The 143,867-nt window shown below is 43.2% G+C and overlaps 4 protein-coding genes and 1 long non-coding RNA gene across 5 annotated transcripts; 1 reads left to right on the top strand and 4 right to left on the bottom strand.

Annotated features, from left to right (window-relative positions):
- Positions 1-28,178: 28,178 nt before the first annotated feature.
- On the bottom strand, positions 28,179-34,405 carry Ttc32 (tetratricopeptide repeat domain 32). Its single transcript, XM_048353387.1, has 3 exons — positions 33,950-34,405; positions 29,405-29,571; positions 28,179-28,566 (listed from the first exon to the last, which is right to left on the bottom strand). The coding sequence occupies exons 1-3, from the start codon at positions 34,102-34,104 to the stop codon at positions 28,427-28,429; spliced, it is 462 nt and encodes a 153-aa protein (XP_048209344.1). The 5' UTR covers positions 34,105-34,405; the 3' UTR covers positions 28,179-28,426.
- Positions 34,406-35,325: 920 nt separating this feature from the next.
- Wdr35 (WD repeat domain 35) lies at positions 35,326-81,940 on the bottom strand. The gene is made up of 27 exons (XM_048353361.1): positions 81,782-81,940; positions 81,055-81,172; positions 78,782-78,853; positions 77,310-77,402; positions 75,562-75,690; positions 75,174-75,307; positions 73,511-73,676; positions 73,237-73,382; positions 71,722-71,847; positions 69,073-69,258; positions 64,771-64,831; positions 57,420-57,564; positions 55,788-55,857; positions 54,663-54,716; positions 52,522-52,631; positions 51,862-52,072; positions 47,707-47,787; positions 46,646-46,782; positions 45,980-46,183; positions 44,395-44,541; positions 43,647-43,779; positions 41,436-41,546; positions 41,145-41,309; positions 39,943-40,083; positions 39,043-39,199; positions 36,404-36,644; positions 35,326-36,085 (listed from the first exon to the last, which is right to left on the bottom strand). The coding sequence occupies exons 1-27, from the start codon at positions 81,803-81,805 to the stop codon at positions 35,935-35,937; spliced, it is 3,513 nt and encodes a 1,170-aa protein (XP_048209318.1). The 5' UTR covers positions 81,806-81,940; the 3' UTR covers positions 35,326-35,934.
- Positions 81,941-85,023: 3,083 nt separating this feature from the next.
- Positions 85,024-105,372, bottom strand: Matn3 (matrilin 3). Its single transcript, XM_048352232.1, has 8 exons — positions 105,153-105,372; positions 99,186-99,752; positions 95,416-95,541; positions 94,167-94,292; positions 92,051-92,176; positions 89,436-89,561; positions 86,701-86,811; positions 85,024-85,467 (listed from the first exon to the last, which is right to left on the bottom strand). The coding sequence occupies exons 1-8, from the start codon at positions 105,370-105,372 to the stop codon at positions 85,412-85,414; spliced, it is 1,458 nt and encodes a 485-aa protein (XP_048208189.1). The 3' UTR covers positions 85,024-85,411.
- A 5,170-nt stretch (positions 105,373-110,542) lies between these two features.
- On the bottom strand, positions 110,543-130,451 carry Laptm4a (lysosomal protein transmembrane 4 alpha). Its single transcript, XM_048353384.1, has 7 exons — positions 130,169-130,451; positions 118,112-118,232; positions 115,974-116,050; positions 115,758-115,880; positions 112,599-112,694; positions 112,073-112,171; positions 110,543-111,162 (listed from the first exon to the last, which is right to left on the bottom strand). Exons 1-7 carry the CDS (start codon positions 130,277-130,279, stop codon positions 111,088-111,090), a joined length of 702 nt encoding a protein of 233 aa, XP_048209341.1. The 5' UTR covers positions 130,280-130,451; the 3' UTR covers positions 110,543-111,087.
- Positions 130,452-130,959: 508 nt separating this feature from the next.
- Positions 130,960-132,711, top strand: LOC125356711. The gene is made up of 3 exons (XR_007211952.1): positions 130,960-131,086; positions 131,347-131,425; positions 132,383-132,711. It is a non-coding gene; the product is annotated as an uncharacterized LOC125356711 (long non-coding RNA).
- Positions 132,712-143,867: the final 11,156 nt, after the last annotated feature.

Raw genomic sequence — 143,867 nt, 5'->3', positions numbered from 1 at the left:
TCCCCTCCCCTCTGCCACTCACGTCGCCCCCAATAGCAGAAACACGCATCACTCCCATCTCTCCTTCGCTTTCCTCTCTGAGATGTTCCTACGGAAAAACAAAATCTGTATTTAATTTATGGGCAGTTTAGAATGGAAATCGACCCTCTAAAAGGTACACAAAGGTACCGGGCTGCGGGGGGCGGGGAGGGGGACTGGACGGGTCGCTGCGCCTGGCCTGGCAGGAACGGGGCAGGAGGGGGTGACCCGTGCATGGCGGGGGGACCCGCAGGAAACTTCAGCCGGAAAGCCTCAGGCGCCAAGGCCCAAACCTTCCTCAACTCCACCCAGGATGTCAGGACACACGTGACCCACGACGGTTCGCCCCACCAGGCGGGCCCAGGCCTGTTTAGGGGTAGACCACGCCTGCATTGCATCACTCGACCGAGGATGCCAGCCTGAGTATCCCACTCAGCTTTCCAGAGAAGCACAATGGTTGCCAGTGCCCCAGGCCTCCCCCGGGAGGCTGCGAGGTTGGCCACGCGGTCCCAGACGCACGAGACACCTAGCTGTCCCCACCCCAGGTCCTTCAGGACTAGGAAGCCAGGCGGCCGTGGTTCCCCTGGCAGGGCGGTCCTGGACCCACAGAGGAAGAGTTGCAGAGCTCGGGGCTGCCAAGAACTCCTTCCAGGGGGACTCTGATCAAACGATGCTGTAATCCCGGAAGGGAGACATACTTCATTCAGAAGGTATTCTCTGCTGTCATTCCCCAAGCAAGGCATACTTGTTTGGGGAATAACAAAGTTCTCCCTCTGTCTCTCCCCCATGCAGTCTGATTCTAACAGTATACGAGCAACCTTGCCGAACGCAGTGAGGAATTATAGAACATATTGGCGGCCAGGAAAGCATGCCGTTCACAGCGTCCAATTAAGAGCCAAAGTCCTAGATGGCGGCCGCGCCCTGGCCCGAGGGCCAGATCGCAGGCTCCAGCCCCTTCCTCCCACCCAGCCCTCAGCCCCCCAATGCTGGCCTGGTGTGAAACCCCACTGCCGGGGAGACGGGCCACCCTAACACACCCAGACCCTCAGGGGGCTCTGGGCGCATGGCGAGGGTGGTATACTTCAGTAAGTTTTTCCTGGCATATTCCAACATGGTTTAGATCAATTACCTCATTTTTCAACAATGAAAAGATTAAACAGTTGTTAAGGGTTATAAAATGATTTAATATGCTATTAAGCAGAGATATAAACTATCAACGTTTAAATTTCCAGCAAGTGACTTAAATATCAATTATATTTGAATCCAATTTATATGCAAACCCCCCTCAGCCCGCGTTCCCAGAAGTCTGTGCTGCGGCCATTCCTGCCGCCTTGGGACCCTGAACGCAGCTTGGAAAAACCCAGTTCCCGTGCCTCGCTTTCCTGGGAATGTGCTGTGGCTTGAGAAAGTAAGTCCAGAGTGTTCACCGTCCTTTGTGCCGGTTTCCACCCACCCCCCCCCCCGCCTTTGAAATGGAAACCAAAAATCAAATTTGGGAGAAATTTCGGGAGTATGTATTCTTGCTGAATGATGAGAAAGGGCCATTAAGTACTTCCGCTGAAACCAGAGAGGAGTTCTAACTTCTGAACTCTCTCATTCGTGGCTGGCACTATTTCAAAGGGTTGGGGTCTTTTTTTATTTTCTGATTGCCTTTTATGGAAAAAGAAAACAATTCTTTTCTTCATCTGTCTCCTAACGTGTGTGTGTGTGTGTGTGTGTGTGTGTGTGTGTGTGTGTATGGGTTATTGGGTTGTTCGGGCTCGCTTTACTCCCCAAATGACTGAGCCTGAAAGCCTACACCCCTGATTCAGGCCAGCGCCCCCTTCATACAGTCAGAGATAACTCAATAAGCCATGTTATGACTCCACAGGGTCCAGGGAGAGCCTGCTCCATGGGCTTCCCGGGGTCAGTCACCACAGATCACAGGTGTGCCCCGAATCCGCTCCCTGCCCACGCCTCAGGGGGAGAGCCCACGAGAGCAAAGCCAGGCCAGGCAGAGTCCGCAACACTGCCCACTCTGCACCCCGTGCCCCCCGCTGACCACCGTCACCCACCTCCTGCCTTGAGACCCCAAGGTGTTTGCAAAGATGATGCCTGCCTGCCTTCCGGGGGAATCCGCTCAAAGGACATTCAGAAAACTACAAAGTGCATGGCTCCCAGGCCCAAACTACCACCCCCAAACCTGCAGAGCTCTGGCAGGCTGCAGTGATCAATGCACCCATTCCTTGCTTCTCAAGAAACAGCCAGACTCCCCAAGTCACAAACCAAAAGAGCGCGAGCCAGCTGCTGGAGGCTCGCCTCTGGGATCCTAGCTAAGCGGGAGGCTGAGATCAGCTGTCCTAGTGCAAAGCCGGCGAGTCCCAGCCTCAGAACCGTAAGCTGCGAATGCTCCACGCAGGGTCTCTGCCACCGTGCCACTTTTGGGTTTTTTTTGGTTAATTGAAGGTAAGCGTCTCACTGGGACTTTCCTGCCGGGGCTGGCTTTGAACCGAGATCCTCAGAGCTCAGCCCCCTGAGCAGCTGGGATGACAGGCGTGAGCCACCAGCGCCATCCAGCCTGGAGGTCTTGGTTAGTGGTTATCAGAGCAATTTCCACTCGTGACGTGGCGGCACACCCAGCGATGCTGCCCACGCTCCAGAAAGGGACTGAGCAACGTAGTTAGTTTTAATTTTGGAGTGTCACCTACCGCGACGGGGGTGCGACTGCAGTGCTCCCAAACAAGGCTGTCATCGTGACCCCCGAGGGGGCGCTTTCCTCCAGCTCAGCCAAGCCACTCTCCCACCTGGCTGCTCAGCGAGGCTCCCACAGTCCCAGTGAAGAAAGAAAGGCACCAGGATGGGGGCGACCCTGGAATCCTGAGCGGGAGCGCTGCCTATGGCTGCCCCCCTCCCCCAGTGACCTTAGGAGAGGGATCAGCACACCCAAACCACACGGGGGGGGGGGGGGGGGGGAGAAGGTGGGATGGGATGAGAGCCTGTATCTGTGTTCTCTACACACACACACACACACACACACACACACACACACAGGCCATCTGTGAGTGACAGTCCCTGGCACACCCCCGGCTGGCTGCTTTACCCATAACCACAGCTTCCAGAAGAAACAGGGCTCCCTCTGTTTATCCTGGGGAGGGGGAGGGGGGCCAGGGCAGGCTTTGGAATATAAATAATAGAAGGAGCGGATCCTCGCCCTCAGATCCTCCCATTTCAGGGGAACCACAGGGCCGTGACCCCCCCGTTCCTCTCAGGCCACTCTTGTCATTTAATATACGAGCGCTGCATAAACAGCTCCGCGTGATGATGTGTTTCCTACAACGAAGAGAACTTCAGCCATAACACTGACATTTTGTTGCTGGAAATTAAAGCCTGGGAACAGGGAAAATAACGTCCATCAATTTGTGAATTGTATTTCCGTGCATACTTCAATTCCCAGCGCGTGCGGCCAGCCGCGAGGAGGGTTTCGTTTCTGCCCGCGGGGTCCCCCCATCCGCAGGCCCGCCCGCCTCCGTGTTCGGCTCCATACCAGAGGCTGGGCGGTCCACACAGCCCCCCCACCCCACCCCCACAACGACCCGGGTGACCCAACCCTTCTGGAACCCACCAGCACCCATCCACGCGAGACCATCTGCGCATGGCTCTTGGGAAACAGGGGCCCTGCCTCCCTCCGCTCGGCTGCTGGCAGAAGCAGCGGGTACCCCAGAGATGCAGCACCCCCTGAGACCCCAGCTTCTCAGAGGGGGCCTCAACCTGATCGCGCCTAGCCCAGAGGGCCATGGCGGGGGCTGGGGGTCGTCCCTCGCAGTGGCAAGGTTGAAAGAAACAGGCATGGAGCACACCAAGGAGCACTGGAGGGAGAGCCCCCTTCCTCTGCGAATCCTCCCTCAGGCTGGCTTCAGATCCAGGTCCAGGTATGTCAGGACTTGGAGGAAAATTCACCAGGCCTGGGTGGGGGGGTCATCCGCCCAGCCCGTGCACACCCTAGGCCAGACGGGACTCTACCAGCTTGTCTGGCTCTCGGTTCCCGAGGCCCAGAGTCCAGTCCCCTCTTTCTTCCAGGTTCCTGGAGAGAGAACCAGAAGGGGCCTGGCCCTCCAGCCCTCCTCCTAGAGCCCCGGGATGCCATGCCCCCCTCGCCAGCCCCCCACAGCTGAAGGCCAGAGGTCATGGCTGATTAAAGCCAGACATGTGCCCTCTCCAGTGCCAAGTCTTTCTGGGCACCATCACTTCCAGCCAGCGCTGCTCCCAGGAGGCCAACTGGGCCTGGCTGGCCGGCACCAGCCAGCCCCGGGGGCAACCTGTCTCGTCAGGGCGGCTGAAAACAGGCAGCCCCCCACTTTTACAAGGCCAGCATGGAGCCGTGGGGGGGTGTGGCGGGGTGTGGAGGGAGAAGGCGCAGGAGGACTGGGCAGGGCACGGGCTGTGGGGCTCCCCCTGAGGAGGGCAGCGCAGTGGCAAGCTTGGCTGTGCCTCTCCCGGCTGGGGAGTGGGGTGAGCCTCTACCATGGCCCCGCCTGGAAAGAAACCAGACCTAGCCCTGGGCCTGCGGGCCAGGGGCCCAGACAGGAGCCTTGAGGTCTCTGGCCCTGCTCAGAAGAAAGTATGTCGGGGTGTCGAGCAGATTACAAAGGGGGTGTCGAGAAGATTACAAAGGGGACAAACACCCACATTACAAAATTCTTCTCCATTCAATAACAGGTCCCCTTCAGGACTTCACACACTGCTGTTGACACGTGAGTAACCTCTGGGGAACACGATTTCCTGGGCCCGCTGCACCTAGGTTGTTAGTCACGCACCCCTTGGTGTGAATTGAGCTTAATCAGATGGCTTTCCTGATGCCAGCCGGTAGAATTGAACTCCCTGAAAGGGTGGATTCTGGTAGAGACTGATACAGGATAGGTCTGAGAACACATGGAAGAGGAGAAGAGAATGAGGAGTAGCTCAGCCAGAGGGCCAAATAAGGAGACAAAGAAGAGCTGGCCCACCACATCAGAGAGAGAGGAAGGAAGAGAGGGAGGGAGAGGAGAGGGATAAAGGGAAAGAGAGAGAGAAGGAGATAGGAAGGGAGAGAAGGAGGGAGGGAGGGAGGGAGGAGGGAAGGAGTTGCTAAAGGCAGCTCAAAAAATTGAGTACTGGGTTTAGCTTGCTGGGGTTGTAAGAGAACCCCAAACTAAATGCCTTAAACAACAGGTTTACTGCCCCTGCCCTTCCAGTGACTAACAGGCCACATGGAGATGTCAGCAGCACTCTAAGGCACCAGGCCTGGGCCTGGCTGTTGGGGGCCAGGGCTCTTTTGGGTATCTCCCAGTCTCAGCCTTGACTGACCTCCACATGGCTGCTTGTCTGGGTGCAAACCCCACTTTCATAAGGACACCTGTCACATTGGATTACTCATGCCTCTTTTAGACTAATTACATCTGCAACGATTCTATTTCCAAATAAAGTCACATTCTGGGGAAAGGGCCTGCACATCCAGAGCTGGGGGACAGGATGCCACTCGGAACAGGCATCTTTCTCAAGGTGGAACTTGGCAGAAGAAATCTCAGCCCCGACTGGCTAAGTGGCTTTGAACAAAGCACCCTCTACCTACAGGTGACCTACCTGTGGATGGGTGGCTGGCGGAAGTGAACGGCAACCCCTTCCCACCTGCACCCCAGAGCACTGGGGGGTCCTGGGGAGACCTCCCCTGAGCAGTCAAGGCCTTAAGGCCTACCTAGCCACTAGCATTCCAGCACCGTGGGGTGAAATTGTGCCACTGATACCAGGGGCCCTGGAGATTTCTCAAATAGGTAAATCTCAAAGCCCACCTGGTTGAGATCATGACATAACCGTACCCAACTGAAAGGTCCAATAAAATGCTGAAAATAGCCTGGGCTTTCAGGGAGCCACGGAACCCTGGATAGCTGAGGAAGGCCCACAGCCTTCAGGCTAGGCCCGGGACACAAACCTGTCAGAGCCCCAGTACCTAGTAGCAAGGGATACCCACTCATGGAGCCAGGACGACACCTAGTGGCCATCTGGAGAATGGCATGCTCAAGCAGTAGAGCTGGAATGTAAGAGAACATTTGAATCTCTGCCCCTCTGGACTTCAAGGTGCAACTCCAGACTGTAGGAAGGACAGCCAGGTCCTCCCGATTCCCAGGACATCTAGCTACCTATGAGCTATTTAAACAACACGACCTTCATAAGAACAGGGATGCTGGGGCCTTGCCTGGCTGACCCTGTGAAATCTGGGCTTTCCTTTTCCCTAGGAACCACCATACACCACAAGTTCCACACTCCTCCAACAGACACCATGCATGGGGAGTGGAGAGAACTCAGTGCCCACCGCAACCAGAAACCCAGCTCTGCCACTGGACCCTGGACAAGCCCTACCCCTGGCTGGACTTCCAGTCAGCCTGATCCTAAGTTGGGGACTTTGGGGTTCTCGTGTAACACTTCTGAAAGCATTCACAGCTCTGCATCTCTGCAATTGACTTTGTCTTATTCTGGGGGTGTGTGTGTGTGTGTGTGTGTGTGTGTGTGTGTGTGTGTGTCAGTGTGTGTGTGTGTCAGTGTGGAGGCTTGAACTCGGGGCCTGAACACTGCCCCTGAGCTTTTTTGCTCAAGGGCTAGTGCTCTACCACTTGAACCATGGCTCTACTTCTGGCTTTTGGGGGTGATTAATTAGAGACATGAGTTCTCAGACTTTTCCTGTCCTGGCTGTCTTTGAACCATGATCCTCAGATCTCAGCCTCCTGAATAGCTAGGATTATAGGCTTGAGCCACCAGCACCCAACTAAGTGTCTAATGCTTAATACCAGGAAGAACTAAGTTCAAATCCTGCCTCTGTCAGCCCCAGTTGTATGGCTTTGGGAAGTTCACTTAACTTCTCCAGATCTACACAACATTCTGGTGATGCATGGGGCCTTTCCCATAATGCAGCACTCCACAGAACAGCACCATCCATTATCTCAGAGAGCTGCTGGGTTATGGAACCAAGTAACCAGGAAGCACAGAGAGACGCCCATCTGCCCCTCTTCAGATCCTCGGCCGTAACTGTTTAACTGGGAGAAGCTTCCTCCTAAAAGCTGCCGGTCACCTTCACCCCCATCCCAAACCCTCGCATTACCTCAGGAGAGAACAGCAGAACAGGTGCTCTCTGCTCTTTCCTCACCCAGACTGGCACAAGGCAGAGCCCTGGAGCCCAGAGACAGGGAGACGGATGGGACCGGACACACACACACACACACACACACACACACACACACACACACACACACAGGCTCTTGATCCTGCATTCCACAGAACCACCAGGCCAGGGCAGCGTCTGCTCCTCAGGCAGCACTATCAAGCAAATGCTAATTTTAAGCCCTAGGAAGCTTCTGCCGAAATCGCCTGCTGGCAAGCAGGGGTAGGGAGGGAACTTGGACTGGGGGTTCTTACCCTTCCTGAGGCTCGGTGGGGCTCAGGACCCTCCCTATCCCCATCACCACCACCCTGGCTTCATCCCGAGCCAGCCACAACTGGCACGGCGCCCAGTCTTTCTACTTGGTGACTTCAGATAAGGGGAAATGGAGGCTCCGAGGGCTTGGGGAATTGCCTGAAACCACAGAGCTAGCAAGTGGCAGGAGCCAGTGAAACGAAGTTTAATATGATTGTACTGGATCCAGTGTATCCAAAATATTATCATTTCAACACATAATCAATATTAAAATGTTAGAGATGTTTTGCATTCTTCCATTTGTACCAAGTCGTCCAAATCTGGTATCCATTTAACACTTCCAACACATCTCAATTTGGAGACTGGCTTTTCATCCCAAGTGCTTGTCTCCACTTAGATCTCATACACCTCCCAGCTGCAGGTCCATCTACTTGAAATGTGCATTTGTTGTCCCAAATTTTAATTTTGAAAGTAACTGAATTAAGTATGTGTGTCTCGAAATACTTCCTGGAGAGCTGGGCGCTAGTGGCTCACACCTATTATCCTAGCTACTCTGTAGGCGGAGATGGGAGGATCTTGATTTGAAGCCATCTGCAATTAGCAAAAAGCCAGAAGTGAAGATGTGGCTCAAGTGACAGAGTGCCAGCCCTGAGGGGAAAGGCTAAAGGGACAGCAACCTGACCCTGAGTTCAAGTCCCAAAAAAGAAAAATGAAAAAAAGAAGAAAGTAGAAGCGCCATGGCTGGTGCCAGTTCTTTACACTCCGGGGCCTGGATTTACTCTGGTGTGGACTGTGCTAAGTCCATCTCCTCCATCCTTAGGGTCCTTTGAAGGAAGGCCAAATCACAAGCCACAGAAGCATCTGGAAATGAATGTCTGCACCCAGCCCCAGCGGGACAGCTTACCTGCCTTGGAGACCAGAGGCCACCGTTTGGACCTTGACTTTGAAATCAACAGCTGGCCCTGAGTGAGCTCAATGCACTGACCTCCTCCTTCAAATGAGGCTGTGTCTGTCATCTTTACAGCAGCCCAGTAGCTTAAGCCCACAGAAACGTATTGTCTGCGTTCTAGAGGCTGGGAGTCGCACACCGCCATGGCAAAAAAAAGCCACTCTCTCTAGGGGAAAATCCTTCTGAAGGGAAATTAGACCTCCTTAGCAGCTAGGGGTAAGAGTTGGCAGCCAGGACCTGCTCCAACATGCTGGTGGGTGGGCAGGGGGCACCAAAATACTTTTGTGCCCTTGCAGCCATTGCCATGTTCCCAGAACCACCAAGCAGTCAAAAGCTCCTTCCATATTGATGGGCAACAATGGAGAATCCTATCATAGGGAGACGCCCACTCAGGGCGGGAGGACCAATCACGAGACTCTTCCCAGCACATGTCCACTTCTCCACCAATCAGACCAGGAGTGTGCCCTTGGTGGGAGAAGGCAAAGAACTCTATCCATAAAGCGAGGAACGGCTGACGCCAGGCTCCTCGAGCCCCTCCTTGCGCTTTGGAGTCAGTTTGGCCATTTATTTTGCTTTCAAACACATTCCTGTCTGCTTTACACACTGTCCTGACCTTAAATTCTTTAACCATCAAAGAAAACAAACCTGAACCCTGGACAGTATTACTGCCTTGCCTCTTTGGCTCCTGGGTGCCTCCCAGTCTCCCCCTCTGTCTTCACTTTGTCTGCAGGATCCCCTCCCTTTCTCATCCGAAGACACTTGCAATGGATTTAGAGTCCCACAGGTCGTCTGCAAGGACCTTTTCCAAATCTAATAACACGCAGGGGTTCCCAGGGCTAAGTCATGGACATATTGAGTGGGAGGATCATTTAATCCACCATAATAGGTTTGAACCAAAAGAAGTTTGTGTCTCAGCTTTACAAACCTCTGGGATACATACATACGGAAAGACAGACAAACTAACCATCTCTTGCTATATAAGAATGTATCCAAATGGACAAGATACACCTCAACATCTGGAGAGGCAAATGGAGACACATGTAGATGATAGAGATGCAAACTCAACCGATCTTAGATGTGCTTAGACTCAGAACACTAACACACAAGAAAGTGCTAACATGGACTTCCACCTGGGTCTGACATTGCTTCCAGGGAATGGCCCAGCGTGGGCCCTTGCTGAATCAAATCTCAGATAGGTGTGAAAATTGGTTTTTAAAAAACTCTTTGAAGGGGAAAAAAAACGTAGCAATACATGCCAAGATTGAAAATAAAGATGTTTCCTGGCTGAAACAATCTCACTACTGGATATTTATCATAATGGAAATCATCTTTATGACACAACATGTTTCAGCATTATTGATAGCATTAGATGCATGGAAAATATTGTAAACCTTTAGAAAATAACAATTTTGCCTTGATCATTGTAAGGTCCACCCTGGGGAGGGCTCCTGCAGATGCCCCCCACCTGTTTCAGTCTCCACCCAGTAGCTGTATTACCTAGGTAACCAGCATGCACAGTGGCAGTGACTTCCCCTTCTCTGAGGTCACATCCCAACCAGCCTGGCCACACCCCCCGCCCTGCCCTAGATAAGGCATGGCCTCGGCCCTCCTCCTCTCTGGCTATGGGTCAGCTCAGCCACAGGCCAGCAGTGTGGGAAGAAACCTTTGCCTCCTGTCTGAATACCATGTGGTGTTCTCATTCATACTTATAACTCTTAATCTTGGTAACAGGGACGCAAGGCTGCCACGCTCTCCTTCTCTCTCCACATTTCAGGCCCTTGTGCAGGGTCTTCTAGCCCCTAGATGCCCTGTGGGGCTCCACTGTGTGCCTACAGCCTCAAGGCCTGAAGGAGCAAGCCTCTGCCGACACCATGTGGCCAACGAGTCACACGCCCCCCAACACCAGCCAAGGCAATTGTGACATAACAAGCAGGAAAACACAGAACACAGGCCCCGCCCTCAGAACCAAGAACCTTTTGGGACTCTAGCGACCACAGGACACCTCTGACACCCAGCAGGGAAGGAGCACAGGTGGGACAGGAAAGCGGCGTGGCTACGGGCACATAGTGGAAGGCGGGAATGAGTAGAGTCCAGTGAAACCAGGGGTTTGAGGATCTAGGGAGCTTCCAGAAGCTGTTGCATCGCACACGGGTGAGAATGGACGTCCAGTTTCTCAACACAAAACTCCACCTGCGCTAGTACATTGCGCTCCCTTCCCTGCCACTTGTCTACTGAAAAGACTTCAACTCGTTCCAAGTCTTCCTGAGACTTAATGATCTCCTCCCCATCTGCCTGGATGAACGCCCTGCCCTCCGCATGCGCGTAGTTGTCTGGGCTCACGTAACCTGGCGAAGAGGCTCCCTAGAGCTGAGCCATGCCCTCCCCCAGCTTCACCAGGCTCCGAGGCAGGTGCCCTGTGAAGAGAACTCCACGGCGGACAGGAGGACAGCCATAAGAAAGCCCTGACTCCAGACACTGAAGCCCCCTGAATTCGCTCTCTGAAAGCTGGCGGGAGCTGATGGCTCCACGGAGCAAAGTCTCCTACAACCTAAGCCTTCTCCGCCACGAAGCGGAGCCTTTCCTGGAAACAAGAGTTGATTCGGCTACAGGGAAGGAAATAGAACTTTTAAGGCGAAGGCACTTTGGAGGGCTACAAGATAGGTATGCTGCATTACAGCCACTGGCCGCTGGGTGGCGCCTGCTTCTGCCTTAGCCCCTGGAGGGTCAGAGTCGGTGCCCAGCCAAACTGAAGATGCCTTGGTAGGAATCGATTCCCAATTAGAATGATTCTCTCCTCCCGGGGATGTTTCTGGGCTGGGGTAGGTATCTTCTGGGTCAGCCCTTCCAATGAAGATGACCTAATGAACAGGCTCAAAGCCGGACGCCGGTGGCTCATACCTATAAACTTCAATACTCAGGAGGCTGAGATCTGAACATCCAGCTGGAAGCCAGCTTGGAGCAGAAACATCTGTGAGACTCTTCTCTCCACCGAATCATAGAAAAAGACAGAAGTGGAGCTGTGGCTCGCGCGGTATAGTGCTCTCCTTGAACAAAAGAGTTCAAGGACAGTGCCCAGGCACAGAGTTCAAACCCCAGGACCAGAAAAAAAAAAAAAAAAGACTAAAATGCACACAACTGTAACCACAAGACAGCCTGGAGATGCTCTCTGAGACTTCAGAAAGGGAAATGGAGCAGAAATGGGGGAGCCTCCTCCCTCCCTACTTTGTGTGTCCTCCGTGTCATCCCCTCCCATGTATAGGAGCACTGGCGACATGTGTCTATGAATAGCAATGTTCCAGAACCGGTAGCCATGACAGTGGAAGTGGAGTACTGGCTGGCTGAGCACCTCGTGGGAGGATTAAGACCTGGCCAGTCTGGATTTCCCATCCAGTGTGCAGGGAGGTTCAAAGCCAGCTGCAGGTCCTACCAGCTTTCTAATTCCCCTGCACATCTCGCCTGGGCCTCTGGAGAGGTCTTGCTGCCTTTTGAGTCTTGCTTCCCACGGGGAGCCTCCCTCTCGGGCCTCGCGGCTGAGCGCTGGGAGCGCCCTCTGCAGGCCTCCTCCGCCAGCCTCCCCTCTGAGCTCTGCTCCTGTTAGGCTGGGGTCGTGAGGGCTGCAGAGCGCAGCCCGGCAGCTCTTACAGCCTGGACAGCTCTAGGCCGTGACCCAGTACCCAAGAGCCCCTGGGGTCATTTAGAGTTCTACTTAACAACTTCCTGACTTCCCTGGGGCTGCCTTGCTCTGGGACGGAGGTAGGAGACTCGGTGTCTCTGCCCTCTTTCTCCCCTTGAGCCACAGATCCACTTCTGGCTTTTTCTATGATTAGGAGTGATCTCCACTGTCATTTCTCTGGCTTGAGAAGCTGCTCACTGGGTATGGGGGGGGGGGGGGTTCCCACAGCCCCCACGGAGGACAATGGGGCTGGTGAGCTGTGCTTCCCAAACTGGCATCAACAGCACAGGAGCCCGGCTGTCCCTGCACTCGCCCTACGCCAGCGGCAGGGCTGAAGCCACCCAGCCGAGCTGCTCCACCGGCGTGGAAGGGGACAGAGCAAGTGGCGTGCCGGAATTGGCCTCTGTGACCTGTGAGCCCATGGCATAGCAAGCCAACGCTATCCCAGGAAGCATGCAAGAGAACAAGAGACTAGTCAGCGCCTCAATCTGGGCCATAAGAAGGGTCCTGGGTCGTGGATCACAAACCACAGAATGAAGGCCAGTGTGTCAAGCAAGGGAGCACCGCCCAGGAGCACGTTTCCCCATGGCGTGGCAACCGCTTCCCATGGAGGATGAGTCGCTCACCACGCCCTCCCACCTTCTGCCACGAGAAGGTGGTCATGGCCAGTCAGCACCAGTTCTTGGAGGTAGAAGTGATGGACGGAGCAAAGGCCTCTGCTGTCGCCAGCGGCAGATCCGTGTCCACGGACGCAGATGGCAGCCTCTCGTGGGACTTCATGGTCACTAAGCACAGGCCCTCAGCTAGAAGCTCAGAACACTAGGGTAGAACCCCAACCTAACCCTGTGCCCCAGCACTACCTCCCCTAAGTGAGGACCCCAGCGCCCAGCAAATCGTTGGGTCGTCTGAGATTGTCAAGGGTTCTCCAGTCCAACCAAGCATGGTGGAATCTGGGCCACAAAGACTATTCCAGGCCAGCCTGGGCCACATGGTGAGACCCCGTCTCAAGCAAACACCCCTTTGGTGGAGTTTCTCAGTACAGACCTTCCCCATCTCAGCTCCAGCCATACTCCTGGAAGTCAGACCAAACAGATGCACACTTCTTCCTGTGTGGATGAGGCGTCTGCTCTCACCAGTCCCCAGAGTGACCATCAGTCGGTTGCTTTTTTCCCAATGTTCCTCAGGCCTTGTCCCCTCATTCCCCTTTGGCCGATGAAGAAAAGTGACCTATTAGAGGTGAGCTTTCACCCTAACTCTCAGTTGTGAGGGAGTTCAAAGCCCCTCTCCCCATTGATCAAAGAACTCATGATGTCGCCTGTGGCATCTTATCCCAAAGAGGTGAGTTCTCACAGAACCAGAAAGTTCTCTATGGGACTCTAGATTCCCAGTGGCCCAGCCAGCTGGGGGGACGCTGAGCCAAGTCCCTGAGGCCCCCCATCTTGAGCATTTGCTAGGCTCTGCTGGATGAGCCCTTGCCTAACACCCACCGCCTGGCAACTTGGCACTAGTGTGGCAAATGGTAACTGGCAACTGACAACAAGATTGGGCCTGGCAGCCAGCCCCAAGCCAATGATTAGTGTAACCCAGAATGTTCTTTTCTCCTGCTCATGGCTCACTTTCCTCTGCAGAATAAGGACACTGGCCTCATTTAATGTCACCAAAGACTTCAGAAATGTCAAACATTCTATACACAGATGTCCTGCCTGGAGGAAAAAAAGGTCTCACTCCTAACCAACACCCCCAAAGGACCCATCTTGTGACTAAATGAAGAAAGTTTACCTTCCCCTCCCTATCATCCAACCTTAAGTCCTTCTCTCCTCTTCCTCCTCCTCTTCGGCCTCCTCTTCCTCCTCGTGTCTTCTTGGATCCAGCTTCCCTCTTCCCAAAGCTGACTGGAATGCGGTCCCATAGAACTTGTATCTTAGGACAGGGTTGAACCCAAACAGAATCAACATTGGGTCCTAAGGCTATGGTCCCAGTTCCTCGGCGCCTTTCTAAGCAGGGTGACTGGAGACCGGTGACCCTTGGAGGACTCTTTCCCACCTCAGTACAGAGCCTTAGCTGACCATCCACTTCTATCCTCAGAGTATTCTTTTCTGTCTGACCTGAGTCTCCCCACACTGGGAACCTCCTGGGCACCGTGCGGCCAGTGCTCTTGCGAGGAGGGAGGAGGAAAGAGCAGTCCCTGCTGTGCTGGGCAGCCATAACATGGAACAGCTGCCCAGGAACAGCTCTGCCCTTCTCCAAAGCTCCATGAAGCATCTGTGGAAAGCGGCCCACCATGCTAACCGCACAGGGCCCTGCAGAGCACCCTGCGGTTCAAGCTACCATCTCCAGATCCATCCTGCTCTCTCTTCCCCTGGAACTCTTGCTTAAGGAAACCTTGGATGCATTGCTGGGTGAGTTCTGACATCTCTTTGGCCCTAAATGCCTGGCTCTCGCCCATCAAGCTTGTCTAGTGTCTGGCTATGCTAATTTCCAGGCATTTTATGAGACATTTCACAAGTCTGATTATCCTCCTAGAAGGAAGACGTCCTGGAAGAAAGTTTACATGGGCCCAGAAGTGTTAAGTCTTCCTGCCTCAGTGGAGCCTTCCACTCCGGGCCAGCCTTGGACTGAGGCCAGAGAAATACCCTTGGCCATACAGCCTAGATTACAGTGACTAGGAAGTTATATGCTATGGAAGCCAGAAGTTCTGGTTGTTAGTGGAAATTTTAAAGGAAGTGTGTTGCTTGAGACCCCCCACTACCCATGTGCTCCCTAGATTATAATACCCAAAGATACTGGCTGTGGTTCTGGATTGCCAACTGCTTCCTGGTTGCAGTGGTGACTGCCGTGCCTTCTGCCCAAGGTGACCTTGTAAGTCATCCCATGAAGGACGCCAGATTCTAAGTGTAATCAACACCTGTAACCAAGCTCACCCCACCCCACTACCTTGTCAGTAGGGTTCTACTTCAGAGATCTTGGTCTTCCTGATCAGAGGGAGAATTCGCAGCTCTCCACAGAGATCTTGTTAGCTCAGAACGCAATTGCTGAAATTAAGTAACTGACCTAAGGAACACTGTCTAGCTAGCTGTTCAGCAATACACCAATTAGCAAGGAGGAAATACAGGAACAAGAACAGTCATCACATCTGGAGCACTAGTGGAGGGAAAAAACGGATCCAGGACCCACCCACCCTAGGCTCAGCCAGAAGGACACAGACCCAGTCTTGAGGGGATGGGCCCAGCCCTGAGGGCTATCCAAGAAGTCTGAACTCTGCAAGGACATTAACAGCCCCACTCCATAGCCTAACTCCTCTTCCTTAGGAGCCTAACTTCTCAGGAAGATGGTTGTGTTCTGCTTTGTACTATTGTGAGCTCAGCTTCTCCCTCCTCAGATGAATATTTTTCATGATGTCCACAAGACCAGCCTCACCCCCCCACTGTACACACACCCAGCAAAGCTCATCTCAGTCCTGAGTTCACAGCATACCATCTGATAGGAGAGCTAATGGCTTAGAGGTAGGCCTCTTGCTTGGGGCCCTTCCTGGCCAGGTCTTGAAGCAGTCTTGGAGAAGGGTGGTAGAAATGTTCCCCTTGAGCCCAGTTACCAAGCTGGCCTCCTTTCCAGACCATGCTGTAATGGACCAAGGCTTCAGCTCGGCCCACACTCTTTCCTGGCCCATGCAACTGTCTCAGAAGGGCCATGTTTCTCCCTGTAAAAATGGGTGGTCCAGCTCATTAACCTAGCTGAGCATCAGGTGTTGGTTAGCTGTGAGGGGTGGGGGGTCTACTGGCCTCCGTGGTGAAGAACTCTGGCTGCCTAAGACCCTGCAGGAGCCCAAAAGCTTCGAGATGCTAGCTTCTCCCCATTGGGGCTTCAGTTCATTCTCAAGATTTACAAACACTAGTTCCACGAAACACAAAGAACAACAGTTGAAGTGCAAAGAGTTAGTCTGCTTAAAAGAGCCCCTGATAGGAATGCTTATCATGTATCTAAGAGAGTGAAAGGCTTTGTGGATGAGTACAATCTAAATACTGAGAGGAGAAAGAGCACTGCGAAGAGAGGCTAGCCCAGAGCTACCTCAGAGGACCAGGAGCAGAAGCATGGCTGCCTGGTCTGGGCTGTACAAGAGATTGCCACCTGAGCTGGAGTCAGGGCCTTGCCCCAGGGGGAGGGGAGATGTCCTTCCTCCCTCCCTCCTGTCACCTCCTCTGTGGGTGGGGTCCTCCCTTAGTGACTCTAGATGTGATGACTGAATTCCTGCTCCCCCCTTCTTCCTTGCTAATAGACCTGTGGATACCTGAGAAGCTAGACAATGTCGTCTGTTTCACTTCTCAGCAAGAGAGTTCTATCCCATCTTGTTCTTCTCTCCATGGTGATGTCCATAAGACTATCCTTCTACCCTGCACCCCTCCACCCTGCCCAACCCACCCAGGTTCACCTCAACCCTCAGAGTTCACTCAACACCATCGGAGAGCTCTGAGGCTTAGAAGGAGACTTCTTGCTTGAGGCTCTTCCTGGCCAAGCCTTGATACATTTTTGTGCAAGTACCAAGGTTTGAGTTCAGGGCCTGGCCTCGCTTGGCTGTTTTGCTGAAGGCTGGTGCTCTACTACTTGAGCCACACCTCCATTTCCATATTTTTGTTGGATAATTGGAGATAAGAGTCTCGCAGACTTTTCTGAACAGGCTCGCTTCAAACTAGGATCCTCAGATCTCAGCCTCCTGAGTGTGAGCCACCGATGCTAGGGTTTGAAGTAGTCTCAATGTTAGGACTCAAGACAGTCCTAACAGCTACCTTTCCACCTCCCTCCCTGTGCCCCACCCTAGGGTTGAATGACTTCCCTGGGGGGTGATGATAAAGGATTAAACTCATATCGACCCCATCTCTTCCCTGGCTCCCCTGGGAATATCTTTCCTGCAAAGCCTGTGTGTTTCTTGTTTCTATGTCAATCTTACCCAGCCACAGTACCAACTCATACTTTCCAGTGGTTCTACATCCGCCATCCTCCAGAATCTTGTTCTACTTCTGAGACTCTGTGCTGTGGCACTGTCTACTTCTCTCCAAGCTGTCTCCTCCTCCCTGACAAGCCCAGGATTGTCCTCGCATCTGCCTGTCTATATCAGCAGTTGGTTCCAAATCCAGCGTTAACTTTTGGCCCTTCTAAGCCCAAGCCAGGTTGGGCTAGGCATGACTATAATCATGAAGTTTTGTTTCTGGGAGATTTGTACCCTTTTGCTTTGAGCTAAACCTGAGTAGGTTTTGGAGCCTTGCAGCTACGTTTATCCCAAAGCAGAACCACTAGGAATTGGCTCTCTTGATGGCTGAGTCACTTGTCTTCCTGTGTCATCTCATGTCCAACTTCTTCTAAGTGTGAACTAAAATAGAACACAGCAGACTGGGCCCTCCTGAGGGTGACCAGTGTTCCACAATAAAATGGCGAGGCCAGTAGAAGCACAGCCAGCCCCAGGGCTCTGGGCTCCACCTCACCTCTACTGCTAGGCTTCTCAGATGGAGGTCTGCCCTGGCACCAGGCACCCATCGCTCCAGCCAAACGAGCTTAAATTAGGGTTCTGAGAGTCCAGGGTGGCCCTTTGTAAGAGCTCCCGTCCCCTGTGGGGCAGGGGGAGAGAGGAGAAAGATTTTCCCTGGGCCAAGGGAATCCCCATGATGCTGCACTTCCAATTATAGAACTGAGAAAGTGATGGGCAAGCCAAGACAATCCAATGACCCTACAGGAACTTGGGTGGGATAAACATGGGGTCTCTCCCAATTTTGCAACCTAAGTGAACATCCTGATTGCCTCTTTTGGTAACATGGAAATAGTGACATCAGTCTTGAAGGAAGAGTATATAGCTTCGATACAGATACATGGAAAATGGCTTCTAGAAGTTTCTCTAACGTTCCATTTTTTTCTTCCTACCCCTACTCCCAATAGATTGCCCTGTAGCTCCTGTTTTATATGAAATTACCATTCCACTTCCTGTATTTGTAAATCAGATTATAACCAGTATTTCAATGTGTAGAAATGGGGGGGGAGACTCTATATGTATTTTCTCCCAAACTTCCTATGACTTCCGTCTTTCCTGAAGCTTCAGATTGTGCCCCCTATCACTGATCTCTGACCTGAGAGATCCTGACTGCCTCAAGGATTTGATTTGGGTCCTCCTAACATTCTCCTCTATGTTAGGTTTCGAGGCCTTTGTGTAGTTCCTCACAGGGATGAAGAAATCCTGATTTAGTGTCAGGAATCATGGAAGGAAGGTAAACTGGTACTTCACTTACTAGAAGTCACTACTGCTCTTCTCACTACTGAGAGTTAAATGTCCTCAATCGGGGTCATTCCTCTGTTTTTTTACCTTTAATCCAAACTACCTCCCTCTATCTACCTATAAAATAAGGAACCAGGGACTGGAGAAATCTAATCCCTTTCCAGCTCAAATATTCTGTGATTCTGATTTAAAAAAAAAAAAGAACTGTATGTGCATTAAGCAATTCAAAAGGAATTGTGTCTGGCAATTTGAAAGCTAGCAGCCAGCCTGAGGAGGAAGAGTGTTTGGGGCAAGGACAGCCTGTGCCCCAGCCCAGGACGTTGCTGCCGCATTAATTGATGATGATGGAACACAGCAGCAATTTATGAGAGCTCTTGAGTAGGAAGTCCGAGAAGGCTATACATTAGTCATGTCTGAGATTCCTCCTCACTGATACTGCAAGCCAGGAGAGCCAGCTCGGCCACTGTCCAGATGAAAGACTTATTGATCCAGAAAAAAGAAGTGAGCCAGCATTGATTTATTTTAATAGCAAGTAAAAATGACTTTTTTCCATAGGAGTAAAAAAACTTTTGGGGAAAAAAAATCTGGATCAAATCAGGCTGTGATGAGATAACAAAAGTACATGATACCCATGGTCTCCAACTTAAGAGTACACATAACACTCAAAGTCTCAACCCAGCTGGGTGCTGGTGGCTCATGCCTGTAATCCTAGCTACTCAGGAGGCTGAAATCTGAGGATCATGGTTCAAAGCCAACCTGGGCAGGCAAGTCTGTGAGACTCTTATCTCCAATTAACCACCCAAGACCCAGAAGTGGAGCTCGAACTCAAAGTGGTAGAATGCTAGCCTTGAGCACAAAAGCTCTAGGACAGCACTCAGGCCCTGAGTTCAAGACCCATGACCAACAACAACAACAAAAAAAATCTCGAACCCCTGAGATCTCTGGGAACAAAGGGGGTGCTTTCCTCTAGCTGCTGTGTCCTCCTCATCCCTCAAACACTTGCTCAGGGTGGGGGAGGAGAAGCTGACCAGAGATTCCTGGACATCTATCACCCTGCACTCAGAACTGGCCAAAAAGAAGGGACACATAACCAATATGGCTCCTGACCTGAGTAACACTCATAGGATGAGTGTATGATTAGATGCTAATTAGATTAGTGAGTCTCAGACCTGAGCATGCATCAGAATCTCTAGAGGACTTGCCTATCAGATGGCCAGGCCCCACTCCAGGGAGTCTGTCTCATCTCTAAAAAGCTCCTGGGTGCTGATGGTCCATAGCTCTTGCTTTGAGCACCAGTGTGACACACTGTACATCAGAATCACCTGGGGGTCAGTTAGATTCTGACTCATTGGCTCTGGTCCACAGCTGCTGGAGATTATGACTACAGGGACTCACATATCCTAAACACACACTCTCCCACTAAGCTATACCACCAGCCCTAAAAGTCTGCACTCCTACGATGGCCTGGGTCATGGACCCAGTTCAGTAGCCAAGATGCTCCGGCTATACCGTTGGTGCAGTGGACATTGGAGGGATGAGTGGTGTTTAAATCAGTACAGAAAGCCAAATGTTTGTTGTTTGGGTTTGGGCTGTGTCTTGATGCACAATGAGGAAAAAGGTATTCCTGCAGAGAACACCAAGAGTAAATGAGTATTGCCACATGCCATTAGCTCATGCCTCTAATCCTACCTACTCTGGAGACTCCAAGCTGAGAATCATGGTTCAAGGAGACTCATCTCCAATTAACCACCAAAAACCTGGAAGTGACACTGTGGCTCAGCATCAGCCTTGAATGAAAAAGCTAAAAGATGCTCACAGACTATGAGTGCAAGGCCCAGTTCCAGTACACACACACACACACACACACACACGAAGTTCACACTGGCCATGTCATATGCTGGGGGCCAAATATAGGCCTGCCTGGGGTTCTGCATGGAGGTGCTTTGCTCCATTTTCCTTCACCCCACCTTCCTCATTCAAGAGACTGGTTCAATTCCAAGACATCTACTGGCAGCTGGTCTTCATGATGGAAATAATTACTGTTTGAGAGCCCCAGACTGACAGCTCCCAATCCTGTCTGCTTAGCCAACTTGGATATTTTTTCACCTGGCTTGCTAGTAATGGTTTGTTGTTTGGCAGTCTGAAGTGGCTCCTACTTTTCTTTTCCAATCTCAAGTCAGTGGAGACTCCGTTCTCCAAGACTCGAGTGTCTCGGAGCTATGCGGGGTAGTTATGAACTTCTCAGCAGGCAGCCAGAACAAAGCTGCATGTTTTGTATGGTGCTTAGTCATGGGTTCCTCTCCTGATTCAGCTAAGGTCATAACAAAAAACAACAGTTCCCTCTTCTCGATCCTCAAAATCTTTGTTTACAGGCTCACTTTTTTTAAAAGAAAAAAAGCCCACTTTTTCAATAGAGCAATGTTTGTGGGTGTAAGGACACAACACTCATGCAAAACGTCTATCACCTGAAAAATGGAACTAATATTTCTCGAGTACTGAGTTTCCTAGCACTGCCCTAACTAAGCACCATAGTTCTCTCACAGTTCTGAAGAACAGAGGTCCAAAGTCAATCGGGAAGGCAGGACGCGGCTTCTTCCAGAGCCTCCATGGGAGAGTCTCCTTGCCTCGATTCCTGGCAGCCCCAGACTTCCCTGGCCCACCGCAGGGGGACCCCAGCCTCTTCTAACTTTGTCACCAGATGTTCCCCCATGTCTGTGCCCAGACTTTCTTCCAATAGAAGACACCAATCCTATGAGGTGGTGTCACATAGAACACCATTCACATTAGACTTTCTGCACTGACAGTCCATTTACTCCATCAGATGCTGCTTAATTAGATCTGTAGTAACTCCATTCACAAATAAGATCACAACCAACGTTCCTATGGTGGACTTGGACATCTATCATTTGGGTGGTGGGGTACACAGTTGAATCATGGGCATCTGTTATAAAGTTATATTTGAAGAGATGGGCAAGGAGGTAGAAAATTATGAAAAGGGTGACACTGATCAAGGTGCATTGTACTCAGACAGGTTGAAATGAAACCGCCCCGCACAACTACTTAAACAGTTGGTTTTTTTTCTTACGTCTACTGATTTTGGCTATTCTCTTAGGAGGACATTTTTCTTCTAAATTAAACTAGAAGCATGAGCTGTTTTAGATGAAATTAAAACTTAACTGCAAATTGAGCCCTAACCTCCAGGTCAACTGAACAGTGGCCAAAGTTTGTGCCCTTGTATCTTTTAGTTAGCAATCAATCTGCAAAACTTAAATAGCAAGTTCATGAGAAAATTCTGTTAATGAGCTTCTTGACAAATGCCACCCACTTGAGGCCTTTCCATCTGCCATGCACAGCAGTTCTGGGGTGAAGAGTAAAGCACTGACAACAGCCCTAGCCCCGTCCCCGGTGGCTCAGCTGCTGGTGGGAAGGAAACAGACAAAACACGTAGTTTATAAATAGATAGAGACAGTTTGAAACTATATAGGGGCCTGAAAAGTGTGACTGGGATTTGTGACCAGGCAGGGTGGTCAGAGAAGGATCATGTTGAGTCTCAGGAGCAACAACCATTGCTCCTGTGAGATCTTTGCTTCTTCCAGAATCTAGGCCCATTGCACATGTCCACCTTGCTCCGGAGGCTCTGTTGAAACAGACTTTCAGGGAAGACAAAGCAAAAGACTTGCACTACACAGGCATGGAGTGACTCTTGGCTTTTACCAGTAAGAGGTGAGATGAAAACTGCTGGCTCAGGACCCACACTGAGGTTAGCACCTAAGTGTTTGCTGCTCGGTACACTCGGACTGGAATCAGGTCTGAAATCCCGGGCAGTGGAAACTCCATCAGCTACAGGGCAGAACCAAGAGCTCAATTTCAGCCATGCTGTTTGCACCACATAAAATCTGTGATCTTCAAAAGCGCTTTATAATTAAGTGGAAATGGGTTCAAACAAGTGCGATGCCAAAAGAATACATTCCGAGGTATTCTTGGTACAATCCAGTCAAAACTGCCTGGAGAGAATAGTCACTAGATAGTAAGCAGAACTGAAGATAATTTTTTAAAGATGTGACTGGCAAGACTAGGGAAGGGAGCTTTTAACTCTTGGATTTTAGTTGTGCTAGTTGAAAGTTACTCTGTCATATGGGCAAGGGGAGGATCGTACTATTCACTTACAACTTCTATGCTTCTAAAATTATTACTGAATCCATGTACTCACCGCACACAAAATGTTGACAATCATCCGAATGTGTCTTCAAAGTTACAAGTCTAAATCCAAGCACTGGTGGCTCATGCCTGTAGTCCTACCTCCTCAGGAGTCTGAGTAGTTCGAAGCCAGTCTGTGCAGAAAAATCTGGGATACTTTTATTTCCAATGAAGAAAAGCCAGAAGCGGAGGTGTAACTCAAGTGGTAAAACACCAACCTTAAGCAAAAGAACTAAGCAAGAAGATGAGATCCTGAGCTCAAGTCTCAGTCCTTGCATAAACAGAATGAGGTATACTTTTGTTCTTGCATATAAATTTGGCCCAGATAAAGGAAACAAGCTACGGATATGTACAACATAAGTCTCCAATTGTGTGTGTATTTGTACAAAGACAAAGGTCTGGAAGGATAAACCAAAACCTAACAATAATGGGGGAATCTTTTGCTTCTTATATTCTGAGTTTCTGCTACTATTAAAAGTGCTTTTTACATGTATTTTAGTTGAAGGTTAAGGCTTTTCTTCTATTTTACTTCGGCCAATGCTCAAAGCTCAACCCAAGCCAGGCACTGGTGGCTCATGCCTGTATTCCTAGCTACTCAGGAGGCCAAGATCTGAGAATTGAGAGTCAAAGCCAGCCAGGGCAGGGAAGTCCATGAGGCTCCAGATGACCAGCAAAAAGTCAGAAGTGAAGCTGTGGCTCAAGTGGTAGAGCATCAGCCCTGAGGATAAAAGCCAAGCAAGAGCATGAGGCTCTGAGTTCAAACCCAGTACTGGCACAAAGAAAAAAGCCACAATACAAATCATTGCGTATTTTAAAGAAACAGAAACTTTCCTGCTAAAAATAATATAAATGACCTTATAATGATAAGCACTATTTAAGGTATTCGTTTTTTTCAAGTGTTGTTAAAATATGAAACAAATAAAGTTATACAAGACAAGAATATAGAATGTAAACGTGATAAGCTTAATCAATGATTAAACTTAGCCATCCACAGGGATGGTAAGACATCTGAAGAGTGCATACTTATGGACAAGGAAAGATTCAGGAACAGAGCTGCCAGGTTACATGCAAAACTGTTGGTGTTGTTTAGGACAATAAAACCTTTGGGTTTTCTTTTCTGGAAACAGAATTCATTTGCATGCCCCCTGGGGAAAAAAAAACCCACAAGTTACACATAACCTCAGAGTCTGGGCCCGAAGCAAGAGGAGAATTAATGGCACTTGGGTGGGTCGGCTAGATTCTGCTCACTGTGATTTTGAAGGAACATGGATTCTTGTCCTTAACATAAGATACAAATTTACATATTGGCAGCCATGGCTTTCAAGTTTCCAAATGAGACTTTGCCCTTAATATTAATCTTCTTTTCACCATCTTTCCTGTCTGTTTTCAATCAGGAAGGAAAAATGACCAACAAGCACTTCTAGCATTGCAATCATGTTCCATTATAAAAATGAAATAAATTTTAACACTGTTTTTATACTCACCTTGATGGGTACTGAAATATTTAATCAGCAACTTATGAAAGCCATTACATTTTTTTAAATCAGGATGAAAAACATGGTCTACATATCTGCTTTGAGCTAATGCCAAGCCAGCAACAACAACAAAAAAAAATCAATTGATACTAATTACAGTTTCAAATACTTATATGGATTTTGGACATAATTTTGGACATGTTACTGCATTTCTCAGCCTCAGCTTCTGTGGTAAAAATTTAAAAGTCTTTATATCATTGCTGTATACATGGTTGTATGCTGGCAAGCAAGCCTGGGGTAATACAGTTGTACTCTGATTTTTACTGTTATATGAATACTTCCAGGCCATAATTTCCAATTAGCTTTTTTAACCTCCTTTTAGGATTTTTTAATCTTTTTTTATACTATATGGATTTGTTTTTACCTTGTTATAATTCTTTTTGCTTTGTTTTGTTTTATTTTTTTGCCAGTCCTAGGGCTTGGACTCAGGGCCTGAGCACTGTCCCTGGCTTCTTTTTGCTCAAAGTTATCACTCTACCACTTGAGCCACAGCGCCACTTCTGGCTGTTTTCTATATATGTGGTGCTGAGGAACTGAACCCAGGGCTTCATTTATGCAAAGCAAGCACTCTACCAGTAGGCCATATTCCCAGCCCTGGGTTTGAATTTTGTTAAGTACTCTTTGCATGCGAGCTGACTATGAGGCTTCCAAAGCTTGATAAATGAGTGTTGTAAAATGGTAACGAACCTCTGAATATATTAAATATTTTAAAAGCATTTAGCTATATACTTCAAATGAATGAATTATATCTCAATAAATCTGTTCTTTCAACCCATCAGGAAAAAAAACAGTAAACATTCATACTGTAACAGCTGACTGCTTGCTTTATTTATTTTTGTTGTTGTTATCGTTGCCAGTACTGGGGTTGAACTCAGGGCCTCACATGCCTGCTTGGCTTTCTTTTGCTCAAGGCTGGAGCGCTACCATTTGAGCCACACTTCTATTTCCCAGACTTTCTTACTTTCATATTGTCATTGAAGACATTTGTTTTCATGGCCCAATTGACTTTTCTATCTGTGAGAACATCTATCTGTGGATATTGTGAGATAAAATGGAATTCCGGACATTATCTGATTAGTTATCAGAAAGATTTTTTTCATTATTGATTATTCACCTAGAAGCATTTTCAGGGACAAACCGAAGTCATTAAGCTTATAATCTTGACAAATTTTTAAGGAGACAAGACTGAGCAAAGATGGAGACACTGAGACAAGAGTCAGTGTAAATGGTGAGCAGATGTCCTCTAAGGGACAGCGATAGAATACATTTCACTCATGACCTGCGAAGTGGCAGAAGACCAAGACTGCTTAGAGCAGAGGTGCCAGAGAAGGCTAGGAACCCAGCAGACATACAGAGAAGAACCATTTGTGATGACTATTAGAGAACAAGTTTGCTTTTCTAGCAGCTGTCCTGTAATTTGCTACCACAAACTCAGTCTGTGGGCCTCATTCAGTTCCAGCGTTTTAGAAGACAAATAGCCCCATGCTTCTGAGTTTAGAATAACTTTCTAGACTCAAAAAGTAACTTCCGTCTATTCGTTCCATTTTACTGTACTTGGTAAAAGACAATTCTTGTAACAAGTCAAAACTCTTTTCTGCTTTGTTTTTACAGAGGAAAAATAAAATGGGAAGACAATACGGTATGGGTACTTTTCTAGTAGATAAAGAACAACAAAAATTGAAATGTAGGCAAGAAGAACAATAACGAACATAAAACAGTATCTTGAAGGAAAATATCAAGGGTATTATTTAGCCAAGAAGCATCAAATCTGAATGTATAATGCTTGAAGGAGATAAATGGAATAAATGCATTATTCCTTAGCTATTTCTAGTAAGAGGAAAAGAAGTGCCTGGCGGAGACCCTCACTGTATGTTGACTCTGAACTTTGGTGATTTTTTTTCTGAGAAATGAAAATTTTTTGAATAATAAAACTAGCAAATCAAATAAAAAATTTTCAACAAGTTTTATTTTCGTATTATATCTGATGATAGCCAAAAATTAAGATGAGCTAAAAGAAAATAAAGTTGTTTATTATTTAAGTATTTAATTATCTGAACAATTATTTTAAGCTCCCCAAAGATGAGGAGGAGGAGGAGGAGGAAAAGAGAGGAGGAGGAGGAAAAGAGAGGAGGAGGAGGAGAAGAGGAGGAGGAGGAGAAAGGGAGGAGGAGGAAGAGGAGGAGGAAGAGGAGGGAGGGAGAGGGAGGGAGGAAGGGAGGGAGGGAGGGAGGGAGGAAGGAAGGAAGGAAGGAAGGAAGGAAGGAAGGAAGGAAGGAAGGAAGGAAGGAAGGAAGGAAGGAAGGAAGGAAGGAAGGAGAAAGAAAAAGAAAAGGAAGAAAGAGCTTTCTTAAAAGGGATTTTTGTTTCCATATAACTTTTTTTTTTTTTTTGGCCAGTCCTGGGCCTTGGACTCAGGGCCTGAGCACTGTCCCTGGCTTCTCTTTGCTCAAGGCTAGCACTCTGCCACTTGAGCCACAGCGCCACTTCTGGCAGTTTTTTCTGTATATGTGGTGCTGAGGAATTGAACCCAGGTCTTCATGTATACAAGGCAAGTACTCTTGCCACTAGGCCATACCCCCAGCCACGTTTCCATATAACTTTATAAATCCTTTCAAAGATATAACCAAAAACAGATAAATCATATTGGAAAATGTGTATTATTCTAGAAATACAAGAGACAAGAGACTTTGGGTTTCTGGCCACCACACTTAGCTTCCTCTTTCTATTCCTTTACCTATAACAAGCTGATATTCTGGCTGGCTTTTCAGATACAGTTTGAGAACTACATGCGGGCCACATACTTTATCTGCTTCTGGAGACCGCTTTTACTCAAAGAACCCGCTAAGCATAATGGTGACTGCAACTGCGGCCCGGTTCCTCCTTGGAGATGCCAGGCAAGCACGGTTTTTCCTCTCTCAAGGGGTGTAATTTCCACCCCACAACAGCCTTCCCGAGGCAGTCATAAACTAGGTTGGCAGAGCTCAAGTGGAGGGTCTGTAACTTTGAAAGCCAAACCACAACTATAAAAATCTCCAACCATTGATGGGATATGCTAGCTTTGGCCTTTCTCTCCATGCTCTTCCCAGGTCTTAAAACCCTGAGAGCACAATCATTTGTTGGCAGTACCCAAATAAAACAAAGTTTAAGTTTCCTATTTATATGTTTTTGTTCATTCTGGACCTCTCTGTCCACCCCCACACCCTCATTATAAAGCATCCAAACAGTGCTTGGCTTACAGTAAATACCCAGCTATCGCCAGCTGTGGCAATAATTACCATCATTACCCAGAGACAGGAAACTATGATCAATATTTAAATCTTAATCTATCTTACCAATACTTCCTAAAGAAAATCAATTGTGGGTTAAATTCTTTCATTCAAACTCTTCTCCTGTAGGATGTGTGTTTATTTTTAAGTCTGAGTGCTCTGTCTCTCTAACCCAACTACATGAAACTCTCAAATGAAGTACTGTGACAGCATGGCTAAATGTCAGAACAGGACTCAACAAAACCTGGCTGGCTGCATAGACTCAGAAGTTATAACACATTCTGGAAATAATTGGAAACATTTGAATATGGCCTGGATATGGAAGATACTATAGAATTGCTAATTTTATTACAAGTTTTAATGGTATGGTGACTACAAAGAAGGTTGTCTTTATTTTTGAAAGACACAGGCTGAAATACTTAGGGGGGAAGTATTGTGATGTCTGCATTTTATTCTCAAATGGCTTAACAAGAAGTTGTATTTTGGGCTGGGGATATAGCCTAGCGGCAAGAGTGCCTGCCTCGGATACACGAGGCCCTAGGTTCGATTCCCCAGCACCACATATACAGAAAAACGGCCAGAAGCGGCGCTGTGGCTCAAGTGGCAGAGTGCTAGCCTTGAGCGGGAAGAAGCCAGGGACAGTACTCAGGCCCTGAGTCCAAGGCCCAGGACTGGCCAAAAAAAAAAAAAAAAAGAAGTTGTATTTTTAAATACAGATTAAAAAGCAAATATGTCATAATGCTAATTGATGAAGAATTTATAGGGCTTGATTGTACTATAAGCTTTACATGAAAAAATTTTAAAGTTGGAAATAAAAAGATAAAAAAATGAAAAAGTTTTACTAAAGAAAATACCACACATTGCTTGAGGTATTTTACTGTAATAATATATGTTTATACATTAATATGATTTACTTATACTTTATAAGAGGCAAAGTATTTGACATAATTTCTCAACCTGAAATTAACAACCTTAAATGTATTATTTAACCTTAATGCTAGTTCATGAATTCCTTTATCTTAAATATAAATTAAAATAGCTCAGCACTTACTTTAAATTTGAGCCAATCAGTATAAGGACCATGAGTTAATATTTCAATTAAATTAAAAATTTCAATAATTATTTTCCATATTTCTTCTCTGTTTTTCTTCTTTGTCTAGGATAGTCTGTTTTAAACTCAAAGCAGCATCTTGAAATCCAGGATTTAAGTCTAGTACCTTCTTAAAATCTTCCAAAGCATCATCAAAATATCCTGTGCCAGAACCAAAAGGAAAAAAGAGAAAAACAGTGCTGAGTATCCTATTTATTACAACCAAGTTTAAATACACATACTTTCAGATTTGCAAACTTACAACCACTTCTACTGAAAGAAGCTTGTTCCTTGTAATAATGATACAGAGATGTGCATATCGAAGCAATGTCCTGTGTGATCACAGAACAACTACACCTACATTCATTCAGCTGTGGAGGGCAAGGGTGTTGCAAAGCGACTGCCTAGCATAGGGAAGGTTCTAGGTTTCATCCCAAGCACAGCAAAAAATAAATAAATAAATAAATAAAATTAGCTTTGGGTTTCTTTATACAACTTAATAGAGGAGCAGCGTCATGAAATTCCAACAAAAAATATATCACTTGTTTTACACAGTTTCAGTACAATTGAGAAATAGCTGGTTTTTATTTTCATTTTAATAAGTAATCGCATCCACGGTCTCTTTAATCCAGTGATCTAAAACTTCACTTTCTATTGTCTCCAAAGATGTTCACTCGGAAAAGTGTCACAGGTTATTGTCGGCATTACCCTCATTTTGCAGTTGGAAACGCACAGACACGAGTAATGGGGTCACCCCCACCCCGGTGCCCAGGGCCAATTCCCAGCCCAGCGCTCCGCTGTGATCTATAATGCCTAACAAAAGCCCTAAAATACACTCAGGTGTGCTTCCTTTTCTCTAAGCTCTAAACCTAAATTTCACATAACTTTACAATTTGATGCTTACTACATTTGTTTTTATAGCCATTCATAGCTTTGAAAAAAAAAAACAGAATAGTTAGTAAGGGGGAAGGAGCAAAAATTAGATTTAAAAACTTCTTACCCAGCCTATAGAGTATCAGCCCTCTGTTGTAATACGGAACTTCAAAATTGGGTTGCACTCCTATGGCAGCTGTGTAATCACCCATGGCTTCATAAAAGTCAACCCTGAAGTACTTGATTTGCCCCCTGTTGTTATACGCAGTAGCCAAATCCTCGGGGCTGCATTTGCTTTAAACATAAAAGTTCACATTAAAAACATGGCGTTACCAAATTCCTCTCGTTTCCACTTTCATTCTCTTCTGGGCGCTGTCAACCTTCATAGCTTGTAACATGCTGTGAAAAAAACCAAGCTGGAAAAAAAAGGTAGATAAATAGGGAACTGAAATGAATTTGTGTTTTAGCCTTGTTATCTTCTTTTGTGGAGTTGTAGTACAAACAGTGTTCATATGAGAAGCATGTGAGTTTCAGTGTTCAAAGCCCCTGTTTGTTGTCAACATGCTTTGCTAAAGACAATGCTAAAGGGATCGTTGCACATTTTCTAAGCTCACAGCAGCAGGGCAGAGAAAACAGATCAGATGCTTGCTGAGGAAGGAAGGAAAGGTAGCCAAAAGTTCAAGTGTGCTTAAGGGTGTGTCAAAAAGAGAATTATCAATTTGACTCTCAAACTTTGAAGTGACCTTAAAGCAATGAGATTTGGTGTCATTTTCTGATAAAGAAATGCAAGTTAGCCTTAGGTGGTAATTCAACAAGCGCACTGATGGTTAAGGAATGGAATGATCTCTGACACAGAGGTGCCCTCCTTCCAGCCCTGGCTGGAACCCTCCTCCATCCCCAACCAATACCAGGTTGGCCTCCTGCTAGGAGGCTGGCCTGTAGCCCTCTTGTGAGGTTCCAACAGTATCAGTTCTGGAGGCTGCCTAAGTTCCAAAAGTGAGCAGACCCTTCCCCTCGGGGCGTGGGTGCTCAGAGTTCTGATGTGCCCAGGTCACAGTACCCTTCCCCTTTATTGCCCCAAGGCATTCCAGTATGAGGCAAATCTCTTACAGGGAGAACTCGGCTCTGAGTCCAGAAACATTCTGTTCCTTTCTTTTATTACAATGAGATTCTCTCACTTAAACCAGAGAAGGTGCGCATTCAATTTCTCTCTTTTCTTTGTTAGAACCCATAGTGTAAGCAGACTTCTTAGAAAATAGGTGACTCCTTCCCTTAACATCTGGATCCTTGTGTGATCAGACAAGGACCGTGACGAGTAATAGTCTAGCCGACGTAATAGTCTAAATGTGCTGAGAGAGGAACCGATCCCATTTAGAAGTTTTCTGTCCTGTTGGCTTCCAGGGTACTTCTGGATGCCACCAGAAGAGGGCGCATGCCTGTCATCTCTCCACTAGGACACCAATGGACTGTAGCCCAGGATAGTTTGAAGAAAAATGTAGCCTTGGGACTTCAGTAAAACTTTAGTCGCTAAATTTGAGCCCTCCAAGCTTTGCTATAAAGTTTTATATTCTCGGAGGATGATACAATGTTAGATTTAAAATTAGATCTCATCCCAATGAACTCTAAAAGCCAACATTTCATGCAGTAATTTTGTTTTGTTTTGTTTTGTTTTTTGCACATCCTGGGGCATGGACTCAGGGCCTTGGCACTATTCCTGGCTTTTTTTTTTTTTTTGCTCAAGGCTAGCACTCGGCCACTTGAGCCACAGCGCCACTTCTGGCCTTTTTGTATATATGTGGTGCTGAGGAATCAAACCCAGGGCTTCATGTATATGAGGCAAGCACTCTTGCCACTAGGCCATATTACCAGCCCCTCATGCAGTAATGTTGTTTCTCCACTTTTTTCAAGGAAATAAGTTGACAAAGCTAATTTTGGAATATTATGATTTTGTAAACATGTACTGGAGTTTAACCAAGTTACATAATCCAAATGTGAATTTTTAGCATTTACTAGCGTTGGCCAAGACAAACTATGTGAAAATTAGATTATAGCTAAAATTGCACCTTTGGATATTAAAAAGAAAATATGATCAACTGTCTACAGTAAAAGGCACTCAAAGATTGCGAGTACTGCCTTGTTTCAAAAATATTCAGGAGAATAGTTAAAAAAAAAAGTAATTTAGGGGGAAAAATTAAGTGATGGAATTCACTTTCAATCCATGAGTGCCAAGAAGTCTCTCTGAACTGAAGGAAATTGATAGCACATTTTACAGATGAGAAACCGAGGCTGAGAAAAAGTCCCAGGGCTTTGGCAGAGAGAAAACGAGGGTGCAGGCACAGTGAACTCCACTAAGCTATGGCAGGACACCTATAAAGGACAGAATTTGCTATGCATACTTCTGCGCTTAGGCTGGAATATACAAAAGATGAAAAGTAAGAAGACTGCCCACATATCTATTGCTGGTGAGTATCTTTTTAAACTTACTAGGTAAGTCTCTCTTAGAGCTTGAAACAGGGTAGAAAACCAAGGAAGGGATGGTGGCACCATTCTAGTGCCTGTTCAGAAACTTCTATTAACTATAATTCAGATGTGCAGTTGAAATAAGAAAGCAATTTTATCTTTCTGTTTCAATTCTATAAGACTCGGGGCTGGGAATATGGCCTAGTGGCAAGAGTGCTTGCCTCAATTCTTTAAGTCTCTAACAGGGTAAGAATCCAGGCTTCAGTATTTAAACCTCATACAAAAGATAAGCTTGTATCCTATCAAAAAAAAAAAATCTTGGGGGGGGGGGGGGCTGGGGATATGGCCTAGTGGCAAGACTGCTTGCCCCGTATACATGAGGCCCTGGGTTCAATTCCCCAGCACCACATATATAGAAAATGGCCAGAAGTGGCGCTGTGACTCAAGTGGCAGAGTGCTAGCCTTGAGCAAAAAGAAGCCAGGGACAGTGCTCAGGCCCTGAGTCCAAGCCACACGACTGGCCAAAAAAAAACATAAATAAAATCTTGGGGACAGCACCCAGGCCCTGAGTTCAAGCCCCACAATTGACAAAAAAAAAAGAAGTCAAAAAGTCAAATCTTGTAGCTGGAGGAGTGCCTCAGGTGGTGAAGTGCCAGCTTTGGTAAACAGCGTTAGGCCCCAAATCAAGTCCCAGTACCCACAAAAAAAATAAATAAATAAAAATAAACCTTCCTGGGGAGAGGGTGATGTGGACAGTTCACATACCTGTCAAAACCATGGAACCAACCTCTCTAGGTTTCTCACCCTGCTCTACTCTACGCCATCAACTGACAAAATGTGAACTAACAAGAAATGCTACACATCTAGGCATAAAAGGCAAAGAGGCTGCAAATACTGCAGAAAGGGAAACCACAGGACATGACATATTGGGGGCCTGCCTATAAAGTATTCTTCCATAATGCTGAATCTAAGTGGGGTCAAAATTTAATTTACAAGCAATACAGTAGGCAGATGACAGTATTCAATGACACTCAAATGACACATTTGTTAAATCCAAAATGTGAAAACTGGGAGACAAAGGAATCTTTTAACTATAAGCTACAAGGCCGGGGGGGGGGGGGGGGGCGGTGTCCTTAAATGTTAAGAGAGACCAGATGTGTATCCTGAGTTGAATCAAAAACAAAAAAAAAAACAAACAAAAATCAACTGAGCAGGTAAGTGGAACTGTGGCTCAAAGTGGTAGAGTGCCAACCTTTAGCAAAAAAGTGCGGGTACAACACCCAGGCCCTTTAGTTCAAGCCTCACAACAGAGAAAAAGGGAGAGAGGAGAGAGGGAGAGAGAGAAGGAAAGAGGAGGAAAGAGAGGGGGAGAGGGGAGAGAGAGGGGGAGGGAGAGGGGGAGGGAGAAGGGGAAGGAGAGAGAGGGGGGCGAGAGAAGAGAGGAGAGAGAGAGAGAGAGAGAGAGAGAGAGAGAGAGAGAGAGAGAGAGATCCAAAAGTCAACTGAGCAGATAACAAAACTTTTATTGGTCCATTAACTGACCAAATAACAATAGAGCACTCTTACAGGCCAATCAGAAAAGTTCTAACACTGTATTTTTGATGTTAAACCATTCTGTGACACTAATGACAGCGTGGCCAGGTCGTTTAAAGAATGCCTAACTTCGAAGAGTGCGTTCTGGACCATCCTTACAGGAATCTCAGGTCTGGGTGGGCAGATCAGGCTTAAGCCCAGGGATGAATGCCTAGCGGCTCATTATACTGCTTTCAGCATGTTTAAAATGTTCTCTGCAACTATTTTTTAATTAGAAAAAAAAAAACAAAGACGAAGGCCAGGTACTAGAGGCTCGCACTTAAAACCCGGCTCGGGAGGCTGAGATTCGAGCATCCTAACTGGAAGCCAGGCAGGGCTGAGAAGTCCGTCCGTCGAGGGCTGTGACCCAAGTGGTAGAGCGCCAGCCTGGAGCACAAAGGGGCAGTGCCCAAAGCCCTAGCTAGGGCGGAAGGCGCGCTGCATCGGCCGGGGCTGGGCTTTGCCCCTGGGCGCTTGGCCATCCTCCTCTCGGGCCTCTCCACCAAGGCCAACAGCGCCAGCGGCGACCCCCGGAGCCGAAGGAAGAAGCCGCGCCGGCCACGGACACCCAGGATTCTCCCTCTCCGCCCGGCCCCGCCCCCCGCCCCCGCGCCGCTGCGACGCGTCTCGCGATAGTTACCTCCCGCGACCCTCGCCAGTGGCGGGTGCCGCGCTTGCGCACTGGAGGATGTAGGCCGAGTACAGCGCTTCGGCCTCGGCAAACTCTCCCTTGTCGAAGTGGGTCTGGGCCAGGGCCAGGGCCGTTTGGGCTTCGTGTCCCGGCCGGCCTGCCATCGAGGCCGCGGGCCTGGCTCGCGGTGTGGGAGGGGAATTGACTTTGTGGACGATAAGGGCGGCGCCACGAGCCCACTTCCGCACCCCGGAATTACATTTGCTAATTAAAAAAGAAGCCCTCGGCGCTCGCGGAAGGGTACTCGTATTCTCGCGAGACAAGAGGCGGGTCGCGCCTTCTTCTTTCCCTCCTCCTTCCGCCTAGCTTCCCGGAAGAGCCCAAACGGCTGCAGGTCGGGAGGTCTGACGTGACTTCCGTGCCCGCGGTGTGTGGAACCTGCCCGGAAACGGTGAAGTCCTTCCGGTGCGCCGAACACTGCTTCCGGGTCACCAGTAGACCAGGTCCTGAGAGCTGCGTGTTCTTTGGGCCTCAGTCCGAATCCAACCTTGTCCTGGGCGACTGGGCGAGGCTTGAATCCTGCGCTGCCCCGAGCCTTCGCTCCCGCGCCCGTCAGGAATTCAGTTTGTCCTGATTGGCTCAGGAAGTAAAGAAAATAAAAATGCATCTGACACTATTTCCATGCCAGGTCTTCAATAAGGTTTGAATTACGTACTTTTCGCTTTCATTTTTAAAAGGAAAGCTTTTTGCCACCGAAAACGAAGGTGATGCAGTGATACATATATACGTATAATATATACACGTACGTATATACGGCCAGTAGAAATGAGAAATTGAAAGACCACAAAAAAAAATTGTTAAGCAAGCTAGTGTTTTTCTGGGGTTAAAAAAAAGGACGTGCACCCTTACTTGCTTTTTAGGCCTTTCTGCTGCAGACAGCTTGTTTGGAATTGGAATCATTCCATTGTACCAAGGTAATTTCCCACCAGATATATTAGCACAGACAGACTTCAAAGACTCCACCTTTTCTTTTAATGTTTCCTAAATGCCCCTGGACTCTAAGCCTCTTCTAGCTCATTATTCTCACTCTGCAACAGGTGTGCGTGCATAAAATTATTAAATGTGACATGGAGGGAAGTGAGTTAACCTAAGTATAAACTACAATACCAATGTAGCATACTTTATTTTATTGCCTCGTTGAGTATCAGCCAAATTTAAGGAAATCTTTATTAAATAGTTTTTAAGTCTTTTGCCACAAAACAGGAGCATGTGACTTCACAAAACAGCTGTATAAAGAGGTAAGAAATTTATCTGTTACTGAGGGCATTTTCCCTCTTCTAAATCAATAATAAATCAAAATAGGTATCAAGAAAGAATCTCACACACACAGAACAAGACACTTTATTAAATGAAGGATGCATCTGTGACAATGTTTCAAGCAGCACTGTAACAAAATGATTGTTTCTGTAGAAACTTTTATTTCCTAAGCAAAGCCCAAGCTTTCTGAACAATACAAAAGAGTAAATACCAAATGCCTTCTCTTGAGATGGAAAAAAAAATTTTAATGAAACAACTCAGTTCCTTAAAAATGCTTTAAAATGTCATCTTCTGAAAACACATATAAAACAGTCAATTCTTACTTAAAGTAAAGCAAAAATGAAGCTCATTTCACACTATAGTTGCTTCACTCTATTCAGTGTTCCCACTCCTATTCCTCCTACACCCTCACTTCCTTGACATCGTGATAAAAATATTTATCTGCAGTATTTCCATGGTATCATAAACAACATACATAAATAATTGATTTAGGTAAAATAAAGCCCATATCCATTTCACAATTGTATTTTTGTGCAAAACTTATTATCTTTATATTTTGTGTAAAAAATACAACCATAAAATGGTGGCACTGATTTTCATACAAAACTCATGGAACTCAACATTATTAGATATACAGGTAAAGCAACATATATTTTGCAATTACATATAGATCATCTTTAATCCACTGGACTATGACATAAGGGACAGAAGTTGTAGTTACTGATTTCCTGAGCAAGAACATAGTGTTTGCAGACTTTACACATCCAGAACTGATATTCAATGATTGGGCTTCCTGTGGCAATGCATGTTGGGAGTTTACCTTCACCACTACGAAAGCAAGAGGAAAATTAATTAATTATACTCTAATATTTTCAATTTGTCTAACCTTATTTAATACACTTACAAATTCAAGAAAAAATCCAAAGTAAACTTCAAATAAAGCATTTTTATTCCAAAAAGTTTTAATTATTTTAAAAAATTATTCTTGTAATAAAAGATCATCATGCCTTTGACAGATTAAGTAAAAGACTATAATGTTAAGAAAAAGTATTGCAAAATTTAGTGCTTTAATTATATAACTATTGTACATAAAGAAATCTAAGTTTCCACTGAAGTAAATTAAGCTGTTCATTATAATTAGCTTACCCTTCAAGAATGCTGTTCAATTCAGATTTTCTGTTATCTTTTGGAATATGTTTGGTGAAGATTTCTAGAGCAAGGTCTTCATACTGCTGTTTCTGTTCTGCAGTGAGACTGTCTAAAGATTCAAGTTTAATAAAAGCTTTTGAACAGGTGCCAAAAGCTCTACAGGCACACGCACAGAGTGCTAACAGTGAGTAGATCTCCACCGCAGGAATGATGTCCTCATAGTCTCTCAGATGAAGAGCTAGAGAAAAGGGAGGCAATGGACGGTGGAGGTCAGTGAACATGCACTGGAAAGGATCTCTGTTCAGAGGTTCAAGTTGAACTTACAGGAACTTAAAACAGTGAGAGACTAGGAGGAACACACTTAGGAGGAAGTAGGGCACATGATCTCCAGGTCCTGTGAAAATAGCAACCACCAAACAACGCACATGACTATGCTGAATTAGAATACAAAAAAACTTCTGATATACTTTTGTTCCATTCCATGTAGAAATTTCCATGATAAAGACTTATAAATGGTAGGGAGAATCAATATATATGATGTGCTATATATAGTCTCTGAAGAGCTCTTATATATTATAACAAATAAGAAAAAAATCACCCTTACAGGAGTATTCAAATAGAATAATTTTTCTATAATATAGGTTGTTTAAACATGTCCATTGTCATATACGCTAATAACCTATCAGGATGAGAGGGCACTAATCTCTTGGTGATGACATGAGCCAGCAGAGATGACCGCACAGTGGCCATCCAAAGTGACGGACGGAAGGTGGGGCGGGCTATAACAGGCTGGCATGGCTGGCGTGGCCAAGCTGAAAGAACAGTAATATATCAGTCATTCCTAGAACTCACAATTATGCTCTCTGGAGGTAATTATGTAAACTATCATATTGTCAATCCAGAAGAAATCTAGATATAAATAATGTATGCAAATAATCTTCTATAAACTATAATATATAAGCACTGTGGACTATTATATAGCTTTTAAAAAGTATACAGATTTATGTTTGCCAAAGAGGAAAATTTTTTATACAAATTATTAGATTATTTTATTTTCTTCATATTTTCTGCTTTGACCAAAATTATTAGGAAAGATTATTTTTATTAAAAAATCTTTAACACGTTATTCTTTTTTTAAGCACATAAGACTCAAGTAGGAATAAGAACCTATATCTTTGTTGAAATTATATTACATCCTCAGTGGTAGAAATATTGAAAGAATTATCCTAAAAGAATCAAATAAGAAAATAAAAATCGGGCTGGGAATGTTGCTTTACGGTAGAGTGCTTGCCTAGCATGCATGAAGAACTGGGTTCAATTCCTCAGCACCACAGAAACAGAAAAAGCCAAAAGTGGCACTATGGCTCAAGAGGTAGAGTGCTAGCCTTGAACATAAAGAAGCCAGGGACAGTGCTCAGGCCCTGAGTTCAAGCCCCAGGACTGGCAAAAGAAGAAGAAGGAGAAGGAGAAGGAGAAGGAGAAGAGAAGAAGGAGAAGGAGAAGGAGAAGGAGAAGGAGAAGGAGAGGGAGAAGAGGGAGAAGAAGAGGGAGAAGAGAAGGAGAAGAAGAAGAAGAAGAAGGAGGAGGAGGAGGAGGAAGGAGGAGGAAGGAGGAAGAGGAGGAGGAGGAGGAGGAGGAGGGGAGGAGGGGGAGGAGGGGGAGGAGGGGGAGGGGGAGGAGGGGGAGGGGGAGGAGGGGGAGAGGGAGGAGGAGGAGGAGGAGGAGGAGGAGGAGGAGGAGGAGGAGGAGGAGGAGGAAAGAAAAATCATCATCATGTTTTATTGATCTTTGCCTTAAAATCTCTAGCCAGAGGAATGAGAAGAGAAAAATAATAAAATTTGAAAAATCCATCCTGAAAATAAAATAGATTTTTGCTAAAATCAACTTTTGTGTGGTATAATTTACATACACATTACATTATATACAGACTTATCCAATAAAATACATTAAGTGTGAAGTTTGATAAATTGCTCACATATTTTCATATGACTATAACCAAAATATCGAACATTTTCATCATGCCCAAATACACTCCTTTATACTATGCTTTCTATCACATTAGACGGTTTTCTTTAGATTTTCATAATATATTGACTGAAACAATTTAAAAATAATAATAATAAAGTACACAAGAGTAGAACCTATTATACTTCCCAATATTATAAAGTTTTAAAAACCACTATATAGACAGAGATGTAGTCATGATTCTAGACAGGGACAATACAGATCTCCAAAAGAATAAAGACTGAACTGTTAAATATTTAACCTTGAGGGGAGAGAGTACAAATGCTACCCTTTTTCTTTTCTCAAATATCCAATATCTAATATCTACGTATAAGAAGAAAATTGTCAAGAAGAGACTACATAACTACACTATTCATAGTTTTAATTACTTAGTATTATATAGCAAGTAATTCTATACAACTTATAGTTATACTACATATAGTTTGCTAATCATATTGTTTTCATAAGCAAATTATATATATATAACTTCAAACAGGTGTATAACTTCAAACAGGTGTATAACTTCAAACAGGTGAAAATAAGTCCATAGGGGGAAATGTTACTGAAATTAATAAAGAGACAAATGGAGGAAGCAGGCCGTACATACGACACGCATTAGGTGATGAGCCCACCTGTCTTCAAGGCAGTATCGACATATCCCTCATAGAGCTGCCTCTGAGCGAGGATAAAGAAGTGGTAAGCCTCTGCACCTCGCCATGCGTTATCTGTCAAACGACTGGTTGTGGACTGGGCTTCCTCTTCCATTAAGCCCGCCAAAGCAGAAGTGGCCTAGGAGAAAAGCACACACGCACACACACGCATACACGCACACACGCACGCACACACACACACACGGAATCAGCCCCACACAGAGACTTACAATGAAGGCAAGACCTGAAATGGCGCTAACACAACATGCCTAAATTTGAGCAAACTGTGTCATAAGGCTCTTCTTACAGACTTGATTTTTCTATTAACATTCATATTTTCAGTCTGATCAAATTTTAAAACAACTCATAATTAACTGCAGTTCATTTAACTTAATTTGTAACATATGTATAAAGATGCACATATTCGCCAGGCAGGAAAGTCTGTGAGACTCTTATCTTTAATCACAGAAAAAGCCAGAAATGGCTCAATGGCTCAAGTGGTACAGTGCTAGCCTTGAGCAAAAGGAGCCCAGTGACAGCACCCAGGCCCAGAGTTCAAGTCCCAGGACTGGCAAGAAAAAAAAAAAAAGATACACATATTCTAAAGGAGATTCTAAACTCTCTGATCAGAAAGGGAGATTTACTAAGCAAGTAAAAATTTTACAAAAAAAAAAATAAAGCTAACACTAGCCTTTTAGAAAAATCATTCTATATTTCTACAGAAATGTCAAAATCAGGCATGCCTTCTCTGGGCACGGAAAAGAAATGAATGCAGACATGCACTATAAAGGGCCTATCCATAAAGAGGTGGGCTCCATCTTCCTGTCTTAGTCACTGAAGCTGGCTTCACACCATTTAATGGTACCGAATGCTCTGTCTTACCTGTGAACTCTTTCCTTGAACTTTCCCCCGTTGGGTGTTTTTCATTTGTTCATGGTACTGCTCTATGAGTAAGGCTGAGAGTACATAGAGCTTCTTAACACGCAGTGGTTTAGTCCTTTTCTTTGCCTCTTCATCTGCAACCTTGAAACAGTTCAAGATTGGGGAAGACAGTTGTAAAAATATCATCTTTTCTGAAATCAACTGAAATTTGATTCTCTAATAAAGGAAGAAGCTCAGTTAAGATGTTGTATAAACACTACTACTGGGCCTAATGTTTTAAAAGCAATTTTCTTTTCCTTTATTACTTGCAAAAGGAGTTAGTTCTTTCCTTAGTTTTTAGGCTTTGGAGTTAAGACTGTTGGCAATCTTAGGAAATAAAATACTATCTGATATTAGTAAAAATCAGGGTAAAGAAAATTATGATGGAATAAGTGTTATTTTCCATAGCACACAGATTTATAAATAAAGTTTCAAATACACAAAGATAGTGTGGCATTACCATAGTTCATCCTTCAGAAGTTTAAACTTATTTAAATGGTTTTGAGGGAAAGTTTATCCTTTTTAATTAAATCAGACAAATGCAAAATCTGCATGGATTACCAGTTAATATTCCCTCCAAATGGACAGTTTGCACCATATAAGGTTTAAAATTTTGTACATTAATAAGGACTTAAAACTATCATTGGGGAAAATGAAAGAAGGAGTGACATTGACCAAGAAGCATTATACTCAAAACCTGACATATAGAATTGTAACATCTTTGTAGAGCTACTTAATAATAAATAAATAAGCAAATAAATGTATCATCAATAGGATTTAATTTCTTGTTAAGATAATGGATTTTTGACAGTCCCAGTGAATTCTTTACTTTTTTGTTAACTTCAGTACCAAAATACAAAATGTTTAGGTATAAAGAAGCTGCTGGTGTCAGTAAGTAGCCTTGGTAGTAGAAGGTAATGAATAATACACATAATTAAAGTAGTAATAAAAATATATGGGTTCGCTATAACAAATATTTTGTCTCCAAAGATAAAGAAAATGTGTTCAGTAGTATATGTTTACATTTCTGAGGGACTAGAGATATTGCTCAGTGACAGAGAACTTGTCTAGCATGCTTAATTCCCAGTACCACAAAAAAATTTCTAGACAAAAAGAAAATTTAACTAGAATAAGCCAAACACTCACCAAGATTGTTACATTACCTTAAACATTAGTTTAGCAGCATCGAAAAAGTAACTGGCTTTCCGGTAGAGTTCTATGGCATCAAGAGTTTTATTCTTTTCCAGTAAGTGAGAGGCATACCTAGCCAACAAGGATCCAATTTCTTTCATATTATGACTTTTAGCCAATTCAACAGCTTTGTTCCACTAGGGAAAAAATTATACCATTCAGTCACTCAATGGCTGACAACACACTTATCATACACTTCACCCATAAAAGACTGTGGGGACTCGAGCTGTGCTTCAGCCATACAGTGTGTCTCAGTGCCTTACTTGGTTGAGATGCACACAGGTGTCCACCGCAGACTTTGGTTGATTACATTTCAGAAAGGCATTCACTGCTTGTTCACACATTCCAACTCGCTCAAACATTTCTGCTATTTCCTGTAAGCACAAAACAGAATCAGAGCTCACAGTCCAAGAAAATCATTTATATTTTAATTTAGCAAAACTCCATGAGGTAGGTATAAAAAATAGTAATGGATAGGTAGAGTGACTTTTTTTTCTTTTAAACAGAGAAGAGGAGCAGAGGCTACAAAATGGAACAGAAGCTAGCCTCAGCATCTGTAGATGCTAAGCTCTATAGATCTCCTTCTATAGAACTTCACTGGCTCAGGCCCTGGAGACACTGCCATTCTACCTTCTCCCAGCTAGTGTACAAAACTGTCAAGCTCCAAAATGATCCTATACTAGAAGGGGGGAAGGGAGAGGGTTTAGGTGAACTGTTACTATGCTCGGCCAAATTTTCGAGGCTCTAAAGCACCTCTCTATAAAGGAATGTTGCAATGAGTGTAAGCAGGGACTGCCAAGGGATCAGTGGAAGTGGAAGGAGACAAATAAAAAGAAGAGTACTAGAGGGTGAAGAGGATCCAAGAATGAGAAATGATAGCATAAGGAAACCCACCAAACCACATTAAAGGGTTGAGATAAAATGGGGGATTAAGGAAATATAAGTGTGGACTTGTTCAAATTACACTACATACATGTGTGATATTATCATAATGACGCTCCCCTGTGCTTTCAATATTTACTAATAAAAATAACTTTTAAAAACTGATCATTTACTACATGGCAATGTAGTTCTTTGTAACCTTTCTATGTCAGCACTTTATAATATTTACGATTATAGTGAAAAAAGAATGAGGCAACCACTGGAAATAGTTACAGAGGAGCAGAGGGAGAAAGATAGGGAGGGAGAGAAAGAGAGAGGAAGGGAGGGAGAGAAGGGGGAGGGAGGGAAAAAGGAAGGAAAGGAAGGAAAGAAGGAAGGAAGGAAAGAAGGGAGGGAGGGGGACGGAAGGAGGGAGGGGGACGGAAGGAGGGAGGGGAGGGAGGGAGGGAAGGAAGAAGGGAGGGAGGGAGGAAGGAAAGAAAGAAGCCAGCTCATCAAAAGATAGGAAGCAAGGTAAAAAGACAAGAAGACATTCAGAGAATCTGGGCAGACAAAAACATCAAGATTCTAATCTCCAATTAACCAGCATAAAGCTGAAGTGGTAGAGCACCAGCTAGGCAAAAAGCCAAGGGAGAACATGAATCCCCAAGTTCGACCCCAATACTGGATCACACAAAGAAGAAACCACCATTACAGGGATTTAATTCACAATAAAAAAATCAAATTACAGAATTCTATATTATCTATTAACACAAGGAAAAACACAGCTCTGTGCGACCAGATCCTGTGGTATTGTACAGCTCAGCAATTCACACACTAAACCAAGAAATACACTACTAACGCACTAACAATGTGCAATAACTAAAGGCAGCTTAAAGGAGCATCAAAAAAAAGAGAACTCTGCTTTTAATTTCTTTTAAAATTAAATAATTAAGATTCTAAAATTTAAACCTAAGATGCTGAAATTTTCAAATAATATTAAGATATTTTGAAGCAAATGCCTGTCAACATATCATTTCATCTGTAAATATTCCATGTTTTAAAAGTTATTTTAAAAGCTGTTTTAAGGGCTGGGGATATAGCCTAGTGGCAAGAGTGCCTGCCTCATATACATGAGGCCCTAGGTTCGATTCCCCAGCACCACATATACAGAAAACGGCCAGAAGCGGCGCTGTGGCTCAAGTGGCAGAGTGCTAGCCTTGAGCGGGAAGAAGCCAGGGACAGTGCTCAGGCCCTGAGTCCAAGGCCCAGGACTGGCCAAAAATAAAGAAATAAATAAAATAAAAGCTGTTTTAAAAGCGATTTTATAAAACTGAAGAAATTATACAAAAGATATGTTGAAGTGCTAATCTGATGACCGCTTTCCCCCTCCACTTTCAAGTCTCTGTAATACTAATACATTGTATTGTAATGTATTGTATTAATTGTAATGTATTGTAATACATTGTTTTAAAATTAAAATAAAAACATCATTCTTTACCTAAGAAACTATAAAAGAATTTTTCAGTTATTCTTGTTGCAGAGGATATTTCCTGACTAGACATTAAAATTTTATAAGGTAACCTTCAAGAGCTAAAACTTGTAATACCTACTGGAAGCAACTTGTGGTTTTCTGGAAGTGAGTTGGCAAGATTCTCCAATCCCTCCAAATCTTCTAACATATAGTAACATTCTGCTAGGCGCTCCTGGTTCCGGCCTTGCACATAATACTGTACAGCATTCAACCTGTGAGAAGAAAAAAAGGAAAACTTCTAGGACTAACACGAACCTCCTACCAAAATGTTCTTTCACTAGAACTGTTGGTACAAGCTTTACTCCCTTGGTCATTCATCATCAACTATACAGTATCTTCAAATCATTTCAGCTGCAAAATACTATGCTAAAATTCTTTAGAGATATAAAATCATTTGTGTATCATCAGGAGATACTATACTCCCAAACACTGTCACATATAAATAAGCATACAAAATGGAAACTTAATAAATGCAATGGTTCCTGAAAGTAATCTATAATAACAACACAAGCAAATATAAACTGGTTTTTACTTTGTTCAAAAATAAGCCATATAACAACACCTTAGGATTAGCTACTATGATCTCAAACAATAGAAAGCTACCTGGATTTAAATGTGAGTTCTATGTCTGTAAACACCAAAATTTTATAATGCTCCTTTTCCAACTTGAAGGATTTCTTGTTCTCCACTTGAATTTAAAACTGTTTGAATCTTAGAACAGGAGGATGGTCTTTATTTCCTCAGCACTACTTCAAAGGCAAGTACTCAGGCAGCTACAATTCTAAGCATGCACAAATGCAAGAAGTGCTCTGGCCACTTTTACCTACCACTTTTGTCGGTCAGCAAAGTAGTCTCCAATGGCGTTGTGGGCTTGTTCAAGGAGACTGTCATCCGCATCACCAGATCCAGTTTTCAGGAGTTGCAGAACTCTAAACCAATCCCCCAACTTCAGCCGGAGGCCAATAGCAAGATCTCTACAAACAATGGCATTCATTCATTTATCCATCCATTCTACCAATATTAATCAAGTACCCACAACAAACTAAGTATAGCTCTGTTATAGAGCAGACAGACAAGGCAGCTCTCCAAACAGCATGACCAGGGAAGAGGAATTGAGAGGACCACTTGTATGTTTGTCTCATCCAAACTTCATATGGAAACTTAATCCCAATGTATTGACCAAGTGACTAAGCTAGTCCATGAGTGATTCATGTCTTTATAAGGGGAATCAAAGAAAACTCATGCCTTCCTACTATGTGAGAATACAAAATTCAAGGCCCATTCTGGAAGCAGAGATAGGACTGCCATCAGACGTGGTACCTGTGGCCCCTTGATCTTGGACAGCCAACCTCCAGAACTGTGAGAAATTAAAGCCTGTTCTCTAGAAAGTGCCTAGTCTCAGGAACTTAGTTATCCAAACACAAGTAGACAATGATACTAGTGAGGAAAAATCTATTTCCGCTGTTATTTTCCTGGACTTCCAACTTATTTAACAGTCTAATTAATCATTTCTTTTAATCAGATTCTGAGATAAGATCAGGTTTATTTCAAAACAGAACATCTAGCTTAAACATGTATGGCTTTTATATTACTTTTCAGTGCTTAAGTTTTATTAGCGATCTCCTGGAGAACAAAAAACAATAGTAAAAATTAGATGTAATATTTACAGCTGAGATGAAGTCCATACATTATATATGCATGTTTGTCTATATAATATTATGTAGATAGATACACACATCCACATACATCATTAAATATAAGCAGTAAGATTCAATGTCTGATGGCATTTGATTTTATACTTCCTGAGAGCAGAAAATTAAATAACAGCCTAAGTAAGAGAATTAAATCATGGATTGTAAAATAAATAATAAAAGCTCCTAGTTTCTATAGTCCTATCAATTTTTTCCATAAAAATGAGAGCAATCTCCACTGTCATCCATTAACAGATAAACAAAGAAGAAAGCTACCTCCAACGATAAAAAAAAACTCAGTGAGAGATATATGAAATATCTTGGTTGTAATCCAAACTGAAAATTATGTTCTAAAAAAGATGCTATGACCTGGTGTCAGTGGCTCATGCCTGTAACACTACTGAGGAGGCTGAGATCGGAGGATTGTGGTTCAAAGCCAGTCTGGGAAGGAAAGATCATGAGACTCTTATCTCCAATTAACTACTGAAAAGCTAGAAATGGCACTGTGGCTCAAAGTGGTAGAGCACTAGCCTTGAGCACAAAGGCTGAGAGACAGCACCTAGGTTCTGAGTTCAAGCCCCAGGACTGATACGCACGCACGCGCACACACGCGCGCACACACACACACACACAAGATGCTATGATATAATTAGTCTATTTTATATTGTAAAATACTTTGAACTCTAGAGAACTTGTAGATGCCTGCCACTTCACAACTTACCTTCTGTCCATATCAAGATACATTCTCTCGGCCTCTTCAAACCTGCCAAAGTAGGTAACCACTTCAGCCTTCTTCATTGACTCACTCTGCAGATTTCCCAGGCGCTTCACAAACTTAATGCCTTGGTAATCTCTGCAGCGCACAAATGCTTGCTCTGCAGTGTTCAAGTCCAGCTTCTGAAGGGCTGCTTCAGCCAACAGGCGCCTTTATTTTTAAAAAGGTAAGTTAAAAAAAAAAGAGGAGAGGAGGGGAATCTTACTATACCTATTGTTTTTAGAGAAGTGAATATTGTGCTGATATTGAAGACTCCCAATTCTAAAGTGAATTTCTGTATTTTAAAAAAAGAGCTAGGGGCTGTATCCCACTCATCATCCCAGCTACCTGGGACACAAAGGTAGGAGAATCATGGTCTAGGCTGGTCCTGCCAGGTAAGAACATGCTAATGTACCCAAAAAATAATAATAATTAAGGCAAAGAGGGCTGGCAGCACGGCTCAAACAGTAGAGCACCTGTCTAGCAAGCCTGAATCCCTGAGTTCAAACCTGAGTGTTATTTTTAAAAAAAAGAAAAAGAAGAGCAAGATGGAAAGCCTATTCCCATCTGAAAACTAATATGGAGAGCAGATGACAGCAAGAACTCTACACTTGGAATCTGGGGATTCAATACCAAAGTCGGGGGTGTGGGTTGTCCTCTATGAACTGAGACGCATCTTCGATTCCAACCTTCTCAATTAAGGCACGACTGTCTCGCAGAGATCGAATCTCAAAGTTAATTATATAATCCTTGTTTGGATGTTCTGGATTCTAAGAGCAAAGATGAAAACAAATAAATTCAAAATGCTGCCTCCCTAGAGAGTATGTTTCTTTCTTGCAATTAAAAATAAAACAAGCAGGGCTGGGGATATGGCCTAGTGGCAAGAGTGCCTGCCTCATATACATGAGGCCCTGGGTTCGATTCCCCAGCACCACATATACAGAAAATGGCCAGAAGTGGCGCTGTGGCTCAAGTGGCAGAGTGCTAGCCTTGAGCAAAAAGAAGCCAGGGACAGTGCTCAGGCCCTGAGTCCAAGCCCCAGGACTGGCCAAAAAAAAATAGAACAAGCAAACAAACAAAATCAAGTGCTCTATATCTTGAGCAAAACTAGGAAGAAAAGACATTCCAACAGCCAAAACTCCTGAATAAAGAAGTCCCTACTGAGCCACCAGCCTGACTTTGGGAGACATGGACAATGACAGGAGTTCTTCCTGACTCTCTCAGCTGTGTTTCTTTCCTGGGCACAAAATTCCCACCCAGTGTGCTACCCTTTGCCAGAGCAGAAAGCCACCGGCAGTCACCTCCCTTCCCCCAGTCTTTCATCTAAGGACAAAGTGTTTTATCCACACCAAAGAGGGAAACACTTAAAGGTGGCGACTGTGTATTTGTAGGTGTGAGAAACTCAGACTACCTTTGGGTTTTTAGCACCCCATCCCACTCCCTATTTCTACCTCATGTGGTCCTTCTGATAGGAGAACCCAGGGGCTCCCCTCTTTGGGACCAGCCAGGGTTTCAATAATATTCAGCCTACCCATAAGAACCAAAGCGCAAGGAAGAAAGTAGGGCTAGTCACAAGATCTGTCTTAGACCTCTGGCTCCATTCCCCTAACCAGAACACCACAGTGCCTGGTCCAAACACGAATCCCAGTCAAGCCGGCAAGAGAATAGAATCGTTTCCTTGTTCGTTAATTTACCTTCAATATCTCATCCAAAAGGACAGATTTGATTTCTAAATCCTCAAAGTTACAAATATATCCAGAAGTCTGAATGGGTTCCTTTAAAGACAAAGACAAGTGTTAGGGCATTATACAAAATGTCCCCTCTTTAGAGTGTTCTTTGTTCCTGATACTTACCTTTATTTTTAGTTATGTTATATATTTGTTATTGCAAAGGTGAAGGGCAGAGGGGTAACAGTTTCATATGTCAGATAGAGTACATTTCTTTTGTTTTTGTTTTTGTTGTTTTTTTTTGCCAGTCCTGGGGCTTGGACTCAGGAGTCCAATCCCCAGCCCCTAGAGTACATTTCTTTTCAAACAATGTCACCCCTTCCCTCACCGTCTCCCAGTTTTTCCCTCCCATTCACATGCACAAGTTGCATAGTAGTTCATTTTCAAAATAATGTCTAATGAGCACCACTGTTGCATTTGTTCACTCTTTGTCTCACCACTTCTGTGCTTCCTCTTTCCCACCCCCAAAGACAGATAAATGAACAAACAAGACAAAAGGAAAATAAAATAAACCTTCTTGTTTCCATTTCCTGGAATTCAATTAAATAAATATTTTTACATGATCAAATGCACATAGCTACTGTGCCCTTGTGATCCTCTCTCTCACATAAACAGAAAAGGCTAAAAGAAGCACTGTGGCTCAAGTAAAAGAAGCTCAGTGATAAGTGCCTAGGCCCTGAGTTTAAGCCCCAGGACTGTCAAAAAAAATTTTGAGGGGGGTGTTTTGTTGGGTTTTCTTGTTTGTTTGGTCCAACTCAGGGCTTTGTGCTTTTGCTTAGCTTTTACACTCAAAGCTAGCACTCAACCACTTGAGCCACATATCTACTTCAGCTTTTTGCTGGTTAATTGGAGATAAAGAGTCTTTCAGATCTGTCTGCCCAGGCTTCAAACCTGACAACCTCCTGAGTAACTAGGATTACGAGTATGAACCGTGGGCACCTGGTTCAAAGTCGTATCGTTGATTATACAGGCCCACCCAAGTCTCACAAAGCAGGACTAACCCCTCCATCACCTTCAGTACACATAACATGACAACAGCCATCCTTATGTGGATAAAACTATATCCAGTTATCAACTGTCAAACATCAGCTCATCTTCTGAGTGCTAATACAGACACTATGTCCTGAAGGAACAAACAGTCCAGCCTGTAGTTCTGCACCCCAATATATTACATTTTGAAGAGTATGTTTTTGTTATGCCCAGTAAGCAGCTTGAGGAATGGTTGGCAGAGTAACTAAACCTGCAAGGACCACAGCAGGCCAGTTTGATGAATGAGAGGAACAGAATAGTATAGTTCCCAAAGAAATCTAGGCAGTGGGAAGATTGTAAAATAATACATCCTTCAAATCTAATAGAAATTTTCTGCCAAGCCAGAAAAACAAATTCAAAGCTCGGTGCTATATCAATCATATGTGCTGAGCATACATTCTGAGCAGGCAGACATTACAAACATTTGTTTCTCCAGGCAGATGCCTTCTGACTGAGTATGCATGAAGACAAAAAAAGAAAGAAGACTCTATCATTCAAAACTATTCTGTTCTCATCCTGTGATCACCTGTCAGATTTCCATGTTTGCTTTCTGGAAGAGATCAAGATTCTCTGAAACCTCTGAAAGAAGCTCATACTTACAGGCCAAAGGCTGCAAAGCTGAATGTTGCTTTGAATCATTTATCAGGGTCTAAAAACCACAAAGACCCTAAGACCCTTTAGAGCTTTAACAGGGCCTTTGAGAGCAATTTACACCGGGCTATTTGCTGAATGGGGGTCCTGAATAGGGCTCAAACAGGGAAATGCAAAAAATGAAATTTAGAATATTAAAGGGCAGGGGCTGGGGATATGGCCTAGTGGCAAGAGTGTTTGCCTCGTATACATGAGGCCCTGGGTTCAATTCCTCAGCACCACATATATACAGAAAACAGCCAGAAGTGGCGCTGTGGCTCAAGTGGCAGAGTGCTAGCCTTGAGCAAAAAGAAGCCAGGGACAGTGCTCAGGCCCTGAGTCCAAGGCCCAGGACTGGCAAAAAAAAAAAAAAAAAAAAAAAAAAAAGAATATTAAAGGGCAAACAGCTATCTATATCAATAATTTATTTAGACAAATTTTTATAGAAAAATCATTTACAGCTCAAGACCTCAAGTATGAATTTTCCTCCCCCAGGAGGCTAGACAAGCAACAAATAGAAATTAATGACATAAATCATTTATCAACTCATCTCACTATTGATACTAGTAAAGTATGGCAGGAAATTCTAAACTGAGAATCTTCACTAACTGAAAAATGATTTTAAAATATTCATCTCCTTGGTTAGGCTACACATAAATCATTTTGTATTTTTTTGTTTTGTTTTCATTTTTTGCCAGTCCTGGGGCTTGAACTCAGGGCCTGAACACTGTCCCTGAGCTTCTTTTTGCTCAAGGCTAGCACTCTACCACTTGAGCCTACAGCACCACTTCCAGCTTTTTCTATATATGTGGTGCTGAGAAATAAAACTCAGGGCTTCATGAATATGAGGCAAGTACTCTACCACTAGGCCATATTCCCAGCCCCTCATTTTGTATTTTTTTAACCACAGAGCTAACAGTTATTCCCAAACAGACTGAGTGACAGGAAAACACAAAGCATAAAAATGAGTGATGTGTTCTGATGAGAGGAAAGAGAGTGATGGGAGGGGGGAAAATGAGGGAGGAGGTAACAAATTGTACAGGAAATATACCCACTGCCTTATGTATGAAACTGTGACCCGTCTGTACATCACTTTGACAATAAGTAATTATTTTTAAAAAAAAAAAAAGAAAGAAAGAAAGAGTGATGGAAGACAAATGATATTGGAATACATGGTGACTATGTATGCAGAGATGGCACGAGGACTCCCTCTGAACACTTATACAATTGAGCGTGAGAGACAGGAAAAGAGAGCAATAGAGGAGAGTCAATCTGATCAAAGTGAGGTACTATGGTACAAAACCCTTGCACAATTACTATACACTAAAATGGTAAAAACAATGAATGATGGGAAAGTAAAACAGGTTCTGTTGAGAATAAATATAGAAGTACTTCATATGTACATATGGAAATAGAAGAATGAAGTCTGTTGAAATTGAAGAAAGGAGAAAGGAAAATAGGGGAGAAAGACAGAGGTGGGTACATGTGATTGGGGTAATTATATGCACGCATAGAAATATCACATGAAAAGGCCTCTTGTGCAGCAAATAGCTGCTAAATATAAAACTATTTTTAAAATTTGGCTGATCTGAGCCACAGAAAATGAGTGAGTATGGGACTTTGAGATATTCAAAAGGAAAAATAAAAACTATTCATAACCATATTTGTAAAAATACTTGGGTAGAGAAGGAATGTGGATTAGTGGTTGGTATGGTAACATAAGTAGAAGTAACCCATAGAAAGTACAAGATGAAGTAGACACATAGACAGAAAAGAATGAAAGGACAGGACAATTTCAAGACTACATTTTTTGTTAGTTGTTTTTTTTTTACAAAAACTTGGTAAATAAGACAATTTACTTTACTTTTCTTTGTACTTTGATGAGGGGGAAATAACAGTCTGGTGACCATAATTTCATTGTTTATAAAGAACAAATAAATGAAGCTGAGCACCAATGGCTCATGCCTGTAATCAAAGCTGAGATCTGAGGATCACAGTTCAAAGTCAGCCCAGACAGGAAAAAGTCTGTGAGACACATCTCTAAATGGCCATCAGAAAGCCAGAAGTGGAGCAGTGGCTCAAGTGGTAGAGTGCTAGGCTAGCCTTCAGGACAAGAGCTCAGGGACAGAGCCCACACCCTAAGTCCAAGCCTCAGAAACGAAACATAAACACGAACACACACACACACACACACACACACACACACACACACACACACACACACTTACTTTTTAAAGAAATTTTAAACCCCAGATGTCTAGGAAGTACCTTCCAGAGAAAATAGAGACTATTTAAAAAGTGGGTATTAGTTCCATCTCAGACAAAATAGCTTGAAACTCTACAGAAATGTTTGTATTTACATTCACAAATCTATGCATCTAACACACCTCTTGAAAGAAACATATCTGGCTTTGCTACTTGGCTCATTATTTCTGGACTGTTAACATTCATTTCTTGTTTTACCTCAGGATCCAAGTTCCTGAAAACATACATTCTTGTCTTCTCCATCATTGCAAACAAATCAGGATTATCCTTGGCCCACTTCATATCCCAGACATCTTTCCGCTCCAGTTTCAACAACTCTCCAATTACTTGCTGTCCTGTACTGTCAGTTACTCGGGCATCCAAGTCAAAGAAAATGAGAACTCCTGAGATGTCTATGATAGCGAGACGGCTAGAAACAGTGCATTTGGAGGAACAGCAAGATGGGCAAAATTACTACCAGCAATCATGAGTGGAACCACACACAAAAGCAATTTATCAGAAAACTGGAATATGATAGAAATGGCTCTTAAACTTTTTAAATACATTGGACAGAAGGTATACATTGTTCTCCTTTTTGTTTCCTTAGAAAGAAAACATCCAGAGTTTAATCCAATTCCTATAAAAATATAATCTGTTCTACATTCACTCACTCACCTAAGTAGTATGCAAGATACTCCAGTTTGGTGAGCAAAAAATTTGTGCCAAGATTGCCATATTCCAACAGAGAAAAGCATTTAAACCAAATACAGTATAGTAAAACCACCCCCAAACTTTAAGACAAATTCATAACAAACACTCCTATCTTAATATTTACTATAAAAATCCAACTCTCCCCGTGAGGACAGTTCTCAGGCTCACCTAGAGTTGCAATTCAAGGACAACTGATAGGCTCGACAATGGAGGGAATACTTTTGGATCAGAGCGACGTTAGGAAGACTGTATCTCTGAATGGTTCCAGACTCACGACCCTGTGGAATTTACATTTGATTACTATGGTGTATGTACCATAACAAAGTTAGTTACCACCTCAGATCTCTCTGTATATCCATCCTTTTTTAAAAATCAAAGTAACATAGTCTTAATAAGTTCCCACTTCTAATTCAGAATCAGGTTACTATGTTTATCTCCTAATTTAATTTCAACCTTTTTTTTCAAATGGCTGAAAATGATCTAATTTGTTTTTCTCATAGTATTCAAGAAAGATGCCCAAAGCCTAGGTCCTTAGTAATACACAAGTCCTTACATCACAAAAGGAAAAAATATCTAAGGTTCTTTGAAGTTGTATAGGTTATTATATTATATACTAGGAGCTAAGATACAGAAAACACTTACTGAAATTAAATTTCACACATACGAAAAAAATCACTAAAGGATCATGTTATGAAACATCTGTTACTGAAAGTCTCAGTTTTATCTTATAGATCCCATTTGGTACTGTTTTAGCAAGGGGAAAGATGACCTAAAAGGAGCAATATTTCATACTTACAGTCCCTTAAAAATTCAGTGGATTCTAAAATAAAATAATTTAGGAATAACTTAATAATCCTAACTTTTTTGAAGCTATTATTGGTAGATGATTATGAGCCAGGAAATAATCTCTTAGTTGTATTGTTTAGTTTTCACTATATAGGTGCTTCTGGCTTTCAGCTAAATGTTAACAAATTCCCCGGTAATTTGGTGTGGTGATAAAGGAACTCATGTGAGCAACTGAGCACTAATATAAATACATAGCAAACACGGGTGAGTTTTTTTTTTAATGTTTAAAGTAAGTTTCATAGGCCAGTAAGTTATTTTAAATAAATACTTGCAACATGTAACTCACTACTTTATACAACATATTGTGCTCCTGAAGAACTATATTCAGTGAAACAAGTAAGTACTGCCTAGATTTCAGTTGCATCTGTCTGGTCTTCTACCAACAGTTTTCAGAAAGATGAGTTTTCTGTCCTTACTATGCTTGAGTGTCTGTCAAAGGATCCCACTTGAAGAAAACTGGCCCAGGGAAGTTTGTGTCTGTGTACTGTACTATAATAAAATGGAACTCAGTAATAAAAAAAAAAGGAACAATATTTTGAGTATTAGGGTGTGTGTGTGTGTGTGTGTGTGTGTGTGTGTGTGTGTGTGTGTGTGTGTAAAATACATGTTTCCATGCAACTCTGGGCAACCACCAAGGCTGATGATGTGAGCAATAAGGGCGACAGGAGAGAGCACAGTTTTCAAGCTGTGCTGTGCCTTGAGCCACAGCAATAGGAACCACAAGCCACCACACACCCAGTCTCCACCTCTTCCCTTTTTAACCAGAGCAGCACTGCGTCTGCAGCCCAGTTCCTAAGAAGGACCAATCAGGAAGGTGGACTACTACAGAATACAATGCTCTTAAGAGCTTTTATCCCATAAAACTAACTAATGGCAACAACAAAAAAAAATACTATCAAGAACTGGAAATACATGCTATTGAGCCTTTATTTATGTAATTCAAATACAACTCTACCAGCCCTGCCATATTAAACATTTATTTCTAAAATTAATATTTTAAAATGCCAGAGCTCAAGTAAAGACACTATACTATTGATTCTACTGGAAAAAAAAATAGCAGAAACTTGCCAGGAACTTCTCAATTTTAATGTGTGGCAAACACCATCACCTCTTCATTCTAAGTCTTATGAAAGTCGCCAAAGCACTCACTTCAACCTGCAATATCAGGCTACATACAGAGGAAATGTAGTCCTAACTCCCACTGCACACTCTACCCACCCATCAACCCTTCCCAGAGCTCAGTCCACCTTCTCTGCTGGCCATGATTGTCTGCTTCTATAAACAACTATATTTGGAAGTGATTAATCATTTTTGAGGCAGGCTTTAAATTTTTCTCACCTCTTATGTGAGATGTAGGAAATCTGGGGTCCCCCACCAGATAATTCAAATCCAAAACTCATTGCTTTATCCTAGTTTTATCATTTAAACAATTTTAGTCATAAAGTAAATGTACTGAAACTTACCACAATTAGTGTCTTATCAGATGCAGTTATGGCACAAATTGGATCTCTTGTGCCCTAAAATCAATCAATCAATCAATCATTATTATTTCAAAAATATTCATTGAATGACTAATCTGGTACAAAATAGCATTAGTTCATTAAAAAGAATATGTCAAAATATATTAACAGAAATTTATTTACAGAACACATACTTTGTGTCAACACACCCTTTGTAAACTAAGCACTACCTCTGGGGATTACTTCGTGTCTACTGGGAAAGATGGTGAGCTAAACACATAATTAAAGACAGCATAATAAAAGAAGTATATGGGCTGGGAATATGGCCTACTGGTAAAGTGCTCGCCTAGTATACATGAAGCCCTAGGTTCTATTCCTCAGCACCACATATATAGAAAAAGCCAGAAGTGGTGCTGTGGCGCAAGAGGTAGTGTGCTAGCCCTGAGGAAAAAGAAGCCAGGGACAGTGCTCAGGCCCTGAGTCCATGCCCCAGGACTGGCAACAAAAATAAAAACAAACAAACAAATAAAAGAAGTATATAACTTACACTAACATTGTCAAAACCCTGAGCTTAGTGATAAAAGTTGGAATAAGAGCAGGACTAGCAAAATGCCAGTGGACAAGCAAAACAGCCCAGTACAGCAGCTCCCTAGACCTACCTCAAGGGAATTTGCTTAGTGAGAAAAGCCTATCTCAGCAGTTTATTTCAATGTAGTATTGTACAGGCTACTTACCACCACATATCATCTTTATTTTAGTCAGTTTTTAAAACTTAGGCAAAAGTTTTCAGAACAGGGCTGGGAACATGGCCTAGTGGCAAGAGTGCTTGCCTCCTACACATGAAGCTCTCAGTTCGATTCCCCAGCACCACATATATGGAAAATGGCCAGAAGGGGCACTGTGGCTCAGGTGGCAGAGTGCTAGCCTTGAGCAGGAAGAAGCCAGGGACAGTGCTCAGGCCCTGAGTCCAAGGCCCAGGACTGGTCAAAAAAAAAAGTTTTCAGAACAGAAGAATATTTAAAGAATCACTAAAATTATATCCTATTTGATAAGTTTTCTCGAAGTAAAATTATATTATATCCAAATACACAGATGTGAACAGTTATTGGCAAAATGAAAACCACCTACTTGAATGGCTTTTTTATAATCAAGAATGCCATCCACTGATCCAGAAGGAATATCATCAACATGATAAATTCTGTAAAAGCATGAAAAGAAAAACAGAATTTTAAGGAAAAGTTAAGGGTCATATTATTTCATAATCCCTAGAGCAATTAAAGAATTGGGTGACATCAGCAAATATTGTTACCTTAATATAGAAATTCTGATTGTTTTAAAGATTTCTAAGTCAGTCTCCTGACAGTGGAAACAATCTACCATGTGTTTACCAGTTATGTAAGTAGTGTGTTTCCAAAAGCTGCATATCTGAACACTGTGTTGTTCATTAGGCTGTAGGACTTTACCTTACTCTACCTGCCAGGAGTAACCTCTAATATGCCTATTTCTCTGTTGTTTATACATAATTTCCCTCCTATTTGTTTAGTAAAAGCAGAACTTCGATCAGTTTGTAGACTGTGCTGATGTAAAAACCTCCCCCTCCCACTCCAGGTCCCAAAGCTGCATTGCCAGCTCCCTGGTGCCTTCATCACAGTGTGTATTCACAGGCAACTGCAGCGTCACCCCCCGGCTCACTTGTCCACTGGCTCCCTTGTGGACGAGTGCTGGCAATCTCCAGTCCCTAACACACAGTCACAAACGGACAAGGGCTGCACAGTGTCTGCGGAGTAACTGGTAACATAAATGGAAATTTTGCAATTGCTAAAATATCCTAGACGAGGCTCTGAGGCTTTGGGAAAATTACTAGACTTCTCTTAGCCTCAGTTTTTCTCTCTATAAAATAATGGTAGCAATCTCTGCTCTGTAGCATTTCTGAAAGGCAAAAATCAGGTGATACTGGGAAATTACAAAAGCACCGAGCCCAAAATAGACAAGGGGTTCAAGAGACTATAGCTGTAATATAATCACAGGAAAAGCATGCCATTTTCTAAGTTTTGAAATACCATGAACTTTAATAACTGTTCATTTGGAATTGTAATTAATTATACTCTTGGACATAACAATATAAAAATTTTAATAAATTTAAGAGGTGTATTAAATGCAGGAAGATGTCTAAATTGGTAATATCTCTGCATTTTAATATATTGCTATTAAGCATACCTAGTTCAACAACAGGAAAGTCAAAGATTAGAATGGGAGATCCGTTGAGAGATCATGTGTTCTGGCTCCTTCTCTTTAAACAAGAAAGGTACAAAGCAGTCCTATTGGAACCACAGGTCCAGAGTTAAAATAAACCTGCCTCTATATCCCATGGGAACCAAGGGGTCTAAAGTTAAATAAACCTGCCTTTCCTCTAGAAATTGATGCAAGAATCATCTCACCCTTCTAGAGACATAGGTTAGTACCATTAACCCATGGCTCCATTTAGCCTTAGTTAGACACCTGAACCTCAACCATATGCCAGTATACCATAATAAACCTAATAAGTAAGAGTGAGTGAAGATAGCCATTTCCAGTCTTCAAGGATTTCCCTTTATTACACTATGCTACCTCTCCTTTGTTTTGATAAAGTAGAAAAGACCAATTTAAAAGACAAATTAATGAAACAATATTTCTACCAATCAATGCAATTTATATTTCTCATTAATGATAATTAACTATGTCTAGTTTAAATGTGACAAGATTGTGTATCAAAAGAAATACCTCTCTCTTCCTTCTTTTCGAGATCGTGTGATCTGATTAATTTCCAGTGCTGTGAGTTTCTTTGCCACACGGTATTGCCAGGTATAAAATGCTTCTTTTGAAGCTGCTATCACATGGGTTTTGGTCATTGCAACAAACAGTGGTACTATTAAACAGAGCACATTAAGACAATTATGTCATTATACAGAATCAAAGAATGTGCTGCAGCACACTATATAAATCATGGAGTCTGTCTGACTCACTTTACAATCTACCCACAGTTTCAAAACACCTCCCACAGTCTTCAAAGCAGAAAAGAATCAAAAGATTATAAGATCATACGAAAACACTAACTCAAATAGATCAAATGCCCAAATGCAGGAGCTAAAACTATAGAACACTTTTTTAAAAATTTAGACATGTCTTAGATACGATGCCAAACATACAAGTAACAAATTGGGCTTCCTCAAATTAAAAAAAATGACACCATGAAGAAAATGAAAAGACAAACCATAAAATGGAAAATATTTACAAATCATATGTCTAACAAGGAATCAGATCTCAAATATATGATTTCATAGTTCATTTTTACATCGTGTATACAGAATACGATGACTGCATCTCCTTATAATGAACTCTTAAAATTCAGTAGTAAGAGACAAATAGCCCAATTTAAAAAATAGGTAAAAGATACAAGTAGATAGTTCTCCAATGGTGATGTACAAATAACCATGAAGCAGATGAAAAGATGGCAAACATCATCAGCCATCAGGAAGTGCAAATGAAAGCCACCATGAGCTAGCACTTGACTACTGTCCACTAGGACAGCCAGAGTCAGAGTCAGACAGTGACAGTGATGACCAGGACGTGAAGGAATGCTGAATTAGTCAAATCCACTTTGAAAGAGGTTGGCAGTCCCTCGACGTGTTAAATGTAGAGTTATTATCTGCCCTAACCAGCGCCAGGTATAAACTGAAAAGAAATTAAATACACATCCATTAGAGATGTGATTTCCGTGCTGTAATGGGAGTCTTATTTGTGAGAGAAGAAAAACAAAGGATGTTAGGACAGCAAGAACATCTTTATAAATGGGTTAAACTTTTAATGACAACTATGTGAATAAAATTAAACTGCTATAAAAACATATGTCCAAACTCATACACAAATGTTAATAATATCGTTATTCACAATATTCAAAAAACAGAAATAAAAGTCCTGGCACTGGAGCCATGCCTCTAATCCTAGATACTCAGAAGGCTGAGATCTGAAGATCATGGCTCAAAGCTGATCCAAGCAAAAAAGCCTGTAAGAATCTTATTTCCAATTAATCTTACCAAAAGGCCAGAAGTAAAGTTGTGGCTCAAGTAGTAGATTGGTAGCCTTGAACAAAAAAGCCAGGAACAGCACCCAGGCCCTGAACCCTCAGTTCAAGCTTGTGGACCAACATGCATGTGTGCGCGCATGTGCACACAAAGCATACTTTCATTAAGTAATGAATAAATGGATAATTGAAATCCAGCCCTTCTTCCCTTGTTCCTTATGTCTTATATATCTCCATGGTGGCCTAGAAAATTCTCCTAACTTCACTGCTAATTAGGAACATATCTTCCAAAGAGGTAGTTTTCTCATCTGTTCTATTTCTTAGAGAATATTTAATTGAGTTCTTACTGTGTGAACTTTTATGAACTATATGGAACTCATCAAATACAATTATACTTTAAAAAACTAAGGTGGGAAAAATAGCTCATCCACAACCACAAAATGCAAAATAAATACTACAAAATTAAATATATATTCACATAAAAGTAAAAACACTCCTCAATATAAGATAGTTTTAGTGCTGTTTTCTAAATTCATGAATACTTAAAGCTGTATAACATTTTCTATTACTAGCCAAAGTAATGATTAGTATGGTCAGAACAAAAGTATTATGTTAAATAGAAGCAATCATTTATGGAGTTCAAGGCACAAAGCTTTCTTTTTTTGTTTGTTTTTTTTTGGGGGGGGGTTGTATTTTTCTGCCAATCCTGGGGCTTGAACTCAGGGCCAGAGCACTGACCCTGGCTTCTTTTTGCTTAAGGCTAGCCCTCTACGACTTGAGCCACTGCATCACTTCCGGCTCTTTCTGTTTATGTGGTGCTGAGGAATTGAACCCAGGGCTTCATGCATGCTAGGCAAGCACTCTACAGCTAAGCCCCAGGCACAGTGTTTTGAATCTAGGACAAAGAGAGCAAGACTTGCCTAATGCTATGATGTTATTTGAGGATATTAACAATTTGAGCGTTCTAATTCAATAGTTTTATATTCTAAGCAACAGTATAATTGACTCGTTTAATTTTTTTCATTACAATTAATAAGATTTTTTTCTTCTATTCAAAATGTATACTGTTGATGACCTCTAGAGGGAGCACAAAGCCTTTCTTGGAAAGAACAAAAGACAATGGCAGCTAAGCCTCCAGAGGGCATTCACGCCTGGCCCATTGTGTTCTTTCAAGGACATTAAATACTACTAAGACATTTACTTAATAAAAATTTGGTAAATTTCATCATGAATACTCTGAAGTTGGCAACTATTATAGGCCTAGTGTGACTTGAAGTAAGTGTGTAAACATTTACTACCTTCTGTCTGGGAAAACATTATTTTTCCTACACATATAAAAGCACTTTTCCAACTATGGGTTTAACCACAATTACACACACTCATGCTCTTTCTTTTGGATACATCCTAAATACTTCCCCAAAGGTTGACAGTTAAAGTCAAAATCAAAATGTAAGTGATTCAAAGAAGAACCAGACTTCTCAAATTCAAAACACAGCCATTTGTTAACTGTGGTCCTGGATAAATTATTTGTCATCTGAACCTTAGTTTTACCTGTTGTAAATGGAAGGTGATAATGATACCAAGCCTATAGGGTTGTTTTAATAATTCAAGGAGAAAAATCAGCATAAAGTATAGCATGGTGTCTGGCAAAAATACATAATAATTACCAGGCAACCAATATGTAGGGCAGGCAATACTGTCAACATTTAGAAGATAAGAAAGAAAAGAAAAACAAAACGTGGCATGCGTAACTATAATTTGCCTATGTCATATCACTAGAAAATGGCAGAGCTGCATACAATCCAGTCACTGTAGCTCCAGGATCAGTACCTTACCCACCGGAGCCAGCTGGCCCTTTAAAAGGCTAGGAAATGGTACCTAGGGTTGACATTGGTACTTCTATTATCTAAAATGTACACATTCCCCAAACAAACACAAATATATCTAAAACATAAGTTCTTTAGTATAATACAGTAGCAATTTCATGGGTAAATAATGACGTTTCTATAACATTTGACAGATCTGTAAGGTATATGTTACACCTAGATGAAGCCTCTGAGAAAAAAAAGCTCAAAGAGAACCTCATAACTGACTCAAATACTTCACATCTGGAAAGAAAAAAATCTAAAGCTCTACAAAGATTATTGGAGAAAAAAAATAATTATGCTTCCATTAACTGAACTTGGTAATGCTAACAGGTAACCATTACCAGCCAAGCTAGGATGTAAAATAGTTGGAAACAATTTAGGAATTCATAAATAAGGAAAAGCTGCTTGTAATAATTTAATACTGAGTGGAAGGAATGCCTGTCTGCCATGTTCCCCCACTCTCCATGTAGTTACTTCTTAGCCATTTTAAAAAGCAGGTGAACTGAAATTATGCTGAAGTGTTTTCAGCAAGATCTTGCTCTGGACAACATGGGGAAAGTTCAGGCTCAGGCTGCCCAGGTGACCTGCACTTTCCAGCCACTTTTTATGCCTTCATTTCCCTAAGAACAGTATCTCCTCTCTTTAAAATAGCACCTGAGGAAGCACTCAATTCACACACAGCCCAAGTGCAGCCTTCTCTAAGTAAAAAAGTTGCCTTGGCTTCCTCACTAGCCACCCTCCATTTGTCCAGCACCTGTACACTGCAGGGGGACAAGTCACAGCTCCACGCACTGACCGCAGCTCAGCTATGTGCTTCAACATTCTAGAAGAAGTGTCACCATTTACTTCTCATGTCTCCTAGGGGCCACTACAGGTATGGGAAACAGATACACTCGGTGATGACTTGCTAAATGCTCACTTACTATTTGCATGATAAAAAAAATACATAACTGTGCATTCGAGAATCATTTGTTATGTGTTCAGCACATTGTCAGGTACGAGGGATATGGGAATTAACCAGGTACAGATCTTTAAGAAGTTTAAAGGCTAATCAATAACCACTATGCAGGGAAAGAAGTGCTCTGGAGGAAAGTACAGCAGAGCATGTGAGGACTCCACAGAATAGCATCCAAGAGGCGACGCAAACTCCCACATGGAGTACCACAGAGCCCCACAAACCACACTGCCATGGTATGTAAGGATCCTACGCAGTTGGGCATGGTAGCTCAAGCTACTTGGGAGGCAGAGATAGAGGACTGCAGTTGAAGCCCAACCTGGGAATAAAAGTTCCCAAGGCCCCATCTCCACGAATGGCTGGGTGCTGCAGTGCACAGCTGTTATCCCTGCTCTAGGAAAAGCACCATGGCTCGGTGCAATGTGTCTGTCATCCCCAGCAGCGTGAGAAGCACAAGGATCGCTGCTCAGGCTGGCCCAGGCTGGCCCAGACATAAAGGGAAACCATACCTCAAAAATCACCAAGGCAGAAAGGGGCCGGAGGTGTGGTTCAAGTGGTAGAGCAGCTCCCCCCGCCCCCCCAAGCATAAGCTCTGAGTCTACTCCCAAGTGCCCTTAAAATAGATTCTACAGGAATTGTCGAGAGAAGAAACAGCAAAACAAAAACAGCACCTCACTGTTGTTTTTCTCTCCATTCTTCTGAAAATTGGTTTTAGAAACACTAGGAAGAAATTTTACAGGATATGTGGGGCGGGGAGGGAGTTAAATCTTTGGCTGTTTGCTGCAGAGCAGTGAAAGAACTGTTTGTTAAAATTTCTGCCTGTAAGACTGTTTTAAAAAGTTTTAAGACTCATAAATACAAATCAGGCACTCAAGTATTTGCCATTTTATGAAAGGAAAAGATTTAAATTTTATGTTTAAAAGTCTACCTGAGCCAGGTGTGGTGGCTGATGCCTGGAACTCTAACGACTGAGGAAGCTGAGACCAGGATGAACGTGATCTGAGCACAGACCCGGCAAAAGAACCTGCGAAGCGCCCGTGTGGGGACTGAGCCCTAGTTGGGGGAGGTGGCACACACCTATTATCCTAGCTACCCAGGAAGAGTAACAGGAGGACCATGCTCCAGGCCAGTCAAGTAAGAAGCAAAACCCTACTCAAAAACCAAAAATGCAAAAAGGGACAGGAACATGGCTTACACAAGAGGCTGCCCGCCTGCCAAGCACAAGTTTCGGATTCCAAATCCTATACTGCCCCAAAAACAGTCTGGATAAAAATTAGTTGGATTCTCACCCTATCACCATGAGATTCAACATGAAAATTTTTTATGTTAAAAGAAAAAGAATATAATCTGAAGATCTACAGAATTTAACCTAGAATGGCTGTTTGTTATGAGTCTAATAGAGATATTCAAATGACACACCTTCAATAATTATAACCTAAGCCTTTAGCAAGGAATTGTAACAGACATAATATTTATATATTTTATACATAAAAATGTAACAATGAATATTAGGCAGGAAGGCTCACTATCTAAGTGAGTGAGCTATCATATCAAGACCCTAAACATGGAGTATGAAGTCTCTGAGGCCAAAAATACTTGCTGCTATCACTCTAGAAGACATTAACATTTCAATGTTAAGACTGAATGTCTCGGGCTAGGAATATGGCCTAGTGGCAAGAGTGTTTGCCTCATATACATGAAGCCCTAGCTAGGTTCGATTCCCCAGCACCACATATGTAGAAAATGGCCAGAAGTGGCACTGTGGCTCAAGTGGCAGAGTGCTAGCCTTGAGCAAAAAGAAGCCAGGGACAGTGCTCAGGCCCTGAGTCCAAGGCCCAGGACTGTCAAAAAAAAAAAAAAAAAAAGACTGAATGTCTCAGTCTGGGAATGTGGCCTAGTGGTAGAGTGCTTGCCTAGCATAAATGAAGCCCTGGGTTTGATTCCTCAGAACCACATATACAGAAAAAAGCCAGAAGTGGCGCTGTGGCTCAAGTGGCAGAGGGCCAGCCTTGACCATAAAGAAGCCAGGGACAGTGCTCAGGCCCTGAGTTCAAGCCCCAGGACTGGAACAACAACAAAAAAAGAAAGAATGCAAGACTGAAAGTCTCATTCAAAAATAAAAAACAGACTAGCTTTCATAGTCAGAAAACAATTTAGTGAGTGCTTCATTTTTTATACTGAATAATTTGGGTCACACTATAGCTAAAATGCTACCATGCACTTTAAAAGAAACCATTACTTTTGAAAGTTATAATGAAATGGCAATAAAAGATTTCTAAATGATTTTAGCAACTCTCTTTGAATAAAATTTGGAATTTTTAATGATTTACTTTCATAGCTATTGGATAGAGGAAAGGGTAAAACTAAAATTATAAATATATTCTGAAAACAAAAATGGGTATTTTTAAGCTGTCCCTATTAATAGACTCATTTCATTAGAAAACTCTGGAAAAGTCAAACATATTTTATAAGCAGCTGAAGTGTTTTTATGGAAGAGAGGTATTTACTAGCAGTTTATTAATAATAAAAGTGGTTTGAGCACAAAATTCTTTCTACAATCCTGAGTTTATTACACACTAATCATTATGCTGCATACCAATTCCTTTACAATTATACTTCCCATGTAAAGCAAATGAAGACAATATGGGTTTTAGTTAGAGTAGCCTTGCTATTTCCTGTACTAACCAAGATGATTCTGAGAGTGAAATGGGCTATTAGCAATTTTGTCATAAGCCAGCATGACAACACATATCTATAATCCCAGCACTAAAAGGGATAAGGCAGGAACATCACTAGTTTCAGGCCTGTGAGTCCCAGGCCAGCCTACGCTACACAGCAAATCCCAGTGTGAAAGTATTTTTTTAAAAACCTACCATGAGAACAAGAACCAACTACAAGTATGGCCATCATTATTTTAAAATATACTTTTCTAGTGGGCTGGGGATATGGCCTAGTGGCAAGAGTGCTTGCCTTGTATACATGAGGCCCTGGGTTCAATTCCCCAGCGCCACATATACAGAAAATGGCCAGAAGTGGCGCTGTGGCTCAAGTGATAGAGTGCTAGCCTTGAGCAAAAAGAAGCCAGGGACAGTGCTCAGGCCCTGAGTTCAAGGCCCAGGACTGGCAAAAAAAAAAAAAAAAACTTTTCTAATTAATACTACTGTTATGTTTTTTAATTAGTGCTACCCATAAAGCCTGAAGAGGAAAGAAATATTAACATTTCCTTACCAATATCAATGTATTTGGGATCCAAGGGTGTGCCAATAGAATTACAGAGAACTAGCACAAACTGTGAACAAATAAAACAAAAAGAAAATCAAAGCTCTTACTTATGAATGACAAGGGAAATACTTAACATATATATACATCATGCTTATCTTTTCTAGCTGGGAAATAATTAAAATTTCTAGGTACAAAGAATGATAGACAAAACAAGCAAGCTAATCCACAGCAGTGACTATGAAAAAGAACATGAATTCAAATTAAGCGAAGACAACGTTCTCAATCTAAGGGAGCAGTGAGGTCCTAAGAATCACAGTACAGGCCACTCCACCACACTTCCAGCTCCTTTTATGCTCTAATCAGCTGAGTAAGAGCTAACAGAGTTTGTTACCGTTGCACCAAATGTCTCCATCTCATTCTCCTCCTTGAAGCAATACATAAATGACATATGAGAAATTCAGAAAATTTCAGTTAATTCAGGAAAAACATAATCCGACCTGGTAAAAAAAACAACCTAGCTACAAATAATTGTCAATAACAAATGTTAGGAAAATACTCAAGCACAATGCACTTTAGCACATGTTACTCATCAATGCTTGTTTCTTTTTTTTCACTGAATCACTTTTACTGTATCTTGTACTTACAATACTTTTTTAATTAGATGTTTTCCACAAATAATCCCAAACAAATCAATTATCTGCCATTGTCAGTGATTTTTTTCTTTTTTATCATCTCAATGAAAATTTAATTCATTTCATAATATTATGATATGAAGTATACTAAGACATCATAACTTACTCTTCTACTACTTAAAATAAGCTACTTACTACCACAAAACATCAGAAATAAATTGTTTAATTTCCTGTTCATTTTCATCAGTGACAATATTGATAATTTTAAGAATCAAAAAATTCCACAAACTTACTAAAACTGGCAATCCCCCAACTTCCTATTCCCTTCTCTCTTTATTAATTCTTCCTTTTGCTACTGACCTCCACAAATCTAAGTGACATGTTATAGTGCAACCTATTTTGCGGCTTCAATTTGTTGCCTTCCTATGAAAGATAAGCACTTGTCTTCTTTTTCCATTTCCTTTCCCACCCATCAATCCCCTCTGTAACTGGAGGGTACTGAGGATGAACTTGGGGTCTGTACCACGTGAGCCAGGCCCCAGGCAACTTTCCACTTGTAACATAACCTTCCCACAACTGAATTTAGGTTCAGGGTTTGGAGGCATGGCTCAAGTGGTACAACACCAGCCAATGAGAGACAGCATCAGACACCAAGTTCAAGTCCTGGTTGGTCTCTAAAAAAATTAAAAACCACAAGAATTTAGGTTTAATTATTGTTATATTTCTCCAATTCGTTTTTTTTTTAATTTAAGGAATCCCAGTGGTCACATAATTTTGACTATGTAAAGGCAGAGGTAACAAAAATCATGTGATTCTTTTCCTTTCCCACTTGTGTTGCTTTCCCTACCACTGATAATTATCTTCATTTCCTCTGTTTTCCTTTTATATGTATGTATAGTTAGCTGGAACCCTTCCCTGCAAGCATTCATTTGGGACCACTCCTCACTCTGGAAAGCCTTCCTGAGTTAGTCCTCATTCCCATAGACTTTAGAACTCTTCACGATTGGGAAGTTGCTGGGTAAATTTTTGGTGAATTGAACATCTGAAAAAAAGTCTATGTTCCATTCGCACATTTAATCAGTAGTTTGTTTATGGTGTAGAATTCTAGATGGGAAATTCTGTGACAGGAAATAATTTCCCTCAGAATTTTAAGGCAATTAATTCTCCAAAGCATTACTGTTGACATGTTGAATGTCTTGACTCTTCATCTTGTAAAATCTTGTCAGAATTTTTTAATCCCCAGTGTTCTCAAATTTCAAATAATATGCTTTTATGTAGAAATGTTTTTATTCACTGAGTTAGGTACTTCTAACATGGAACCTCAAGGAAAGTTCACTTGCATATTTTTTTCAGATTTACTCTATTTTGCTGTCCAGTCTGTTTAGAACCAGTAATATACTGAAATGCTTAAGTTCCAGGACTAGTTCTCTCCTTTCCTTGTCTTTCATTATCTTCCATTTCCTTGCCTTTTTATTCACTCGAAGTGCTTTCCTTCATTTGATTTTCTAATCCTTCTGTGGAATCTTACATGATGGCTGAAATTTCCAAAACTTCCCTTTTTTGCCCATTTTTAATTTCACTTCTTTACTCTCTAGGATAACAATGTCCATTCTTCAGATGATTGTCCTTTGTATATTCCTTTTTCTGCACAGTCTGCTTCCTCAAAGTTCTTTTCTACTTGTGTTTTTTATTTTGCTTTCTGTTATATTAGACACTTGCCTTGAATATCTGGACCTCCTTCCTGACCAGTCTAGCCTATGAACTGAGAAGTGGGATGCTAACACTGTTTGAATGGGTGTCAGCAACCACAGCCTTTACTGTGAAGTGACTAGACACAAATGTTTTCTGGGAGACTCCCAATCTGAGTATCTTTAGATATATTGTCTCCTGAGTGGGTCAGATTCTCCAGGGAAGAAGTCCCCACATCACTATCTCAAAGCTTGGCGATCGGCTGCCAGAGCGCCAGGAACCAGGTAGGAAAGGAAGGCTGAGGAGAACACTTCCTATCTGTTATGTGTCAGCCAAGATCATCTACCTGCACTATGCCCAATGCCCATCAGAGCAGCAACTGCCTTTGATCTTCCTAGAAGGCTAAACCCCAGTTCTAATAGGTGCTAAGAGCTGCTGCCTAGGTCCTGTGAACTCCACCAGCAGAGGAGACCCAGGAATCTGTTTCTCTCTTCTCCTTTCCTCTTCCCTCCCTCCCTTTTCCTTTTCCCTCTCCCTCTCCTCTCTCTCCCTCTTTCTCTCCTTCTCTATTTCTCTACCCTACTCACACACACATACAGTCTTTCTCTCCTTTTCTTTGTCTCACTTCTTTCTCTAAGGTTTTTCCTTTCCTGTGTCACCTCTTGTCCTTGCACACTGCTTGTGTGTCTGCTGCTTTCTCCCACCACCCCCGCCCCCACAAGCCCTGTCTGCCCCACAAGTCCTGTCTGCCCCTTCAGCATTCCGCAGCACCTGCCTCTTTGCAGGTCCATAAAAGGCTATGGTTCTATTTCCTTAGGTCTGCTAAGGTAATTACCACTAATCCAGCTAGTCTAATCTCCAAACTTTTGTGGCCATTTCCTCTTCCTTCCTGGTCTCTAGGGGCTTTCACAATTCTTTAAAAATGAGTTTACTATTGTCTCAGTGACTTTAGCGGAATAACAAAACCAAATACAGCTATTCAAGTAGCCTTTAGTCAAAAACTGACTACTGGGCTGGGAATGTGGCTTAGAGGTAGAGTGCTTGCCTAGCATGCATGAAGCCCTGTGCTCTATTCCTCAGTACCACATAAACAGAAAAACTGGGAAGTGGTGCTGTGACTCGAGTAGTAGAGTACTAGCCTTGAGCAAAAGAAGTTTAGGTTCCAGGCCCTGAGTTCAAACCCCAGGACTCAAAAAAAAAAAATGACTACTTTTTAAATTATATCCCAGACAAAGATGTTGGTGTCCTTTTTTGAAATTTTTACATGCTCCTACAAATATGTAAGTTGTTAATATACTTAAAACCAATATAATTTGCATTATTTCTTTTATGCTATACTGGTATTTAGAACAATAAGCCTGAATAAAATAAAAGTACTCTTCAATGTCAAACACTACACAAATTTATAAATACTGTTAAATAATTTCTACATTTCTACTAACCATCTGGATATCCTTTTTTGCCTGTGGAATTTTGACTTAGGAAATACTGTGGTATTTTAAATGTACTTCAGAGATAAAACCTTCAGTATGGAACCAGTCAACATGAATGGCCAGTGATTGACTGATAAGAGGGGAAAAAAGGGGGCTGGGGAGATGGCCTAGTAGCATGAGTGCTTGCCTTGAATACATGAGGCCCTGGGTTCGATTCCCCAGCACCACATATACAGAAAATGGCCAGAAGTGGCGCTGTGGCTCAAGTGGCAGAGTGCTAGCCTTGAGCAAGAAGAAGCCAGGACAGTGCTCAGGCCCTGAGTCCAAGCCCCAGGACTGGCAAAAAAAAAAAAAAAAAAAAGAGGGGAAAAAAATCGAGAGGTTCAGAGCCAATGGCATCTCATAGTTGCCCAAAACAGTTTAGACAGCCATGACTAATAGAACCAATGTTCTGTCCTTGCCAGTGTGCCAGCCATGCTTGAGAAGAAAAGCAACAGTAACACAATTCTGCCCACTGTCAACCCACCTATGTTTGAAGAACCATGAGGGCCTACCTGAGGATGGTTTTCATCAGCTTTGGTAGCCAAAATACAGAAATCGCCACAGGTGGTAATAGAAATGAGACTCTTCACATATTTAATATATTTCTCATTGTTTTTTGTATCCCAAAAGACCACACAGTACTCAGGACGATCAGGTCTGGTATATGCATAAACCACGGTATTTAAGCAATAGCCCCACTAGGAAGAAAGGAAAGGGAAGGGAAGCAATAGAGAGGGGGAAAGGAAAACAGTTCTTAGCTTGAGAAAGAACTTCTCTCTCATCTGCTTATTTAAATACTTTGATATATCCTCATTTTATGTTTACTCTAGAAATAATGCAGGTAGGTAGTTTATCAGCACTGACAAAATACATCCCTTCAGAAATGAAGACAGTAATGAATCGCCAGCTTAACACCTTTACTCTAACAAAAATTCTCCAAGTCACAACAAAGAAACAAAGACATTGAAAACCAAAACTGTGCTACAAAAATAAATTCATTTCTCAAACTTTCCTTATAACTTTTAATTGATAAGACTCACGCTTCACTAGTGAATTTTTTCAAAAGTTTGTTAAGTAATAAATGATTAGGAAATCATAACAGCAGCTGTGGTTGGGGGAGGGGACATCAGGTAGTCACAAGTTTAAGTCCTGAGTCCCAACAGGCACTCTGCCTTCTTCCCATGCACATTTATAAAATGTATTTCTGTAGTTAAATTCTTGTTTATCTAAAATGAATTCCTCTTGTTTTTCTAAAAAAAAAAATGTAGGGCTGGGGATATAGCCTAGCGGCAAGAGTGCCTGCCTCGGATACACGAGGCCCTAGGTTCGATTCCCCAGCACCACATATACAGAAAACGGCCAGAAGCGGCGCTGTGGCTCAAGTGGCAGAGTGCTAGCCTTGAGCGGGAAGAAGCCAGGGACAGTGCTCAGGCCCTGAGTCCAAGGCCCAGGACTGGCAAAAAAAAAAAAAAAAAAATGTAAACTCGCATACATGGAGGATAACTACGTACAAACCTTTTAGCTGTTACTTCTTAGGTATTTATCTCTGCTTCACATTATCCAGGCATTATGAGACTTCTACTTGTACAGTTGCCCCTTCTGTCTAACTATCCCAGTATGCTTTTATGTAACTTTAGATAAATCAATAATCACTGTCAACATATGACTAGGTATAATAAGTCATGTTTAACTGTTTATTCTGTAGTTAATTTCTAAAATGAACTTTAAAGCCTTTTTAGATTTATAGGATAGTTGTAAAGTTAGTATAGGTCCCATGCAGCTCCCATGTTATCATTAACTTCTTATAATACCACAGCCCATTTGTCACAACTAAGAAAACAATATTCTTTGTTAAGTAGGTACTATTCCAGTGATGATTAGCAAAACTTCATACTTGCTTTGGATTTCATTGGCTTCTCTTGAATGTCCTTTTTCTACCCCATAGAGACATTATATTGTCATCAAGCTCCTTTGGGCTGTGACAGCTTCTCAATCTTTCTATGTAGAGGAGTGCTCAGCAGTGTAGAGGAGTGCTGTTTCCCTATTTTGTACAGACAGACCTTCAATTTGGGTCTCTCCGATGCTTTTCTTATGCTTAGACTGGGACTATTGGCTCTTAGAAAGAACATTCAAAAAGGGAAATGCTCTTCTGATCAAGTTACACTCATCATTGATAACTTTGATCCCTTGGTGAAAGTGGGGTTTGCCAGGTTTGTCTACTGAAAAGCTCCCTTCTTTTGCCTCTAGGCTAGGGGAAGGAAGACTAACACCCATCTGGGGGAGGCAGTACAGAAGTAAGCTAGAGTACTTCTGAAAGGAAAAATCTGATACTTCTCTCCTGTTTGCTTTACTTCAGTAATTTTTTATGTCCTTATTAACTCATGGGCATTTATCTTACCTTACAATAGACTGTCACATCATTTACTTTCTCAAATTATGCCAACCTTGGCCATGGGGAGCTCATCTAGATTGCTTGCCACACCCACTGATCTGCCAGCACTTCCTCACTGCCCCGCTGTCAGATGCTCCTGCTTTTTAAGTTCCCTGCCCTTGCCTTCAATAAGCCATTTTTCCAAGGTGCTGTGCCCTTAAAAAAAAAATAGTCTATCAAATGAATATCAGATCAATTTCATTTCAGAGTTTGCCTTGGGTCAAATGTTAAGTTTAAGATAAAATACCGCCATGTTTTTGTTGCTTCCTCTCATTTTCCCCTGTTGATCAGTATCTTATCTACTTTGCGCTGAGCCTTGGAGGCTGATTTCTACAGTCTGTCACCATGAAGTCTGGGCCTTAGCTAAGGTTGGCCATGAGAAGAGCCGGTGCATTGGAAGGGTGAGTTGGAGTGTTTATCTCCCAATCTCTCCCTTACCTTGCACTGGCTTGGTCCTGGGCACGTGCTTTTCTCCTGTGCTATTTCCCTTATCTTGCCCATACATCAATTAAGTGAGTATCTGTTTCCTTGCTGAGATTCCCACCTAAAGTGTCATTTTACTAACTACACATAGTGTTCTAGAATAGCTTTCTACTTACTAGTTCTAAAGTCTTGATGCACACACAAAAAAGCCTTGTTTCTGAAACAAAACAGCCATGAATATTCTTTGATCTATAACAAAAGCATTTAGGAAAAAAAAAACACCTTATTTTATAACTGCTCTTAATACCTTATAGTCAGGTCGAATATTTGCAAAATATATGAAGGAATCAACAGCGAGTGCAATTTTCAGTCCACCTCCTTCCCAAGACAGTGCAGTCATCTGCTTCCCAGGAACTTTCAAAGCACCCAAATGCTGGGGGGAAATTACATGACCTCAAGTTTATATCACAATGAACAAGTTACCCACATAGCATTTAGTCAAGATCAGCAGTGGTAATAAAATGGCTTTGTGAAAAACCATTACTCATGTTTAAATAAAATTTTCTCTTTTTACAATAAAAAACAAACATTTGAAAGAAGAAATTTATAAACACAGAACTGGAAAACAAGTATCACTAAATCTAAACACTACGGACTGAAACATGCACCTTTACTTTTATATGCAACTAAGGAAGAAAAGTTAATTAAAATATGGTATGATTTTAAGATACATCCCTTCCACCTTCTGCCACAGGATAATGCTGCGAGAAACCTCACAAGAGTTACAGCCTTGACAGGGCCCTCCAGCCCTGCGAGCAAATAAACTTCAGACTGTGTTTCCCAGTGTGTGGTACCCAGTACTGGCAGCAGACCATGAGGAAAGACAGATGTACTAAACCCTACTCTACAGAGAAACTAAAAGAACAACCAAGCAAAAACAAAATCAGGGGCTGGGAATATGGCCAATGGTAAAGTGCTCGCCTCGTATGCATGAAGCCCTGGGTTCAATTCCTCAGTACCACACATATAGAAAAAGCCAGAAGTGAAGCTGTGGCTCAAGTGGTAGAGTGCTAGCCTTGAGCAAAAAGCAGCTCGGGGACAGTGCCCAGACCCTGGGTTCAAGCCTCAGGACTGGCAAAAAAAAAAAAATCAGAAAGTCTTACCTAGGAGGATTTCTCTTGCTACCCACATGAAACCAAAGGGTACCAAGTAAGCTCTGGTGAGCATCCCTTCCCCAGGGGAGATGAAGGCCATCTCCCCGCTGTACAAACTGGCCAGGAGGGGGCAGCACTGCAGACAACAAGCACTGCCTATGTGTCAAGCATTGGGCAAAGCCCTTCACCCTCTCTCATTTACCCTCACAACTACACCAGTAGGAATTACCCCAATTCCAGAAAGCAAGCAAGCCTCATCTCAGAACTGAGTCAAACTATACCAACAAAATGGAGCAGAAATCCAAGCTTTCTGATTACAAAGGTGCTCAGTTTCCCCTGCCATGGCTGAGACAACGGTGCAAACCAGGAGACTCATCCCCAGGATCAAAGCAGTTCCACCCTAAGGCCTTGAGCTCATCCTGCTTTGTGCTGGAACTATAGGTTTACACCACCATAACCAGAAAACTTCAGGGTTTCTAAATAAACATTACAAAATAAACTCCATGACAAAATACAAAGAAAGTCTGTGACATGAATACATTATTTGCACACATATAATCTCGAGATTATTACTCAAAATGTCCCTAAATAAGTGACAAGTTTATTCTTTTCCTGTTGTGTTTTTCCTGTGTGCAAAGGGGAAGAAGGTATCGCTGAAATGCATCTACCTCTCCGAAGGGCGTATAAAACTGCACAGAGTTGATATCCTTATCCTGAGTGATGACCCTATGGGAGCCGGCCACGGCTAACACACTGCCCGTGTGGTTCCACTGGATGCTGACCACGTTCATGCCCGTATCAATCAAAACGGGGTCTAGTCAAAATGAAGAAAGGAAAAAAAAGCTAAGCTAACAATAACATAATTAGCCTACGGAACTGTATAAGCCTAAGGACATGTTTTTTTGTATTTTTAATTCTCCAATTAAAAGGAAGATGACTTACTTTGGTCATTTTCATGTCTCATTATTTGGCATCTTCCATTGTCAAAACAAATAGCCAGACAAGGGCAGTCGGGCTCCACGTAGCCTTCTGTGCCATGGTACCAATGAATTCCCGCAATGCTGATGGCTCCAGTGACATTCACCAAACAATTCAGCTTCATTTTCATCTGGACAGAGTCACACAGCTTAACATGGGCAATTTCACACAGAAGCCTGGATGGAGAGCTACTGGAGGAACACTGAAGGCGGGATCTGAAATCCGGCTGCAAAGGCAAGCCTCACTGCTCCTACGAGTGCTTTGCAGAGGAAAACGTCACACAGACTGGCTGTTCTTCCACCAGTGAGTGGACTCAAGTGGCTTCCAAATCCCACATCAGCAGCTGAGAGGTCTATTTTGGCCCCATCTTGCAAGAACAGAACCTTTCCCCAAGTTACATCACAGAGTCCACCCTGCTTTACCTTCTTTCTACAAACTTGTTTTTCTCTCTTATGATCCAAGTCTGCCATTCTTTTTACAAGTACTTTTATTGATGCAAAAATACTTCAATATCTGCATAAAAACCTGGATTTTAGGCACCAGAAGATACTTGAAAAACTTATATTTCACAGTATCCTAGTCCTTATCCCCTGCTTTAACACACTGATATCAAGTCCAAGTCCACCCAGCTGCCAGAAACCAGAACTGAAAGCAAGATTAATCAATACAGGCCTTTGAGAAACTAATTATTTTTTTGCCAGTCCTGGGGCTTGGACTCAGGGCCTGAGCACTGTCCCTGGCTTCTTTCTGCTCAAGGCTAGCACTCTGCCACTTGAGCCACAGCACCACTTCTGGCTTTTTCTATACGTGTGATGCTGAGAAGTCGAACCCAGGGCTTCATGTATACGAGGCAAGCACTTTACCACTAGGCCATATTACCAGCCCACAGAGAAACTAATTTTTTTTAAACTTAACAAAAAAATTTTAGCCAAAAAATTTTTACAGCTAAAAAACATTTCTAGCCAGGCATCAAAGGCTCACATCTATAATCCTAGCTACTCAGGAGACTGAGATCTGAGGATCACAAAAGCCAGCCCAGGCAGGAAAGTCCACAAATCTCTAATTAACTGCCAAAAAAGCTGGAAGTAAAGCTGTGGATCAAGTGGTAGAACACTAGCCTCAAGCACAAAAGCTCAAGGACAGTACCCAGACCCCTAAGTTCAAGTACCTATACAAAAAAATTTAGCTGTAGTCTCAACTACTCAGGAGGCAGAGATTAGAAGGACCATGATTTGAGACCAGCCTGAACAAAAGAGCAAGACTTCATCTCAACAAACAAGTTGGGCATGGTGGCTCATACCTATAAATCGAAAAGCTACTGTGGGAGATACAGGTAGAAAGATTATGGTCCATGACAGCTGAGGCAAAAGCATGAGACCCTACAAGAAAATAACTACCATAAGTAGTGCTGGAGGTATAGCTAAAGTGGTAAGGGTGCCTACTCACCAACATGAGACTCTGAGTTCAAACCCCAGTACCACAAAAAAAAAAATGTTAAATCACTGAAAAAGAGAAAAAAACTGAATCAAAGACTAATTACATAAACTATAATAAATAAATATGCATATAAAGGATATAGAATAATTACATAAAGATATGCATATATAAATAATGAATATGTACTTACTATAAAATTTCCTTGATTATCATAAATGTGTATTTCCCCATTCGCCATTCCAAAAAGTAAAATCTTACTATCCGCAGACCATGCTACATGGCACAATTGTATACCCTTCAGGTCTTTTCCCCAAATACGGTTCCCTAAAAACAGCATAAAAATAATCACTTTTTTCAGTATCACCACAAGAAAACAAAAAAGAATAGTTTTTTCCTTAAAAATAATTTTTTAAAACAAATGGTTAGAAGCAGCAAAGCAAAAAGTATTCTGATGTCATCAAATTGTGTGTCAAGTGCTACATCTATTTTCCAATCAGAATGCTAATTACTGTATGATACTTAAATCTCTAAGGATAAAACCAGCGGTGTTGTTGTTAGTCCAAGGCATGCATGCATACCATCCACAGAACCAACGATCACAGCCCCGTCCTCATACACGATGCAGATCTTCTGCCCGTCGGAATTCCAACTCATGCTGCGAACCACCGACTTGTTCCGATTGTTGATCATCTCCTCATACCAAGAGCCTGCTTCCAGAAATTAAAATTTTGACAAGTCACAGTTTCACATCCATTGAATGGTGCTTAGTATTAACAGCTGTCTAGGAAGCATCCTATGAGACAAATAATTGCAAAGCTTTCTTCCACCTGAGGAACTGCACTACAGCCCATCAAATCCAACACATACACACACATGCACACACACACACACACACACACAAAAAAGTTATCTGACCTGGGGGCCAGTTGCTTCAAGGTTATCACAGGAAACACAACAAACACCCATCACTTTCCCTTTATTCTCCCTTCGTCTTTCTTTCTCTTTCTTCTACTCAGTTAGGATTGGTTGAACATACTATAAACATGGTTGAAAATGTAATGTGTAACTACCATAAGCTAGTGAGAGTGAGACAGAGACAGAAAGAGACAGACAGACCTAACTAAAACCTCATTTGCTCTCTCAGGGCCAAAAACAACTGATTTTTTTTGACAATTAACTTTCCCCTCTAGAATAACATATTACATTTCATGTAATAACTACGCCAACACCTTACATGTATTCATAAACCCTCCAATGATTAATTACATACCAGGTAAAAGCATCTCAAATACTAGGAAAACTCTAAGCTTACAGTACTGTTACAGTAATAAACAGATCATCACTATGCTGAATGACAAAAACATTCTAGCTACAAAATCCCTCTATGTATAGTGAGACATAACTTGCTTGTAGTAAAATCAAATTAGAGGCAAAAAAAAAAAAGCAGCAGCAAAGAGAATGGAGCACACACACTGGCTAGCACAAGTAAATAATCACATGTTTTAGAATAACTCTTCAAAATAAGGCGTCAGGGTATTAACAGAATCATGACTGAATCCCCAAGAAGGCTGACTCTGAAAACCAAGGCTACACTACTGTACAGTCACACAGTATCCCACTGCACCCCTACACACACACACACACACACACACTTTGAAATAAAATTCAAGTGCAACAGCATATTTTTAATTAAGAATTTGTAAATGGTATGTTCTAAACCTTTACAATATAGAAGACATTACGAAGGAAAAGGATGTTTACAGGCCTGATCAGAATATACATTATGAGTTGCTTTTCTAGTAATAATGACACATCTAAGTATCACTTCTCTTCCCCTCACCCTCTAGCTCTCAATTGTGGACAAGGAGTTCAAATTATGAGCCAGTTGTCAGAGCTGAGATAAAATGTGTATTCACAAAAGAAAAGGAAGCTAACTGGCCCAATCCAGGGAATTAATTATTGCCTTTGACTTCATAAATTTGTTTCTAACTAGTAAACTGACTCCAGCCACTAATCCCCTAAGAAGTAATCCTTACTGAAAGTGCAGAGGGGAGGAGGAAACTATCTCATGTAGAAACTATTCTAAGTGTCTAAGTTCATTTTGAAGACATTCAACAGTAACCTATTTGGTTTCTTAATGGGTTCATAGTGCAAAACAAATGAAGTAAAAACTATGCAGAAGTAACCTCCTCCCCGATTGTTGATCCGATCATAGCACAGTCATTATAAACTCCTCTTACCGGTTACAATGTATCTATTTTAGAGAAGCTACTGCCCCATCCAAATACTGTGAGCCAGACTCCACAGTTAGTGAAATAAACTATACCTTTATATAGCATCCAGACAATGATAAGCCCATTCTGATCACTGGTGGTCAACTTCTGATACTGCTCATTCCAGGTTATAACTTGAACAGCACCTAGGACATTAGAAAACAATTTATAAACTTAAAAATGGCTACAATTAATTTCAAATTTGTATCTTTATATAAACTCCAACTAAGCAGTCTTTAATTTTAATTTAATAAAGATACAAAAAATTCAGAGGATATAGTTACTAAAATCATTAATTTCTACAACTATACATAATACTAATTATAACTACCCTCTATTATGCCTGCAAAGACATATCCATGACCAGCTCAGAAAGTTATCTTTGATCTGATCAGAAACACAAGTAAGCAGAAGTAGGGGTGTGGCTCAGATGGTAGAGCATCAGCCTTGAACAGAAAAGGCCAAGTGACAGTTCAAGACCCTAAGATCAAGCCCCAGTGGGAGAAAAAAAAAAAAAAAGAAAAGGAAACAGCTGGGATTGATGGCTCATATCTATAATCCTAGCTACTCAGGAGGCTGAGATCTGAGGATCACAATTTAAAGCCAGCCTGGGCAGGAAAGTCCATAAGACTCTTATCTCCAATTAGCCACCAAAACACTAGAAATGGAGCTGTGGCTCAAGTGGCAGAATACTAGCCATTCACAAAAAAAAAAAAAAGAAAGAAAGAAAAACAGGCCCTGAGTTCAAGCCCCAGGAGCTGCACACACACTAAAAAAAAAAAAAGGAAACACATGTAAGCATGAATGATTTACCAAACCACTATTGATGTCCCAAAGGAGACTGTGTTGTCCTTTTGGGATTTGTGGTTGGTTAGTTCCGATTGCTATGGTCCGTAATTTGTTTCCCATTTTCCTTCACCTCAGTTTTCTATGCTATTAGTAACAAGTTCATGAGTACATTTTAAACCTCTGGGTTATATGAAAAATTGGTTTTTTTTCATATTTTTATCTATAAATACATGTGTCTATTTCCTAAGGACATTCTCTTTCATAACCATATTACAAATTTAAATTTTTAACTGATAAAAGATTATCTAACACAGTCCATTTTCAGATTTAATCAACTGTCCAGGTAATGTCCTTTCTAGATTTTTTTCTCATAGCAGGATCCTTGGAATGATATAATGTATTCAGTCATTTTATCTCTAATTTCCTTTAATCTAGAATCACAGGACATATTATTTAAAATGACTAGGTATCATTTTAATATATTTATATTTTACCCATACATATATACACATATATGTATATATGTATAGGCAATAATATTTTAATATAAAAATAACAGTACCTTTACATATTTATCAAAAATTTGTAATCCTACTAAAAGATATGACTCTAGGCCATATAAATTATGGCTTAATAAAAATTATTACTTTAAATATTATAATTATCTAAAATGCCAACATCTCCATAGTAAGTAAATGGATTCCAAATTTAAAAAAAAAAAAACTGTATGACTCACCACTATGACCTTCCAGGGTCTGGTTCATAGAAAGATTACTAGGAGCTGCAAGACCCTTTAATTTTGCATCATCTAAAGCAAAAGAAAAAGAAAAAAAAAGACTTACTAATATATATATACATATATATACACATATACACACATCCATATATAAAAGCAACAGGTTTTAAGATTTTTGACATATCCTGCAGTCTAGAGAGCTAGAGAAAGATATTAGAATGGTTTTCTTAACTGTACCTCATTCGTGGTACAAATGTGAACAAATACTGCATTCTCAGCTATCCAGATATCAAAAAATAAAATAAATAAAATCTAAAAAGTAACAAAACAAAATTGGTAAGGGGAAAAATTAGTGACATTGATATAAATCTTCTAAAACACATACCAATAGCCTGAGGTAGAAGAATATAGTGATAAAATAAAGCACTTGAAACCCATGAAGATAAAATCAGTAGTTCAAATAATCCATAGTACATCAAAATATCCAAAGAAGGATTTTCAAAGATTAAAGTATAATCAAGGTGACTGAAAATTAAAGATACAATGTAGCAGAATGAAAAATCCTGTTAATACTGAGATCACTAATTTTCTACAATAACTAATCCTGCTTTCATATCTGCTTTAAGGTAACTGCCAGAGATCTGACCAAAACACAGGTAGGAAACAAATAACCTGCCTCTCCGGGATAATGACAGAGCATCATACCAGCCCTTGCTTTGGGGATGGGTTGGTTGTTTATTCATTTATGTGCCACCTGATCCTTCTCCTCACCCTTGCTTTTCATCTGTTACTAATACATCCTGGGCCCATCTTAAACCTCCCATGGATTACATGAACAGTTGATTTAATGGGGTTTTTTTTTTGTTTTTCCAGTTGTGGGGCTTGAACTCTGAGCCAGAGCACTGTCCCGGAGCTGCTTCTGCCTGAGGCTACTGTCCTACCACTTGAGCCACAGTGCCCCTTGTGGTTTTCTGGTGGTTAGAGATAAGAGCCTCATGGACTTTCCTGCCCATGTTGGCTTTGAACTGAGATCCTCTGATCTACTTAGGAGGCAAAGATCTGAACATCAGGCTTCGAAGCCAGCCCAAGCAGGAAAGACTCCATAAGACTCTTATTTCCAATTAACTACTAAAAAGCCAGAAGTAGAGGTATGGCTCAAGTGATAGGGCACTAGCCTTGAGAGAAAAAAGCCCAGCTCAAGCCCAGCCTTGAGCTCAAGTCCCAAGACTTGCACACACATGCACACACACACACACACCCTGACACATATTTTAAGTGTATTTGTTGATATGAGCATGTATACATAAACACATGAGAAACATTAATAAATGGAAAAAACACATTCTTCAATCACTGAGATTTGTGCTTAAGTATCATGTTTCCAAAACTGCCTTCTGTCTCACAGAATTAGTGTATTCTGTTCTTTGCTTACTATCCATAAGTTCTGTTTAATGGTTAAAAATAAGGTCTTGAAAGTTAAACAAACTTAGTTTCCAATGCCAGTGCTGCCATTTACAGGCTCCATAACCTTGGCAACTTACTAACTAATCATTGGCTCCACTTTATCCTCTGGAATATTCACTTCTATCAAATGGGTCATTCAGGAGGGGCAGAGTCAACTCTTTATCTAGACTCATGAACTTGATTGAGAATTATCTAGATCACCAACCTAGAGCAACACTATGAAAGCTAAAAACAAAAATGTGTAACTGTTTTTGCTGAGATCTAGTAATTTTTAAAATATAAAATAATAAGTTTTCTAGTTGTATAATCATTAGGAAGAATGATAGAGGCCTGTAAATAGCACACACACAAAAAAAGACTATCTGAAAAAGATAAAGCAAAAAAGGGCTGGAGACTTGGCTCAACAGGTATAGCACTTGCCTATCAAGTGTGAGGCTCTCTAGCACCAAAAATATAAATATGGCAAAATGTGAGATTTTGTCATATCACCAAAATGTTGGTTTCCACAGCTTCTATTTGAATCCTAAGGCATCAGTTCAATCTTTGGACATAAGACAACATACTTACTTTTTTTAATTTTATATCAATAATGGCAGTCTTCAAAAAGCTATCTGATGTTTATTATATATGTTATTTATACTGTCTACACTTAACTGAAAAAAAATACCCTAGAAACTCATACAAAATCACATGCAGAATCATGCACACTCAGTTTCTAAGAGTCAAATACTTTCAACCAATCTCTCTGAGTCAACCATGCTAGCCATTCTGCTACCGATCTCAAAGATTTTGGCCTTGTCTTCATTTACCTGATTGTGTCTCTAATTTCAAAACTTTCAATAATCCCTCTTCACCGCCACATGCTATGAACCCTTGGTCCTTGTTCCAGGATATACACTTCAGCTTCACGTTGTTGGGTATGGCGATCTGTATGTAGAAAGAGTTACAGCCATGCTTAGCACACTTTCACGAAGGGAGTGGGCAGTTAAGTCTACAGGAGATGAAGACTGAAGAAAAGATTCCGGAGAAAACAGACCTTGGTGGGGATGGGGGGGGGGGGGTTAGAAGCTGTTATGAACAGGGGCGTGGCTCCCCCAAAATGCCCCAAGGGTGCCCCGTTTTAGTGGAGGGAAAGGAGTGTTCACGAAAGAAGGAGAGAGCCTGGCGAGTAAGTCGCCTGGAGAGTGTTTGAAAGGTGGGGGAGTGAGGTATGAATGTAGACGCTACAGCCCGTACGCCTCTTCCCAGCGCAATGTCCGAAAACCCAAGTCTCTGGCCGTTAGGAGCCATCCTCCGACGGGCGCGGCGGGACGCCCCCAAGGGGCCTGGCCGGAAGGGCGGGAATCGGAGAGATGCCGGCTCAGCCGCGGGGTTCGGGGACCAGGAGACCCAGAGGAGGAGGTACGAGGCCGAATCCGGGCGACCGCACGGGCCGGGGAGGCGAAGCCGCCGGGCTTGGCTTCGGGAAGGCTGAGGGACGCGCCCGCCCGCGGGCTCCGGGGAAGGAGGAGGCGCGAGGGCGACCGGGAAACTCACTTTCTTGCTCAGGTAGAAGAACATGGTGAGGACCCAGAGGGAGGAGGCCCAAGGCCCGCCACGGGTAACGGCTTCTACATCGCCACGGGCAGGTATCGGGAATCTGGGAAGCTCCCGTCGCCCTGGCAACCGCCGCCGCTCAGCCGCATCCGGCGCGCTGAGGAGCACTTCCGGCGCCTCCTCCCCCTCCGGCCCCACCTCGACTCCCTCGGCCGCGCGGGGCTTTGTGCGCCTGCGCGGGCGGGCGGCCGAGCCGCGCCGCGCACTACGCGGGACCTCGTGGTACCCAGGGGCCTAGGGGACCGCAGGGAGGGCGCGCGGCCCCCGCGGAGTCACGTGATCGCGTCCGTGTCCCGACCTTCTTCCAAGGACAAGTCAAAGTCACTTGTCGCATTTAGTAGACCGCCGTCGCCGTCGCCCTCGGCCACGTGGCCGCGCAAGATGAATGCGTTTTGGGCGGGATGGAAGAACCCTCTAGAATGGTTTGGGAATAGAAAGCTTTGTGGATTCTGTTTAGGAATTGTTAACAAAAACCAAAAAAAAAAAAAATAGCTCCGTTAAACTGTTGCTGCGGCCTTGCAAATTACTTACAAAAAAGGGGTCTTGGCAGCTGTAATTAGTGTCTTGGAGCATCGCTTCCCACTTAAAAAATACCTGAGCTGTTTGGCATTTTCTCCCCACCCCCGGGGTCCACTCATCTGTATTCTCTTTTTCTACCGTATCTGTTTCTTCGTTCTCCCTTGCCTTTTGCCAAGGTCTGGTTGATACCAAGCCTCAAAATCTGAAGCCAAGGGCGCTAGTCCACCTACAGCCACTCCCTTGAGATTCTTTGAGCTCAACCATCTTTTCATTTTGGTTTTCTCTTTTACCATAATCTGTTGATTTATATAATCGGGGTGTACTTGACACACACACACACAAAAAAAAAAGGTTTATTTTCCCACTTGGGATCTTTCCCCATTTCAAATCTTCATATCTTGTCACCTGAAATCTGTTGTCCCGCCCAACAACATTCTAGAGCTGGCAACTGTTTCTAGTGCCTCTCCTATTAAGTCTAAACTTCACCTACAAACCACCTTTCCCTCCATTCTAAAGGACCTTCTAGGATGCTGTAAGCCTTTCACTCCTTGTACATCATCTCTTGTTTATTCCTTCTATCCCAGTTTTTCTCTAATATAGTAATATATAATCAGATAAATTGGGGAAATACTGCTGTAGTGCTATGCCATGTCTTTCCCAAAATTTCTTCTCTTCCCTCCCCATTCTATTTGATCCCTCTCCTCTTTAATAGTCCTATTACTTTCATGTTTTCCCTCCTCCCCTAGATTTCACAAATGAGAGAAAAAAAATATGTAACTGTCTTTCTGAGTCTGGCTTATTTCATTTAACATGATGACCTTAAGCTCTATCCATTTCCCTAAAAATAATATGTCTCTTTTTCATTCAGTTTTTTTATTTTATTATAAAGGGGATATACAGAGGGGATCAGTCAGGTGATGAGTACATTTCTTTTTGGACAATGTCACCACTTCCCTGGCTCTCTCCCAGTTTTTCCCTCCCATGCTCCCCACAAGTTGTATCGTTCATTTTCAACATAGTGTCTAGGGAGTACTACTGCTGCATTTGTTCACCCTTTGTCCCTCCATTTGGTTCTTCTTTGTGACCACAAAATACCCCATCATATGTAGATAGGTACAACATTTTCTTTGTCATTTCATTCACTGTAAGCACCGAAGCTGACTCCTTAACTTGGTACTATAAAGAGTAAACATGGGTATGCAGGCATTACTGGTTATTGTTATTCCTTTGGGTATATAACCAGTACAAGTATAACTGGATCATATGTGTTTGTTTTTTTTACCAGTATTTGTGTGTGTGTGTGTGTGTGTGTGTGTGTGTGTGTGTGTGTGTGTGTGTTTAATGCATGTGCTGGTCTGGGGGCTTGAACTCAGGGCTCTTATTTATTTATTGCTCAAGGCTAGCACTCTTCAACTTGAGCCACAGTTCCACTTCCAGTATTTTGGTGGCTAATTGGAGATAAGAGTCTCAAGAACTTTCCTTCCCTGGACTGGCTTTCTACTGTGATCCTTAGATCTCACCATCTTGAGTAGCTAGGATTACAAGCATGAGATAGTGGCACCTAGCTTAACTTACATTTTTTAACCTCGAGAAGATGAGATTTAAACTGGGCACTGGTGGCTCACACCTGTAATCCTAGCTATACAGGAGGCTAAAATCTGGGGATCACAGCTTAAAGCCAGACAGAGCAGAAAAGTCTGTGAGACTCTTATCTCCAATTAACCACCCCAAAACCAAAAGTGGAGCTATGGCTTAAAGTGGTAGAGTGCTAGCCTTGAGCAAAGAGCTCAGGGGCAGTGCCTAGACCCTGTGTAAAGTCCCAAGACCCACAAGAAAAAAACGTTTCTGAGATTTAAATATAGAAAGAGTATCCACGTTCTATCCTTTGACATGAAACTGAAAATAATTACTAATTCAGTTCAACATAACTATATTCAGTAGACAAAATTAACACAAATCACCAAAGCATCACATTAATAATAAAGAGAATAACTTTTATTGTATTAAAATTTCAAACCAAAATAGAAATAAGTAGTAAAAAAATCTGAGAGCTTTCTTACTGACATTAAACAAGTCAATCTTAGATTTATGAATTGATCCTAAGCAAAGTAATAACGTAAATTTAAGGTCAAGTTTTCTTTTTTGGACTTGGTAAAAAGTTTAACATCCTATTTATAATTAATGCTCTTTAGCTGTATATATCTAAGGCCAGAATGAATTTAGGTTGGTATGGAACGTTCATTTACAGTACTTTGTGCTAATAGTTTTTTTTTAATATTGCAATCCCTTGATTATAACTTCAAAATGCTCAGTAAAAATACACACAAAATCAGGTGTTAAATGGTGAACAGTTCTAAATTATATTATCACAATTTAATCATATATTTTTTGTTTGTTTTTTTGTTTTTGTTTTTTGGCCAGTCCTGGGGCTTGGACTCAGGGCCTGAGCACTGTCCCTGGCTTCTTTTTGCTCAAGGCTAGCACTCTGCCACTTGAGCCACAGCGCCACTTCTGGCCATTTTCTGTATATGTGGTGCTGGGGAATCGAACCCAGGGCCTCATGTATATGAGGCAGGCACTCTTGCCACTAGGCCATATCCCCAGCCCTCATATATGTTTTTTATATGTAACTACATTGTAAAACTTATACTCATGATGATAAGACTGTTACATTTTATAAATACTATCAAGAGAAAATAAATCTGATGCCCCCATTAGCAATATGAATATCTTCACTTAAGTAACAATGAAAAGTCAAATGGTTCAATTAGTAGCTAATGAAATGTTAAACATTTTATTCTACTTCCTAGCAACCATTTCACAGTCATAGCATAGAGATACTAAAGTGTGCTTTTGAGAAAGATCTGCACACTTATTTCCTTAAAAAATAATATTGCTTCTCAGAAAATCCTCATACTATTTATCCAGTAATACCAAAGCATTAATAATGGCAAATCACTGGGAGGAACATTAGAAGAAACAAGTGAACAAGAGGATAAGAACTAAACACATAAATTCTCCGTATTTCCATACCAAAAAAATCTGACTAATTTAACGATGTACTTGTCCATATTCATTTACTTGCAACTTCTCCAAAATGTCATCGAGTGGTTTCTTGTTAAGGCCAATACTATTTATTTATACACATTAGAAAACACAAGCACACATTCAAATACTTCAACAACAGAGAAGATAAATTAGTAAAGAAGAACAAAATTATTTTCTCAAGAAAAGTCTAATCTAAAAAAAAAAAAAAAAGAAAAGTCTAATCTAAAATTCAGAAATTCTGTTCTTTGGAGATCATGATAAAATGAGACCACTTCAGTAGTCTTCAAATCTTTTTGCTCATCCAAATGTGATTGGGAAGACATTTCTCAGTGGTATGGGTGGGGCAGCAATATTCATAAAGTCTAAATTAATGAAGTTGCTGAATTGACCCTGTGTTTGTATCTTCATAGATTCAGGAAGAGAGATCTGTTTTACTTGCATAGTTGGGAGAATGGAAACACTGAGACGAGACATGGGGAAAGTAGTATCCTAAGCAAGAGATTTGGAAGTTCATTCCTTAAGATCGTACCCTCCTTGAAAGCCTGCGTCGTCGCAGGTTATACTTGCCACGGTCTGAACTCTGTTCCCTCTAAGTTTTATAGGAATCGAGTTAACTTGAGCTGTACTATGAAAAAGTACTTTTTCTAAGTTAACCCTTTAACCAAAAACCTGATTTTGAACATTTCTAAGACAGTGTCATGCTTCATTTTGGAATCTGTTTTGTGAGTACTCATGTGGAACCATGTACATCCAAGATATTACGCCTTACCATGCACTTGCTTTGTTCTGTACTTGTACAGATTCCGAGATCAGAGGCCATAGTGAGGAAGTATAGCATAATCACTGTTACACAGGAGTTCTGTTATTGCTAGGGGAAAATCCCAGGGAAGGAAATAGTTACGTAGCTCTTACCTATAAACATCACATGTGCACAAGTGATGTACTAAGCCACTAAGAAGGAACTCTATATAGCTGACTTATGTAACTGTTACCCCCTATGTAATAACAATAAAATAAATAAAGATGCAATGAATATATAACAGCACATATTAAATGGCTAAATAATTAAAATACAAAAATGTAAGCACTTGTAAGTTTTGCAAATAAAACAGATGCAACTAAAATTTTTTAAAATAAAAAGGAGTTTTAGTGATTGTAAAAGCTTTATTACTGCTTATCATAAACCAACCAATAAGGAGGTACTTACCTGTGGAATGTCTAGAAATGTTTGGTACCATTGTAGTATCTAGGTTGGCTTTAACAAGAAGCAGAATACCTTCCAAAAAGGATATGTTTGGTGTTCAGTCTCTGGAGATAGGAGCTAACTTTCTCCTGGAATGCCACAGTGGCTTCACAACCACAAGAATCCTCAGTGGAAATGAGACTCCGTGCTTCTTCAACAGCTAGAGACAATGACATTACACAAAATGTCATAGCTACTTAGAAATTGTAAGAAATCAACAGCTGAGCACACAGCCCAATGATAGCGCACTTGCCTACCAAATGAAGTCTCTGGGCCCAATCCTAGGAATACATTGAATTAAAAAAAAATAATCAGAAAATCTGAAGTTCAGCTCAACATTTCCATTTTCAAGACTTTCCTTAAAGGTAAATATCTTTAGATGGCAAAATGATATAAAAACAAATGGCTAGACAGTCTTTTGGAATGTTAATGTCACTAAATTGTATTAAGAAATATTGGGAAAATGTTTACAATTGTCAACACTGGATGATGCTCATATGAAAGTTCATTATGTGCTTCTCTATACTTTTGTGATTGCAAGAAATTATTCATGATATAAAGGAAACTTTTTTTAAAAGACGGTGAGAGGGCCAGGCATGGCGTTTCACGCCTGTAATCCCAGCTACAGGGGAGAGAGAGAGAAGTAGGAAGATTACAGTCTGAAGCCAGCCCAGGACCAAGTGAGACCTTACTAGAAAAACGCCTAAAGCAAAAGGGCTAGGAGTATGGCTTACATGGCAGAAGATTTGCCTAGCAAGCACAATACCATGAGCTCAACCACAATGGTGTCCTCACTGGACTCCTCCTTCGCCCTTCATCTTCTCCAGCCTCTTCACAGAGTCACAAAGTGACTCTAAGCATATAGACAACATCATGTCGTGCCATGGCCTTAAAATCTTTCAACAGCTTCCCACTGCCCTTGGAATGAAATAAGAACTCCTTTCCCTGTGACCCGGATGTTCATCGCGTTGGAGCTCCTTTTTAAATATCCAAGCCACACTTCCTAGGCCACACTCGTCCCAAGCCATACTTCCTTTTCCCTGGCCAGTCATGCTCCCATCACACCACTTTCCCTTCATTTCCGGTTCTCTAACCACACAGAGTTCCCCTTCCTTCTTTCCCTAGGGCTCCGATCTCAACCTAACCACCCAGCTCCCACAGGTCACCTCCCAACCTGCACCACATAAACAGCCAGAAGTAGTGCTGTGACTCAAGGGGTAGAGTGCTGGCCTTGAGCAAAAAGAAGCCAAGGACAGTGCTCAGGACCTGAGTTCAAGCCCCAGGTTTGGGGGGGGGGGGGAAGATTTACAAATCTATACATTTAATTCAAATTTCACTGATATTCTACAAATGCCCTTTTTTCTGATCTAGATCTGACATTGCGTTAAGCTAGTCTTCTGACATCCATGCCATGTGCTCAGTCCTTGGGGCGTGGGGCGGGGGGGGGGGCTCAGGGATGGCGATGCCAGTCCTGAGGCTTGAACTCAGGGCCTAAGTGCTCTCCTTGAATCGGTGCATTTGTTTTCTATCTGAAAACATGGTGAGGGAAGTAGGCGAGAGCAAAGGGCAAGCATGTGCCTGGAATATCAAATAGCTACTGTGGCTACACTGCAGAACTTGGAGGAGAAGGAGTCAATATAATGGAAACAAAGGGGCGTTGTTGTTTCCTGCTGGTAATGGATGAACACAGGGCTTTGAGCTCTCACTTGGCCTTTTTGCTTATGGCTGGTGTTCAACCACCCGAGCCATAGCTTCACTTCCAGCTTTTTGCTGGTTAATTGATGATAATCGTCTCATGGACTTTTCTCCTTCAAGCCATGATCCTCAGTTTTTAGCATCCTAAGTATCTAAGAAAGAAAAGATGTTTCTTTCTTTAAAAATATAGTTTTCACTTTTTTCTTCTTTTTTTTTTTGTTTTGTTTTTTAGCCAGTCCTGGGACTTGAACTCAGAGCCTGGGCGCTGTCTCTGAACTTTTGTGCTCAAAACTAGTGCTTTACCACTTGAGCCACAATTTCACTTTCAGCTGTTTGTGGTTAATTGGAAATGAGAGTCTCAGACTGTCCTTCCTGGGCTGCCTTGGAACTGTGATCCTCAGATCTCAGCCTCCTGAGTAGCTAGGATTGTAGACATGAGCCACCAGTGGTTGGCTTAGAAAAGAAATTTTAAAAGACAAGCTCAATGGGCTGGGAATGTGGCTTAGTGGTAGAGTGCTTACCTAGCATGCATGAAGCCCTGGGTTTGATTCCTCAGCACCACATACACAGAAAAAGTTGAAAGTGGCACTGTGGCTCAAGTGACAGAGTGATAGCATTGAGCAAAAAGAAGTCAGGGACAGTGCCCAGGCCCTGAATTGAAGCCCCAGGACTGGCAAAGAAAAAAAAAAAAAAAAAACAAGCTCAAGTAGAATAGCATAAGGGTCAGGTGAATGGGAAACAAGCACTCGGTGTTGCACGAGGCCTTAGTTTTAGTTTGGGATAATGGAATTATTCTGGAGATGAACAGTACTGAATATCACAGGACTGAACGCTTCAAAATGATTAGAATAGTAAGTTTCATGTTCTGTACATTTTACTATGAAAAAAAATCCAGACATTAATTGGCAAGAAAAGAGAGAAGCTAGGATCCCAGTGTGGAAGATAGATGTCTGGCAGAAGGTAATTTTTTTTTTAATTTTGTAGACAGCCAGAACCACTGGAAGGATGCTAACTCGATGTGATATAAATAGCTATTTATTACTTTTTTTTTTAAAGAGTGGGGAAGGGGCTTAAAGGGCCAGTTTTCACCTGAACATGTCGTCTTGTCTTCATTCAAGATGTAGCCAGGGAAACAGTCGCAGTGGTAAGATGCAGCCCCATCACTCACACAAATGTGCTGGCAGCCATGAGTACCCAGAACGCACTTGTTATCCACTGACAAGGAGCCACGCAGGAAAGAAAGTATTTACCCATTAATTAAATGAAACAATAAACAAATACACAGCCAGAAGTTGGTGACTCATGCCTGTAATCCTCGCTGAAATCTGAGGGCTGCAGTTCAAAATCAGCCAGAGTAGGAAAATCTGTGAGACTCTGAGCTCTAATTAATAGAGTCAAGTGGTAGAGAGCTATTGGGAAACACACACACACACACACACACACACACACACACACACACTCAGGAACAGGGCCCATACTCTGAGTTTGAGCCTGAGCCCCAGGACCAGCACATTTTTTTAAAATGCACATGTAACGTTTCCACCATTCTGTACTTCTTCTCCATTCCTCTTTGCTGTCTAGAGCTTTGCATCTTAATGATCATAATGATTATAAGCAAATGTAATCATGGGAGCAAGAGTTTAGGTTCAAACCCTGGCTCTGCTACCTGAGCAAGTTTTTCTATCTGTCTGTGCCTCAATTTCCTTCTAAGGTTGCTATGCAGTTGAAGACATTACTATATATACAAAATACTGGACGTCAGCATTGCTATGTGTGGCCCACAATAGGCACTGAGGAATATGGCTACAGGTATCTGACAGTACTGCCTTGCAGTTGTCTGCCTTAAGTGAAAATTCAATGCTTGATTTTTTTTTCAAGTAAACTGTTCGGTTTTAGCCAATTGACATTGCAGATGGGGTTTGATTCCATTTTCTCAGGTCCTCCATGTCCTGGGATTGCTGGAAGCAGTTAGTTACAGGGATGGAGCGAGTTGTGAGTGAGTTCTCTCTACTCTAGATGCCCTGAGAAAACCAAGGGAAGCCAATCCCCTGCCCAGCTCTGTGTATGTGTGTGTGTGTGTGTGTGTGTGCGCGCACGCGTGTGCACACATATCCTTACAACGTTTAATGAAGCTTTAGGAACAAAATAGGTACTCAGTATTTTTGTTGTGACTTCTTTTTGGGTTTGTTTGTGACAGGGTTTCATGCTATAATCCAGGCTGACCTCCAACTCATATGTAGCACAGATGCACCTTGATCTTATAATCCTCCTACCTCAGCCATCCTCACTGCTAGGATTACAGCATGTACCACCATACTCTGCCTGATTTTTTATTCTTTTAAAGAGGGGAACCAGCGAGCTGGGAATGTGGCCTAGGGGTAGAGTGCTTGTGTCGTGTACATGAAGCCCTGTGTTCGATTCCTCAGCACCACATACATAGAAAAAGTTGAAAGTGGTGCTGTGGCTCAAGTGGCAGAGTGCTAGCCTTGAGCAAAAAGAAGCCAGGGACAGTAATCAGACCCTGAGTTTAAGCCCCAGGAATGGGGGTGGCGGGGGAAGAGGGGAACCGGCAATATGTAATTACTCCTCATCTATATTTACTACTCTCTTCTCTTCTCCTCTCCTCTTCTACCCTCCTCTCCTTTCCTCTTCTTTCTTTTCTGCTGCCAGTCCTAGGATTTGAATTCAGAGTTCCACACTTGATTGGCTTGCTTGCTGAGCTGGTGCTCTACCACTTCAGCTACATTTCCAACTGGGCTTTTTGCTAGTTAGTTTAGAGATGGAATCGCTCAACCTTTTCTGTTCGTGACAGCTTCTGCAATGGGCAGATCTGAGTGGACAGGCAATCCTCCAGAGGTCAGCCACCTTAGCTAGGATAACAGGCATGAGTCACCAGCACCCAGATTTCTTCATCTTCCTTGGTGAGATCCTCACACAGAGTTCCACCAGGAGAGGAAAAGACATGTGAAATCTAAATAGCATTCGACATGCCCAAACTAAACACCACCTCAAGAGCTAGGAATTTCTCTCCTTTTGGAGTGTTTTGACATGTATAAATGCCACCCTGTTCTGCCTGTAGGTTTAAATCAAGTTAATGAGGATTTGCAGTCCTAGCTAGGGATCATTAGGCAAGTCATTAGGCTCAGGCTGAATGACGATTGATCAGCTAGAAACTGCTTCAGACTTACTGGAAGATGTGTGTGAGTCTAATTCAGGCATTCACAAAGTCTCCTTTACTGAAAGCATCAAGTTTTAAGATTAACACTACAGAAAAGTTCCAGGCTACATTTTAACTGAAAAAAGATCAGTTCAGCCGATCACATCAAATAGTTACTGTCCAGCAGACTTCCTCTCCTATTTGCTAAAAAATATCCCCACTGTGTAGGGCTATAAAATTTTCCTGGATAAGGCCTCTATATTTAATTCACTTTTTTCATACCCCCACCACCACTCCCTGTTCATTTCCTAGTGATTTTCTGAAGTGATCTGTGTTTGGAAAAGCCAGTGAGCTCACCTCCCTCTGAGCGGGGCATGGCTTAGTGTGTAAGGATGGCAGAATGTCTGAAAGTTTAAGTTGCCTGAAAAAACCTCTGTCCGGGCAAAGTGAAAGTCGGTGTCACTGGTATAGAAAGAGTCAAGCTTCAAAGAGTTTTCTTGACACAGAAAGAGTCAAGTTTGAAAGAGTTTTCTTGAGTAGCCCTTACCCGAGCAGGTTTTCTTATCTGCATTCAGGCTGTAGCCTTCAAAGCATTCACAATGATAGGCTCCGGCTCCATCGTTCACGCAAATGTGCTGACAGCCAAGTGTGCCCAGTGCACATTTGTCTTGAGCTATCAAACAAAAGTCCATGAGAAAAGAAATAAAAAGCAAAAGTCCTTTATTACAGATAGAAACATCTTTAGAAACGTTCTTACTGGCAGCTAAAAAATATACAAAAGGAAAAAACCTACTGGAAGCTATTCAAAGCTATCCCCATTATTTTAATCTCCAACTAGAGGTGGACTGAGTTAAGTAAAAGTCCAGCATGCACAACCTTCTTCAATTTCATTTCAGAATCATTAATATAGGGGTTTTATAATGAAGGTATGTCATAAATAAATTCCTTTTAGGTTTGTTGTACTTATCTTAACTTAGAGGGATACCAGCAGTGATGTGGTTAATTACACTTGACTTGGAAGAGCATGGAATTTGCAGAACATCTAAGTCAGCCCTCTCCTGCTTTACAAATGAAGAAAATGAGCCTGGAGATCAATGGCTTCAGGCCAGTATCTGAACTAAAGGCTCAAACTGCCATCCAATGCACTTTCTGCTGTACTCATATATTTTAAAACGTTTTATTCTAAATGTTTAAACTTTTCATTTTGAGGGCTGGGAATATGGCCTAGTGGCAAGAGTGCTTGCCTCGTTAACTTTTCACTTTGAGATAACTCAGACTTATAAAGAGCTTGCAAAAAAAAGTAAATTTATAACAACATATAAAATATTAGTATGATTATTTAAAAACATAGGTACAATAAGATTCATAAATCTAGGGCTTGGAATATGGCCTAGTGGCAGAGTGCTTGCCTCGTATACATGAAGCCCTGGGTTCGATTCCCCAGCACCACATATATAGAAAAAGCAAGAGGTGGTGTTGTGGCTCAAGTGGTAGAGGTTAGCCTTGAGCAAAAAGAAGCCAAGGACAGTGCTCAGGCCCTGAGTTCAAGCCCCAGGTTTGGGGAAAAAAAAGATTTACAAATCTATACACTTAATTCAAATTTCACTGATATTCTACAAATGCCCTTTTTTCTGGTCCAGATCTGACATTGCATTAAGCTAGTCTTCTGATATCCATGCCATGTGCTCAGTCCTTGGGGAGGGGGGACCGTGCCAGTCCTAAGGCTTGAACTCAGGGCCTAAGTGCTATCCCTGAGATTTTCTTTTTGCTCAAGGCTGCAGTTCTACCACTTCAGCCACAGCTCCACGTGCAGCTTTTTGGTGATTATAGGCTATAAGAGTATCACAGACTTTCCTGCCTGGGCTGGCCTTGAACCTCGATCCCTACATCTCAGCCTCCTGAGTAGCTAGGATAACAGGCATGAGCTTGTATTTTTTTTTAAGTACTGTAGAATTATTTTGTGAAATAAAAACGTTTCTCTATTTGTATTTGTTTGAGGTTCCTCATGATCCTGGTTTGCGCTATAGCCTAGCCATGTTATCAAGTTCTCAGTGAGATATATAGCTAATAAATGATGTCACTTTCATCATAGGCTTTGATTTTGTTTGATCACTTGAGTAAGGTACCATCTACAAGGTTCTCCATAGCTTTATAAACAATAAGCAGTTTGTGGGGTGATAATTGTTACTAATTACTACATTGTCTGAGCATTTGGAAAGACCAGTAGGGCCAAGAGGAAATGAGCCACACATTTACACATGTAACACATTCATGTGAGTATCCCTAACTATTCAAACGAAACAAAAATGGGAAGACACATCAAAAACAAAACAAAACTACTTTAAGAGAAAGGAGGGAGGGAGGGAGGGAGGGAGGGAGGGAGGGAGGGAGGGAGGGAGGGAGGGAGGGAGGGAGGGAGGGAGGGAGGGAGGGGAGAGAGAAACAGAGAGACAGAGAGAGAAGAAGGAAGGAAGGAAGAAGGAAGGAAGGAAGGAAGGAGAGAGAGAGAGAGAGAGAGAGAGAGAGAGAGAGAGAGAGAGAGAGAGAGAGACCCATGTTTGGCAAGGGAGAAAATCAGAGCACATTCCCAGCCCATGTGGCCTGTCTTTCTAACACTGGTGGCTATGTAGGTAGGTGGGTTGGTAGGTAGATAAGCCACTCACCTGAACATGTTTTCCTGTCCGCATTCAGGGTATAACCTTCATGGCACTCACAGTGATAAGAGCCGCTTCTCTCATTCACACAGATGTGTTCACACCCATGAGTGCTCAGGGCACACTTATCAACAGCTATCAAAAGATGGAATAGGAAAAAATGTGAGCACACGGAAAGTAGATGATAAATCATTGCAGGCCACATTTCTCACATACACACATACACACATACACACAGGCATGCACATGCGTCCACATACACACACGTACACCACACACACACACACACACACACACACACACACACACACAGAGCTGATGAAGGGAGCAGATCACAGTGGAAGGCAGGGATCCAGTTTGGAGCTGACTGTCTGGGATTGTTTCCTTCATTCATAGGCCCACCAAATATGCATGTTTTTTTCCCTTCTTTGTATCTCAGTTTTATTTTATATAATGTGGGTAGGTTGTATTAAATAATCTTTATGTTTTCATTCTTTCAGAAACTCTTCTAGGATAAAAATATAGAACGATAGGGCTGGAGGCATAAGGCTCAGTCGGTGGCTAGCCAATGAGCAAAAGCATCAGGTATTGAGTTTGAGTCTCAGCCTCAGACCCCCCCAAAAAATAAAATAAAAGAGCCCAATTTCCATTCTTTTTTTTTTTTTTGGCCAGTCCTGGGTCTTGGACTCAGGGCCTGAGCACTGTCCCTGGCTTCTTTTTGCTCAAGGCTAGCACTCTGCCACTTGAGCCATTTTTTGTATATGTGGTGCTGGGGAATTGAACCCAGGGCTTCATACATACGAGGCGAGCGCTCTTGCCACTAGGCCATATTCCCAGCCCCCAATTTCCATTCTTTGTTGACTCTGTGTGAGAATTTATGAACCAGGAGCAAGGATCTCTCTAAATTCCCCTCTACTTGGACAGCCCCTGTGGATATATGTTCACAGAGAAGAGGTGATGTTTGTATCTCATTAAATAAAACCCAGGAAAGATGCCAGCTCCTCAAGAGGATGAAGAAGACTCTCAGCTCCTTTCTCTCTCCTCTCCCGCCAACACCTCCTTTTCCTATTTAAGGCTGTGTTAGGCTAACTTGTTACCTCACTTAGTTCCCATGGTCCTTCCATGGAAAACTGTTGATGACCAAACAGTAACAGAAAAAGGCATTTAGATTCAAAGGAGACAGAGTGAAATCATAAGGCCAGCCCCACCCCTGGAGAGAAGCCCCTCCCCCCCCATAATTCCCCTGCGCAGGCCCCACCTGAACAGGTTTTCCTGTCTGCGTTCAGGGTGTACCCCTGGCTACACTCGCAGTGGTGCTTGCCGTTCCCATCGCTGATGCACACGTGCTGACACTGGTGTGTGCCCAGCACACACGGGTCCACAGCTGTGCAAAGGAAGGACACAGGGAGAGGGATTAGCACATTGGAAAGTTCACATACATACTTTCTCCCACTGGGAAAGACACTGATCTCCAGGCTCCTTTCTGATTCTATATTTCCTATAGAAATTAGCTATTTGTTTTCTACTTCTAGTTTAGGATTTCTAGTACTCTTCTACAGGAAATGTCGCTACAAGTATAGATCTTGCTGTAAATTTTCTCAAAGGAGATACTGAATTTTGAATTTGGAGTGGCTGAAACCAACCACTTCCATTGGTCAGGCCACTTGGTGTTTATTTAGCTTATTCACATAGCCACAAGAAAGAGTTTCGCTTCCTAACCATGAGAGATGGGAGGTCAGTAATATGGCATACACTGCCTGAGGTGCTGTGCGTGAGTGAGCAAGTAGCCCTATTTCAGCCAGAAACGTGGGGCGGGCGGGGGGGAGGGGGGGGGGGCGGGATCCAAGATTTCTATATGTTGGACCTGAATAGAATTTACATGCAGCAAGCATATTTCAGCCTGGAACTCACTCAGACTTGAGCTGTGTTCCCTATTTTGAATATGCAAATGATTCAAGTAATATCCTACTGCATATGCACCATGGGTTCTTGAGCACAGGAATCTGTTTGCAACTTGGGGTGCTGGTATCTACAAGGACAGTGAAGTCATATGCTAAATATAGACAGGTGAAAAAGAAGAACAATAAGAGGCTTGGGTGGAGAAGGAGAGGAATAGAGTTCTTCTGATTAAAATATAATATATTTGTATCTGAATTATCATGTGAAAACCCTTGATACTATGCATGTACATTAAAAAGAATAAAGAATGATAGGAAATTAAAACAGATTCTGGTAGGGATGGATATCATCGAGAGAAGGGAGGACAAAGAAAGGGTGAGTGAGGGCAAATGTGGTCCATGCAGGTATGTTGCACGTATGAAAATAGGTTTAGAAAACATATTTAGAGATGTCGAAATTGATTTAGAAGTGGGGAGAGGTAAGGGAGATTGATGGAAGAGGGGAACTGAATGGAGACATACTATGTATATGTATGGAAATATTACAATGGTATGCTATCAAAAACTTAAAAAAGAAAGTGGGCAAATACAGTCATAATATTCCAGGTACATATGTAACTTTGGGTAGGGTTGGGAGAGTTGGGGAGAACAATGGACTGGCTTTAATCAAAATGCACTGTACTGGGCTGGGGATATGGCCTAGTGGCAAGAGTGCTTGCCTCCCATACATGAAGCCCTGGGTTCGATTCCCCAGCACCACATATACAGAAAACAGCCAGAAGTGGCACTGTGGCTCAAGTGGCAGAGTGCTAGCCTTGAGTACAAAGAAGCCAGGGACAGTGCTCAGGCCCCGAGTCCAAGCCCCACGACTGCCAAAAAAGAAAAAAAGAAAAAAAATTTAAAAAAATACACTGTACTCATAAACTGACAAATTGAACTGAAACTTTGTACAACTACATAAATAAAAAATGTAATAAGGAAGGAAGGACGAGAGGGAGGGAGAGAGAGAGAGAAAAAAGAAAGGAAGAAAGAAAGAAAAAAGAGAGAAAGAAAAGAAAAAGAAAGAGATTACATCAGCTAAATTGTGTCTCCATCTTTTCTATTCCAGGAACCACTTCTATCTCACTGGATTTCTCATGTCCTAGTGATGTGTTTTCAAAGACGAATCAATGAATTTAGTCATTTCTGAGCCATCAAGGAGGCCTGTTAGAGGAGGCTGGCACTGGGGTGGCAGGTATCCGGGCCTCCATTGCCCTTGGCAACAGGACAATACTAACATTTCCCCAAGAAGGCCTTTTCATGGAATGATGGTTCCAACCTGTTGGCTCCAACAAGCTGCCCCTCAGTCTTTCCTCCATAGAGAGGGCATTTTCCCCGGGACAGGGAGGTCTTTTGTATAAAGGGGTAGAGATTGCCACCCACCACTTGTTATTGCATGGCCTTCAAGCCCAGCCCCAGGGGCTACCTTAGACACCCAACTTTGCCACAGACCCGAATCCTGATGGGACAGCTCTCACCCGCAAGTGTGAGGGGTTTTCCTAGGAGAAAGAAAGCCGCTTTCTGTTTTGGAGCCCAATAAATTCCTAGTAGATTCCTCCAAAGCCAAAGACATTATAGGTAGGCCCCATGTCCTGGGACGGGAAAGGCAAGGGGATCCAAGCCAGGTCTGGCTGAGATGAGGCCACTCTTGGCCCAAGGCCAAATTTCTGTCTCCCATTTCCCAACCAACTGGTGATTGCTGGGTTCATATTCATTTAGATATAAAGTCTCCTTGAATTTAGATTGTAGTTATTGGCTCCCTGGCTTGTCTCGCCCTCACCCTAGAATGTTACTTAATGATTGGAACTACTCTTCTTTTGGTGTCATTACTGATCCACAGATCCATGCAGAATAAACAAATGTGAAATGTGTTAGGTAAGAAAAGGCTATGGCTGGGCTTTGGTGGCTCACGCCTGTAATCCTAGCAACTCAGGAGGATTGCAGTTCAAAGTTAGCTAGAGCAGAAAACGCTATGTACGTTTAGAAATTCAGCTAAACTCCACTTTTTTTTTTTTTTGCCAGTCCTGGGCCTTGGACTCAAGGCCTGAGTACTGTCCCTGGCTTCTTTTTTGCTCAAGGCTAGCACTCTGCCACTTGAGCCACAGGGCCATTTCTGGCCATTTTCTATATATGTGGTGCTGAGGAATTGAACCCAGGGCTTCATGTATACAAGGCAAGCACTCTTGCCACTAGGCCATATTCCCAGCCCCTAAACTCCACTTTTGTCCCTACTTGTTCCGATTATTCTCTAATGGGCTTCAAAAGGTCATCTCCAAATGACAAAAAGGAAGAGGACTACAAATAAATTAATGAACAAAAATTTAACCCTAGCACAAGGTAAGTTTGTACCCAGACATCTCCTTAATTTCATGCTAAAAAAAAAAATCTAGTGAAATTAGTACGTGTGTATTTAAATTCCATCCTAAAGAAGGAACAGTCTAAAAGAGTAACAATGATTTTTTCCAATCTGCTTCTGTATTTCACAAGTGAACCCAAACGCAATGGTCCCAGTCCCTAATTCAGTTCCATAAATAGAGAAGCAGTCTAATCTGAAATTGAGTGCTTCCTAGAGTAGAGACATGCTGAATTGGAATGTAGTCTGTGAGAGCTGCCTTTGCCACAGCCCTTCTGCAGAACAAGCAGAGTCCTGTTAAATCTAGAGATGGAGATATATATATATTCCCACCACATGGTGGTAGGGATAGAAGACAAGAGAGAGATGTCTTCAGTTTGGGTGTTTGGGAGTTATTTTTTTCTTTTCTTTTTTTTTTTTCTGGCCTCCTCAGGGAAACAGCAGGGTTATTTAGCTTGGGTATTTCCTGGCCTTCACATTTCTAATGCAAACACGAAGATTTTTTATGAGCAAACCAAGTTATATACAATGCACCTTTATACTTCCAAACCCACGCCCTGTGTTTAAGTTGGTTTTAAAAAAAGAAAGAAAGAAAGAAAGAAAGAAAGAAATAGACACCCAAAAGGCACCGCATGGAGTTCAATCTTCCATAAAATTTCTACCCCAAAGGACAAAGCCCTCTTTCTGCACACCCAGGGAGGGTCCTTGCCGGTTGGAAGGAGAGATGCGCTCCCTTACCACAGAAGGTCTCCTGGAATCGAGAGGAGAGCTTCTCGATGACCCCGTAGGTCTCCACGTAGAACACGTGCTCGTCCAGGGGTTCGCTGGCCATCATCTTGAGGGACTCCATGTCGGCCCGGTCCACGCCCACGGCGTAGAGTTCGATGCCCGCGGCCCGCGCCCGGGCGGCCACCTCGTTCACCTGGTCCTGGGGCCGCCCGTCGGTCACGATGATCGCCACTTTGGGGATGTTGGAGCTGGGTCCCCGCGCTCCCGCTGCCACGGTGAAGGCTTCCTCCATGGCCGTCTGGATGGCCAGCCCGGACATGGTGCCCGTGGACAAGGGCGCGATCCGCCCCACGGCCTGCTTCAGGGACCGCTTATCCGAGTAGGTCTGCAGCTGAAACTCAATCTTCACCGTGCTCGCGTAGTTCACCACCGCCACCCGCGTGTCCGACGCCCCGATGTCCAGGGTGTCGATAATCCGCGACACAAAGGTTTTGACTTTGGTGAATTCCTGGGGCCGGACACTGCGGGAACTATCGATGATAAACACCAAGTCCAAGGGCCTGGTCTTGCAAATGCCTGCCAAGGAAGATGTGGGGAGCTCATGATCAGAATTCACCCAGAAACCGCACGATCTATACTCCCGGAGAACCTTGGGATTCAGGAGACAGGGCAGGACCCGGCTCCTAATTCCAGGGCTCCTTCTGCCTGGTTTCTTACCCAAACTCGAACTCTCCCTTTGAGTGTCAAAAACACCTGAGCCAGCCCAGGGCTGGTGGCTCAGGCCTGTAATCCCAGCTATGCAGGAGACTGAGATCTGAAAGTCCCTGAGACTCTTATCTCCAATTAACCACCAAAAGTCTCTAGTTGGAGCTGTGGCTCAAGGGGTAGAGCACTAGCCTTGAGCAAAAAGAGCTCAGGGACAGTGCGGGGCCCCTGACTTCACGCCCCAGGGTGGGTACAAAATATAAAAACAAAAAACATCAAACGCCTTCAGAACCCTGCATTGAGAATTCACACGTGTGCAGTTTGCCCAAATACCTCACCTTCATGTTGGCTGAGCCCCAAATTTTGCCTAGAACTCCATCCTGAGTCTTGAGATTTTACCTTCAAGGTCTTCGTGGACTCCAAGACTAAATGTATCCCAGTCTTGACTCCTTGGCTTCTTCCTACCGTGGCACTCTGAGGCAACTGGGGTAAGGATTCAATGTGACACATGTCTATTGCACATCTAACCTTGTGGGCACCTCTTGTTTAAGGAGCAGACTGTGACCTGGTGTCTGACCTGCTGTCTTAGCTAACTCTCTTTCATGGACTCATTCACTAGTTTTTGAGGAACTACCTGTGTGGCCCTGGGGCCCTGGGATCACAGTCTCCCCACGTCTTTCCTGCATACAAGGACCTGGCACTCCACTGAAGCAACATATCATGTCTTAGATTCTTTCTATTCATTCCCAGCCTTTTCTACTTTCTTCCACTCGATTTACACACCCCTGCCTTGACCACCAGAATCCCTCCTACAAGTCAGGGCTAGATATGAAAGAAGCCCGTTATTTATACTTCTTTCCTAAGGCATTTCCCCCTTTTGGCCAACACACATACGTACACACACACATGCACACACACACACACACACACACACACACACATCATAGCATAGGCATGGTACTAACTAGAAATGGAGTCCTTACTAAGTAGAAATGGAGTCCTTAGGAAATGTCCATCAGAACTCTTTCCTTTCTTGATGAAAGGATGGACATTGATACTATGACGAGAAGGAAATGTACACAGTAAGCAGGGAGAAGGTAGATGCACAGATTCTTAGGCTCAGCTACGTATGAAAGGGAAAGCCTTGTCTGGAACGGGGCTTATACCACTACATGGTTGTCTTTTAAAAGCTGACTTTACTCTCTTGGTTTTATTCCACTGCCTGGAGGACACCTTAGGTGTCACTTTAGCCAGCACAAACGGCTGGAGTCTGTTATCTGAGCTACTCCAGAGACAGACTGGGAGGACCATGATTCAAGGCGGTGCAAGCTGGAAACTTCACAGGACCCCTTCTCAACTCAGAGCAGGGCTTGATGGCATGGGCCTGCCGTAACGACTATGATGAGAAGCCTAAAACAGGCCGATCAAAGCCAGTCACTTGCCCCAGCAGAATTCAAAATCCTATCTGAAAAACAATCTGTGTATAAAATAAATAAGAGGCTGAGGTATGGCTCAAAGGGAGAATCTCTTGCCTAGCAAGTTCAAGTTCAAACCCTAGTACTATAGAAGAAGGAAGAGGAAGGAGGAGGAAGAGGAGAGAAAGAAGAAGGAGGAGGAGGAAGAGGAGGAGATGAGAGGAGGCAAAGGGGAAGAAGGAAGAAGCAGAAGCAGAAGAAGGAGGAGGAGGAGAAGGAGAAGAGGAGGAGGAGGAGGAGGAGGAGGAGGAGGAGGAGGAGGAGGAGGAGGAGGAGGAGGAGGAGGCCTCAGTTTCAGTGTCACTGAGCTCAGATGCCAACACAAAGACCCTGTGAAGGAGGAGGTGAAGAGGTTGTTTTCATTCCCATCTAACAGGTGATACACCTAACATTCAGGAAGGAGAAAAAACTAGAAAGTGGAGAAATATGGTTCCTGACTCCCAGCCCCTGGGCCTTTCCCAAGCACCATACTGCCCTTTCTGAAGCAACATTTTCCACCACAAAAATCAACATTATCTCATTTGTCCATAAACATTCTAAGGGCTGACTTTGAGCCACTAGCCTGCAATATGCCATATGTCGTATATTTAGTTAAGTCAAAAGGAATTACAGGCTGGGGATATGGCCTAGTGGCAAGAGTGCTTGCCCTGTATACATGAAGCCCTGGGTTCAATTCCCCAGCACCACATATATAAATAATGGCCAGAAGTGGCGCTGTGGCTCAAGTGGCAGAGTACTAGCCTTAAGCAAAAAGAAGCCAGGGGCAGTGCTCAGGCCCTGAGCCCAAGCCCCAGGACTGGCCAAAAAAAAAAAAAAAAATGGAATTACAAAGCTCTCTTTCTAAAAACAACTCCAGAATGTCACAAAATCCCTTAAGGTTCCCCGAGATTAGAAACAAGGAAGAGCTATTGTAGAAAATCTTGCCCAGATATGAGTCTGCATGTGTTTTTCATGGTTAGAGTAAAAGAAAAAAATAAAACATGGTGATAGCATGTGGGCACCAGTAGCTCACGCCTGTAATCATAGCGACTCGGAAGGCTGTTACCTGAGGATCTCAGTTTGAAGCCACACTAGGCAGAAAAGTCTGTAAGACTTTTATCTGCAATTAGTTTCCAAAAAGCTGCAAGTAGAGCTGCTGTAGCCCAAGTGGTAGAACTTGGGTAAAAAAGCTCAGGGCAATGTCCAGGCCCTGGGTCCCAGCCCCAGTACCAGCACACATACACACCCAAAAGGAAAAATAGAAACATTGTTTTTTTGGGGGGGGGTGGGGGAAACAACAGGGGAGGAACACACAAAAGGAGGGAAGAAGGGTGAGCAAGCACAGTCATTATAATCATTGTACACTAGGTAAAAATCAAACTAAGTAACTTGAGGGTAGGGATGGGAGGGGAGAAATGAAAGTGGTGATGACATTGAGGAAGATGCATATACTCATAACCTCTTTTTAGAACTACTTAATAAAAAAAATCAGAAAAGAAAGAACCAAACAACAGGGTGATAGGAACCTGTAACTGACTATGCTTTCACTGACCCCCAGGGGCATTGTTACAAACCACAGCTCTGTGTTTTTGGGGCAGTTGCTAAATGTGTTGTAATTCCTTACACTGAAACTGAGCCACCAGATTCCTTCCTTCTCCACTTTGTTTTTCACTCTGATTCTATTCAGATGGACGGAGGGACAGGAGCTGTGATTAGCAAAATAATCCCCTCCCCCCCCAAAAAATGTCCAGACCTAACCTCAGGGACATGCACATATGCTACTTTGTAAGAAAGAAGTAACTTGATGTTAAAGACCTTGAGGAAGGGACGTATTTCTGGATGATTTGCGTGGATCCAATGTAATTATAAAAATCCAAGTGGAAGACAGCAACAGAAAAGGGTCAAATGTTAAGCTGTGCGCTGGTGTTGTTTTAAGCTACTAAATTGAGTCCTTTGTTACAGCAGCAAGAGGGAGCTTATACAGGGGTAAGGCTCAGGATGGTAGGCAATTCTGTGCCTCGTGCCTTGAACCCCTTCAGCAAGGGCACTAATGGTTTTTACTCTCACCACCATTTACTGCATAGGAGCAATTGGCTCTCACGAGCAAAGAAAGTGACTATCCAAATCTCCTGAAAGATTTTTCTTGTTGTTTTGCTAGTACTAGGTTTTGAACTCAGCGCCTAGTACTTACTTGACTTCCTTGCTCATGGCTGGTGCTCTACCCCTTAAGCCACATCTCCAAGCCCTGCTTTTTGCTGGTTTGGACATGGAGTCTCTCAGACTTTTCTGCCAAAGATGGATCCAAACCTAGACCCTCCAGATGTCAGCCTTCTTTTTTTTTTTTTGACAGTCCTGGGCCTTGGACTCAAGGCCTGAGTACTGTCCCTGGCTTCTCTTTGCTCAAAGCTAGCATTCTGCCACTTGAGCCACAGTGTCACTTCTGGGAATCGAACCCAGGGCTTCATGTATACGAGGCAAGCACTCTTGCCACTAGGCCATATTCCCAGCCGATGTCAGCCTTCTGAGTAGCTAGGATCTCAGGCTCAAGCCAACTGGCGCCCAGCCAGCTGCCAATTTTCAGTCTTGCTAGAAATAATAAGCCTGGAACAAAATTCAACAAGTGAAAACACACTTTGGGAATGTAGAGCACGATGGTGTTTATTAAGGAATTCCTACTTCAGATCAGGTCTGGGTCTCAGGTAGCCAAGGACTGGTACAGCTTAAAGGAAACATGGTCACCCCTACGGGAATCTCAGCTCCATCTCCCAGACCCTCCCAAGAGAGGTGGGTGAGGCCTGGAGGGAAGTCCACTTCTGGAAAAAGCAGGCTCCCCTCTCCCCCCACCACGATTCCTGACTTGGAACAATTGCTAGCTTCCCCCTTGTGAACCCTGGCCCTGCCTGCTTCCGTGGCCATGCATTCACTATTGCAGATTTACCATTTCAAATACTGGGGTGGGACAGCAAAAGAGGCCCTTGAGCGCTATAGATTCAGGAAAGCACAGGAGGAAAGAAACCATAGAAACCAACCGGGCAAACTTGATGGTCAGATGGGAACAGATGCCACACCCAGCACATGGTTTTCGTCAACCTTTCTCAAGCAATACTGAGGCTAGACTTTTGGAAACGAAGTATATTCGGGGCTGAGACACTGATTTGCTGGGCTCCTTGAGTTTAATAAACCCGGAGCTTTTTGCAAACTCCAAGGAAGCTTACGTCTTTGGGGATCTAAGCAAGCATGGGTCAGGGTGTGTGGGGGACCTGTCAGCTAAGCAGAGAGCCCCCCCCAACAGAAGAAGGGTGATACCAGGATGGTTACAGGTCAACCCCATCCAGAAGGCTTCCCCCTTCACCCTTCCTAGTGACTTTCTCCTCTGCCAGGCCCCAGGTTGTCCTAAGGCAGCCCCCGGGGCCCAGTGGGGAGAGGAGAAGGGTGCCCACGCAGACTGGGGTGGCAGAAGAGGGATGTGGAAAGAACTGAAAGCAGAATCTCTGAAGAGGTCCGGTGAAGGTGAACTAAGGGATGAGGACCAGGGCGGAGCTGAGAGGCACCGGGATCGGGGCCCACGTGTGCCCTTGCTCCTTGCCCACGCCGTGGAAAGAGGCGTCGAGCTTCAGGAGACCCAAACGCTAGCCCAGGCACCTGCGTGGGCATCTCCCCTTCTTTCCCTGAACCCCAGTTTCCACCGCGCAGGGCCCTGGGGGAGGAGATCCTTTCTCCGGAGCCCCCTCTGAGATGCAGATCGCTTGATGGGTGGAGGCCAGAGGCTCCCCTGCCGCCCACCCCATTCCTGCTCGGATCCCTCTGCTCTGGGCACCCTGCCCAACTTTACCTGGATCGCGGGTGGCCCCCAGATGGGTCTCGCTGGCGGGCGCAGGGCTGCGCCCGGGGCTGCCGCCGGGGCCTCGGGTCACCGGCCTCCGGATGCGGATGCCGGGACGGTCCAAAGGGCCGGGGGCGGCGGGCGGCGGCAAGAGCAGCAGCGGCCAGAGCCACAGGAGTCCCCGCAGGTGGCACGAGGGGGTCAGGAGCGACATGATGGGCTCGGGGGGCCCGGGAGGTGCCGGGAGGGGGGGGCTGGCGAGGTTCTGTCCGCCGCGTGGCGATCTGGACCCACTGGGTCAGTCCGGGACCTCAGCCCGAGCTCCCCGCCGGGGCCGATTTAAAGCTCCCGCGCCTGCGGCCCCGCCCCGCCCCGCCCCTCTCTGGCCACCAGCGCCCCCCCCCCTACATCCCGCTCGAGGGCTCCCCCCCCCCGCCCCCAGACCCGCCCAAGGCCGACAGGGAGCCCCGTCCACACATTCCAGTGGCCGGGCGGAATGTCTGGGGCCAGGCGGCCAGCGGCGCGGTGGTCACGGCCAGCCCCGGCTCGCGCCCCCGGCCCCCCGCGGCTGGGGGGGGGGGGGTCGGTGACTGCCTCCCTCTGGGTGAGACCCTGAGCATAGGCCCCCACAGGCCCCTAGCCTGCTGGACCCGACCCTCCTAGCCCAGTGCTCCCAGGGGGGCCGGCCAGGTGGGGGGCGGGGGGGGGGGGCCTGGGGCTCGGCTTGGAGCACCAGGCAGGCGCAGGGCTGGATGAAGCCTGGCTTCCCACACGACACACCTTTCTCTCCAGTCAGCAAATAAAGGAGCCAGGGGAGAAGGGCCCCCGCTCGCAGATCCTAGCTAGCAGCATGAAGGAAAACTTTCATCCCAGTCTCAACTATTCACAAACATTTGATTTTCTATGACCAGAAATAGAAAACCAAACATACATCTCTCCCAGAAAGCCCCCTGTGAGCTAGAACTGCCTCTGCTCAGTCACTTCAAAAGGCTCGCCCTATATTCCATTTCCTCTCCCCGAAGTGTGGACCGCAGCACAGAGCTGACTGGACCACCTGATCAGCCCAGGGGACCCTCAAGGAACTCCCAGAATGTATACGGATGGTGGGCCTGTCTAAGGAAAGGCCCGTGTGAACCAGGTTATTTCTAAAACCAGGGGCTGCCTGAGCTGCATGACCATGAACTTGAATTCCAACAGACCCAATGGGGGTTCTCTTGCTTCTCTTGGCTTTTCAGTCTATCCACACTGTAACCTGGAAATCATCTTGTACTTATGTACCATGTTCTTAGCATATCATACACACTAGCCAAGAGGCAGAAACAACCCGTCATGCCTCTCTGGAAGAACAACAGATATACTCAATGCGGTATTTACATACAGTATTCAGCCTTAAAAAGGCAATTCTAACATGGCACAATAGGAAGGAAGCTCTACATGCAATGCTAACTGAAGTAAACCAGTCACAACAGAGGAGGTATGTGTATCTTGAGTAAAGTCAATTTTTTTTAAAAAGACAACCTAGAAGGGCAACCTAGAAGGGTGGCTTCCAGTGAGTAGAGGAAATAAGAGCTCTTGCTTAGTGGGTAGAGTTTCAGTTTTGTGAAATCAAAAAAAAAAAATGTAAAGACGTGTTGCATATGTTTTGAAGTTCTTAAAGATGTGTTGAATATATAGTCTGGCTGTGTGCTGTGTTGCAAACTAATTCTCTAACATCATATGCTGAGATGTAGAAACGGAGCCACTGGGAGCCACTGGATGAGGTCATGAGGGTGTTGTGCTCACAACCACACTAGTGGCCTTATAAATGGAAGAAGCCCAAGTGGGATTGAGTGGGATTGCTTGCTGTCTCGCCCTGTGCTACCCACTTGAGTGTAGGCATCAGGATGACAGAGCTGTCCGCACTGACTGCTACCTACCTCTAAGAATGACTGGCTTACCGAATGAATACAGGCATCCTGGCCTGGAGAGGACGGAGACACTAGGAAGCTTCTAGAACAAGGCTAGTGCTGAGTTTTGCAATGGCAGGGTGGTAAAAAGACAGGATGGATTGTTTGCAGAAGGCACAGCCTGGTGCTGCTTTTTCCAAGTGTCGAATGCTGCTGAGGAAAGGCTTTGCTTGGTTTCATTTCACTGACCACAGACTGCTGTGTGCTGGGTTCTGATCCAGAGGCCTTTCCTTGGCCTTCTTAGCAGGGGGGCTGTGTCCTCTGCCATCAGAGGCTCCATCTAGTGAAGTAGCTCGGGGGAGAAGCAACATCAGCATGCCAGCATCAATGTAAGTTAAGAATATTAAACCAAGGCTAAGGAATCAATTACAGGTAGCTTTTCTTTAAAAAAAAAATTCACTTGAATATTGCTATATTGCTTTTATGGTCCTTTAAAGACTATTTCTTCAAGCTGGGCATTGCAACTCACGTCCACCCGCCTAACCACTCCAGAAGTTGAGATCAGGGAGACCATAATTCAAGGCCAACTGGGGCAAACGGTTCCCCAAAAAGGAGGTTTCTGGCGTAACCTAACCAGATGATGGCAGATACAAAACTCTTAACAGACAAGAAACAAAGTCCTTCTTTCTCTGGTTTCCAGGTCAAATACTCTTCTACTCCTCCGTTCTTCCTTCCTTGGGCCCTGGCTTCCTTCACATACCTCACAGTATTTACACAGGGATTTATAATCTGTAACCTCACTTGATCCTATGAACAAAAAGCAGACAGGTCAGGGACTCACATCTTCATGACTGAACACATGCAGAACTGAAGTTGATGTCACAGATAAACTTCACAGGGCCAGAGTCCTCATTTGGCATGAATAGGACCCTAATTTGAAATCAAATCCGAAGATCCTGGGCTCACTGGCCAGTCCCCATGCTGCTGCAATTCCACATTAGTTGGCAACATTCACCTTGATTCCAAATTATTTCCTCCTAACGGGAAAATTATGACTTTTACAAAAGCAAGCCATGACAGAAAAGCAGATACAGCTTTTTCTTTGGCCAACTTTTGAGCTTATTTCTAATATGCTCCTTCCTTGAAAGCAAAATAAGTCCTGAAAACGACTCATTGATCTGTTGCCTACCAGGCACATTAGAATAATTAGATTCAGAGCAAAATAAGTTCTAGGATGAATGGGAACACATTAGTCACTGATGGAAAACAGATTACACCACTGGAGGAAAGAAAACACTTTGTCAGTGGAAGTTCACTTGGTTTTGTAAGAACTTCAAATGTTACATGTACTAGTGTTTTATGCTGGTATATTCCCAAGTGTTACTGAAAGTAGAGCTGGCCATGGTACTGTATAGCTGGAATTCCAATGCTTGGGAGCCTGAACTTCAAAATAAAACCCTATATCAAAACACAAAAATATCAAGCCAGCTGCAGGTGGGTCAAGCGTGCAATCCTAGCTACTCAGAAGGCTGAGATTGGAGAATCACGGTTTGAAGCCAGCTCAGGCAGAACAGTCTCTGTGAGACTCATCTCCAATTAGCCACTCAAAAACCAGAAGTGGCTCTGTGGCTCAAGTGGCAGAGCACTAACCTTGAGCATAAAGAGGCCTAGCAACAGCATTCAAGGCCCGAGTTCAAGCCCCACAACCCAAAAAAGATCAGCAATGTAAATCTTGCGGAGGGAAAGTCTTTTCTTCAGTAACTAAGTCCCTTCTACCTCCAATTTTCGTGTGGTCACTAAATGTTGCAGATGAAAAAGAAAGCAGTGTGCATTTCCAAGTACAGGGCCCTGGGACAGTGTACGATGCACATGCCGCAATATAGCTATGTCAAAAGTCTGGTTGAAAACTGAAGATAAGCACAAAACATCCTCCAAATGGAGGATAAGCACATGGCAGACAGTTCTTTCCTACACCTAAAGCTCATTGGCTCTACGTTTGGGTTTTGTTTTCTGTTTTGCCAGTCCTGCGGCTTGGACTCAGGGCCTGAGCACTGTCCCTGGCTTCTTTTTGCTCAAGGCTAGCACTCTGCCACTTGAGCCACAGCGTCACTTCTGGCTGTTTATGTGGTGCTGAGAAATCGAACCCAGGGCTTCAGGCATGCTAGGCAAGCACTCTACCACTAAGCCACATTCCCAGCCCCTCTGGTTAGTTTTTACAAGTGGAGAAAGTTGAGTTTACAACCAAACAATTCTGCCCTTTGAAAGATATGTGAAATAAATCCATAGGTTTACATGGTATAAATGAAGCTACCACTGCTGCATTCTCCTCAAGAATTCACAAGAACTGTGGTTCCCACAAGTTAACAGTATGCGTTTCCCATCCCTTCCCTTCAAAACCTACATACATACCTGGCACCAATGGTTTGTGCCCATAATCCCAGCTACTCAAGACACTGCTCCAAGGCAGCCTGGGCAGAAAAGTTCCGGAGACTATCTCCAAAATAAACAGCAAACCGCATGGCCGGAGGCCTGGCTCAAGCAAGCAAGCTATACTCATGCTGCTTGTCAAATCTGTGCTTAGCCACTATTCATCCAAACTGATAAGCTTATCTGCTTCCTTTTATAGCCAATGGGTACTATAATTTGTTCAGGAACTTAATGCCTAAGGAATCAGAACATAAAAGCACACACAGCTTGCTACACAAATCAAGAAATTTTCTATAAAGCCACACCAATAGTAGAGAAATTTCTGGCTTATAATTCAAGAACTATCTTCACCTTAATAGTTCTGAATTAGCTGAAGAAATGCTTCCAAATTAAGTCTAGCACTGCAGTCTCAAATGAATTCCCAGTAACTGGCATAAGTTAGGCACCACTTAATGATTCAGTGAAGGATAGTAATTCCATTATTCTAATGGAAGCTGGAGGGTGGCACCTACCTCCAATTCCAGTATTTGAGAGGCTGGAGGGAGGAGGATCATGGGACCTTGTTTCAAAAAAAATTAAAAAAGGTTCTAATCAGGGGCCAGTGGCTCACACCTGTAATCCTAGCTACCAAGGAGGCTGAGATCTAAGGACTGCAGTTCAAAGCCAGCCTGGGTAACAAAGTCCATGAGACTCGTATCTCCAATTAACCCCAGAAAACCAGAAGTGGCACTGTGGCTCTATGTGGCAGAGCAGTAGGCTTGCCCACAAGAGCTCAGAGACAGCATCCAGGCTCTGAGTTCAAGCCCCATGATCAAAAATCACAAAGTTCTAATGGAACTGAAGAAAACTCCTACTACCTCATGACACTTTGTACATTTCAGTGTGACAATGCTGGTAGAAAAGACACCAACTGGGCCACTTGCCACACACATACTTCACAATAAACACTGCTACGTTTCTGCCTCATGATTGACCTGGTCCCTCCAGGTTTATGTGAGTGCACTCTGTTACGGCAATTCTAAGGCTTTGTCCACAAAAAGGGAAGGAGTGAAAAAAATAACGACAATAGCAAATATTTAAGAGATTTATTAAAGCATCTTATCACACAAAAAAAGGAAACATACAAATTAAAAACATGCAACCACTATCTCCCAGGCCGGGTCAGAATGTTATTTTCCCTGTTTCTACAACTGAAAACCTCAGATCTCATACCCAACTCACTCATCCTGAATACTGCACTCACTCCTGAAATGACTCAGGGTGGCAAATAACCAAGACAAATCATTCTATAAAGAAAGTGCGAAGTTAAAAAAAACAGAATATACGTGGAGAATGCCCTTCCCCTCCCTCCTTAAAGGCTTAAATGAATGGCACTTTGCTCTTGCTTAACCTAGATAGATTGTCTTCAGAAAGTATTAAAATGTAATAGATTTAACAAAAAACAAAGATTTTTAATAAATGCCCAAAAACCCCTTAGTGTTTGAAAATAAAATGCTGAAACGAAAGGACAATGTATTTTATATCAAACATGTTGGAAGAGGCCTGCATTGCAGCATTCTATAAAATAATCGAGACAAGAAGCTGGTATAGGGTTTATTGGTAAAGGCAGAACATCCTCAGGCAGGTAAGTAAGGAGGCGGCGGTTCTTTCTCAGGCATCTTCACAGCCATTTCATAGGTTGGCAAAACATACTGGAACGAGAAAAATAATTACATCAGAGTTCATTCTCTTTTAAAATCCTTTCTGGAGTAATTCTGCTTTCAAAATGTATGTAGGAGAATAAAAACCTATAGGGAAGAGCTGAAGGATGTCTACATACTCTAGAATGTCTCATGTGAAATGTCTGACCTAAGATCGCTAGAGATGGCTGAAAATGGAGATAGAATTCTCCTTCTAAACTAACCATGTGGCTAAAATTTCTCAACACTGGGTACCTGCTCTTCCCCCTCCCTCATTCCAGTGAGTGCCAATTACACTGAGTGGCTGACTGAGCCCTTGTGTATGTGTGTATATGTTAAGGCGCTTCACCGAACCACTATATAGGAAGCCACAGAGTTTAAACATAAGCTATTGTTAGTCAGAGGACACCAACTGTCATAGCTTGTAGGGTAACGACATACTTTTTTGTAAGGCAGTGACAGGGTGACCCTATATAAACCATATATATTCTATGTGTTGAAAACTTAGGGAGGTAGGCCTTCATAAAGGACAGCCCTCTTCTCAGGCAGATCAGCTTACCCTTTGGCACACACAGACGTTATTTGAAAGCAACAGCAGTTTCAGTCAGTCGTACCCTGCCATCCTTAGAATTCTAGAAGCTACATGAGCCTAAGACAATTATTTCCTATCTTATCTTCCGCCCCTCCAAACACAGCACCCAGCACTTATGGGGAGCATGAATGAACACTTCTTAACAGCCAAGCTGGGTACACGAGTAGAGAGACTGTCCAGCCCTGAATACCCAAGATTCCCATGGTAAAATACTGAATCCTGGAGATCTTTGCTATTTAAGCCCCAAACCCAGAATAGAAAGTCAAACCCCATTCCTCTTTTACATCAACAGTGGCCAGCAACATTTCCCTGTAGTAAATGGTGGTTAACCTGTGGAGGTGCTTCAAAGGCGGGATACACAGCAATCTCCGGCACGTTTCTGTTGTTGATATATTTATAGCAGTTCCAAACACAGTTGATCAGATATGCCTGAAATGATAAAGACAAAGTTAAACTACGTGCTCTAACATGTAGACAGACTTCCAAAGGACCTGGTCCTGGGGACTGAGCAAAGGTCAGAACCTTTCCCTACCGGCTCTCATTTAAATGGCAAGTTTTTAAAAAAGCAAAACAAGTTGATGCTTCAATTTAGGCCTATCAACTACTGTGCCACAGAGGAAATTCTGGTGCTCTCAATGAGGGGAATGATAACAGATTTCCAGTACAAATCATGAACTGTTCTTGAAAACATACCACATTCCTTATACTTGGGGACAGATCTTGAAAGCTTCTACTCCCTGGAAACGATAGGCCCCCGGAAGTCCCACTACTGTGCAGGGTAACTCACCCCAAACCAACCCTCCAACCACTGTGCCCAGGAGTGGGGAAGGCCTCAAAAGCTTAGTCAGCAGCTTACCTTAAAAATAATGAACACCACGAAGAATGCCAGAACAATGAACAGAAGGCAGCTGGAGTCCAAGGCCAGGAGGTCGTCTTTGTAGGGAAAATCAGGCTGTTCAAAACACAAGCACATACTCTTATAAATGGCCATCATACTTTGTGATCACCTAGACAGCATTTTAAAAATACACATGAAAGACTGAAGTCTAATGTGCTTTGTACAGCCATTGGAGGAAAATAATAAAAGGGAAAAAAGTAAAAATATATAAAAACTTGAAAGTTGTTCATAACAAGATTTTAACTCTCAGTGCTTTTAGGCTACATTATCTAAAGAAAATCCACAACCACTTAAAATATACTTGTTTAATTATATAGAATATGCTAATAATTTTCTCTTTATTTTCCACCATTTCCTATCTTTTTTGGCTTGGTGGAACACAATCTCCCTTATGGGATTACAGATTTGTCCCTGGACCAGTAAGTCAGAAGACACTGAGAGCTACCTAATTTCCATGGGTGATGGAGTCCCACACAGAAATTTTTTCCCAAAAAAGTTAGGTAGTTGGGAGGCAGGGAGAAAATGAGGAAGGAGGTAACAAGTTGGATAAGAAATGTACTCACTGCCTTACGTATGAAACTGTAACCCCTCTGTACATCACTTTGTCAATAAAGAAATGAAAAAAAAAGTTAGGTTGTTGTCTCAACTCTCCATCAGATGTGCAAAATGCAGAATTCCGCTAGTTAAAAACCCAGGCAAGATTATATGATTTACTGCAGACACTAAGAAAGATTGATTATATTCATTTAAACACTGATTCTGTTCTGATTTGGGGCAAGGCAATGAGCTAAGTTTGGGGAGGACACCCAGAAGAAGACATCACGATTACTGCTGAGCACCTTCTAATGTCTCCTAGAAGTACCTTCTAGTCTCAGAGGGGAGAAGACAGTGCTATTGCTGTAAAAGCAACTTCACTTTGATACTCTTTTCTATGAAGCATTTGGGGGAGATCAATACTAGGCCTTGAACTCATTCTCCAGCTTGTTTAGCTTGGCTGTTCAGCTAGTGCTCTACCACTTGGGCCAACCTTCCAGTGCCTTCTACAAAGCTCTTCAGCTTTAAGGCATGCATTTGTGTTCAGTGGAAATGTCAATACCAAGACTCTAGTAATTACGTTTTCATACACTGGGTGCAAGCTACACATGGAGAATGAATTCTATGCTGAGGACTTGGTTCAGAATGTGGGGGAAAGCACCACTTGTGATGCTACTGGCGGAGATGACAGCACTTAAAATAGCTTGTGACCACAGATGACAGGCAACGAACCCAGGCCCCACTACCCCACCCCTCCCCCAGGCCGGCCTCGGGACATCTCACATCTCGGCCACCTCTTCACCTTCTTTCTCTAATAGCTGCCAGGCACCAGAGCCTGCCCTCCGCTCTGACTTCATTTCTCTAGAGTTTTTTTCTTTAGAACTTTCTTGCCTTGATTCTTCTTCGAGCCCCCAATGTAATGTTAAATCTCACTTTCCAGCTCATGTCTCATATCCACGTGACATCCACTCACACAGCTGCCTATTTTAGCAACTGAACTGTTCATTGTCTTACTTTTTCACTGGATAGTAATCTCCAGTGAAGTTTCCCTAAGATCTAGCTGAGTGACCTGCAAGTGGAGAGAAACAGTTCTAAAAGCATTTTGGAAACAAACTAAGAGTACCCTTTTTCGGGTGAGTGGCTGGAGCTATAACAGTGAAGTCCTCCCCTCCTCCTGAATAGTAACTACTATAAGCTAATGAGTGAATGAGAGACAGACAGACAGAGAGGTGTCAGGATGTGTGCACACAAAGAGAAGACCATCTGAAAGGCAAAGAGAAGCCAGTTTGCCAATGTTCTCATCTTGGATCTCCAGCTCCCACAACTGGGAGGAAGGGAAGTCTGGTTATTTCTGTGTGATAGCCCGAGCTGAGTAACACACTCATTTCATGTTTTACTTCTTACCACTTAGCATTTTCTAATAAAATTAATAGTTGACTTTAAAAATAAAATACCCTATTTTCCAGCATTCCTTTATCTTGACGCCATACTTTCTCCACAACTCACCCAAAAGCCCCACCTGGCCCCCTGAGCCCAGTGTCCTGTGCCCCACCCCCTTCACCGAGGTGATGACAACTCCCTTTGTTATCACAGACATCATGTATCCCATTGCCAAATACATGGTTTGCTCCCCGAGAAGAAAGATGTTACCTGTACATTGCATCAGACATAGATGGTGACTGAATGGACTCTTGGACATTTGCTACATATTATTACTAGGTAACAGCACACCGGTCATTTTATGAGGGCCAAATACAGCCAAGTGAAAATCAAAAGTTGAGCTATGAGCTAGGAATATGGCTTAGCAGTAGAGAGCTTGCCTAGCATACATGAAGCCCTGGGTTCGATTCCTCAGTACCACATAAACTGAAAAAGCCAGAAGTGGTGCTGTGGCTCAAGTAGTGAAGTGCCAGCCTTTAGCACAGAGAAGCTCAGGGACAGTGCCCAGGTCCTGAGTTCAAGACCTAGGACTGGCAAAAAGAAAAAAAAGAAAGAAAGAGAGAGAGAAAGAGAGAAAGGAAGGGAGGAAGGAAGGAAGGAAGGAAGGAAGGAAGGAAGGGAGGGAGGGAGGGAGGGAGGGAGGGAGGGAGGGAGGGAGGGAGGGAGGGAAGGGAAAAAATGTTGAGCTACTACTTCCATCCTGTCTATATTTAAGAACTTCTGATACTGGATGGTTCAGATGGTATGATAAGAAGATATTCTATTTTCATCTTAAAAGGGTTTACACATGGTAGCTAGTTTAAAATACTTTAAAAAGCAAATGGGGTAGCTAAAAAAATAGTACCTGAGGTTGACCTAGGATTTCAGTAAAAATATTTTACTTAAAAGTAAGCTTAAGCTGGGCGCTGGTAGCTCACGCCTGTAATCTTAGCTACTCGGGCTGAGATCTGAGGATCGCAGTTTGAAGCCAGCCAGGGCAGGAAAGTGCATGACTCTTATCCCTAACGAACCACCAGAAAACAGGAAGTAGAGTTGTGGTACAAAGTGACAGAGCGCCAGCCTTGAATCAAAAAGCTAAGGGACAGTGTTCAAGCCCTACCACCCCCCCCCAAAGTAAGCTGAATTAATAATGCACACACTTACGAGCTGATCCAGGTATTCTTTGATTCTTGGCAAATACGTCAGAGAACTGATGGCAACGAGGCAACTGAGAACAAAGTCAAAGAGGCGATAACAAAAGAATGGAATGAGCCACCCGACTTGATACTGTAGAAGAAAACAATTACCAGTTAGTACATATGCGATCACTACCACTCAAAAAAGGTCAAACTTCAAACGGTGAAAATAAGACATACTTACAGAAATTGCTCCATATACCAGCATTGAACTGATTATAAACATAAGAACTGAGACGGCAAAAAGAACACAGGCATTATCTAAGGGGGGAAAAAAGTTGAATTAAGCTACTTAAACAAAAAATAGAAAAAAATTATTAAGATGATGTACAGAGGGGTTACAGTTACATACTTAAGGCAGTGAGATATATATTTCCTGACATACTTGTTACCCCTTCCTCATTTTTCTACCACCTTCCCTCCCCCAAACCAACCCCCCCTACTTTCATCATTTTTTTAAGTCTTCCCAATGATGGACATCATCATTCTAGTCTACAATGCTTATGAACTTTATGAACATTAACAATAAAACCATTTCTTCCAGGTCAGGTGATAATGTACATTTCATTCCTTCTGCTTAGTGTAATCTGTTCCCTCGCACTCGGGAGGCTGAGAAGTCAGGCATGGTGTTCCATGCCTCTCATCTCAGCTGTGCAGGAAGTGGAAACAGGGCCAGGCAACCCAGTGCCTGCCTAGTTAAGGTCCCGCGTTCAAACTCTAACGAGGAAAGAAATCCCAATAGTATGAACAACTATATTAGTTGTTTCATGTCGAATATGTGGTGACATATGGTAAGACACAAAATCCTGGCTCCTGAAAAATGAAGTTAGCCCTGCACATAATAATTACATTAGCAACCAATAACATACAAATCATGAATGGACCACAAGTAATAAAGTTCATATTAAAAAGCTAATAAAGCTAGGCTGGGAATGTAGAGTGCTTGCCTAGCATGCATAAAGCCCTGGGTTCAATTCCTCAGCACCACATACACAGAAAAAGCCGAAGTGGTGCTGTGGCTCAAGTGGTAGAGTGTTGTTAGCCTTGAGCAAAAGGAAGCCAGGGACAGTGCTCAGGCCCTAAGTTCAAGCCCCAGGACTGACAAAAAAAAAAAAAAAAAAAAGCTAATAAAGAGCCAGGCACTGGTGGCTCACACCTGTAATCCTAGCTACTCAGGAAGCTGAGACCACACTTCAAAGGCAGTTGGAGCAGGAAAGTCCGTGAGATTCTTATCCCCAATTAACCACCAGAAAGCCAGACGTGGCGCTGTCCGCAAAGTGTGCTAGCCTTGAGCAAAAGATTTCAGGCAGTGTCCAAGCCCTGAGCTCAAGACCAACAAGTAATTAAATAAGTAAATAAATAAAAGCTAACAAAGTCTAAAATCCTACATTATAAATATATACCTTAAGAACTGGAAACATTTTTCTGATGTGAAACAAAAAAAATGTGTGCAGAACTTGTTTGCGTGTAAAAGTCTTTTTTTTTTTTTTTTTTTTTTTTTGCCAGTCCTGGGGCTTGGACTCAGGGCCTGAGCACTGTCCTGGCTTCTTCTTGCTCTACCACTTGAGCCACAGTGCCACTTCTGGCCATTTTCTGTATATGTGGTGCTGGGGAACCGAACCCAGGGCCTCATGTATACGAGGCAAGCACTCTTGCCACTAGGCCATATCCCCAGCCCGCATGTAAAAGTCTTAAGACCTAACTTCCTGCTTATTACATTCCATAATTTATAATAATACAACATCCACTAGTATTTTGTACCTGTATTTTAAAGAAAGATAAATAATAATTAAAAATTAGTGCTACAGGGAATAAACAGGATTAACAGGTTTATTGGGCAATTTATTCAAATGTTCTAGGTCCACTCCATTTTCTATCCCAGTGTCATCTCTCCATACAAACAGAACTATATATAGAACTTGACTCTGAACAAGAAGTTTTATCAAATACATATTCTGTATTTCCTACTTGATTCCATGGGGAAATCTCCCATCCTAACTAAACTTGGCAGCCAGCCCTCAAAGTCTTATACAGCAATCATTTTATCCCCCTCTTAATCTGCTCTCATAGTCAAGGCACACAATTATACATTCCACAACCTAGCAGTCTATTAAATCCTGTGGCTATTTTTATTGTATATCTTTGAAATAAAGCATTCAAATACTTTCCTGCTTCAACAAGTAGTTTAAACAATCCAATGTTAACCTTGTTCAATTTAAGTTTCTTGAAGTGTAATTTAATCAGTATTTTGCCAACTAAGCACAATAATAAATTATATTGATTAAAAACCAGTAGGGTTTTTTTTTTCAACTAAAAACCTACCAGCCATTCGCTCAGAGGAGTAGTAATTACCGATGACTTCATACTGAATGTTGACAGCTGGCATGGAGTTGGGATGAGTCACCTCCACAGTCAGCAAAATCGCCATTAGCAGGTTTACCACCTGTGAAGAATAACATCTTATCAATTACATTCATTACAATCGGGAAAAAGTATTCAGCAAAACCTCTAGATAGTTCCCTATTTAAGCTGTTTTACCTCAAAAGTACCAAGGATACAACATAGGAGTCAATCTGTGAGACTAGGTTAAAAAGAGCATGTAAGGATGGCAGTGGCTAACTATTCTGGAGATAGACCTGGGAATCATGGGCTGAAGCCAGCCCCAGCAGAAAAAAACTGTGAGACTCTCATCTCCAATTAGGCAACAAAAGGCCAGAAGTGGAGATCTGGCTCAAGCAGCAGACTGCCAGCCCTGAGGGCGAGGGAAAAAAGACTATGAACGTGGTATGAACCAACCACTCCACAGATAAGATGTTTAAAGCTGGAATAAAATGGCTCAGGAATGAAAACGAAGGAGTCATGATAGATTACTCATGTTCAGAGGCATATGCTTATTCATACACAGAGCCTGAGTTTGAAGAAGCTTCATACATGGAATACATTTATCCATCATATGCCTGAAGCCGGCTGCATCATCCCTTCCCTCCCCTGCCCTCCCCCAAGCTAGACTTAAAAGCTTAAAAGAAACTTTTGACTATGTCACTTCACTGTCACTTCACTGGCCTTAATGTGTTCATTTTAAGTGCTTCTCTAATACCTTAAGGCAGCTCCTAAATACTGTCTTGTCTAAACACTAGGATCCTTAAGTCACTCTTTTGTCTGGTATGTTTTCCAGTTGGCTCACCATTTTCCTTTTGCATTCCCCCCTTACAGAGATCAACAGAGTCCAAAACAGGGAGCTCAGTTTACCCATTCTAAGGAAGCAAATTTCAATTAAATGCAATTCAACACTACGCTGACATAGTTTTTTAATGGATTGACATACATTCTTTTGAGTGTTACATGAGCATTAAAAAAAAAAAAAAAAAAACCACGTGCACCAATACTGGTTTGGACTCAGAACCTACCTACTCTTGCTTGGCTTTTTTGTTCAAGGTGGTCCCCTGTCACTTGAACTATGCCTCCACTTCTGGCTTTTTACTAGTTAACCAGAGTTAAGTTTGCCTGGGGCAGGTTTCAAATCTGAATCCTCAGATCTCAGCCTCCTGAGTAGCAAGGATTACAGGCATGAGCCACTGGTGCCCAACAGGAGATTTTTTTTTTTTTTTTTTGGCCAGTCCTGGGCCTTGGACTCAGTGCCTGAGCACTGTCCCTGGCTTCTTTTTGCTCAAGGCTAGCACTCTGCCACTTGAGCCACAGTGCCACCTCTGGCGGTTTTCTATATATGTGGTGCTGGGGAATCGAACCCAGGGCTTCATGTATAGGAGGCAAGCACTCTTGCCACTAGGCCATATTCCCAGCCCCCCAGGAGATTCTTTTTAAATACTAAAAAAGGTGCTAAGCTACCATCTGTAACCAGAACAGTTTGACTCAGAGGCGCAAGCATAGCCCTCCAATGTATTTGTAACTGGATTTCATCTTATCTTCTTGCCCATCAAGGTTTTCCAGATCTGAGAGTTCTTCTAGGTGTGGCTCAAGTGGTAAGGCTAATAAAAAAAAAAAGTCTAGATCTGGATTCTGACATTCTACAGGTTGATTCTGTCAGCTTTCTGCAAGTGAAAAGATAATCAGCATGTAATAATTAGTATTGTCTGTCCCCTAAGAGCTTAAGGAGGACAAAGCTGCCTCCTCCCACTATTCAGCAATCTCTTATTTTTTATCTAGTTTAAACATTTTGCTGAAATCCATTTGGTGAACCTACCTATAAATCCCATCTTAAGACAGGATTAATTATGCCAACAATGGCTAGTGAAACCCCGCTGCGCCCCAGGAGGCACCCATCTTTAGATGCTTAGAAATAGTTTTGTTAATGATTAGTGATTCAAGGCAGAAATCTCACCTAGCGCTGGAGTTAGCATTGCCTGACTCAAGGCCACAAAATCTGCCCTTCTTCCTTGTGAAAATCCTGCACATTACAAGAATGATATCAACAGTATTTTCAATAAACCCTATTATAGGATTGATTGTCTCCTATGTCCATCCTGAATGACATTTCACAAATGTTGTGTAAACAAGCAGGTCAAGTTTCATCTCTGCCCAATGGAAATCAGTTTGAAATCAATCCAGCAAACTCCCTTGCTAAACTTCATAAACCATAGTGTCATAGTTAAAAGGCTTTTTTGGGGGCACAATACAGACAATGTTTTTGGTGATTCTGTACAGTTTCAACTGGGCCTCACATCACTTGAACTATGCCCCCTGAAAAATATTCTTATGTCAAGAAAAGCACACAAATCCTATTGTTAAATGATGCCAAGCTATTTAGGACTTTAAATATAAAACCATTCCTATCAAACATAGAACACTGAGCTACAAATTTATCCCACAACTATTTTCTGCTCACATTATTAGCAACAGCTCAACTTTCATTTCATTGTGGGTCCTAACCTTTATTAATAAAGTTAAAAAAAACGTAGTCTAGAAATCTTATTCTTGTGATTTTCCTTCCTCCCCATCCTCACCAGCATTTGCCTTAAAAAAATATATAGCCATTCTAACTGGAGTGGTATTGCAATTTTTGATTTGACATTCTGGGACTATGTGTTTTTGCAGAGTTCTTCATATATTTGAAATATTAATCCTCTGTCACATAGTTTGCAAGTATATTCTCCCATTCTGTATGTCTGTTTTCACTCTGTTGGAGCTTCTAAGTTTGAAATAAACCCATCTGTCTTTTTCTGTTGTTGCCCATGTTTATATTCTTGCCCACAAAAATCCTTGGGTAAACCAATGCCAGGATGTTTTGTCCTGGATTTTCATGTAGTAGTTTTGTAGTTTCTGGTTTTACATGTATCTTTAATCTACTTTGAGTTGGTTCTTTTACTTGGTGACAGAAGAGGGATCTAGTGTCACTTTTCTACATGCAAGTATCTACTTTTCCCACCACCATTTGCTGAATAGAGTATGCTTGCCCAAAACTGTATTCTGGGACAACACTGCTGTTCACAATCATTTGGCTGTATGTGGGTTTATTTCTGGGTTCTCTATGCTGTTCCATTGGTCTATGTATCTTTCTGTTGTTGTTTGCTAATCCTGGGCCTTTAGCTCTGAACCTGGACACTGTCTCTAAGCTTCTTTTGCTCAAGGTTAGCCCTCTACCACTTGAGCCACAACTTTTTTTGGTAGTTTACTATAGGTAAGTATCTCACGAAATTTTCTGCCTGGACTGTCTTGGAACTGTGATCCTCAGATCTCAGTCTCCTGAGTAGCTAGGATTACAGGCTTGACTCTAGCATTGTGTCTATTTTTAGACTAGTACTATGCCATTTTGGTTGCTACACCTTTATACTGTAGGCCTCTGCTTTTTTTTTTTTTTGCTTCAGGCATAAGAAAGGTCTTTGGTCATCCATTTTAACTGGGAGAGGGGGGTGGGAAAGGGGGCATAAGGACTGCAGTGGAGGGACCCTCAGCCAGTCCTGAGGCTGGGGTTCAGCCTGGCTTCTCCCTGTGCCACTGTGACTGTTTCTAGAGTCAGGCTGCGAGGGTAACCGGCTCCACCTGCCAAGCACCGCGAGCAGTATGGAGTGGGGGCCAGCGGCCGGCCGTCCAGCCTCAGGATAGAGGGGGCAGGGAGCCTGCGGGAGCACAGGGTGTCCCCTCAGCTTTTTTTTCCTTTTACTCAATATTACTTTGGCTAGGGGCTAGTGGTAGAGTGTTTGCCTCATATACATGAAGCCCTGGGTTCAATTCCCCAGCACCACATATACAGAAAATGGCCAGAATTGGCACAAGTGGCAGAGTGCTAGCCTTGAGCAAAAAGAAGCCAGGGACAGTGCTCAGGCCCTCAGTCCAAGCCCCAGGACAAAAAAAAAAAAAAGATTACTTTGGCTATTTGTAGTTTTGCTCTATTCAAATTTTAGGACTTCTTTTTCTCCTATTTCAGTGAAGGATGACATTGGTTTAACAGGGACTGGATTATATTACCACAGCACTTGGAGTAGTACAGCCATTTAAACAATTCTAAGACTTCTATGAGTAAAAAAAAAAAAACAAAAAACTTTCCATTTACTTGTATTCTTCTTCAATTTCTTTCATTGTTTCACAATTTTCACTGTAGAGGCTTTTCACCTCCTGATTAGATTTTCTTCTAGATTGTATTTTATAGTCATTATAAATGGTACTGATATCCTATTTTCTTTTTCAGGTATATACTTTCCAGTCAGTAGTATATAAAAATGCTAGTAACTTTTGTTAAATTGGTTTCATATCTTGCAGCCTTTTACCCAACTTATTAATTCTAAAATTTTCCTTGAAGTCTTTAGGGCTTCTTATGTATTTGACTGTCATCTACAAGTAAGACTCTTGTCTTCCTTTCTGATGTGGGGAGCTCTTTATTTATTTATTGCAACTGAATGTTCTGGCAAGGACTTCCAGTACTACAACGAACAGAAATCACATTTGGTTCCTGATCTTAAAGGAAAAGTTCACCCAGTATGTATAGGGTTAGTTGGGGGGTTGTCATATGTAGCTTTTACTGTGTTGGGTATTTTACTCCTAATATCTAATTTAAGCAATTTTTACTGTGAAAGGAGACTAAATTTCATTAAATGTTTTTTCTGCATCTAATGAGGTGGACATAAAGATTTTGTTCTTAATTCTGATATTGATTTGCATATGCTGAATCATCCTTGTATCTGTAGGATGAATTGTACTTGATCATGATGAATTACCTTTTCTGAATGTATTGTTGAATTCAGTTTGCTAGTGTTTTCCTTTTTTTTTTTTTTTTTTGGTGCTGGTCCTGGGACTTGAACTTGGACCCAGCACTGTCCCTGAGTTCTGTTGCTAAAACCTAGAGCTCGGGCTGGGATGTAGTTCAGTGGCAAAGTGCTTGCCTAGCAAGTACAACGTCCTGGGTTCGATCCCCAGTACCAAAAACAGAAAAGACCAAAAAAGTTAAAAGCTAGAGCTCTATCACTTGAGCCGCAACTCCACTTCCAGATTTTTTGGTGCTTAATTGGAATTCTCACAGATTTTCTTGCCTAGGCTGGCTTCAAACTACGATCCTCAGATCTCAGCCTCCCAAGTAGCTAGGATTACAGGTGTGAGCCACCAGTACCCAGGAGAATTTTGCATTTATGTTCACCAGGGATACTAGCCAGTAGTTTTGGTTAGACACACATATGAGTGTGTCTGCCTGGTCCTAGAATCAAGATGATACTGACCTCACAGAATCAGTTTGGCAGAATTTCCTCCACTTCAATCTGTGGAAGTAATTTGAAAAGGCTTGATATTAACTCTTCTTTAAATGTTTTGGAGAATTCAGCAGGAAATCCATTGGGTCTTGAACTCTCCATTGAGAAACTTTCTACTATGAATTTAATCTAGTTACTTATTGGTTCGTTTGGGTTTTCTCTATCTTCACGGTTCACCTTTTATAGGTTTATGTGTTCAAGATTTACCCATTTCTAGTAGGTTTTCAAAATGATTGGACATAATTTGTTCATAATAGTTTCTTACAATCCCTTGTGTTTCTGTGGCATGTGTTGTACTGTTTCCCTTTTTACCTATGATGTGAGTCTTTTTTGTTTTTGTTTTGCCAGTCCTGGGGCTTGGACTCAGGGTCTGAGCACTGTCCCTGGCTTCTTTTTGCTCAAGGCTAGCACTCTGCCACTTGAGCCACAGCACCACTTCTGGCTTTTTCTGTGTATGTGGTGCTGAGAAATTAAACCCAGGGCTTCATGCGTGGTAGGCAAGCACTCTACCGCTAAGCCACATTCCTGAACCCTTGAGTGTTTTTTTTTTCAACTATTTACTTTATTGTTATTATAAAGGTTTTGAACAAAAGGACTATAATTACATGAGTCAGGTAATGAGTACATTTCCTTTCATACAGTGTCTTCTGTTCCCTCACTCTCTCCCAGTCCCTCCCTCCCATCTCCACCCGAGTTATCGAGTTCACTTTCATCAGTGTCTAATGAGCTCTACTGATGCACTTTTTCATCCCTTTTTCCTCCAGTTTGTACTCTCCCCTTCCATTTTCCCAAAGATAAACGTGACTGTACCATACATTAAAAAAAGACAGAACATCACTAAATATTAAAAAGAAAGGGATCTTGTTTGCATACCTTGGAGTTAATTTCGGCATGTGTGTATACATAATTTTATGGAAACAAAGAGGCACACAGGGGGCTGGGGATATAGCCTAGTGGCAAGAGTGCCTGCCTCCGATACACGAGGCCCTAGGTTCGATTCCCCAGCACCACATATACAGAAAACGGCCAGAAGCGGCGCTGTGGCTCAAGTGGCAGAGTGCTAGCCTTGAGCGGGAAGAAGCCAGGGACAGTGCTCAGGCCCCGAGTCCAAGGCCCAGGACTGGCCAAAAAAAAAAAAAAAAAAAAAAAAAGAGGCACACAGGCATTGCTTCTTTGTGTTTCTCTCCTAAAAGTATCCTCTTTCGGTTTCATTGTGTGTGTCGTCTTTGTCTAGCTAGGAGTTTGCCAATTTTATGTTTTGAAAACACTGATACTTCAGTCTGCTATCTTGAAATTTTTGTGTCCCCACTCATTTTTTTTTTCTCAGTTGTGGGGCTTGGACACAGGGGGCCTGGGCTCTGTCCCTGGGCTGTTTGGCTCAAGGTTAGTGCTCTACACTTTGAGCCACAGCACCACTTCATGTTTTCTGGTGGTTAATTGGAGATGAGTCTCACAAACTTTCCCGCCAGGGCTGGCTCTGAACAGAGATCCTCAGATCTTAGCCCCCTGAGTAGCTAGGATTACAGGTATGAGATACTAGTGCCCTGATTGTCCCTTTCGTTTTTTAGTTTCCCCTCTGACCTATTTCTTCTCTGCTAATGGTTTAGTATTTTCTTGTTTCCCCAGGTCCCTGAGATGTATTATATTTTAGAGCTTTCTACTCTTTGATGTAGACATTTACTTCTGGAAGCTTCCCTTTTGGTACCACTTTTATAGTGTTTGGCAGATTTTCATTTGTTTCAAGACATTTTTAAGTCCATTTTTAGCATCTTATTTGCCTCATCAGTTACTGATTTCTAGTTTGATTGTATGTGGACAGAAAAGTTACTTGGTTTGATTTCAGTTTTTGTTGAGACTTGATTTGTGGCTTATCACAGAGACTTAAAAAATCATTACTGTCCAGATTTTCTCACAGCATATTTTGTCTCAACCCAGCTATCTGCTAAGACTGTAATTAAAGTAATGTTTGTTTTCAAGGCCTCACAATTAAGGGTTTCATAGGCAGAAAACTCCCACAGGGAAATGAGCTTACAAAACTAAGCAAAAAACTGCTACTATAAAGATCAAAACTAATTACTTTTAAAACATTTTACTTTTTAAGTACACAAGAGGGCTGGGAATGTGGCCTAGTGGCAAGAGTGCTTTGCCTCATGTACATGAAGCCCTGGGTTCGATTCCTCAGTACCACATATACAGAAAAAGCCAGTAGTGGCACTGAGGCTCAAGTAATAGAGTGCTAGCCTTGAGCAGAAAAAGAAGCCAGGGACAGTGCTCAGGCCCTCAGTTCAAGCCCCAGGACTGGCAAAAAAAAAAAACACGGAAGAAAGTTTTGTTGTTTGCTACTATATGTAGTTACAACCAAGTTGTTGCTAGTATTCTGAGGGAACAATTTATGCCTCTAATATCTAATAATTACCTCAAATGTTCTAATCAGTAAGTTACCTGCCATACACACTTTATAGAGATGAGACATCAACACTATCTTCCAGAAGCACTTTTTCAGTTTGTGGTGCTTGGGAGTAAACCCAGGGACTCGTGCATGCTAAAGGAAGTCAACTCCACCACTGGAGCTACACCCTAGTCCTGGAGAACATCTTATGTGGAGAGAAAATAAGATACATTAAGTACTTTAATAGAAACTGAACTAGGGGAAGAAGAGCACTCAAAGAAGAAATAGCATATGCAAAGGCACTGAAGCACAAAACAATGTGTTGAAGAAAGATACTAATGACTGGAGCTTCATTTCTCTCTCAACAACCTGACCATTGACTCTTGAAAGTGGAAACATGCATGAAAAATCAGGTACATATTACATTCTTCTAAGACCTACCATTATTACAAATGTTTACCATGTATTCCTGTGTCATACTATTAGTTATACAAAAGGATACCGCTGGCAGTAGCCTTTTAATCCTACCCTTAGTCATTCAATAAACACTTCACTAAAATTATCCAGCTTCAAACTCCTTAATTAATGACAGGGAAAACAATTTTAGGAATGCAAGAATTTAAATGAATTCATTTTGGAATTTCATATTAATCAGGCATTAAGCTAGCAGTTTTTTTTCTCCAATGTGAAATGACAAATGCTAACTTCAGGACTGATAGCTCTGGCACACAGAATTGGTTCTGGTATTCAATACCCAACAACTAATCATTGGTATACAGTATTACAAGTGCCAGGCTGGGAATGTGATTTAGCTGTAGAGTGCTTGCCTAGCATGCATGAAGCCCTGAGTTAATTCCTTAGCACCACCTAAACAGAAAAGCCAGAAGTGGCACTGTGGCTCAAGAGGCAGAGTGCTAGCCTTGAGCAAAATGAAGTTCAGGGACAGTGCCCAGGCCCTGAGTTCAAGGGCCAAGGACTGGCCAAAAAAATTTTAAATAAAAAAGATACATTGTTACAACTGCCTTAACACAAACAAGACCAACAGAAGAGATGCTAGAAAGCAGAGACTCTATATCAGATACAGTCACAGATACAATCTCTGAGCCCAGCAGGAGGGTGGGTTGAATTTCCTAGTTCCAAACAGCATGTAGTAAAATTTCCTGGTCAGTGCAACCTGGAAAGAACCATACATATTCCCCCACAGATGGCTAAGCACTGACTCACCCAGAATCAAGCAAGGAAGTTAGGGAGGGAACCATGGCAGTGCTGGTCAGAAGGGAAGTAGCATTCTACCTCAGCTCCATGTTAGTAGTCTGGCAACAAAAGGCTGTTTGGGACAAGTCTTTATTTAGAGGTACTACACTTTGGTCTTTTACATCTCACATGTCTGCATCAAGCAGAAATTATCTTTCCATTGTATGTACTGCAGCTTATAGTTTTTTCAGAAATACTGCAATGAATACAACCAGTGGCTCTTTTCCAGTGCTTAATCTGTACTATCAGTTTCATTTTCTTGTCTGTGCTCCAAAGTTCTTTGTTATGATACAAAGTATCTTAGAGACCAATGCCACCATGTTCAAGATAAGAAATATCTGCATCTACCATGTAGCAGGTGATAGGGATACAAAGATAAATAATATACCTGGCCTCTGTGACTTATCCCTTTTGTATGACTACCATTGCCTTTTACATAGAAATGACTTGACTTAAGACGGATTGATTTAAGTAGTTAAACAATTTTCTACAAACCCAAAGTCTGTGCCGGATAAAAATAGCTATGGCATCTTTTAAATTGTGAAGTAAGGAAGAGAAACATTTCTCATACCATTAGGGAACAGATTTAAACTCCTCACTCCCTGTTTTGTTAGGAATGAACACCTCAAGTTTTTCTCACTGTACTTTTGGGTTTACTGTTTATAGCTCCCACTGTATCCTCTTATTAAAGCTGACAGTATTTTTTTTAATCTGCCTATAGGGTGGGAATGTGGCCTAGTGGTAGAGTGCTTGCCTAGCATGCATGAAGCCCTTGGATGGGAAGCCTAGGAATGGGTTCCATTCCTAGTACCACATGAACAGAAAAAGCCAGAAGTGGCCATGTGGCTCAAGTGGTAGAGTGCTAGCATTGAGCAGAAGGAAGCCCAGGCCCTGAGTCCAAGCCCCAGGACTGGCAAAAATAAAAAAAAATCTGCCTGGCAGAGTGGAAAGAAGTTGAACCAATTGCATCTGAAGAGCGCAAGTTGGGATGGATGGTGGTTATTTTCTCCTTAAGGAATTAGAAACCCTTTGTCTGTGAGTGGAGAGAAATATCTGAGAAGAAAATAGGAAAATAAAGTTTACAGGCAAGAGTCCCAGGCTGGCAGACTCTTGTTTTTTCAGCTCATGAAAAAGGAAGGTCATTTTTCTAGAAGGAAGCAGGAGTTGGTTAAGGCCTGAAGATTCTAAAGATAAGAACTTAGCATTGAGGGGAATGGAAGACAGAGCTAAGGACAAACAAAAGACATTAAAGACCCTTTAGCTAAATGGTAAAGAAATAAAGAAAGCAATTGAATGTCATTTGTTCCATGTCCAGTAGTACAAATCAGTTAAAAACTCAGCAAGAGAGAGCCTAAGGGAAATGTGATATTATTATACAGTACAAATAACATGACTTTCTAAACACGTTAAGTATGGAAATAGGAAAATAACCTCAGTACAAACTAGTAAAACTGCACGTTCAAGTTTTGTGGTTGTTCTTTTCTAATGTGCATTAATGAAGCATGGTTGTAAAAAAAAAAAACAAGAGAGGTGTTCAGGAATACTGTGGAGGTCTGATGATCCCTGGGGCGGGGGAGGGAGTTTCAGAAATAATGTGGAAGTCTAATGGTCCTGAAACACTGCCTGACTTAAGATTTTCATCTGGTTTTGCCCAAATAGCTACTAACGACTTGAAGACCCTGGCTGGGGAAGTAAAGGTACAAAGAAAGTCAAATGTGTGTCTGGGAGGGGATCCTGGGATAAAGCTCCCCTCCAGCCCCTGTTCACATAATTACCAGGGACTCCGCAGCTATCACTAAAGTTTCCTTCCTCATCCCACCATCAAATCACAATGCCATTAGTCAAACTTGGTCCAAGTTGCAGTAAAAGTCGCAATAACCTGAAACTGTCTCACAGAAAAACGTTTTTAGAAGTCACACTCAGGGCTGGGGATATGGCCTAGTGGCAAGAGTGCTTGCCTTGTATACATGAAGCCCTGGATTCGATTCCTCAGCCCCACATATATAGAAAACGGCCAGAAGTGGCTCTGTGGCTCAAGTGGCAGAGTGCTAGCCTTGAGCAAAAAGAAGCCAGGGACAGTGCTCAGGCCCTGAGTCCAAGCCCCAGGACTGGCAAAACAAAAAAACAAAAGCCTAGAAGTCACACTCAAAATAGTCCCAACGTGAAGGAATCCTGGGAATTATAAGAAATTGCAAGTGGGTTAACTACAGAGCCGGCAATGAACAACCATCTGGTTATAATAGAACCACGCGCATCTTGAAACCCCCAAAATTCCAGCTCTACGCAGCGGTGCCAACAGAGTAGACTTTCAATAAACGACTCTTAAAAATTCGTAGTGGGTCTGATAAGGAAAGCATCTAACTGGAAAGGGGGGGAGGGGTGGGGATGTCCCCTTCCAGGCTAAAGGCGTGGCCTAGACTCTGTTGTCCCAACAGAGGCTTTACCATCTACGTCACAACACACACACACACACACACACACACACACACACACACACCCATTACAGCTGGAGTCCAGGCCTTCCCTCCAGGCAGGACAAAGCCGGCACACGACGAACGAGGCCAATGGTCCAATTGTTTCATTAGGAAACAAAATTCCAGGGAGCACTAGGTGGGGAAAGGGGGTGTGGGGGGGGAGGGAACGTTGTTCCCACCGCAGGACAGAAAGAGGCCCCCAACTGCGTAATTCCCGGAACTCCCACTAAGCCCCAGCACCCCACCCCCTAGCCCAGCACGCCCCATCTCTCCCAAACTAGCTTTTTTTCTTCTCAAATTCTTTACACAGGGCAATCTCCCCATTCCCGGATCACTTTGCTTTTTCAAACTCCCCAGAGTTCGTCCAGGGTTTAAAACACTTAAAAACTTTTAACTTCCACGTCCACGCCGCACCCAGCACCCCGCTTCCAGCTCCACCCCACCCCACCCCAACTGGGCCTCCCACACATGCGCACTGGCCCTCCCGAGTCCCCGAGGTCTCGCGCTTGCGCACTGGCGTGGCCAGGCTCCGAGGCCTACCAGCTCTGCCGTCCGGTCCCCCACTTACCATGTACCAGGTCCCCAGGATGATCGTCCCGGTGCGGACATGGCAACAACCGCAGCACCGGGTGCTGTAGAACCGGTCGCTGCGGCTCCGTTTGAAAGTCATGGACACCATCGGGAATTCCGCAGGCCTCCTTGGCCAGTCCCCCTAACAAAAGACTCTGCCCCGCGGTGGAACCCAGACAGCTCGGTCGCCCTCTCCAAAGCCAAAGGACGCGTCTTCAAAACCGCCCTCGGCCTGGGCTCCGCCAGCTCCTTCGCGCCTGCGCAGTGAGTTCTCGCGGGACCTCGGTTTATCAGCTCTCCGGCCGCCTACCGCTCCACGTACACCAATAGGGAGAGGGAAGCTAGATAAACCCGGGTTCTGATTGGAGAAAAGTGAGAGATTGACAAACCCTCTCGTCCAATCAGAAGTGAAATTCGCTTCAGTGTTGTTCGGCTCCTGAGGACAAGGGTTGCCCCGTAGAGCTAGGGTAGTTCAGGTTAGGGGGAACCCGGGTGCTCGCCATCCCCAAGATGAGACAAGCAAGAGGCTTGTAGTAGGGGACGGGAGAAACGAGAGGGAGTGGCTGGCAGAAAGCAAGCGACAAGAGTTTCCCGAGCGTAGTCTCTGCCACGTTGTCTTTGTCATAAGACTGAACTGCTCACGTGACCTTCAGGCGCAGCTCCATTGTTGGGGAGTTGTGGGCGGGGCCTTCTGGGGCGTGGTCTCTCGGAAGGGGCGGGGCCTGTCTCTTGTGGAGCGGTCTGCCCAGCTCTGGAGGAAATCCAGATTCAGTTATCCTCTAAGACTTACTTTTCTGCCCACCCTCCTCGCTCTGAAGTCTGTTGGGTGGGAGCGGGGGAGAAGGCAGAAAAAAAAAATTGCTGTTCAACTCTGCCAAAGGAGAAAGGATTAAAGAAATCGGAAGCAAGATAAAGGGTAAGAATTGCAAGGGTTTTACAGATAAGGGAGTTTTGAAGGGGAAAGTTGTGAAACATGTAAAAAAAAAAAAAATGGGTATGTATCCTTGGTCTTCAGTGAAAAACCAACCAGTCTGTGTAGCCTCGAGACTCTACACCTTTCTTTGGGGTGTTCTGTATAACTCTGTTAAGCTTGTTCACTGAACTTCATATTCAATCTTACCCCTCCAGAAAGCTCTAGATGTCACTATGTAAATCCTCCTTACATTCCTGCTACAGCACTGTAGGTGAATGCTGTAAATTCTCCTTAGAACTAGTCCTGGCATCTTCCTGGATGGATCCTTGCATTAATTAATAGGTAAATTAAAATCCTTGACTCATGTTCCATATAGATATGTGACTAACTTGGAAAAAAAAGTAGTCAAGGATACTACAATATACATTTATGGATAATAATAGGTGTAATCAAGCAAATACTAAATAGTGACATATTTCACAGAGCATAGAACATGCATATTTTGAGAACACTAAAATATATATACATATATAGGTAGGGTAGAGAAAAGGAGGACTAGAAGACAGTATGAGGAGGATACAGGTGTGCTTGCTTGCCTGGTTGTTGACTGATGGTGCACCCTTCTGTGCAGAAATAAATTTTGCCTTGCTGAGATAAAAAAGAAGGAGGAAGAGTAGGAGGAGGATACAGGCTGGGAATGTGGCTTAGTGGTAGAGTGCTTGCCTACCATGCATGAAGCCCTGGGCTGGCTTCCAACTGAGATCTTCCACATCTCAGCCTTCTGAGTAGTTGGCACTGGACTCATGAGTCAACTTTTGCCATATCTTTTTTTTTTTTTTTTGCCAGTCCTGAGGTTTGATGAGCTCAGTGCCTGAGCACTGTCCCTGAGCTTTTTGCTCAACACTAGCACTCTACCACTTGGGTCACAGCCCCACTTCTGGCCTTTTCTGTGCATGTGGTACTGAGGAATCGAACCCAGGCCTTCATGCTCTCCATCTCCATGAAACTCTATCTCCAATTAATCAGCAAAAAGCTAGTTAGGATGCATGGTTCAAGTAGTAGAGCACCAGCCTTGAGCAAGAAAGCTGAGTGACCAGTCCTGAGTTAGCCCCTCTCCCACTGACCAAAAAAAAAAAAAAATTACTAATGAAAATAGGGCATGGGTGTTATTTAAAAATAAGGAAGTGTGCCTCTACTGGGAGAGAAAAAAACTGAAAGCATTGCAACTGGTCAGCTTTTCTTAGGTAATAAAACAGCACAAAACTTAGTAACTTCCAACGGACTTTTTCCCCTCTCCAGGTTTGGATAGGTTCCATTGAACCCTGTGGTCAACTGGTGAACTTATTTGAGGCTGGATGATCTAGAATGATCACACATGTCTGATCATTGATTTCATGTCGCCTGGAGTGATGACAATGGCACATTTTGCTTCATTATTAGCAAGTTGGCACTGACTCTTCCATGGAGTTTCCATAGGGCTTGCAGAAGAACTGTAAAAAGGCGAGCCCGAGCACTCTTTTCAAATACTTCCTTAACTCTTCAGGTGATTTGTTCTTTTGGTAGAAACAAGGCTAAGCCCAAATGAAAGGGCCGGAATACTGGCTTCTTACATCTTGGTGGTGGGAACTGCAAAGTGTTGAACACGGAGGTGTGAAAGCCAAGTGACTATTAGCATCAAAAGTGGCATCAGAGATGAAGTAGGGAAGGGGCCCAGGGAAGGGAGATAGAGGAATGAGGAGAACTGAGTGATCACTGGATTTTATTATTAGTCTTTTAATACTATTTATGAAAACTGTATATGTGTATTCTTTGATTCATTTGATTAATTTAGAATAAAAAGGAGAAAATGAACAATGGTGTCAGATTCCTAGGAGCATCTAGTGGAAAAAAAAAAACCTTACTGAAGTAAACGTTGAGAAGAGTAGGCACTAAGGGAAACTAGTTTTAGTTTTCTAAAAGAAGCAAGATTATAAAGTGAAGGAGGGGGCTTGGGGATATGGCTTAGCAGTAGAGTGCTTGCCTTGCGTTCTTGCAGCCCTGGGTTCGATTCCTCAGCAACACATAAACAGGAAAAGCCAGAAGTGGCGCTGTGGCTCAAGTGGGAGAGTGCTAGCCTTGAGCAAAAAGAAGCCAGGGACAGTGCTCAGGCCCTGAGTCCAAGCCCCAGGACTGGCAAAAACAAAACAAAACAAAACAAAACAAAGTGAAGGAAACATATAGTACTACCTAGAGGGAGTTGCTAATTTGATGTATAGCATGTCAAATCCACAAACACAGACTAAGGTCCATCTGTTTACTCATTCTTCCGTATTATCCATCCATCAATCTGACCATCTTTCCTCTTTTTTGCTTCTGTCTCTTTCTCTGTCTGTTTCTCTAATGTTCATCTAGAATTGATTTCAAAATGGCAACTTACTTTCCTTGAGCTACTACTACTAGGGCTTGAACTCAGGGCCTACATGCTTTTCCTCTGCTGTTTTGATCAAAACTGGCACTAAACCACTTGAGCCAAACCTCTCCTTGCAACCTTTTAGTGATTAGTTGGAGATGAGTCTCACAGACTTTTCTGCCTGGGCTGGCCTCGAATTCACATCCTCAGATTTCAGCCTCCTGAGTAAATAGCTAGGATTACAGATATAAACCACCAGTTCCTGGCTGGTTAGTTTTGAGAGTTCTCAAGGGCTCAGGTTGCCCAACACTGTACCACACATCTCCACTCTTTCATAAAGTAAAGCCTGCAGCACACCTTCCCGTTCAGGCTGCCATCTTGAGGTAACTTCTGGTGGTGGTTTTGGCTTCTTGGGTAACACACATAGTGTCTAAAACCACACAGTGTTTGAATGATTGGCCCATTTGCTTGAACTTTGCCTTGTTTTGTTGGCTGTGTCATCTGTCATCTCTTGGCTCAACTCAGAGCAGCAGCCTTAATTAGGAAACTGCTAATTAAAGCCCAATCCAAAACATAAAGGAGCCAGGCATCCGTGGCTCATGCCTGTAATCTTAGCTACTTAGAAGACAGATCTGAGGATGATGGTTCAAAGCCAGCCAGCCCAGTAAAGTTCATGAAACTCTTCTCTCTAAACCGCCAAAAAGCTGGAAGTGGAGCTGTGACTCAAGTGGTAGAGCTCTAGCCTTGAGAAGGAAAAGAGAGAACAAAAGCTCAATGACAGCACCCAAGTCCCTGTCAGAAAGAAAGAAGAGAAGGGGAACAGAAGGGGGAAGAGAGGGAAAGGGAAAGAAAAAGAATATATATTAAATCTTCATACATTCCTACAATTTTTTTCAATTTTAATTGTATCAAGGTGAGAAGCTACGAAAAAAAGTTGAAATCTATTTAATTTCACAGCTTGATAGAACGTTTGATAGAAAAGACTCTTGACAAGGCTGTGAGAAAAGAACACATCTAACAAGTTGCTAGGGTGCAAGCCCTGTGGAAGGCAATTTGACAAAGCACAACCAATCTTAATTGCACCCAGCAATCCAGCTTCCAGGAATTTTTCCTACAGATGTACCTGCATCTGTGTGAGATGATGGAGGAATATTGCAATATTAATTATAATTGCAAATATTTGGAGACAATCCACATGTCCATCAGTAGAGATTGCTTTACTAAATTATGCCACATCATCTTAAATGAAATGAGGAAGGAGCTTTCTATATATGCACAAACACAAAATTTGTCAAATAGTATTACAAAGGTACAGAACAATGGGTGCATATCGTTTTATAAAAACAAAATGTGGTAAATAGAAATGTATAATTCATGTACATGGGCACAAGTATTTCCAGAAGTCAGGCATGGTGGCTCATGCCTCTATACAATCCTAGCTACTCAGCAAGCTGAGGTCAGGAAGAACCTGGGGTCAGATCCAGCCTAAGCAAAAATGTTAAGAGTTGCTTTCTCAGTCAATAAAAGCTGGGTGTGGTGGCATGTATCTGTCATCCTTCTACACAGGAAGCATAAATAGGTCCAGGCTAACCCAGGCACAAGTGTGAGACCCTGTTTGCAAAATAACTACATCAAAACGACTGGGATGGGGCTGGGGATATGGCCTAGTGGCAAGAGTGCTTGCCTCATATACATGAGGCCCTGGGTTCAATTCCCCAGCACCACATATACAGAAAACGGCCAGAAGTGGCGCTGTGGCTCAAGCGGCAGAGTGCTAGCCTTGAGCAAAAAGAAGCCAGGGACAGTGCTCAGGCCCTGAGTCCAAGCCCCAGGACTGGCCAAAAACAAACAAACAAACAAAAAAAGACTGGATGGCAGAGGACCTGCCCAGAAAGCATGTGGTCCTGAATTCAAACCCTAGTACCGCAACAAATCAACATTTGTAGTAAAAAAAAATTTTTTTAAATACGAAAGTGATAACTGCAATTGGATGGGGTAAAACATAAGTTAAACATAAGGATGCTGAGGAGCCAAGGCAGAAGGGAAATGTTTCACTGAGAACGTTTAGTAGTGTTTTGATTGTTGAGCAATATGAATAACTTACCTAGTCAGAATGTAAAAACAAAATTGGAAGCTTAGAAGGAACACGCTCTTAGTGTATTTTTAGTATCATATTCTAGACTTTCATTCTAGAGGACAAACTAAAACAAGACTACAGACTCCAAGCAATCGATGCAATGAGACTGTGTGTAAGTACTTTAAGAAATGAATGTAACTTTATGAAAGTTTGGGCACTGGTGACTCATGCCTGTAAGCCTATCTAGTCAAGAGGCTGAGATCTGAGGACCCTGGTTCCAACCTAACCCAGACAGAAAAGTCCATGAGATTCTTCTCTCCAATTTACCAGCAAAAAGCTGAAAGTAGAGCTATAGCTCAAGTAGTAGAGCACTATCCTGAGCAAAAAAGCCAAGTAAGAATGCAAGGCCCTGAATTCAAGCGCACACAGACACACACACACAGACACACACACACACACACACACACACACACACACACACACACACACACACACACACACACACACACACACAGAGCTTGACTTTTAAAAACTTGCCAGGTGAAACGGGAGTCAGATTCCTCTGAGTCCTGGTAGCCTGATAAGACCACCTAAAGCAGCTGGAATATTCCCTAGTCATTTGGTTTTCTACAGCAGAACACAAAAGACTGGGTGTTTTCTTTCTAAACAACACACTTTTAGGTCTTCTCTGAAGGGATTTGAGGAAGGAAGGCTGGCAGCATCCTTTTGCTGATTATATCATAATTTGTTACAAAATGAGAAATGAGCTAAGCACCAGTGGCTCATGCTTGTAACCCTATCTACTCAGAAGGCTGAGAGATGAGGAGCAAGGTTCTAAGGCAGCCCTGGCAGGAAAGTTCACGACCCTCTTACCTCCAGTTAAGCACCAAAGACAAGCTCAAAGTGAAGCTGTGGCTCAAGTGGTAGAGCACCAACCTTGAGCAAAAAAGCTCAAGGACAGTACCCGGGCCCTGAGTTCAAGACCCAGGACCAGCATAACAAAAAAGGGGGTGGAGATAACAAGTGACATCAACAAACATACAGAGAGCTAGGTAGTCATTGGCTGAGAGACCTTCTAGTTATCACCAGGATCAATCATTGTCTCTGACCAGCCAGGCCCTGTCAGATCTGCCTTTCCTCTGAGCTCCACAGTGCCCAGACCTGCCACAAAGCCCAACTTCAGAAGGTGGTATTTCATGTGTGGACATTGTGGACATTGAGTCCATGCCCCTGGCTAGATACCAGCACACACAGGCTGGGTTTACTGTGTGTGTGGCTTACTTACCTTGGCTAGAATGAACTTTTGGAAGGACAGGATATGTTCATAAATCTTTTTATATACGAACACACCTAGCACTAAGCCGAGCTTGATAAATATTTGCTGATGGATGGGAAAATCAGAACTGGGTCATCAGCCCTAAATCATAGAGAAACGGGCCATTCAAGCTTACAAGAGCATCTATTCTGGAGTTGTGCAAATCTGATTCTGCCTGGCGTTGGCATCTGGGATGGGGATTCGATGTGACCTTTGGTGACAGGGTGTCTCCAGCAGCTTCATGACTTAACCTTGGGTGGCTTTCTGCTTCTAGCCAGCTTCAATTTCCTCCTCCCTAAGAGTGTTCAGTAATGAGCAGGATTTCAAGCTACAGGCACATCTGACACAATCTGCAAAGCCTGGAGCAGAACATGGATTAGTCATGGTCATGACCACTGACTGTACAACCTGGGAGCTAGCCAGAATCACATGACTCCCAGAGGCCCACAGTATGTCTATGCATGAGGTTTTCTTTTCTTTCTTTCTGTTTTTTTTTTTTTAAGCATAACACCTCAACCGGTATTATTCTTCATTGTGCCCTCCCAAAGCTCAGCCACTTTCCGTTAAGTCACCAACAGCACTTTTCAGGAATGTTCACAGTATTGTCTGTATACCAAGCTGCCCCGCTAAAATCAGCTAGAAATGAGTGCAAAAACCTCAAAGCGACACACCACCACCCAGAAAACAAATTAAGAACTAGAAGACTGAGCTTACAGCTTGTGGGATGTCCATTAGCACGATATTTCTCCGTGCTCCATTTTGGCATTTGTAAGATGATTCTGGAGCACCAGAGGCTATCCCTGCCCCCACTACCCATGGGGCATCTGTCTTTACCCTTGTCTCCTCCTAAGTTGAGAATCAGGGAGAGTGGGATGGAGGAAAGACTCTCCAGAGTTTCCCACTCTTACCCCCGTGCCCTTGGCAAGTGTTGTAGGAAGCAGAGCTGACTCCATCTTGACTACAGAAATATGGTAGGAAATGTTGGGGGGAGTAGAGCTGACTCCATCTTAATTATTAGGTCAACCTGACCCCCAAATTCTGCTTCTGTAAATGGCTTATTTGTTTGTTGCTTGCTCTGCCCCCTGTGTCAACCTCCTACATCTGTGCTACACTCTTACTTTTATAAACCCAGCTCAAGGACTGTTAGTCAGCACAGTGCTAGCTCCCGAGTCTGCACTGCGTCCCTGGCCGGTCAGCCAGCTCTTTTTTACGCGCACAGTTTCAGCTCCAGAGTCTGTGCTGCGTCCCTGGCCAGTCAGTTTGCTTTTTGCTTCCCCAATAAATCCATCTTTTTGCTTGAGACTGTCTCTGAGTGGTGGACTCTTGGAGGGACGTGGAATCTCCTCCCTCGAACCCCATAATAGCAAGGACAGCCAAAGTTGGGATGCACTGTAATTTAGACATGGTTTGTGTGTGCAAGATGCTGTGGCTCATGCCTGTAATCCCAGCTACTCAGGAGGCTGAGAATTAAGGATTGCAGGTCAAAGCCAGACTAGCAGAAAAGCCCCAGAGTCTGTTATCTCAAAGTGAGCTGTGGCTCAAGTGGTAGTGTGCTAGCCTTGAGCTCAGGGTCAACACCCAGGCCCAGAGTTCGAGCCCCAGGGCCAGCAAAAAAAAAAAGGTACATGAGTTGGCTGTTTGATTCCCAGTGTAGTGATGTCAAGGGGTGATGGGCCCTTTAAGAGGTAGAGACTAGTGAGACATCATTAGGTCTTTGGGGAATCTGGCCTTGGAAAGGATTTAAGTAGTTTCTCCTGGGACCCTAGGGAGAGATTTTAGAAAAGAGCAGGAATGGCCCCTCCCTGATTCTGATCCCTCTCCTGCCATTATGAAGTCATCTGTCACCGGCCCTCACCAGAGCCAAGCAGAACACGGTAATCTAAATAAAGCTCTTTAATGAATTATCCAGCCGCACGTATTTTGTGATGATGATGGAACACACTTCACACTGATGTTGCCTGTGAACACAGGAAAGAGTTTTTCTTTTCAAATAAGAGACAGCTTGGGATTGTTCTCATGACATAGTCCTCAAGCCTTCTGGGGACTAATGATCTAGATCCAAACAATTCTGTTCCAAGAGAATTATGAGGTAAAGACTCAAACTTCAGGTGCTGGGAATATGGCCTAGTGGTAGAGTGCTTGCCTTGTATACATGAAGCCCTGGGTTCAATTCCTTAGCACCATATATATAGAACAAGAAGGGGCGCTGTGGCTCAAGTGGTAGAGAGCTAGCCTTGAGCAAAAAGAAGCCAGGGGCAGTGCTCAGGCCCTGAGTTCAAGCCCCAGGATCGGCAAGAAAAAAAAAAAAGTTATCAGCCCTGGTGCTCTGCTTTTTCTGGGATTGCATGGATAAAGTCCGGGATGCATCATAGGTGGGTGTGCTGCATGCAGTCCCTTCATCACAGGGGACTCAGCCCTCAGGTGCCCAGCTATGACTTCACCTACAGGCCTACCAGACTTCTCAGGGCTGAGGTGGGTATCTGACATGATGGCTGCTCTCTACGTCAGCTAGACTGTGCACCGTTCCCCATGTATTCAGCACGAGTCTAGGTATTACTGTTTTTGTTTTTGCTGGTCCTGGGGCTGGAACTAAGGATGGGCTCTGGCCCTGAGCCTCTTGGTACTCAAGGCAAGCACTCTGTCACTCGAGCCCCAGCATCTCCTCTGGCTTTTTCTGAGTAGTTGATTGGAGATAAAAGTCTCATAGGGGCTGGGAATATGGTCTAGTGACAAGAGCGCTTGTCTCATATGCATGAAGCCCTGGGTTCGATTCCCCAGCACCACATATATAGAAAATGGCCAGAAATGGCGCTGTGGCTCAAGTGGGAGAGTGCTAGCCTTGAGCAAAAAAAAGAAGCCAGGGACAGTGCTCAGGCCCTGAGTCCAAGCCCCAGGACTGGCAAAAAAAACAACTCGTATATATATATCTCTGTATATATATGTGTGTGTGAGTCTCAGGGACTTTCTGCCTGGGCTGGCTTTGAACTGCAATCCTCAGCTAGGATTACAGGCATGAGCCACAGCGCCCAGTTGTAGGGGTGTTTTGTAGATTTGGGTAAAGCTCATCAGCAGTTGACTTAGATTATTCTACACTATTAATGTGAGCATACCTGATTACATCAAATGGGAGGTCTTAGAAGGAGAGGCTATTCTGGAAGAAAATAATTCCACCTGTTCCAGCCTGCCTTTCATGAGAGCTGCCTTGTGGATCTCAGACACACTTGCCCTGTTGCCACCTCTATATAAGCCAGTTTCTTACAATCATAACCTAACACATACTTTCTACTGGTTTCATCCCTCAGACAAAACCCTGGTTGTCAGTAGGCAATCAGCAGCCTTTGTATGGCCTGTACTCACCAGACTGTACCTGAGAAAGGTGAAGCACAGCTCCCTAGATCTTCAGTTCAGGTTCTCACGACCCTGACATTGAGAGTCCATTATTTCCTCACTGGGCAGAATACATTTTCCCCTACTGTCAGCCATATTCTAGACAAGAGGAATTGAAGTAACTGGGCACTTAGTGGCTCATGCCTGTAATCCTAGCTATTCAGGAGGCTGAGATCTGGAGGCTCATGGTTAATGGCCCTCAAAGAAAAATCTGCTAGACTCCATTTCCAAAATAACCAGCAAAAAGCATGGCTGGACAGCAACAGACAAAGGCCTAATATCTGTCATCTACAGAGAACTCAAAAAACTAAGCCCCTCCAAGCCCAGTAAACCAATTAGGAAATGGGCAAAGGAGCTAAAGAGAGACTTCACAAGAGAAGAGACAAAAATGGCAAAGAAACATATGAGGAAATGTTCAACATCCCTGGTAGTAAAGGAAATGCAAATAAAAACAACCCTGAGATACCACCTCACTCCAGTTAGAATGGCCTATACTCTGAACTCAGGCAACAACAAATGCTGGAGGGGGTGCGGGGAAAGAGGAACCCTTCTCCATTGTTGGTGGGAGTGCAAATTAGTACAACCAGTTTGGAGAACAGTATGGAGGTTTCTCAAAAAGCTTAATGTAGACCTACCCTATGACCCGGCCATACCACTCCTAGGCATCTATCTTGAACAGCAGGTCCCAAGATATCAAAAAGACATTTGCACTTCCATGTTTATTGCTGCACAATTCACAATAGCCAAAATATGGAATCAACCCAGATGCCCCTCCACAGATGAATGGATCCAAAAAATATGGTACCTATACACAATGGAATACTACATAGCAATTAGGAATGGTGAAATATTGTTATTTGCAGGGAAATGGAGGAGGAGGAGGAGGGGGAGGGGGAGGGGGAGGGGGAGGAGGAGGAGGAGGAGGAGGAGGAGGAGGAGGAGGAGGAAAAAAATGTGACTCCTGAATTCTTTTGCCTTTTTGTTTGTTTGCCAGTCCTGAGGCTTGAACTCAGGCCTGAGCACTGTCCCTAAGCTTCTTTTGCTCAAGACTAACACACTACCACTTGAGCCACAATACCACTTCCAGCCTTTTTTGTTTATGTGGTACTGAGGAATCAAACCCAGGGCGTCATGCATGCTAGACAAGTATTCTGCCACTAAACCACTTTCCCCGCCTGCCCTTTTGTTTTTTTTAAATGTCTCACAAAGGGTTCATCTTGAGGTTTGTTGTAATTTAGTTTACCTTATCTTACTTATAATGATAGAATTCCCAAAATGTATTTTAATGAGAATGAAATATTCCACCAACTTGGCCTTCACATGTTACAGTTATTATTGAATACATGAAATCAAGACAAATGCTAAGCTTATTCAAGTATGTGAACTTTCAGAGTATGTGAGATTCCTGTGTATGCGAGCTATAGCAACTCTACAGAGGAGAGAGTAAGGATTCCTGGGCAAGTGAAATCAAAGTTCCCAGAATCTTTTGCCATTTTTGAGATCTTAGCTTATGAATATCTTTCTCTTCCCCCACAAATACAGAGTTGCTGAACACCTGGAATATATTTAAGGAAAAGAAGGAAGAAGGGAGGGAGGGAGGAGGGAAGGAAGGAAGGAAAGGAAAGGAAGGAAGGACTGCAAAATGCCATTAAGCTGTTTCAGTATGGAATGATCAGTAGATCTGTGGCAGGATGTGCTAACCTCTTTTTGTTTAGTTCATGAAGTGGAGATTCTACGATTTCTGAAGTTTAAGAAAAGGCTGAGATGCCCAGCAGATCCTTCTACTGGGGCTGGGATGGGGAAGGAAGGGTTTCATGCACTCAATGGATATGAGAACCACATAGAAGGCATTTACGTTTACCTCTATCTTCTACTTCAGGATAGTTCCAGGCCACACGGGGTCAAGGCTTGCTGAATTACCGTGAGCAGGAAACGGTGAAAAAGACCCTGTCTGCTCTGGCATGCCACCATGAAGGAAGGCTAGGCTGGTGAGAGGGACAGTGTTTTCTCTCATTTGGTGCACCCATCGTTTTTGTGTGTGCTGACGGTGAAGTGAACCAGTTGCTTCGTACACGAACGTTGTCCTGCTCATCCCAGCAGGCAGCCCTGTGTTCAGCAGCTGCCCAGGGCCTGTCTGGGCCTGGCAGGTGGGCATTTCCTCCGGCTGCCAAGTGGTGAGGAGTGCCCAGCCTCTCCACTGGCATCTTTCTGTGCACTCTGGTACTGACTCATCTCTCTCCTCCACAGCCTGGGGCCAGGTGAGGAGAACTCAGCTCTAGGCAGGAAGGACATCCTGTCCAATGTCTGCCCTTGAAGGCTGACTCTGAAGACTGCAGCTGGTTTCATAGTAACCATAAGCTAGTATGTGTGAGAAACTGATAGCCCGGCACCATATAGCTTAACTGCCCTTGTGAGGTGCTGAGAGATGAGGCTAAAGTATGTCCACAAACTGGAGTTATATCTTGGAAAATATCAATATTCTTTTCTCTTTTGTCTTTCTTGATATGTGATACATGGTCCTCTGCCTGACACATTTATTGCATGGTCTAGAAGGAATACAAAAGTGATTGCTGTTTGCCTTTTGACACTCAAAAGAAGAGTTTTATAGCATTCTTGACACATAATTAGAATATCAGTAAACTGTACATATGTATAACTTACAGTTTGTTGACTTTTGACATAGGTATAATACCTCATCCAGCACTGCAGTGTGACCGGGAACTAGAAGAGGAGGAGTGCATGATAAGGAAGAAAGAAGGAGGAAAGAGAGAGAGAATTTCTCTTTTTAATCACCAGGCATTCATCATTCCAGTAGAGCAATCTCAAGCTGAATAGAATTCTCTTAAGAGAACATACTTTTTTGTTGGTGGTGGTTGTGAGGTTTGAACTTGGGGCACTGTCCCTGAACTCTTTTGCTCAGAGCTAGTGTTCTACCACTTTGAGCCACAGTGCCACAAAGCTAACTTTCTTGAGTAGCCTAGCTAGTTTCTTATTTTCAGTCTTGGATATGGGTCAGGGATAAGAGCCAGGGCCACTGTTTTCCTGCCTTTGCACGTCACCCACGTGACCCTTGTCATGTAGGCATTCTTGACATTGTGCCTCTGCTATCAGTCAAGTGTGCCTCAGACTTGCTTAAACAGTGGTCCTCACCGTATACACCTGTGACATGGTCATCACAACCAAGATGGTGAGCACAGCCCTCACTCCCAAAACATTCTTCGCTTCCCACTGGGTTCACAGGCAACCCTTGATTGCTTTCTGTCCCTGTGGATTAATTTGCATTTTTCAGGATTTTATATCCCTGATCTAATCAAATAGCATACTATGTACACATGTCGTTTGATTTCTTTCACTCCGGATGATTAAGACATGTGTGGTTGTGTCCAGGGGTGCTCAGAAACTGTACTTAGTCAACTGTTATTCTGGATGTTTCTGTAGGGGTGTTTTGGAATGATTTACATTGGTCAGTGAACTTTAAGTACATGGTCCTCTATAATACAGAGATGCCTTATTCAATCATTTGAAGGCCTACTTAATAGAACAAAAAGGTAAGCTCCACCAAGCAAGAGAGAATTCTGCTGCAGAAAGCCATCAGCTCCGAACACAGCACTATAGT

This window comes from Perognathus longimembris, chromosome 8, assembly GCF_023159225.1.
Source record: "Perognathus longimembris pacificus isolate PPM17 chromosome 8, ASM2315922v1, whole genome shotgun sequence".
In the NCBI taxonomy this organism is placed as follows: domain Eukaryota; kingdom Metazoa; phylum Chordata; class Mammalia; order Rodentia; family Heteromyidae; genus Perognathus; species Perognathus longimembris.
Note: the sequence above shows the minus strand (reverse complement) of the source record. Positions and strands in the feature narration are given on the sequence as shown.

Excerpts from the sequence above, each read along its gene's own strand:
- Laptm4a (XM_048353384.1), bottom strand. The coding sequence starts at position 130,279 with ATGGTGTCCATGACTTTCAAACGGAGCCGCAGCGACCGGTTCTACAGC. Across the intron at positions 118,233-130,168 it reads TCCTGGGGACCTGGTACATG|GTGGTAAACCTGCTAATGGC; the intron begins GTAAGTGGGGGA and ends TATTCTTCACAG. Across the intron at positions 112,172-112,598 it reads TGGTGTTCATTATTTTTAAG|GCATATCTGATCAACTGTGT; the intron begins GTAAGCTGCTGA and ends TTATCATTTCAG.
- Wdr35 (XM_048353361.1), bottom strand. The coding sequence starts at position 81,805 with ATGTTCTTCTACCTGAGCAAGAAA. Across the intron at positions 57,565-64,770 it reads TCCCAAATACATTGATATTG|TACCACTGTTTGTTGCAATG; the intron begins GTAAGGAAATGT and ends TCTGTTTAATAG. Across the intron at positions 52,073-52,521 it reads TCCTTGAATTGCAACTCTAG|CCGTCTCGCTATCATAGACA; the intron begins GTGAGCCTGAGA and ends CACTGTTTCTAG.
- Matn3 (XM_048352232.1), bottom strand. The coding sequence starts at position 105,372 with ATGTCGCTCCTGACCCCCTCGTGCCACCTGCGGGGACTCCTGTGGCTC. Across the intron at positions 95,542-99,185 it reads ATTCCAGGAGACCTTCTGTG|CTGTGGACCCGTGTGTGCTG; the intron begins GTAAGGGAGCGC and ends TCCTTTGCACAG. Across the intron at positions 86,812-89,435 it reads AGACAAGACGACATGTTCAG|CTGTTGAAGAAGCACGGAGT; the intron begins GTGAAAACTGGC and ends CATTGTCTCTAG.
- Ttc32 (XM_048353387.1), bottom strand. The coding sequence starts at position 34,104 with ATGGCAGGCCGGCCGGGACACGAAGCCCAAACGGCCCTGGCCCTGGCC. Across the intron at positions 29,572-33,949 it reads ACTGGCGAGGGTCGCGGGAG|CAAATGCAGCCCCGAGGATT; the intron begins GTAACTATCGCG and ends TTATGTTTAAAG. Across the intron at positions 28,567-29,404 it reads GCTGATACTCTATAGGCTGG|GATATTTTGATGATGCTTTG; the intron begins GTAAGAAGTTTT and ends GTTCTGGCACAG.